The sequence below is a fragment of the Hippichthys cyanospilos genome, chromosome 7, assembly GCF_059441005.1.
Source record: "Hippichthys cyanospilos isolate Australia breed blue-spotted pipefish chromosome 7, RoL_Hcya_1.0, whole genome shotgun sequence".
Lineage (NCBI taxonomy): Eukaryota > Metazoa > Chordata > Actinopteri > Syngnathiformes > Syngnathidae > Hippichthys > Hippichthys cyanospilos.
The window spans coordinates 5,643,669-5,765,564 of record NC_142375.1 but is presented as its reverse complement, the minus strand read 5'-3'; the positions used below and the strand labels follow the sequence as shown (position 1 = coordinate 5,765,564).

At 39.4% G+C, this 121,896-nt stretch overlaps 10 protein-coding genes and 1 long non-coding RNA gene across 16 annotated transcripts; 6 read left to right on the top strand and 5 right to left on the bottom strand.

Annotated features, from left to right (window-relative positions):
- The first annotated feature begins 3,177 nt into the window (after positions 1-3,177).
- sp6 (Sp6 transcription factor) lies at positions 3,178-12,022 on the top strand. Its single transcript, XM_088419668.1, has 2 exons — positions 3,178-3,342; positions 8,306-12,022. The coding sequence occupies exon 2, from the start codon at positions 8,426-8,428 to the stop codon at positions 9,329-9,331; it is 906 nt and encodes a 301-aa protein (XP_088275794.1). The 5' UTR covers positions 3,178-3,342; positions 8,306-8,425; the 3' UTR covers positions 9,332-12,022.
- Positions 12,023-14,177: 2,155 nt separating this feature from the next.
- Positions 14,178-19,664, top strand: cwc25 (CWC25 spliceosome associated protein). Its single transcript, XM_088419616.1, has 9 exons — positions 14,178-14,338; positions 14,483-14,655; positions 14,748-14,984; positions 15,316-15,385; positions 15,524-15,672; positions 15,900-15,972; positions 16,058-16,248; positions 18,508-18,675; positions 18,941-19,664. Exons 1-9 carry the CDS (start codon positions 14,321-14,323, stop codon positions 19,050-19,052), a joined length of 1,191 nt encoding a protein of 396 aa, XP_088275742.1. The 5' UTR covers positions 14,178-14,320; the 3' UTR covers positions 19,053-19,664.
- Positions 19,665-20,003: 339 nt separating this feature from the next.
- On the top strand, positions 20,004-22,282 carry psmb3 (proteasome 20S subunit beta 3). Its single transcript, XM_088419485.1, has 6 exons — positions 20,004-20,145; positions 20,650-20,834; positions 20,902-21,009; positions 21,080-21,257; positions 21,442-21,536; positions 22,146-22,282. Exons 1-6 carry the CDS (start codon positions 20,143-20,145, stop codon positions 22,192-22,194), a joined length of 618 nt encoding a protein of 205 aa, XP_088275611.1. The 5' UTR covers positions 20,004-20,142; the 3' UTR covers positions 22,195-22,282.
- A 1,624-nt stretch (positions 22,283-23,906) lies between these two features.
- LOC148420786 (phosphatidylinositol 5-phosphate 4-kinase type-2 beta-like) lies at positions 23,907-35,013 on the bottom strand. 2 transcript variants are annotated; one of them, XM_088419865.1, is made up of 10 exons: positions 34,354-35,013; positions 30,514-30,611; positions 28,910-29,006; positions 28,664-28,816; positions 28,297-28,443; positions 26,935-26,973; positions 26,651-26,764; positions 26,327-26,585; positions 26,074-26,177; positions 23,907-24,840 (listed from the first exon to the last, which is right to left on the bottom strand). In XM_088419865.1, the coding sequence occupies exons 1-10, from the start codon at positions 34,495-34,497 to the stop codon at positions 24,760-24,762; spliced, it is 1,236 nt and encodes a 411-aa protein (XP_088275991.1). In that variant the 5' UTR covers positions 34,498-35,013; the 3' UTR covers positions 23,907-24,759. The 2 variants fall into 2 exon arrangements, with proteins under 2 accessions (XP_088275991.1, XP_088275992.1); XM_088419866.1 differs by lacking the exon at positions 34,354-35,013 and adding an exon at positions 33,960-34,317.
- A 2,073-nt stretch (positions 35,014-37,086) lies between these two features.
- Positions 37,087-46,727, top strand: LOC148420785 (polycomb group RING finger protein 2-like). Its single transcript, XM_088419338.1, has 9 exons — positions 37,087-37,238; positions 37,855-37,982; positions 38,509-38,605; positions 38,688-38,743; positions 39,940-40,069; positions 41,228-41,267; positions 41,377-41,475; positions 43,560-43,640; positions 45,610-46,727. The coding sequence occupies exons 2-9, from the start codon at positions 37,865-37,867 to the stop codon at positions 45,988-45,990; spliced, it is 1,002 nt and encodes a 333-aa protein (XP_088275464.1). The 5' UTR covers positions 37,087-37,238; positions 37,855-37,864; the 3' UTR covers positions 45,991-46,727.
- Positions 46,728-46,809: 82 nt separating this feature from the next.
- Positions 46,810-49,683, bottom strand: LOC148420784 (uncharacterized). Its single transcript, XM_088419339.1, has 3 exons — positions 49,384-49,683; positions 48,907-49,023; positions 46,810-47,280 (listed from the first exon to the last, which is right to left on the bottom strand). Exons 1-3 carry the CDS (start codon positions 49,477-49,479, stop codon positions 47,101-47,103), a joined length of 393 nt encoding a protein of 130 aa, XP_088275465.1. The 5' UTR covers positions 49,480-49,683; the 3' UTR covers positions 46,810-47,100.
- Positions 49,684-50,511: 828 nt separating this feature from the next.
- On the bottom strand, positions 50,512-53,681 carry LOC148420783 (uncharacterized). The gene is made up of 3 exons (XM_088419340.1): positions 53,494-53,681; positions 52,152-52,268; positions 50,512-50,824 (listed from the first exon to the last, which is right to left on the bottom strand). The coding sequence occupies exons 1-3, from the start codon at positions 53,566-53,568 to the stop codon at positions 50,636-50,638; spliced, it is 381 nt and encodes a 126-aa protein (XP_088275466.1). The 5' UTR covers positions 53,569-53,681; the 3' UTR covers positions 50,512-50,635.
- Positions 53,682-56,872: 3,191 nt separating this feature from the next.
- Positions 56,873-82,174, bottom strand: LOC148420782 (protein AF-17-like). 4 transcript variants are annotated; one of them, XR_015866137.1, is made up of 21 exons: positions 81,623-81,689; positions 78,640-78,719; positions 78,500-78,554; positions 77,211-77,320; positions 74,228-74,331; positions 73,680-73,773; positions 71,314-71,421; positions 71,088-71,177; positions 70,851-70,998; positions 69,982-70,773; positions 68,368-68,567; positions 65,504-65,612; positions 65,012-65,078; positions 64,715-64,863; positions 63,008-63,208; positions 62,412-62,488; positions 61,885-62,228; positions 61,673-61,763; positions 59,638-59,847; positions 59,452-59,554; positions 56,873-59,374 (listed from the first exon to the last, which is right to left on the bottom strand). XR_015866137.1 is itself a non-coding variant. In XM_088419400.1 (20 exons), the coding sequence occupies exons 1-20, from the start codon at positions 81,951-81,953 to the stop codon at positions 59,519-59,521; spliced, it is 3,174 nt and encodes a 1,057-aa protein (XP_088275526.1). In that variant the 5' UTR covers positions 81,954-82,174; the 3' UTR covers positions 56,873-59,518. The 4 variants fall into 4 exon arrangements, 3 of the variants coding, with proteins under 3 accessions (XP_088275526.1, XP_088275525.1, XP_088275524.1); XM_088419400.1 differs by lacking the exon at positions 81,623-81,689 and adding an exon at positions 81,845-82,174 and having other exon boundaries at positions 56,873-59,554; XM_088419399.1 differs by having other exon boundaries at positions 56,873-59,554; positions 71,314-71,418.
- On the top strand, positions 81,780-90,309 carry LOC148420781 (uncharacterized). Its single transcript, XR_015866138.1, has 3 exons — positions 81,780-82,453; positions 83,470-83,507; positions 90,076-90,309. It is a non-coding gene; the product is annotated as an uncharacterized LOC148420781 (long non-coding RNA).
- Positions 84,858-98,649, bottom strand: LOC148420780 (zinc finger protein Aiolos-like). The gene is made up of 9 exons (XM_088419401.1): positions 98,546-98,649; positions 97,724-97,786; positions 97,115-97,190; positions 96,767-96,856; positions 93,180-93,572; positions 89,552-89,719; positions 89,080-89,196; positions 88,274-88,384; positions 84,858-85,497 (listed from the first exon to the last, which is right to left on the bottom strand). Exons 3-9 carry the CDS (start codon positions 97,164-97,166, stop codon positions 84,875-84,877), a joined length of 1,554 nt encoding a protein of 517 aa, XP_088275527.1. The 5' UTR covers positions 97,167-97,190; positions 97,724-97,786; positions 98,546-98,649; the 3' UTR covers positions 84,858-84,874.
- Positions 98,650-99,353: 704 nt separating this feature from the next.
- On the top strand, positions 99,354-118,493 carry LOC148420779 (insulin-like growth factor-binding protein 4). Of its 2 annotated transcripts, XM_088420316.1 has the most exons (5): positions 99,354-99,830; positions 99,924-100,185; positions 110,860-111,023; positions 113,835-113,960; positions 116,136-118,493. In XM_088420316.1, exons 1-5 carry the CDS (start codon positions 99,828-99,830, stop codon positions 116,271-116,273), a joined length of 693 nt encoding a protein of 230 aa, XP_088276442.1. In that variant the 5' UTR covers positions 99,354-99,827; the 3' UTR covers positions 116,274-118,493. The 2 variants fall into 2 exon arrangements, with proteins under 2 accessions (XP_088276442.1, XP_088276441.1); XM_088420315.1 differs by having other exon boundaries at positions 99,354-100,185.
- The last annotated feature ends 3,403 nt before the right edge of the window (positions 118,494-121,896 follow it).

Below are 121,896 nucleotides of genomic sequence, written 5' to 3'. Positions count from 1 at the left end.
TTTGTTATTTCGTAGAAAATTAATTAAGATGAAAGTCAAGTTAACAAACTGATAAATGGACTAGCTGTTCTTAAACTAAATTTTGGTGTTTCAAAAATGAGCAGGAATAATAGGTTGTATCCCAATGTATGTGAATTTGTCAGTTGATTCAAAGAATCTCCACCAACATGCTGTGACAGGTAAGGAATTACCAGTGGCGACTGAATAAAAAAAGAAAAAAACTCAAAGTAGAAGGTGCGACATTCAACGTTTTATTTTTATTGCCAAACCCTTCAAAGCAACAGCTTGTCAAACTCAGTCCTCTAATACACAAGACATTCAGTAGTTAGGTTTTTTTTTTTTTTTAATAAAATATTTTGTTATAACACAACATTTTATGAATACAAAGGTTTTGTAAAATAATTCACAACCAGAACCAAATCAAGTCAGACATCCTACTATTGTATGTAGTGACTTCAGATGAAGTCAAACCAGCCCTTAGGAGTGTCACCAATTAAAGGATTTTCAAGTCTAAACTATTCACAAGCAGCGATATTATACACTGCTCAGCAGTTAAAAATACGTATCTTGATTCCATGCACCGGAAAGAAAGTTTCAAAATGGTTGCTCATTCATATAACATTATTTATACTGTATGTACAGTATCTATATATACATAGATACATACATACATACATGCATACATACAGTGGTAACTTTTTTATGAAATAATTTGTTCCAGAAGTTACTTTGCAATGTGAATGTTTCGCAAGTAGAGGTACTTTTTACATGTAAATAGCCCAGTCTGTTCCAAACCTCCCCCCAAAATGATCCAAAACCCTTTACATTAATAATATTAAATGTGGCAGTTTATTATATGTACATAATAATAATACAGTTTGTTTGTTTTCTTTGAGATAGAGCTGGTTTATTTGGTGGTGTATGCAGAGAACTTCGCTTAAGTCGTTTTATTTATACATTTTTATTTTACATTTTCAGTGATCAAGGCATCATTTAAAAGTCCACAGGATCAATAATATTTATTTTTTGATCATTCTGAAGATGTGAGTTTTCTTAGGTTTAGTTTATGATTATGCGAAGTACTTCCTGAGTGTTATGTTGCTCAGCATTTTTGTTGACTGATGCTAATGTTAGACGCTGACGTGAGAAGCGACAGCATGCTACTTAACAAGTGATTCAAGAGCCCAAAGTGGTATGTTTGTGTTTTTATGTGGATATGTACAATTTTAGGCATACCTAATGTCAATTTTCCATCCATCCATTTTCTATCACCGCTTATCCTCACAAGAGGGACACTCTGAACTGGTTGGCAGCCAATTGCAGGGCACTAATGTCAATTTTATGTTTCTTAGTTCGACATTGTGAACTGTTGGTGCAAAATGTGAGTGTAGTTTGTAAAGATGAAAATTGCAAGACCACAGTAAACATCAGAGGCAAGGAACTCGTGTCTCTCGTTTGTGGACAAGCTGGCATAATAAATTCTAAAAATGCTTCAAAACCTGTAACAAATACTTATTAGAATTACCAGTTTGAGCAACAGAGGGTTATGATGACATACAGTATTACATTACCAGTCTTGTTAGAGAAAGTGCTGATGTCTCGTGTCTCATTATCATAAACCAACAATTTTTGCCTTTTGTATCCTGAGTTTTCCTCTGTAACAAGACAATATTTTTCCAAAGAGGCATTTCGTAACCTGAATTGATCGTAACAAGAGACACTTGTAATTAGAGGCACCACTGTATATTTAAAAAAAAAAAGTGTTTTCTCACTCACCTGGGCGGTAGCTCCTTCAATTTCGGGTCTTCTACCAGTTTGTCAGTCTGGCTGTGGAGGTCTCGCAGGTTCCTGGACTGGTTATTCTCCACCACTTCTGGAAGTGCCTCCCATCTTCATTCTGGGACCTCTAATCCATATTTGGTACAGATGTTACGGTACACTATTGTTGCAACCTATTATGTTGCTCCATGTATGCCCCGTCAGCCAGCATCTTACACCCTGATGTGATGTGTGCTGTATCGTGTCTGGGACTTATTTGCAGAACCTGCACTCGGGATCCTGTCTGATATGCTACTTGTTGAGCCTGCTCTCGATTGTTCTTATGTTTAGAGCTTTTCCTCGTGTTGCCATGATCAGGCCCTCTCGGCAGTCTTTCAAAAAAAAAAAAAATCAAAATCCATTAAACCATGGTACAATTTTAATTTAAAAATTATATTCACCAAGGTTATTCACTGGTGAGAGAACTTTCGACCTGACTTGGGCTTATAGATGTTTTTGAAAAAGCATACAAAAAAATACTAGGAGGCTAAAATATTTGGAATGGATTGTCAAAACATGTCGACTTTCAATGTGCCGTTATGCCATCAACGCCTTCAAACTGGAGGTATGAGAGGTAAACCCTGCCGATGTCGAAATTTATCTGCCATTAACATATTGAAAACACAATGTTTTAGCATGCATTTCCTCCAAATTTTCCATTAATTATTTCAACTGCAACTCGCAAACAATGTGCAACAGTTATGACACATAAAATATTCCCATTTCAATGTCATGAATATATAAATACACAGCGTAATTGCTTTTGCTTTTAACACATTTTTACAATTTGTGTACATAAATGGAAATGCAAAGTTCTTGCGATGAATTGTGGGACTTGTAGTTAACAAAAGGCTTCGATCCAAGAACTAAATGTCGCAAAAAGCTTTTATTTTGCTGCAGGTGATCATTTTATTTCATGCATCACATAACATTATACCTATTCCCGTCTGCAAAATCTGCAGCAATGGATAGTTGTTAACGTCAGTCTGTTCCAAGTCAGCCCAAGGTGGGTGATAATGAAATATTGAAACAACCAGGGTCGCTCACCATCTTCACTCCCCCCAAAAAGTTAAAGATGCATTTTTTTTGTCAAACTGTCTCCACTCCGTTGCTGCAAATTAATGCACAAGGTATCTTGTAGAATATGCATTGTCACATGTTTTTTTCGAGGGGTTCTAATCATTCATTTAAAAAAAGCATAACGAGACATCTCAAACAAAAAGAGGGATACAGTAAGTAAAACAGTATAGTCGAAGGTTCTTAAATACAGGCGAAGGCGCGCTAGCAGAGGGCGTGGCCTTGTCTCAGTCAATACGCACGAACTGCTAAATTTGTCACTCAACTCCGAGCGCAGCCGAAGTGCACCATCACCTCGCAAGAGCCATGTGAAATATGATGAGGATATTTCTCTTCTTTGGACATTTTTCGACGCAGAGAAAAAGCAGAGCTGTACAGATCCCGACTCGTTCAACCAATGTGACCTTTCCTGTCGAACAGCACGGCGAATGTTCAAATTCTTAACAGGTAACGCTTGAATTGGGGTCTTTTTGACGATCGCTTGGATTTAAGATTCATCGATCGTTTTTGAATGACACTTCCACCTATCTATTGAGAGAAGTTGACTTCGGCCCCAGAGAAGAGAGTGTTGTCAAATAAGAGACTTTGCCTTTGGAAACTTAAAAAGCTTACCACGGAAGCCGATAAATACACTGTAATTTAAAGCTCTATTTTTGGTCAAAGTTTGGAGGTCGTAACTCTTTAAACAGAGGAGGCAGGAGGAGGCTTCTTGTGAACCAAAAGAGAACGTTTGCGAAAGTGAAATTAAGATTCAAATCCATTACCGCGGTGTTTCTTAATCTTGTCAAAGGTAATTAAACCCACTGGTTTCACGTAACCCTTCTTTAGTGAAACATAAAATGATTTTTTTTCCGTATGTTTTTTTTTTTTTTTTTTTTACTGGTGCACAAAACCAGACGTTTTGGAAAAAAATAACAACAGAGTCCTGCAAATCAGTCTGAATTGAGCTGCTGCCTTCGAGAAACTAGTTGAGATATGCGGAGCTTCACCTAATTGGAAAAGCTCCTCTCATGTCATTTTCCAGCAATGTCTGTTTTTTTTCTTCATTCTTTTATGTCCAACATCCTCGAAAAGGACTGCTCGCAAAGCTATGTTGTAACAAATGCTATTTGTTACTTTCTTTTTGCTCGAGAGTTTACGGATTAAAATATTAAGAAAGAAGTCAGTACTAGTCAGATTTAGCAACCTAAAAAGTCGTACAATTCACCTGTATAATTTTTTCCTCAATAGATTGTAACTAACATGGACTTAATATTTTTTTTTACATCATATGATGCTCAAAGCACTTATAGGATGAATAACCCTTCAATGCCAGAAGCTGGTGGTTTTAGCCACAAATCGTCACCTTCCATCCATCATCATCTTCATCAACAACAACACTAACAGAAATTCTCTTAAAATAGGGCATGGATGGGGAATATCTTGCTTCTCCTGATTTGTTGCCTCATTGCCGTTAATGCTACCTGCCTCACATTCCTCCCTATTGCTGCTGTCCCTGTTTTTCCACCTTATACTGTTAATCAAGATCTCAACCGTTTTTGTTTATTTTTTTATGTTGTGCCGAGTATTGAGTAAAAGTAAAGTCATCAGTAAAATAATTACTCTGATATGCTATAATATTATACAGCATAATATAAAAATATAACACTCAATAGCACAGACACCTAATAGACTATCACACCAGCTGGTTTTACGGGTGATTTTAGCCACCTTCGTAAAACAGTGGTTGTTAAGTATATTTGACAGGACTGAGTCCCCAGTGTCCATGGTGCAGCAGAGATTAATTGTAGGAGTGCCAAAGTATTTGTTGTTCCTCCCAGCACTTTAATTATACCTATTTATGTAACAATGTAACAGTTTGCTTGAATTAGTTAAATTGAATAGGCTAATTAAAAAATATACCTTATTTTAAGACCCACCTATTTGATAGAAGAAACAATTCAGCCTCCCAAAATACCAAGTTAGCTTCAAACGATTAAAAATATTTGTTATAATACTTAATGAGTAAAATGTTCAATATTCACTTAAAGACAAAATTATACTTTACTTCCTCCTGTTGTTCATTTCATCATGAAGAATCAAAGCAAACCTGCTCTCTTAAAAAAAAATAAAAAAATTGCGATACTTGGCGTGCATGTGTATGACGGGAACCACTCACAGCCCACACATCAACAATGAAATACATTTATAGCGGTATCATACACAGAGGTGTTCTCGGGTACATTTTATGCACCACTGACACAAAATCAATAAAAATGAACAATTGTCATTGGTCTGAACAAATGTTTCGCAACCTTTTTTGAGCCAAAGCACCCATGTTTTACGTGCAAAAAAAACTCACAGCATGACACAATAAAGCAAAATGACAAAAAAAAAACAAAAAACTGGTGAATGCACCGGTGCCAAACTGTGACGCGACTTCACCGTAAACTCAGAATTATTATATTATAACTTTCAGACAACTTCAGAGAAATTGTATAATTTACTGTAGCACACCTGATGATCTCAAGAGACTACCACAATGGCTGAACTTAAAACTTAACTAGCTGCCCTCAATCACCCAGAAATGAAAAGTATATTTGACTGTGCATGTCAACCTTTCAATAGTTAAAAAAAAAAATGTACATGTTGTACTGCTTATGTATATTTTCTACAGGTCTGCCTATGTTTTCACCCTGCTGAAAAGTTTAGATTTTATAGTGTTTGATACTCAGAGCAGTAATTGCCATGTGTGCCGTTAAGGTCCACCTCTCTCGTAAACGCATTTACCATGACATAACAGTTATTTTCTATTTACATCTTGATGAGATAATAAAAGTCTGATTTCACCTCCTGATCAATAGGGAGTGTACACTAACTAGTGCACACGGATATTTCCTCCTCCTAACGGCCAGCTTGTAAAGTGGGGGCCTTGCTGGTTCTTGGCCAGGCAGGTTTTATGTCCACAGCTCTGTCATTGCATTGCCCCATCATCCACTTCCCAGTCAAAAACTCCTATTCTCCCAGCCCATCAACCCCACCCCTTCTCAAGGTGCCAGCTGTTTCTTTCAGTGTTCCCAGCACCTTGGAGTATAGTAAAGGAGGATGCTTCGTTTGTTTATTCTCAATGACAGAGGCATAAGAGTGACTATTCCTACATGTGCAGGAGTCACATTCCCCACAAATTACAGAGCAGTTGCTGTAGCTCCAGGCCGACATGAAATAAATCACCTTGACCCAAAGCACAGCACCTTTCATTAGAGAATTCCAAACTAATTGGTTTACAATTTCTTTGCTTGTAGGATAGGATACATCTATGGGTGACCGGACCTTCAAGAAAGAGGAGTAGGTCTTTGTTGACTCAAGAAATTAAGATGGACTGAGCCAATGTGTCAATGTCAGTCAGCTTGACGCCACCTGAGTTTAATCCAGATTTGTATGCCTGTATCAAAGCCGTTGACCAGACTAGTTTTTCTCAAAGTGGGTCCGGGGTCCGCGGCCTGACTGCAGGGGGTCCGTGAAATAATTTGGGTGTTTTGGAACTGACTTTGGTTGATCTTTTAACAGTTACAGATACGTGCCTTGTTCGGCTTAGTCAGTTTGTTGGCGCCCCCTCTGGCCGCTGTGTGATAGTGCATTTTGTGGTGGGGTAGGACAGTATGCAAATGTTTTGCATTGATAATCATACTCGTTTGCATCTAATCAACGTTTTGCACTGAAAGGAATATCATTTGTAATTCGTTTATATGATTGTTAATCCAAGAAATTTGTGTACACTTAGTTAGATTTACAATTTTTGCATATGGAATTTACCTGAGTTATGTTTGGTTTAGTTTCTTTTCTTTACAGTTTTACAACATAAATGAGTGAGAGCTGTACTCTGACACAAGTAAATTTAAGAAGAGTTACATTCATATGTTGTTCGCTGTCTGTCTATCTAGATAGAAGCCAATGTAACATCTAGGAAGGACAGAACATTGGGTTATTGATTTTTTAAAAATATACATATATCAGTATATATATTTGTGTTCATCTTATCTTATTTAAAATTGTGAAAGTATTCAATAAAGCAATAAATTCAACCAATTTCTTTTTTTTTTAATGTAAGACTTTTTAAATTTAAACTTGCGGTCAAATTGAATATGTTGCTGAATAAAAAGGGCTCTAGTGTTTGGCTTAAATGATTTTGTTTGTTTGTTTGTTTTCACAAACATTTACAATGGGGGTCTTTGAAAGATTTGCTCTCTAAAAGGGGTCCCTTGACAAGAACGTTTTTCTTGGAGACTGTCCTGTTTGCTATGTCAGATATGGTATTATTCCATGTGACCTTCAGACCAAGATACTTAGCTTCTAAAGCTTTGGACTCTTTTACTGTTTCCTGCTATAAAAGTAATTGTAGATTTTGGAGGATGGGGGTGTGGTGGCAGTCAACAAGATTGTTTGGAGTAAGGAATTTATTGTTGGGAGCCATGCGCAAGTCCCGCCAGCTTTCAGCTTGTCGTCGGTTTCCGTAGACATGTTGCACTTTAACAAGCTTTGTGTCACCTTTATAAAAGAGCCCCTCCTCTTGCAGCTGACTGACATTTTTTCAGGTGTCGAGAACTGTTCATAGCTGGAATGCTGCGAGAGTCAGGGTTACAGTAGTGCTTGCCCCTTATTGGATTCTTTTTTTTTATATTGTTTGACTTTCTACCAATGTTTGTCATCACTGCAACTGGTGCTGCCGGTGTGTTTGAGTTGAAGTGTTTTACAGGACCTCTTTTGTTTGTTGCCTGGAGGCATGTGATGTGTGATGGGTGATAAATCAAGTGTGATTCATAAAAACAGGTTCTCCTGTCTGCCAAGTTTTATCTCCTCACTCCAAACCTCAGAGACGTACAAATAGATTTTGGCCCGCAGCCATACCTCCCTGCAGCTTCTTCCTTTACCAAATCGCTCCCCTGTCAACACCTCCCCCTTTTCCCTCTTTCCCTTGGTGTTCCCTCCTCCCACCTTACCAGCGTTTATCTCCCCCCATAACTAACTCTACACAGGACCAATGATGTTGTTTTCTTAAAGCTTTTCTTTGACTCTTCTCTATGGGAAGTACCTGGCAGCGGATACATATGGCAGGCCTGTGCCTGGACATGTCTGTCTCCCCCTCTTCTCTGTCTGCACGGCTATGTAGTGAGAGAAGAGCAGTATCTGTGGAAATGACGGAGGTGTGTGTGAAGTTTGTTGTTTAACTGTATTAAAAAGGATTTGGGCATCAGTGACTACATATCTGAAGTTTAGAAATGTCAGCACCACAAAGGCATACACTGCTTAGTTTGGGGGGGGAGGGGGGGGTGACCTCATTGCTCATGATTTTGTGAAGTCACTGATGGAATGTGTGTAACAAATAAAGCACTCATGTTTTAGAGTTAATTATTTGCCCTCTTTCTGTCTGCAGGTTTTATAGTGTGCCGCCTCCCCACCATGTGGTAATCACCTGAACAGCACAAAAAAGTAGCGAACAACAGCTTGAGCCAAGGGCTGATCTCATCTACAGCAGTGCACCTGCGACACTCACATGGCCCACCATTATGAACCCTGGTTACGGACACCGCCATCTAGTGGCAGCACAGACGACATGAACCTCCAAACCTGGTGGGACTTCCAGAGGGAAGTTCAGTCTGGGAACTGGATCGACCTCCACACAGGGCAAGGTTCTGACTTAGCTTCTGTGAGTTCAGGGACCACCATGGATCTGCAGTCCGCTTTCGGCTCCTACGATTCTGATCCGCAACTCTGTTCCTTGCCACTAACTCCACATTTACCAGCACTGCACTCACCTAACATCTTCCCTCCGGAAGGCTTCAAGATGGAGCCGCTGGCTGCTGATATCTTGCAACCAGAACCTTTCGCAGTGGAAGAACCGCGGGAGAATTTTGTCCCGCCCCGGCCAAAGTCCCAGAGGCGTTCTTCTTCCAGAGGTGCCGGCCAGGCAGTGTGTCGATGTCCTAACTGTGTTCACGCGGAGCAACTGGGCCACAGCACTGACGACATCAGGAGGAAGCACATGCACAACTGCCACATCCCTGGATGCGGTAAAGCCTATGCGAAGACCTCTCATCTGAAGGCTCACCTAAGATGGCACAGCGGGGACCGGCCGTTCGTCTGCAACTGGCTCTTCTGCGGCAAGCGTTTTACACGTTCTGATGAACTGCAGCGCCATTTACAGACGCACACCGGTAGCAAGAAATTTAGCTGCGCGTTATGCCCCAGGGTGTTTATGCGCAATGATCACTTGGCCAAGCACATGCGTACACATGAGTCCCCAGCAGGGCAAGGGGAGGAGGGTGTGAACGGAGATGACAAGGTCTTTGATTCCCCCACACCTCAGTCATCATCAAACATGTCTGCACTTGACATGATAGAACCTCCGCTGAAGCTGAAATGTGAGACAGACCCCTCCATCTGCAGTGTAACTGACTAGTCTCGTCCAGCTAATTTCATTGCTTTGTGAATTTTGTTTGAAGCTTGAGCTAAAAAGTTGGACCACCTGTTGCACTTTATGTCTTCAGTTTTCGACTTGAGCTGTACAGGGTTTATGGTAAAGGCCTCAACAGATGGAAGCTGCTTTTGAACAGAAAGTGTTCGTCTATGGCTCAGTAAATAATTGATATTGACGTCCTTTGACTCCGTGATTAACTCCAAGAGCAATCTGACCTATGCCGAGTTTGAACTGTAAGCAAGAGTGTCCTTGATAGTTTTAGTAGGACTTTCATTTTTATTTTGGCTTGTGACAACAGTTTCAACATGGTAGAAAACGTTTTTAAAAAGTTTGATTTTTTTGTGTGTTTGTTTTTTTGCTTGTTTGTTCATTCACGGAGAAAGGAGTTAGAGAGTTACTCCGCCTATCTGAATTTAAACCACACATACTATAAATGGGGCATCCTCTGCACATAGACCAGGGGTGTCAAACATACAAAATACGGATTCAGCTCGCAGGGAGGTTTATTTCGGCCCACAAAATGATTCAGTGAAGCATTGAAAAAAAAAGAATAGAATTGAAGGCATTAGTCTGCTGTATATAATACTGTACTGCATGTGTCAAAGGATTCACTCAGTTGTGGTTCTGTCCGATCGCTTCTTTTACTGAAAGTAAACTAGAAAAAATCCTTAACAAGCGGTCTTCCCAAGCTGCTGTCAGCAGCGTCTCACGCTAATGCTCAATAACAACTGACTCAATTCTCCTCCACTGGCTTCCTCGTGCCTTACAACGAACATTACAATATGCAGGAATTCTCACTTTTACAAGCAATCAGAAAATCTGCACTGTAACTGACAAACCCAAGTGACCAATTGCCAAATAGCTTGCTCATCACTTCAGTGATAAAGTGGAACATTTGTCTTAGCATTTAGCTTTATTGTGCTACTGCTCAGCGCAGGGTACGTGAAGAGATTTCCAATGAGTGGAGGTCACCATCCAAGCCATTACCAAACATTCAGCTTTGGTCCCTGTGGTATTATAAACAATCAGTCTTTTATTTCTTTTTAAATGGACTTTGTTTGCAGCTCAGCTGTTAGCACATAGCACCAATGTATTTGACATGATGACATGACTTCTTCTTTGTGAGTTTTCTAATGTATAGCATTAAATGGGTGACACCAAGTGTCCAGAATGAGACACTACAGCACCATTTTATTCTGTTCAAGTCTTTGCAGTTCACTGCACTCCTTGCAAAGTTGTACAACCACAACTTTTGATTTGGGTACTTTCCTTACTCTGATTATTTGTATTTCATTTTATTTAATTGTTTATTTATTATTTGTTTTTACAAAATATGCATTTTTTTTAACAAATAGAAAAAGATTATAGAAAATTTCCATTCATTTAAGGCAACTTAAGGAAAAATGCTATATTGTGATACATAGGAAAGCCAAAAGGAAGTTACCGGTATTTTAAACTTCATCTTCATTTTTTTTTTAAATTTGCTTTTCAACTATATTTACAGTTGGCCCCTGCTATTTGGGGGCTAATTGGGACCAGGCCTGTGCACAAAGCAAAAATCTACATATAATTAGCACTACGGTAATTAAAAATGAGTTTGACACCCCTGCTGACATAAACCATGCATACCCAAAGTTTTGCCTGTTTTTCCATAATCATTCTGCCTTGCAAACAAGTAATAGCTCAATTTATTACTATGTCACAGGCATCATTTGATGCTAAACATATGCATTGCTAGGAACACTTTTTGCCTGTAGATCAAACAACAAGAATTGAAGTTGCTACGGTAAATGCATTTCTGTATTGATGAAAGTCGTTAAAGATTTTTGTTTTAAGAAAATGAAGCACACATTGTCTAACAAATACAAACAAAGCCCACAATCGATGCCATAACAATATATACATTGCATATTACGAGTTAACAATGGTCACATCAGGAACTACTTGATCCAAAATTTGCACAATTTTGTTTGAAAATGTTTCACAGTGACTATGTTAAGCAAAAACACCTATTCCGTGAATGTTTTTTTCCACTCAAGTCGAGTCGATCATTTTGTCAAAAAGGTGTTCACAGCTTTTTTTTTATTTCACTCAACCAAAAAAAGGCAAACAACCATACATTTTTTATCAGTCTGTTAAATGGTGCATAAAAATAAAACACACAACTCTTTTTACATTGTAATATTTTTACTTTAGAAAAATACACTGTAGAAAGAATTGGATGAATTACTGATTTTCGCAACACATGGCCTTTGAAATAAAAATCATCATTTTCAGAAATCATTGACTGGATTTTACCGTACGATTGTCTATCCATATTTAAAAACATCTTAAGACCGTTTAACTGAGATGTTGAAATGCTTATTTCAAATACTTACAAAATTTGAAACTAAAGGCATTAAGGACAAGCATGTTAATAAATTATTGTTGACCAAAAAATACTGTACTGACTACCGTAATTGGTAAGTTTACACTATTGCAGTCTTGGAAGATAAGAAACTGAAAAGTGGTTATTAATTGTTGTGTGCTTTTTCTGTACTGAGTAATAATATTTTGTAAAGTAATCATTTATGGTGTTTTATTGTGATTTGAAAAGTAGCACACAAACACATTTTAAAATACATTTTTACATCATTTTAAGGTGTGGCCATTGTAATAAAAATATGGTGATAATGTGGTGTGACATTATTTACTTAAACTATTATTACCCTCTATAATTAATAAACATCTGTGCACAGTACATGTGAATTATTTTACTTTTATTTTTCCATTTAAACATGACCATCACAGGAGAGAATTATTTGCAATATATGCAAAATGACGGTACAGTAATTCTTTCTCTTAAACCTTTCACTCCTGTTGGGACAATGCGTCGCACAGCTTTTCAAAAAAATGGCAGTGGATGAAGGGATGGCATCCCAGCAGTTCATTACACACCTATCTACAGATTCTAGTGGCATTTAGCAACCTTTCCATACCTAACAAGCCAGTTCTGGGCCCACTGTCAACAAGTTAGCTTGTGTTTTAACCATCTATTGTAATACTGCGTAAATATATTCATAATATGTGTTATATGTGTGTGTGTGTGACAATATATTACGCTGATTACTATGTATGTGGGCATTTGGTGATCATTTTCACTTCTGTGGCACGTTTTTTATTGTTGTCATAGAATACCAATGGGACAAAAAATCCCAGGGCCTGTAACCTAATTCATGGAAGTGGGAATTTTTAAACTAATTTTCCAAGTATTCTGTACTTATAAATTAAGTAATATAGGCCACAAGTCAAAAAAAATGGTAGTGAAAGGGTTAAGTAACTTGAAAGTATATCGCACAATTTTTGCATTCTTTTGTATTATGTATGCACTATATCTACAGCATGTATGTAGAGAAATATGCACAGCGCTTCACTTTTTCTAGATTTTGTAACATTACAAATATATTACATATACATATATTGATTAGTCTGCCATTTCCTGCTGCTGAAAATCATCCTCATAGCACGATGCTGCCACAACTGCGCTTCACGGTAGGGATGGCTTTGGCCTGGCGATGAGTGGTGCCTGATTTCCTCTAATCATGATGCCGGGTATTTACCACCAAGAGTTCAATCTTAGTCTCATCAGATCATAAAATTTTGTCTCGCATAGTGTGAGAGGTCTACAAAGAGTCCTGATGGGTCCAAATGTTTTCTGTTTACAAATAGTGGTAGCCACTGTGCTCCTTGGGACCTTCACATTTTTCTGTATCCTTACCCAGATTTGTGACTCAAGACAATCCTGTCTTGCAGGTCTAAAGTCAATTTCTTTGACATCATGCTTGATGTTTGTCCTATAAAATGGGTGATCTACTGTGAGACCTTATGTAAGACAGGTATGTGTTTTCCTAAATAATGTCCAATCAACTGAATTTCCATCCGGTGGACTCCAATCAAGCGGCAGAAACATTTCAAAGATGATCAGTGGAACCTGAGCTCAATTTCGAGCTTCATGGCAAAGCTGTGAATACTCATGTAATTGTGATTTTCTATTTTAAATCAACTAAAAAAATGTATTAAAAAAACCTTTTTTTTCAGATTGTCATAATAAATTTTTGTGTGTAAAATGTCGTGGTAAGAGATTGATTGAATCCAATTGGGAATGAGGCTGTAAAATGACAGAAAATGGACGACGTAAAGCGCTGTGAATACTTTCCGGATGCACTGTAGCTTTAACCAACACGTTTCAAATATGAGAACAATATGTGCGGCAGACATGCATTGCACTTAAGTAAATGAACAAAAAATGTCCCTCGTTTATGGTTTTTCGGGACAGCGGACATGAATATTGAAATGCCCACATAAATAGTAAGCGTCTATATTTGAGCTTGAGTTCATCTAGGTTTGAAAAGTCATGTAAATGACCACACAGAGCATTGGACTAGATTGGTCCACTCCAAAGAAAGACAAGCTGTTGCATAAAAGAAATGGGATAAACCTTCAGTATTGATATGACATTGAAATGCACTAACACCCTGCTAGTAAAAATTGAGCAAAAATGAGTTCTGCTTTTGAAAATATAATGCTCGGGCGGCCTGTTTGAAATTTGTACTTGAATCCAATGACGGAAACAACACTTAGAGAGAGTGTAATGTTGATGTAACTATTAGTTGGCTTGGAAAATGATTGAATTAATGAAATCCTTCATTTTTCACGATAGGGATTTTGGAGAAATTGACGTGGATTAGTGCGAGTGGTTGGAGTCTTACAAGACCCATTGGCGCTTTTTACGCTTCGACTCCCCTCGAGCTGCACCGGAAGCAGCAAATTCCAACCCGGAAACACAACAACAACGCAACACACGACAGCCGAGCAAGTCGCTCGTAGTTTCTCGACCTTCGTGTGAATGTAACACTTAATCACCGATTTTGGAGAAGAACTATAGTCTTCATTTTCTTTGTTTTTGGTAGTAAATAACACCAATTTTTAAAAATGGGGGGCGGTGATCTGGTAAGTGTTATTTGTTGAACGATATCAGCATTAGCATTACCCATTCTTTTATGTTCATCGTCCCGACATTTTCTGAATAAGTTGTTTATTGTCAAGACTCTGCTTGCTTTAGCTATTCAATGAATTCCCTTTGTCTTGTGCTAGAACTTAAAGAAGAGCTGGCATCCCCAGACTATGAAAAACATCGAACGCGTTTGGAAAGCCGAACAAAAACATGAATCCGAACGTAAGAAAATTGAAGAGCTTCAGAAGGAGCTAAAGGAGGAAAGAGCCCGCGAAGAGATGACTAGATACGCCGAGGAAAGCGGTGCCATCAAGTTAGTTCTCACCAAGTCGCCTTTTGGTCATCTCAGAAAACGTCTGAACGTCACTCGATTTGTCTCATTGTCTGTTGTTTACATAATAATAGAAAGAAGGATGATCGTCTGGACTGGATGTACCAGGGCCCTTCTAATCAGGTGTCCAGAGATGAATATCTCATGGGACGTCCCATTGACAAGCAGATAACTGATCAATATGAAGAACCTGAAAGTGGTCCATCAGCAGAGACTGGCCTTCTGCCTGGCTCCATCTTCAGCCCCATCACCGCTACTTCCAGTATGGACATGGCCGCCAAGATCCGGGAAGATCCTCTTTTTGTAATTAGGTAGATCATTGCTCTACACCAGGGGCGTCCAAACTCGGTCCTCAAGGGCCGCTGTCCTGCATGTTTTCCAGGTTTCTTCCCCTCACACACCTGCTTCAAATAATCAGGATCATTATCAGGCTTCTGCTGAGCGTGTTGGTGTGTTGATCTTCTGAATCAGGTGTGTCGGGGAAAGAAACCTGTAAAAAATGCAGGACAGCGGCCCTTGAGGACCGGATCTGGACACCCCTGCTCTACTCGCTTACCGAACATCCTTTTTTTTTTTTTTTTAATTTCAAGAGTAAAAGGTTAATGAAAAGTGTAATTTTACATCTTGTATTTTGTACGCAAGGAAACGTGAGGAGGAAAAGAAGAGGGAAGTCTTGAAGAATCCAGTGAAGATGAAGAAAATTAAAGAAATGGTAAAATGAAATTGGTTATTTTGGTTTTAATTTGGGCAAATTAAGATGGACCTGTAGAAAACAGCAATTCAATTATATTTTCCAACCAAAACTCTTTTTGCTAACTTTTTTCCTCAAAAATTTGTGTAACTGTCATAGCTGCGTCAGAACCTCGACAAGAAAGACAAGAAGAAGAAAAGGAAGAAGGACAAGAAGGAAAAGAAGGGAGACAAAGAGAAAAGAAAAGAGAAGAAACACAAAAGAAGCCACTCAAGTGCGAGCTCAGATGAAGATGATAAGAAAGACAGGTACACAAGTTTGCTGAATTTAAAGGGGGGGATGAAGCCTTGTTTATATACTGTTTGCTTAAAATGGGCAATAAATAGACATGTTGATGAATAATCGCGATTTCAATATTGACCAAAATAATCATGATTATTCGTTTGGCCTTAATCGAGCAGCCCTACTTTGACACATTCTCGTTTACATCAAGATTTTAAATTTTTGAATTTTTCTTTTCTTTTACATCTTTCAGGTCATACTCACGAGATAGAAATTCCTCTCGTGACAAATTTCATTCCCATCATCTTCCTGGCTATGGCCTCCAGGTCAGTCTTTAGCAAAATGTCGTGTCTCACATGTACTTTCAGTGGACCCTATCTCTTACCCTTAAATCTTCTCTTCGCACTTTAGCTCCCTGCAGGCAAACAATACCACTCCTCTTCTTTGAATCACTCGAGACGCCACGAGAGGAGTCGAAGCCGATCTCCAGCAAGAAAAAACGGGGAAATTCACTTCTCTTCCTCACACCGTAGCGACAGGAAGGTGGACACGAGAGCTCCAAGCCCACAACGTTACCAAAGGCAGCATAATCATGTGTCAAAGTAAGACTTGGGGTTATTAGGCTATGTTCACACAGCAGGACTTAGTGCTCAATTCTGATTTTGTTATTTTTTATGAAATCAGATTTTTTTTTGTGAGGTCGTTCACGTTTCCAAATAAATGTGACCTGTATGTGAAGTGTGTTAACTATAAACGGCCCAAAATTGTCTCACATGCGCATTGAGGACACGTGCCGTCACACAGCGGGCGTGCTTAAAGTTTTTGTTTATGTAAATACTTGTCAATCTCCAAAAGGCCCATACCAAAGCCAGTATATTTTCAACCTGTTAAATTTAAGGCGGAAATTGAGGAGAAGGCTGTGCAGAAGAGCTTGTGAGGAGCGAGCGAGCGAGAGATACAAATACACCTCACTCGCCCTCCATTGAGTTATCTCAGCCTCTTCTGCTATTTTTTTGTTTTTTTTCCAACCTGCTTCCGCTTTTTCAAGTGTAGAATAGTGACCTTTGTTGCTTGTTAGTCCCAAGTGGGTCGCATGAACGCGACCTGGCCATTCAAACTGAATTCACATGACAAAAGATCGAATACGGATCAAATTTAGGACCACATAACCAAGAGGCCTGGGTCGCATTCATTTTTTTTTTTTTTTTTTATCTGTGTCTTTCACATTGCCATTTTAAAGATCAGATTCAGGTGACATAGCGGCAAACAAATCGGAATTGTGTCACTTCAGACTGCTGTGTGAACATAGCCTTAGTATGTGTACATACGCTCAGCGCTTGCATACTCTACTTTGGAACCTCCATGACATCAAGCTTATTTTTGTCATGGTCCACATGGTTTCCTTCAGAACACCCGGACTTTTAAACAAAGAAATTGACCTTGACATTACAGAACTTTTGGAGCGGAGTGATCTCTAAAACATTTTGGGGTGCTTGGATTATTTTGAGAGTGAAAATGCTTAAGGGGCAAATGCGGGCTAGACACATCTATAACTGCATTTATGTGCAGTCAGTAACCTTCAAAACTCTAGTCCAGGGGTCGGCAACCCACGGCTCTCGAGCCGTCCTCGTGGCTCCCTGGAGCTTTTTCAAAAATGTTTGAAATTGGAAAAAGATGGGGGAGAGAACACGCCTCTCTCCGCCAAGACGGTGAAGGAAAGAACGATTAAAATGGCAGGCAACATCACCGATCAACAAATTAAGGACATTAATTCAGTGCCAGCATACTCCGTTGCCTGTGATGTGTGATGTGGTCTTTATTGAACAGACTGCGTGTTTATGCAGGTATGTGGCTGATGTTTTATTTTTATAAATGCAGGCTGTGCTTATTGCGCTCCATTGCCCAGATAAGGGGCACGTTATGCAAGTTCCATTTTGTTGTTTTTTTTTGAATCCTCATAAGTATAAACTTAAAAAATCTGCTTTATTTAATTTCATCAAAGCAATGAAACATAACTCATTAATATTGTAATGAAGTTAAACTTGAGGCGGCATCGCACAACAGAGTAGTCATGTGGTGCGTCATTTTCGACAGGGTGTACTGCAGGAAAAATAAACCTTTAATCATGTAGCCTCATTATGTATTTGTAGTTAACTTAATCATTTTGATAGTAGGCTAATATAGCTTTTATAGATACATGCAGTATGTGTTGCCTTCATTATAAGGTTTTTAATTTTTTTGTGGCTCCAGACATATTTGGTTTTTGTTTTTTTTGGTCCAATATGGCTCTTTCAACATTTTGGGTTGCCGACCCCTGCCCCAGTCAATCGTATGATGTTGCCACTTGCAAAACATTATATTCTGCCTAGAGTAAACGAAGAGGGAAAAACACAGATCCATACTTTTGGAGCGAGAGGAAAGTGTGTGTCATGATGTTATCTATAAATTGTGGTCTCGACCGGGGGGTAACACTATTAAGATAACGCTCTTTGCTAACATAAGTACACAGAGGCATTCTGAATGTTTCAGAAACCTGACATTTTTGACATTAACCGGAATGACAAATAACTGCGAGGAAATAACTGTATGTAAACATCGTCAAGGTGCACATTATTTCCTGCAACCATTGGCCTGTGTGTCACACATTCTCTTTGACTCCCCCAGCCGGTCACGGTTTCCTTTAAGGCTAACCCGCTTAAGATAATGACTTGCCCGTCATTTCCCATCTACTGTGTAGGAATGTGTGGATGCCACTGATTGAATAATGTTATTATCTGTGAATGAAAAAAAGATTGTAATACTAATTTATCATTCAACAGCATTTAATTCACTTTTGGATTGTTGTCATGTTTACCTTGCAGAAAGCTCTCTGCAGAGGAGCTGGAGAGGAGGAGAATGGAGATGATGGACCAGGCCAAGAAGAGAGATGAGGACAGGGAAAATAATGTGAGAAGATACAGGAAGCAAGATGAGCAAGAGAAACAGCGGGAAAAAAATTCCAAGCATGACCCCCATGCTGGTTTTATCCAGTACGTATTTTTATATATTGTGTGTGTGAACACACTGTATATACACAAACACCATCTCTCTCTCTTTGCGCTTTCTTTCTCTTTTTCTGTGTTTTTAACCCAACATAGATCTGGATTTTTAAATATAATTTGAGCATTTATGTTAAACAGTTCCATGCCTGAACAAAGATCATCTTACTGTTGTTGCTGTCAGAGGAATATCTAATGTTAAATGGTGGTTTTTTTTTTTTTTTTTATCCAATAACACCTACCTCCATTCTTGTAGTGACATGAAGTTAGAGAGCGCTGCCACATCTTCTTTAGAGGACAGAGTGAAGAGGAATATCCACTCCATTCAAAGGACACCAGCTTCATTGGACAATTTTATGAGGAGATGAACACGAACAGCACTGTACATACTGATTAAAAATGGTAACATGGCTTAGGCAACATAGTCAAATTTATTTTATATACTTTGTAATGTGTGTGTTTACATTAACAAAGAGACAATATCCATGCAAAATCCATTTTTGATCCTGTGCAAATATGATAATTTTGTAGAAGACCTTTGCCACTTTGTAAATGTTGTAAAGTACCCCCCCCCTTCCAATGTTTTCATCAAGTAATGGTTTCATATTTTCCTACAAACAAACAAAATTAAGATGTTATTTCCATAAGTTGTTTTTGTTGAAAAAAAGAGAAGAAAAAGTCTGTTGTTTGACTTCTCGACACAAATGTACCTCATGCTCAAACATTCATGCAAAACTGTTCTGGGGTCACAGCAATATTAATCATTAGGAAATGGCTTGATAAAGTAAACTTCTTTTTTTGTTGTACTGTATTTACCTTCTTTGGTTGGTAAATTAATGTTAAGCAACTTTAGTTGAACAGAATTGGGAAGAAATGCTAGCCATGTACATAATGTTTAATAAAGCCATCTGACAAATGGATAAAACCAGTTGGTTGTATGAAGTCAGCTTTTTAAAATAAAAACTATGAGAGTTTTCCAATGTGTTTGGTGACCTTTATATTTTTCCCCCTAAAAATTAAATGAACTCTACACATTTTGATTGTATTTAGTAACAATTTCTGCTGTATTTTAAGTACATTGGAATAGTTTATTCAATTTTAATAATTGTGAATAGTATAGACTAATTCAGTATTCAGCATAATGAGTAATAGTTTTTTTTCCCCATCTATATTTATCATACTTTTATAAAGCATTTTAACCACATCTTTGACGGGAGCCAGAGCTGTTTCACTTTAACGAACCTCAAAGAAACTATGTTGACAACGAGACGACCAATGGAGTTGTTCCTAAGGAGCCAATCATATTCGAGCAGTCGGTGACATAGTCGAGCAAGTTTGTCTGAACTGAGCGTTGCTGCAAATTGTGTAGTCACCCCTGGGAAGCCTCTCAGTTTGAAAAGCCTGATTTGACTCAATCCATAATTCTGTTTGTGACAATTGGACTACAAAATCTTCACAATGGTAGGGTCAGGCAACATTATTGAACGACGGGGTTGAAACTTGATCCTAATTTGAAGTGTATTGAGGTGCCGGCTATGCTAATGATATTACGTTTAGCATTTTCCGTGAAGCGTTGCCGCTATAAGATTGCTTTGTTATTGTGTACTCTAGGTTAAAAGGGAATCTACTTTGTTATTCCCGAAATGTTTAAAAACTTGTAGAAGCTATTGGTGCTCTCTCATAGCCGATACATCGTTACCTTAGGAAGGTAATGATAGCTAGCATGATAAATCAATTGCTTGCCGTACTGGAGTCTCGTTACGTTTAGGTTGCCTTTGTTTAAATGTAAATAAATAAAGTGCGGAGTACTTATTTGGCAGTGTGAATATTAAAATGCATTTGATGTATTATTTTATCAAATGAATAATGAAACATATGTTTATTCTTGTCTCAAATTTCCGTATGAATTATCTAGTAGGTAACATAGATAATTGTCAACTTTCTCCTTTTTACTCCTCCATGCAGTCTATTATGTCCTATAACGGAGGGGCTGTCATGGCCATGAGGGGGAAGAATTGCGTGGCCATAGCATCGGACCGCAGATTTGGCGTTCAGGCTCAGATGGTCACAACCGATTTTGAGAAGATCTTCCCAATGGGCGAGAGGCTGTACATCGGACTCGCCGGGCTGGCCACTGATGTTCAGACAGTGTAAGTGTGCGTAACAATTTGAGTGACGTCAACACCGTCATCATTTTTGCTAATCTAATGCCTACAGATCCCAGAGGCTTAAATTCCGATTGAACCTTTACGAGCTGAAGGAGGGTCGCCAGATCAAACCCAAGACTTTCATGAGCATGGTGTCCAACCTACTGTATGAAAGAAGGTATGTGTGTTTCCATGGCTCCACGTTAGTCTGAAAAGCTGCGTCCACACAAGATGATTTTCCTTGACAGGTTCGGGCCCTACTTCATCGAGCCTGTGATTGCCGGGCTTGATCCGAAGACCTACGAGCCGTTCATCTGCTCTCTGGATTTGATCGGATGTCCCATGGTGACGGAGGACTTTGTTGTGAGCGGGACCTGTTCAGAGCAGATGTATGGCATGTGTGAATCTTTGTGGCAACCAAACTTGGTAAGTTGTATGCCGTATGAGGTGATTTCCCACCCGCAGTAAGGGAAAATGTGTCATTTAGAATGCATTTTAAAAAAACAAAAAAACAATGACATAGAGGTCCATGACAGAGATGCTGTGCAAATGATTATGACATAACAGGCGCTGATGGTGTTGCACATTGAAAATTGTTTTCCTCTCGCAGGAGCCTGAGGACCTGTTTGAGACCATTTCTCAGGCCATGCTCAACGCCGTTGATCGGGACGCAATCTCCGGCATGGGCGTCGTCGTTCATGTTATGTAAGTATGTTAATACATTGGAGCGTCGGCGTCAAACCCCCATTTCTCAAGGGCCACCATCCTGCATGCTTTAGATGTTTCCCACCTTCAACACACCTCATTCGATTGGCCAGCTCATCAGTAAGCTCTGATGCACTCTTTCAGTACCGTGGCCGAGAATTTTTATCATGTAAAATTCTTAAGTTGTGTGCCAGTGACAAGCATTCTTATCCACTATGTTTTTTTTTCCTCACTTTTTTTGTGTCAAAAGTCACTGTTGTGTGGAAAGCACAGCTTTACAAAAAGCTACTTTTCTCCTTTTGTCCAAAACAGCCCTCAAATGATATATTTTCAATGATTACAAAAAACGGAATAAGGTAGAATCTTACTTTCTTTTCTGTTGGCCTCAAAAGATGCGTCAAACTGCTTAAAATCGGCTTGCATTCTCTGGGTTGCCTTTTCAGATAATGCTTGGCACTGAAAGAGTTAACAGTCATGGTCATTTGAATGTTTTTGAGGAGGGGAACATCCAAAACATTCATGATGGTGGCCCTCAGGGAACAGAATGTGACACTTGTGTGTTAAAACAGTAGAAGTTGCTGTGATTGAGAGGTTCATCTTCTCTTACAGAGAGAAAGACAAGATCACCACAAGAACCTTGAAGGCTAGGATGGATTAAAACGCCACACATCTTAAATGTTTATATGAAACAATGTGTTTTCCCACTTTATATTGTTCAATAAATAAACTTGTTTACACAGCCTGAATTTTTTTTTAAGTTTCTCAGGGTAACTAAATATAAACCTGAATGTAAATGGTCATCTGAATAACTAAATTTTTGTGGAAAACCAAATTTTGTCAGTGGTTCAACTAAAAAAAAAATAAAAATAAAGACGTAACTGTCTTTGATGGACTGACCAAAAAAAAAAAAAAAAAGAGTCAAGTTCGAGGAAATATACGCTTCAACTTCATTTCATGAGCTGGGTGAGGCGCATTGTTTTGACTCTTCTGAATGGCTCTTGGTTGAAGGAATGGAATTTGAGAAATGGCAAATATATATATATATATATATATATATATATATATATATATATATATATATATATATATATATATATATATATATATATATATATATATATATATATATATATATATATATATACTGTATATGTGTGTCTGTGTGTACACAGTATACCAGGGGTAAGAAACTACAGTCCTGGAGAGCTCCAAGTACAGTATATGGTGGCTTCTTTCTTATAACACAGCTGATTCAAATAATCAGGATCGTTTGCAGGCTACTGCAGAGCTTGCTAATGAGCTGATGTTTGAATCGGGTGATATTAGGATACATTAAAACATGCTGTTTTGTAAGGAATAAAATCGCTGTTTAAATACTTTGCACTCGCAAGTTTTCATTAACTCTACACAAAATAGAGTAGAACCCATACGAAAACAATTCAAACTCAACACAATTTAGAGTCGTACCCATAAGAATTGTTAAACATGCATACGTCTTTTGACAGCGATCTTACGATAGGCTTACGGCTCTTAAGAACAGGGTAGCCTACCCCTTATATACATCGAATGTCAAAAGCCGAAATCAAGAAATACAATCCATACCGGTTTTTAATATTTCCTTTCAACCAAAACAACTGATAAAATGATTACCTCATCAATATGCGTCACGGAATCCTGAGGATTTACTTGAATATGCATTTACAGTCAATCAATCAATCAATCAATCAATCAATCAATCAATCTATCTATCTATCTATCTATCTATCTATCTATCTATCTATCTATCTATCTATCTATCTATCTATCTATCTATCTATCTATCTATCTATCTATCTATAGATAAAAAATATAAACTAAACTTACAAACCGTTTTGCTGTCAAACAACATATACTGAGATCATGCGAAATATCATCGCCCTAATTATCGCCCGGGCTGAGCAGCAATGCAAAATTTAATTTAGCTGTTGAGATGAATTTGAAACTGCTAGTATTATTTTAAAATGGTAAAATATGCTTAAAAATTCCAGATTAAAGTATTTCAAAAGGGGGAGAGGATGTCTTTATGACAGGTTATATCCATTTGTATTTTCTCAGCCACTGCATGTCCCATTTTGTAAAAAACATGGTTTGTCATCAGCATTTTTTTTCAGCAGCCATGAGGTCAAAAACCATATCTCCTTTTTGTTGAACTTCAACTGAAGCGCTTTTGTATTGAACCTCAGAAGCTCTACGTATTAAGATTCCCTGGCTGCTTCCAGCAAACTATATTCAACTACTATGTATCTTCAATAATTTCTTTTGACAATGGGTTCTTCCCGCACTTTGCATGCAGCATTCCAACGTTCCACTTAATCAAGAAATAATCAGAGACAAGATAAAACTCCCTTTAATATGCAATGCATCATTTTCAAGTAACCTTTTTTTCTGTCTGTCGTTAACGAAACAATACTGTATACAAACACAAAATTGCTACATCAATGTAAACAAGATATAAAAAATGATTCTTACTGTGATAAAACATGTAACTGCTGCAGAATTCCCCTCTTTTTAAGTGACTTTTTTAAAACGACCTTCACCAAGCTTTTGTTGAATATTCCAAAAAATATTTAAAACCAATATGGCAACGTAACATTCAAACATCTTTTTTTTGCTTGTTTTTCGTTTTCTTTGTAACACTCAGATGTTAAGTTCAGTGGTTCGATGTTAAACGTACTGGTGCGGTCTCGTGTGCACGTCAGCCATGCATTTTTGATCGCTGCATTCATTTTATTGTAGTACTACATCATCAACATGAATGTCCGGTTGTGCCGAATAGTCAGCTGCAATTTTGTTTTTTCTCTTGTTGTGACTGAAAGAGAAGCTTGAAGAAGACCGTCAAGAGTTCATCATGCAATCGGGCTGTGTACGTGTCGAATGGAAGTCAAAGGAATTGCAACATGAATTGAAAGTGAGAAGACGACGCTAAGAGACAGCTGAAATGGACGCACTCGTTCAAGGCATCAGTGAGACAGTTGCTGTGCTGGCAAGAGGAGTGAGAAGGTAGTAGCGGAGTCGGACTCAGGTACAAAGGAGCCTAATACAAATGAGAATCCAACTAAACAAAGGAGGTTTCAAAGATGTTCTTTCTGAAACAAGTGTGTGCGTGTGTGTGTTGGGGGGGGTGTCTGTGCAAGTGTATGTGTGTGATTGATCTGTGACTTGCAGGACAGGCAAGAAAAAAAGTCTATGACAAGATATTGGACATGAACTCATAGAAGCGCTTGGAGTACTGCTCTGGGTTCACCGTTGAGATTTCGGCCCCCGCCTGAAAAACACAGGCCAAAGAATGAAAAAGCTGGACGAGATGACAGACAGTGCAGCACACACACACAAAAACACAAATAGAGTAAACGCAGCATTTATTGGCGACAACTATCTTTTATCAGGCAAACTTCACGCAAGCAAATACGAGTGCACGAGTGAACACATGATCCTTGCTCGTGGTGAAAAGTAAGTTACGAAAAACTCAGCATACATTGGCTACGGCTAATATTGTACACATTCACATAAGTAACATACCACTTTGAGCCATCGCATCTGACGTTTGTGTTGTAAGCACACTGTGAGCAATTTAGCAATGGCATCACGAATGGAAGCACTTTGCATGACCCCAAACTAAACTTAAGTATTAACTTACATGCTCAAAATACTCCAAAAAATAAATATTATTGTTCTTGTGGACTTGTAAATAATTACTGGATCATTGAAAATGTAAAACAAAAACGTACCAATTAAACGTCCTGCACTCATCACCAAGACTCCAGCACCATGTCAAGGCAAGCAAGTCAGCTGCATTCATAATAATTATAATATTCACAATTAATATGATTGATTTAAAAGTTTTTTTTAGCGTTTTTTTTGTAATTATTCTTTACATGATACATTTGAATTATTATGCACTAATGTAATTCTAATATGTATTTGATGCATTTTTATAATTTAATAGGATTCATTTAAAGGGTTTAGGAGTGTTTGTAAGAGTAAGAGTATTCCCAACTGGGGGCATATATTAACCCCTGGGTAGTCGAGGATGTTTCACTAGCCTAGCCTTATCATGATCCAACTTGGGCTGCCGTTGAAAAGGTCATAACATGCACATACACACGCATATTATATATATATATATATATATATATATATATATATATATATATATATATATATATATATATATATATATATATATATATATATATATATATATATATATATATATATATATATATATATATACATATATATACACACACACACACCTACTCCCCCTATGTACAAAAAATATGATAATACCAAAAAAAAAAAACTACGCTGTATATATATGAAATTGGAATATTTAGTATGTCATAATCAGAGTATTATAACTTTTGCATTATGGGAAACCAGGCTAAGCCAATCATTGAAATCACTGAAAGGCTTGCAAACATTATAATTTGGCGCCTAGTGCCACCCGGTGGCCACCAGGTAAAATCACTGGATTCAATCGAGTCACGTCACTCACCCCGTGTTTCACAGTTTTGGCAGCATGTGCAGCTTTTTTCTTCGCATCATAATGTGTGAGGATGTCGATGATGGCCATGAAGTACACCTCCTTCTTGGCAGCACCTAATAACAAAAAGTCACTCACCAGTGGATTCTACTTTCACAAAAAGATGTGCCATTATCTTTATGCATAATCAAGCAAATGCAAGTAAGGAGTAAACGACATACAAAAAGTGAAAAGCACAACGAGAGCGCAGCAAATCATTGCTCACTTTCATGGCTCTTGATTGCGTAAACATCAACAGAGGGGTCAAAGTCCCCGGGGCCGAAGAACCCGCAGTTTAGTGGGTTTCCCGGGCTGTCGGGCGGCGTGCCAAAGGAGCCAGTGAGAACGCCTCCGCCCATCCCATCGTTCTCATACTCTTCCTCATCGGCACCCGCCTCCACGTCCATCTCCTCCTGCTCTGCTCGGTCCACGTCGTGGATCCCCACCAGAAGACTGTAATCCATGATCTTGAGAGTGGCCAGGAACTGAAATACGCAAAATCGATTTTTTTCAAAGAATTACGTAAATTGCTCATTCCTTCAATTTTTACCTCGACATCATGTTTTAGCTTCTCCAAGAAGTACTTCTTGTTGTCGTCTCCTATTTGCAGCTTATGACCTTCGTTCAGGAAGTCGTTGTCTTTTAAAGTGGGGAGCTCTTTTGCCTAAGGAGAGCGGGCAGAATTTTCCTCAGCATCTGGCCTTAACAAACATCACTGAATTCTAGTTTGCACAACACATACCTCCCTGATCAAAATAAGCCATCGTCTAAAATAGATCAAAAATCATTTCTTCCATCTATTTTTTGCTCATTTTTGATAATAACCAAAAGTACCTTTTCCTTGTCGCTTGCTTCCCTTGAGACTGTGGAACCCTGAAAAGAAGAAATATTGGTATAAATAGAAATGTCAGAAATGGATGATGCACAAGAAGTCCATATGGAGCTTTCTCCAAAACAGTATTTGTCAGGTCAAAAGGCATAAATGACATGAAATAAATGAGGAGAGGAAAGAAAGCTTTTTTGTAATAAATTGGATTTTCAAGTGTAAACTCTGCATATCAATCACGTTTGCTGAGCAACTTGATTGTCTCTAGTTAGATGTCCGAGCACCCGCTTGAAGGGCAACCGCGACTCACCGTGAGCCAGACAACCTACAGCCAAGACATGGAAACGAGAAGGAATAACAGTATGGTTACTGTGTAAAGTTTAATATTTTAAGTTATAAGTAAATATATGTACTGCAGTAGTTCTATGTCTGAGGAGTGCCCGTGGCATGTGCATTTACAATTAACTCATATGTTTGGCATGCGGGGTCCCTTCACAGCAAGTCTTGCCGCCTTATAGCTTTTTTTTTTCATGAATAAAAATCTGCGGTGCACTGAAGGGGCGGTATGGGAGGCGCGAAGTAGCGAGGGATCCCTGTAGAATATGTTTAATAAGACCTCCCCTACCTTTCCTGTGCATGCCTAATGACCTACTAATTGTAGTGCCAAACAAGCATGTATCTGACTTCTGGGCACACATTGTATTTATTTTCTTTTGAAACACACAAGAAATAGCGCATCAGAGCGTTGTGAGGGGCAGTTAACACTACCTGCAGTGCCGAAGCCCTTCTGTCCATTCCTCATGCATGTTTACATGTTTTCTTAAAAGGCCAGGCTCAGTCTGTGTTGTCTCACAGTCATTCCCGCATGAGTTCGCTAATGCACCACCCCCATGTATGTCTCCGCAGCTCCATCCAGCCATCCATCCATCCATCCATCCATCCATCCATCCATCCATCCATCCATCCTCTAGAGCCACTTATCCTCACTTGGGTCGCAGGCTTGTTGGTGCCTATCCCAACTGGGTTCGGGTAGTAGGCAGGGGACACCCTGAACTGGTTGCCAGCCAATTGCAGGTCACACAGAGACGAACAACCATTCACACACTCAATCACACCTAAGGACAATTTAGTATGTCCCTGCATGTTTTTGGAGTGTGGGAGGAAGCTGGAGTGCCCGGAGAGAAACCATGCGGGCTGGGGGAGAGCACGCAAACTCCACACAGGAAGGCCGGAGCCAGGCGAATTTGAACTTAGATACGTTACACTGTGAGGCGGACGTGCTCCACCAAGCCGTCCGTGGCTGAGCTATATTAACGTTAAAAATCTGAAAATTAACACGCAGACACTCACAAGGACACTGAGAAAAATACCTTTAGGTCGTATTTGCGATGAACAGTGAGGCGATGGCTGAATACATTCCGGGTCACGACCATGTACGTCTCCACTCCGTCCACTGTTAGTCTGTACATACCCAGAAACTGAGGGAGCAGGGTGTTGCCGTGACACTCCACGATGAACTGGGATTAATGGTGTAGAGAGGAAAGACGCCAAGAGTGGCAATCAGGTAACACATATAAAGAATAAACCTTTTTCTTTCTCCTGTGCTGCATTATTTGAAAGCATATTCAGAAGGGAGAAAACGCTAATGTTTCAGAACCACAAATGATCTGCGACGAGTATGTATACTGCATGTTTGGGATATCAAGCGTCATCAAAATTCAATTGCGAGAATTCTACCTGGTGGTATTTTTTGAGGATGTTGTGCATCTCAGCGATGTCCTCACTGGACACAGTTTTGATAACAAATCGGTGGTCGTAGCTGGAGAGGAAACGATTACCAAAACGACCCTGGGAGTCGCTGTTGAGGGGAGCACTCCGGGTGAGAGAGTTCTGCGAGAGAGAGAGAACAACAAGATCCTCTAAAGATCGTTCCCATACATGCTCATCCAATTACACGACAGCTACTAGTCACTGAGAGCTTACCTGGTAGTCTTGGTCATCGATGGAAAACCTCTCCCTCAGATTTCGGAACACCATGGGACAATACTCTTTGAACTTAAAGCGACTAGGAAGGTTTTCTCTGACAAGGGAGAGTCACACAGTCAAGCAATGTTATGCTTGCTCGTTTTGTCTGACTCCTGCACAAGGTTACAAATCTTTTTCAAATGCATTTGTGCCTTTTGGAAAAGAGTATTCGTGCATCCTTTTGCCAACATCCCATTCAAAAGGAGACAACGCTTTCAAGGGAGTGTGATAAGGAAGCAACACACTTTTGTCAAACAACTATTTTTTTGGGAGCTTTTTAAAGAGATGACGTCCAGTTTTGAGAGATCTTATAAAGATGCCATCTTATGGGAAATTTACATTTGAATTGTTTGTGTACAAATGTTCAAATTATTAATACTTATTAAATATTAATACCTGGGGCAAAATACAATGTGGATTTTGTGTGGGGCTTGCATGTGCATCACGAATCACACATGCTTTCGACTCTGGGCTCGACATGCAACTAACACTTACACTAACACTTGCACTTGGCCATTATGCTAAAGAAAATTGGACTCGCCAGGCAGCGTGACCAGCGGCTTCTGAGATATAGAGAGGCCCTCTCAAAACCAGATAATTACAGCAAGACAAAAAAAAAAGTGTGCCGACTGCTACAATTTATGATCCTTGGGGAGTTTTGACAAAAGCAAGCAAGTGAACTGTCTTAATTTGTAGGACAATATAATGTTGTCATTCTAGTAACATACATTAAGTGCCTAACTAATATTTTTCTTCCTCCACTTTGAAATCAGGTAAAAGTGCCGAACTCACCATCTTAACATAGGCAAAAATACATTATTGTATGTCAAAATAAATCTGACTCAGCTCTTTGAGACAGGCATTTTGCAACATCTGTACTGAGCTATAGAGAGCCATTTCCTTAAAAAGAAAAAAAAAAGACTCAAAGGGGATACTGAAGTTAGTCATTTTCAGTCGTAAAAGATTTTTGTCTGTAATTAATTTGACGACATAACAACTCACCAGTTTTCTGGGTTTGGTCTTGTGACAGTCGCAAGCTGATCCGTGTTTGGTTGTTTCCTGTGCCCTCAATACAGTGTGATGCCATTTAAAGTCGACAGCAAGTGGCAATGTGTTTCTAAAGTATTAATTGTACAATACTGGAAAGATAATTTTGTCACCAAACTGATTGCAGACAAAACATGAACTTTTTACAGCAGAGAATGGCAAGTAAAATATAGTATCCCTTTGAAAATTGACTAAGCCAGTTCTGATATGTTCTTTTAATTACATTGTCCTATTTTGGAGGTGGCAAATAATCTGTGGTCTATCTTTTATGGGAGAGGCATTAGGTTATACATGTGTGTAATGGTGTTTCACAGGAACACTATTCAGAATTGCAAAGTAAAGGTTACGAAAAACCTCAAACGAGATGGTGGTCGTTTATGAGGAAGTATGAGTCATAGTGAGCACAAAAGCAGTCCAAAACTATTCACAAGGGTTTGAAAAAATATTCAATCTTTTGACATTCTTCTGACGTGCCTTTACGGGCAACGAGAGAACAGTAACATCAATATACCTACTTGTTAAATAGGTGGTTGTCCACTTTGATCTTACTGTAGGCTTTGAAATCATCTGGCATCAGCATTACTGGTACAGGCACGTTACTTAACTCGTTAATCTGAAGGAGGAAAAGAGCAACGAATCAAACGTGGGAGAAAAAAAGAGATACATTTCGTCAACACCCTAACAACAACACAGAAATCAACATGCACTCTCGTACGTGCGTGGGTTTTGGCCGCACACTTTCCTAAACATTCCATTTAGGTTAATTCAGTGCTTCTCAATTATATTTTGCAAAGATCACCTTAGGGAAGAGAAAACATTTCACACCCCCACTTGCCATGCAGACCATGAATAAGTCATTATCTATAAAAATTGTATATATAATACTGCACCCTTTTTTAACACTGATACAAGGAATCTCTCTCTCTCCATACATATATATATATATATATATATATATATATATATATATATATATATATATATATATATATATATATATATATATATATATATATATATATATATATATGTGTGTGTGTGTGTGTGTGTGTGTGTGTGTGTGTGTGTGTGTGTGTGTGTGTGTGTGTGTGTATATGACATTTTCAACAACAGCAATCAAACAAACAGCCTGCAAATGGGTTAATCCGGCCCGCGAGAGGATTTTGTAAAGGATAAAAATGAGTTGAATTATTTTTAATGAATGAAAAACTTGAAATGTTTTATGATTAATAGTGGCGTTGTTCTCCTTACTATTTTGGACGGTAATAAACAATACGAATAAATTTGAAGTTGCTTAAAAGTAGGGCTGCACAATTATGGCCAAAATAATAATCATGATTATTTTGATCAGTATAGAAATCACAATTATTCGTCATGTTTGGTCAAACGTGTCTATTTATTACCCTTTTTGTAAACAAGCAGCATATAAGAAGGCTTTCGGGCTTGATACTTACAAATAATAATAATAACTAAAATAAATAAATAATGTAAATAATAATCAAATGAAATTCACCCAAAACATGGCAAACAGAGCAACACAACTTACTTGCTGAATACATACCAATGAAAAAAAATAAGCCTACTAAGAACCAAGCACATTATTTACTTTTAAGCACATTTTAATCAATTAGCAGTCAAAATGTCCTTTTCGGTCATTTGAAACCGAATTTACTCCCATTTTTTGCCAGTCGACTTTTTCAAAGCGGGTCTCAATTGGCAGCTAGCACTGTATGTATTAAGAATCAAGTGAGAAACTCAACACCATTTCCCACTGGTAAATAATACATCACGGTGAAATGCAAATGTGTGAAACATTGCCCCTTGGTGGTTGGATGTTAAAGTGCTTGATTTTACATGTAGGCAGTCAGCTTTTTAAATGTCAATATCGCCGAGGATCAAATAATTAATTGTGGCAGCCAATGTCGCGATCACAATTAAAATTCAATTAATTGCGCAGCCCTATTTTAAAGTTATATAAAAATACACCATGATATTATTGGTCCGGCCCACTAGGGAGTAGATTTTCTTCCATAAGGCATGCGAGCTAAAATGAGTTTGCACCCCTGGTCTAAGCAGAAAAAAAACAAAGTGCCTGGAAAAAAGAAGTTGCCAATCCTTATTTTATCACAATTACACTTCACATGGCAAAAATGTATTATTATTATTTACTTTTTGTCATCGTTAGATGAAAAATGTACTCTACGTTTTCTGAAAATGTACCAACATAATCCAGAATCTGAGCTAAACACCAAAAATGATCTCTCTGCTTCAGGCTTTAAAATGCACTCAACCACTGATGAGAGGAGAAAAGCTTGTCTGTCTGATGGCTTCCCGCCCACACCACAAATCAGAATTGCCCATGAGCCGCACCCACACACCCATTGCCAAAGTTCATCCGTTAAATATCAGAGATGCAGTAAAAGAAAAAAAAACACTTCAACTATTATTCTGTGCTGTGATTAATGAGGCGATATACACAGCATTGCTCAATTGCAATTTAATCTTTTCACACTTTAAAATGAGAATTGCTTATGAGACAACCTGCAACCTTTGCTGCTGATACAGTGCATCTCATAGGCTCAGCAAAATGTGGAGGTAACGCTTGCTTGGCAGACAAATGATGTACCTTACAAGATACAAGACACGTTTTCATTTGGCTTCTTAAATGGACAAGGCTGGACAGAGGTAGCTTTCTCCTTCCTTAAGTGGTGGAACTGCAGGCTTTGGAACATTGCTTTGTGGTTAATAAAAGTATAGGGCAGAGCCCTGTTGGTATAATTACACTCAAAACAAGTAAGTGGCAATCATTTAGTTAGGGTTGACAATGGTCAGGTTTTTGTGTCTGTGCATCCCAATTTAGATTTAATTTCCTTGGCCCATGCTGCATAGTGCATACCTTGTCAGGGTGGGAATGATTGTGCAAACAAATGTTCAAATAAATAAATTCATCCCTCCCTGACATCCTAAGGCAAACCAAGTGCATTGACCATGTTTCTTGCTACAGTAAATACAAAATTGAAAATGTTCCTCAGTTTTATTCATGTTGAGATATTATAATCATTCCTCTTTTCATAAAAATGACAGAAATGCAAAGAAACAATTCCTTACTGACTTTTGATTTCAAAACTGGCCACCCATTACTTTATTATGCATATGTGATATGATGCAATCACACATTTGGTGTGAGTGGATTATGAGTCAAAATGGCCCTCTTAGGGAAACCATAACTATGATGTAGGTCATGATAAAAATGAGTCCGACACTCGTTCTATGGAGTGCCTTATTCACGCCGTATTTTGTAGATGGAGGAGGCCAGAGGAAAACCCACACAATTACTGGAGAAGAGGGAAAGTGTAAACATGTAAAAAACCTCATAGGCCTACCTTGGACAACAGCTGTAATAATGGTGTTATTGGACTGATATTTTCCAAGGTTAAACTTGGCATGAGTAGAATGTTCCACTAACTTTGGTGACGACAGAACACATCTAAGATTTTTGTGCACATCTTCTTTGAAAACAAAAACAGGCTTAATGTGCATAGGCAAGACTTAATGTTTAAGTCATCTTTTGATATTTTGATGTATGAGATGTCCACATACATTTTGGTGATGGTTGGTAATGGCATGCTAGACATTAAAGCAAGTGAATCTTTTTTTTCCTTTAAGTGGTTTAGACTGTACCAGGGAACGTGCAAAGCTGAGAGCTGAACCTTAAACTTCGGATTTGTGAATCAACCATACCGCTCACCCACCAAACTGCCTAATAAATGGGCAACCCATCGAAAAACAACTATCACCACAGGGAAGGTACAAGGACAAAACCCAAACTAAATATTGTACTATGATGTTCTCAATGTTTGGGGTAATAGTCGATACAACACTTGCAGCATCTGTAATAAAACCAGTAAATGTCTTAAAAGGCAGAGTTCAATCTACAACAGCGGAAGTGAAAATGAGAAACCTGCTGCTCCAGCTGCCGGTCACACCCCTCCCCACCATGCATAAACGTTCGGCAACGGCTCTCGAGTCCGTGATATTGATAATACATGCAAAAGGTTGCTCGGAGTTCTAATGTGCAACGCAATGAAGACGAGCTCACTGTTGTCGTATACTAATCTGCTAGGTGGCGCACACGCACGCACGCACGCAAAAGTGAGACAAAACCACACTGCAACGGGTTGACAACGGAAACCGATTAACAGCATCCAACAAGCATCATTGGAAAATTATAAGAAGGAAGTCGAGGATTTATGCTTATATCGGCCTAACTTGAACAAACGAGCTAAAATCAACACAGCAACATAAACACGGCACTCGAAAGTCAACATAAATACATGATTAAAAAAAAAAGTTACCGTGTGATTCACACCCCACATTAAAACGCTGAGGATGGGTTCGCTTGCACGGAACAGTTTCACTTTCTGTCCTATGAAATGCTTCTTTTTCGTCTTGGTTTTGCTCGCGCTGACAGGCGCTGCGCTGGTGCAGTTGGATGACATGTCTCGGGCTGGGAATTCAGAGCACGCGCCACAGCATTCACTGTCGTTCGCAGCGTCTAAACACCACCCCCCTCCAAAATCGGAAAGTGAAGATCTTTAAGAAAAAAATAAGTGCATTGTGCTCGTCGTTCACTCCGAGGCGAGTCTTGGATAAGTGTCTGCTTGGGAGTCAGGGGTAGGCGAGCATTTTGCGCCGTCACCACCCTTCCTCCTCCCGAGCAGGCCGCGAGCCCACACAGAACAGCGAGCTATATGGCCATCAGGCTACAGCGGGCTCTGCGTCTTCAAAATAAAGCCGGCGCGGCGAACATTAGTCCTGCGGCTCTTCTTGCCCTTCTCCTGGTATTTATAGCGCACGGGCCGCGAGACTCGGCTTCACATTGAATTCGGTAATCTCATCCTGATGCGTCTAAAATCGTAGTCAGTCATCACCGACCAAGCGTTGCGTTCGGCGTCACCTCAAGATGGCGTCTCACAACATCCATTCAAGAGCGCCTCCAGCAGGCCGCAGAGTACATTACCGGGATTTTACTTTTGGTCACGGCCAACAAACCTCTCGGATGTTTCAGCGGACAATATATTGGGAGGGACAAAGTCAAAGTAGCCTAATCGACTGTCACTTGTCAGGAAATGAAAACGATGAAAATAACCGTACGCTGCAGAATTACGTTTGATTGTACTTCAAGGAGACGTCCAGTCAAATATTCTTTGCAAAAAATACGCTGTCCATCTGCTCCTGTCAGTTAAAACATGGCATTGTGATTAATATTACGTTTGTGGAATATAAAGTACAGCAGCAAAATACATCAGTTTTTATCCCACTACCTATATCAACATGCACAAGCGCACTACCCATCTATTCATCCTTTTTCTACCGCCCCTCCAACGTGTCCTGGGTCATCCCCGGGGCCTCCTGCCTGTGGGACATGCCCAGAACACTTCACCGGGGAAACATCCGGGAGGCATCCTTAATCAGATGCCCCAACACCTCAACTGCCTCCTCTTAACACGGAGGAGCAGCAGCTCGATGATGTGCCCCTCCCGGGTGACCGAGCTCCTAATTTCTGTATTTGTAGCGTTCTGTTGGTTGCATGCGTTTGCCACTCTAGTCTCTTTGTTCCTTTTATGCAAATGGGTGCAAAAAGACAAAATGGAACATAACTACATAGACAAACAACAAAACAAAGCAAACAAAATCACAGAGTTTAAAACAGCTGCAAATAAAAAAAACATGCCTACATAAAACATGGGTGCAAACAAAAGAGGGGGGATTAGTCTTTTTTTACACACCACATAGCTGTAGGCATACAGTATATGTAGTATGTGTGTGCGTGTGTATATATATATATATATATATATATATATATATATATATATATATATATATATATATATATATATATATATATATATATATATATGTATATGTGTGTGTGTGTGTGTGTGTGTGTGTGCGTGTGTGTGTGTGTGTGTGTGAGAGAGAGAGAGAGAGAGAGAGAAATTATTAACGTTATAAGATGAAGTAAGGATATACAATACACAATAAAGCAGAAGAGGAAGACAAACCCCATCCTTATCTTTCCCTCCTTTTTTAATCTCAGTTGGTTTTTAATTTTTGTTTTTACATTTCTTCTGATTTCAATTTGCCCCCAGGTCCTTTTTATGATTGCATCTTTTTTCTTTTTTGCATTGATTTTCCTTTAATGGTTTGCATTTTCGTTTGCAGCTGTTTTATTCTCATTCGTTTTGCCCCCCTTTTGTTGAAAGTTTGCTTTCATCTCTTTTTGTAACTGCATCCTTCTTTAATGTTTTCAAGTTTTTGTTGACAGTTTTTTTTTCCCTTTCCTGCAATCTTATTTTAGTTACATTCTGCATTTGGTCATGATCGGTCGCCGTAAGGGACACATCAAAGGGACACGTGTGCGTGTGCTGGCTACTGTTGACGGACATAAACTAAGAACAAAGAAAACCTTTACTTTAATCGAAAACAAAACAGTTAGTTTGTATTGAAAATGACTATATTTAATGGCATTTGGTTGTATCGGTTTGCTGGTTGAAATAAATACATGGATAACAGACCCTACATTTAAAAGGCCTAACATATAATTTATTGCTTTCTATTCTATGTGTGTAGTGTATATATATATATATATATATATATATATATATATATATATATATATATATATATATATATATATATATATATATATATATATATATATATATATATATATATATATATATATATATATATATATATATATATCACATGCAAATGTAAAAATCGTGTCGTTATTTAGTGTCAATAATGCATTCAGGCGGGCACCAAGCTAATTCTTGCTCTGTTTGAGAAAGACATTTTGAGTAAGCAAATTACACATTTGTTGCAACATTCACAATGTGTTCTATTTGGTCAAAAAGCAAATGAGCCTCATGAGTCAAATACGCAGCATGGAAGAGGAAAAAAAAAACAAAAACAAAAAAACAATGAAACAGGTCAGGCAGTCAAGACTGTCAGTCAGACAGCGGGAGAGCGGCCCATGCAGGCTCTCGGTGGCGGACACTCCGTGCGCCCCGTGAACTAGGCGACAAAATAATATCACGTGATACAAAATGGGCAGTCCTCTGACGGGGCTGAAAAAAAGCCATTTTCTGGCGCTGCTGCAAATTGGAACCAAGTGCTAAGAACGTGTCTGGATCCTCGCTGGGAGGAGAAAGGAGCGTTGATGTCAAATCAGGTACGAACGTAGCTCGTCCAGCAGTTTCTTTCTTTCTCTTTTTTTAATGCGTGCGACGCTGCGCTCGTTTGCTCGCAGCGCGCTCTCCCTCTGCACGGTGTCACATTTTGAGCTTCTCTTGTTCGCCTTCTCATACAAGCCCTGTCAGTGAATTTAAGATGGCTGCTTTGTGTACCAGTGTGATTTTGTGAAGCTCCGTGCCCTCCGATTGTTGGCCTTTTCCGCCCGATGTGTTCCGACGTGCCGCTAGCTCGAACCGCGGAGCTCCGCACAAATGGGCTCCCTCTTTGTTGCTGCTCTGGCCAAACAGCGAAGCTGATGCCCTAAGAGGAGGCCACACAGGAGCTATTCAATAGTCGGCTCCTGTGCACCACCACTCGGGCAGCATGATCTGCACAACTCACCCCGAAAAAGCTTCGTTCCATTTCAGCTATTTCGGCGGCGTCGGATCTCTTTGTTGCAGCTTGTTTGTTAAGGACGAGCTGCAGACATCGTCTGTTCGATATGACAGACAGCTACCAGTCCCACGAAGCATGATAGCCACCACCTCCCCTACCTGTGATTTTATAGACTAAAACAATTAACGGTATCTTTCACAATTTGTTTCCTCTTGCAGATCTTCCCATATGGACAAAATGCAGCCCAATAGGATTAAAATCACAGATCTGAATTCACATCTCACTTGTCCACTGTGCGCTGGTTACTTGGTTGATGCTACGACCATTGTAGAATGCCTCCACTCATGTGAGTACAACCCCTATGTAATGTATATTAATCTCAAATAGAGCATGGTAATAGGTGACCAAGTCAAGTTTAAACATCCTGTAATTATTTATGAGACTTGTATAGGTACCACATAAGCTGTGCCACACCACACCACAATTGCAATGGTTAGGCCAAAGCAAAGTGTTGCCTTTTAAACGATATTGAATGGCTGAGATCCTGTTTCAAACACTTTAAACCCCCCCAAGTGTCTGTAGGGTTAGGTAAAAAGAAAAAAAAAAGTCTTCAGAGGCCTAACATTTTCAATCAGAAGAATGTCAGTACTCATTTTGATTGGATGATTTTGTATTTCTCAATGTATTTCACAGACAAATATTTACATAATTATGACATAACTACTGCATTAGGATAGTAGCAGAACAGACAGGAAAGAACAGAGAAGATTCCAGTGTAGTATGACTTGTGACCTAAGCCGCTGCAAGAACAGTAAGTGTTGTAAAAAACGATGGAGTAATCGTCATTGCCTGTATTGTGTCTGTCCACGTAGTTTGTAAGACGTGCATCGTTGCCTTCTTGGAAACAAACAAGTTCTGCCCTCGATGTGACGTCCAGGTTCACAAAACATGTCCGCAGCTCAGCATCAGGTCAGTAAGCATGGATCATCTTTATTTTCTGGAATTGAAAACATTTATTAATCAAAAAAACATTTTTTTTTTCTTCATTTAGACCGGACAAAACTCTGCAAGATATAGTATATAAGCTTGTTCCGGGATTGTTTAAAGGTAAGACCTTCCATATTTTGTGTAATAAAGCACAAAGATAAGAAATTTTGTCATGTACATGTATTATGATTACATCATAATTAAAATATGACTTTTGAAGACTTGTGCATTGTGGGAGTCCAGACTGAGCCAATCATCAAAGACATTGTACTTGAAAGGATTAATGCAAAACCGGGGATAATGCATGATAAAAAATCAGGATTTCAACATTTCCAAAATTGACAATATTTCCAATTTTGAATGGCAGTGAATGAGCCCGACATGGGCTAAATTTGACATCTATGGGGTGTACCTTCCGTATGTTTCAATCTATGCTATATTTTAGTCTCCTAGTGTTTTTTTGTGTGCCTTTCCTTTGATATCACACATCAAAAACATCAAAAAGCACGAATTGGGTCAAAATTTCCCCCTGGGGTTAATGTGGTTTGCATTAATTGTTTGCTTTGATAAATGGATAAAAATGAAAGCGTGTCCCGCAAGATGAACGAGCGGCGGTTGACTGAGGGGTAACATTGCCGTTCCTTCTTTGACGAATCACGAATGACTCATTCTCATTAACTACTGAACTCGTAATGGCAGTTTGTTCACTCATTGGTTTGCTCAAAAGCAGTGAGAATAGCAGTGCGTTCTCTCGTTCGTTTCACTTAGTGATTCGTTTGTGCTGTTTTGCCACTTGCTGAAAAAATGACATATCGGTGAGCAGTGTCAACTGTGTCTATCCTAGTGGGGCCACATATATCATCCATACATCATCTTGACCACTTATGTACCCTCACGTGGGTTGCGGGGATGCTGGAGCCTATCCCAGTTGTCTTTTTGCAGTAGGCGTGTTACACACTGAACTGGTTGCCAGCAAATCGCTTTAAGACAGAGACAAACAACCAGTCACACCCTCACAATTGCACCTACAGACCATTTAGAGTTAGAGCTCAAAATAAATTTACTATGCATGTTTTGGGAATGCGGGAGGAAAACCTGATTACTTGGATAAACAGGGCACGGGGAGAACATGCAGAGTACGTCTACACAAGGAAAGCCATAAGCGGAAGCGAACCCTCGACCTCTGCAATGCGAGGCAGATGTCCTAACCAGTTATCCACCTACTCCGCCCATCAACATTTTATGGAAAAGAAAATGTTTGATCTGACTTTTTCTTGAAGTCGTAGTTCATATTTGTTGTTTTCCACTGTTTACAGATGAGATGAAGCGGAGACGAGATTTCTATTCAGAGAATCGTGTCCTGGAGCCGGGGGAAGTGGTGGAAACGTTTAACATTGCTGAAGATGAAATCATCAGTTTGTCAATACAGTTCTACGAGAGGAACAAGTTGGTTGATTTTTTTTTTTTCCTTTTTTTTTTGTATTTTCAAAATTAAGTTTGAACCTAACAAACTGCATTGGCACAGGTTATTCAAGTAGTCATTGAACACAATTATACAGACCTACAAATGAAAACTGACAAGAAATTTGTCATTTCAATGAAATCATACAGGCTGCAGTTCACCTTTTGTTAGCCACTTGTAAGTGCTTTATCCATAAGTGTCAAACTCATTTCAGCTCAGTTGCCACAGGACTGGTAAAATTATGGTTTATAACTTTTAACAATTATTAACAATAAAAACAAAAACAATTATTTATAACAATTTGTGTCAATTATATGTACATTTTTGTTATGCACGCTGGCCTAGTCCCAATTCCCCGCAAATGGCAGCCAACGGAAAAAATATTACTGAAAAATAAATGGGTAAAAAACATTTAGACAGATAAAATAACTTTGTTTTTGTTCCCTTGTAAATCACAATATAACATTTTCCTTCAATTGCATTGAAATGAGCGAACATTTTCTATGATTTTTCTGCCCCCATTTGTTTATAAAGTACGTACTCTGTATTGAACACATTGGAAGAACTAAAAATCAATACTTTAAAATAAATAACTGACTGATTGAATAAATGAAAACTCACAAAGATGAAGTCAGGATGTCACGTCAAAAACGGAAAAACTGTGTGCTAACTGCTGAGCTGTAAATGAAATTAAAAAGAAATACAAGATTGATTGTTTATAATATGACAAGGACCAAGGTCCAATGTCTGGTAATGGGCCCAGCTGGCGACCCGCTTCCTTTGTGAATCCCTTCGGGGCGAAGGATTATAGCTGCCCTGAGCATTAGCAAAGCTAGATGCTAATGCTGACATGAACATGAATGCTGGTTTAGTTTTCCACTTTCTGTCACTTCTGCTTGTAAACTGCAGTGCTCAACTAGGCATTGTTTGTAAAAGTGAGAATTTTTGCCTATTGATCATGGACAGCGGACTAATTGGTTTTTTAATGCTTCACAAAATAATCTCGCTGGCTGGATCAGAGCTCCTTGTGGGCCCGATCTGGCCCGTGGGCTATAAATTTGACGCCCCTGGCTTAATCCATGACAGTTTAACATTCACACTTTTAACTTTTTTTTTTTTTTTAATTTTAAATTTGTCTGCAGAACTAATGAGAAGCAGCGTGCCGAGGTGGATGGAGACAAGGTAAAACCTGGTTTTACTCTAGAGACAAAGTTCAATGAAATCAAAGCCTCCATCCTGTTGTGAGGTTAATTTTTTTGGTGCACACCTTGAATTTGTACTTTGTTCTCAGTCCAGTGGTAAACGCTTCCTGCAGTGCCCAGCTGCCATGTCCGTCATGCACTTAGCGAAGTTCCTCCGAAGTAAGATGGATATACCCAGCAACTACAGGGTAAGCACTCACATACCATCATGTGATGAATTAATCTAATATTGCATCAAGCCATGACTGCAAAACATTGTCTTAAAATGAAAATAAACATAAAAAAAGTACTTGTTAATGACACAACAGCATTTTCCATTTCAAGTATGCTGCACTGCGGGTATTCACTTCAGTAACCATCAAACATAAAACGGCCTACGCCAAAGGTTTGGGAGTCATGGACCCCTTTTAGAAAGCAAATTTTCCAAAGACCCCCATTGCAAATGTTTGCGGGAAAAAAAAGAATAATTTGAACCAAACCAGAGTGCCCTTTTTTAATTCAGCAATGTATTCAATTTGACAGAGTAAATTTGTTACTTTTCAGCAGTATTGAAGAGCAACATGAACACTTTCACAATTTAATATAAAATAAAATGAAATGAACACAAATACAGTGGGCCCCCGGGTTACGAACTTAAACCGTTCAGTGGCTACGCTCGTAACTCGAACTGCTCGTATGACGGGCAATCCAAACCTATGTTAATTCGTGAATGCGTGCAACGCGTGCAAAAACCTTAGGTAAAAACATCACGACTTTATACACATATTAAAAATGAGTAACATAATCTACTGTACAGTTAAATTAAATAACATATACAATGGAAAAATGACATTTACCTTTGGAGCGACGTGACTTCAGCTGGGTGGAGGTGGAGGGGAGCAGAGATCAACCTGCATAGTTAACACAGTTACGCTGATATGCTATTGCTCTTACAATGTCACAGTCACTGTTTCAGTCACGGTGTCAGTCACGGAGATGCTAAAACATATCATCCTCTTACTTCTTCTTACTTTACCGCTACTAACAATTTTAGAAGCTATGTCTAACAGATAAAGTTTGCAAAGTCTTCACAACATTCCTTCCTTCCATTTTTCACTCATTTTCTCTCCTTCCTTCCATCCCGACCAGCTATGCCATCAAGCTAGATAAAGGCGTTCGGCCAATAGCATATCGGCATTTCTGTGATTGACGTGACGCCGGCCAATAGCATCTCCGTGAGTGAGACCGGGTGACCTTAATCGACCAATAGCATATGGCATCTCCGTGACTGACCCCGTGACTGACACCGTGACTGAGACAGTGGACTGTGACGTTGTAAGAGCAATAGCTTTCACGTTACTGTCACAAGCATCAACTGCTGATTTTGTTGACACAGCAGAGCGAAAATATCTGAACTAATACAATGGCCGGCATGACAGACTGTTCGTAAGACGAAAGGTTTGCACCTAAGTGGGGGACAAAAATCTCCGTGGTCCACGCTCGTAAATCGAATTGTTCGTAAAACAGGGTGTTCGTAAACCGGGGGCCGACTGTATATATATTTTTTATTAATAACCCAATGTTCTGTCCTTCCTAGATGTTACGATGGCCTCTAGGTAGACAGACAGCGAACAGCAAATGAGTGTAACGCTTCTATAATTTAGTTTTGTGAGTAGTACAGCTCTCACTTACTGTATTTATAATTGCAAAACTGTCAACAAAAGAAAATTCCGCAAACCTAAATCAGGTAAGTCCCATAGGCAAAAATTATATATCTTGCTAAATGTACACAAATTGCGTAGATTAAATCATATAATTGAATTACAATTGATAATCCTATCAATACAAAACGTTAATTAGTTGCAAACGAGTACGATTATCAATGCAAAACGTTTGCATATGCTAACATTTACCAAAAGTAAATTCCTAGCACAAACACAACTTGCCAGGTCATTAGAAATATTCACAGAACAGCTAGAATACAGAGGAGTGTGCAGCATTTGTACATCTCCTGACACAAATTTAATTACTAGTTCTGACAAGTTTTTCTGGTTTTATAGTCTCACCAGGTTTTTTGTTTCGTGCAGCTGTTTATTCATTTTTTTGAAACAAAAGTTAAAATCTACAACGAGACCTAATTTAATATATTTCCTATTAACAAGTAACAGGTGTCAAACTTAATAGTACGACTTAAAATAGTATGTTGAAGTATGCTGCACAACAATTTAATGCACTGATCGTAATGTGGTGTAATGTTTTGGCAGCTAATGTTGCATAATGTCTGTTTTTGTAGGTAGAGGTGTTGTATGGGGATGAACCTCTGAAAGATTACTACACGTTAATGGATATTGCCTACTTCTATGAGTGGAGACGGGTGAGTGAAAGAGTCTTCTTCATGCTTTGTATCTTACTGGCAGAGGTCAAATAAACTCAAATTTCTTGATTTCTTACTTTTTTACTGTTTCTCCAACTTAGTGTTTAGAACTGGGGTGTCTAAACTTTTTTTGCCCCGAGGCTACTGGAAAAGTAGTACTATCTTCGACACAGTCTGACTTGACATTTTTAACTACCAATGTTGTAATGGCAAAACCCAACATTTATAATATAAATTGTCTGTAAATATAATGATTACATTTAGGACTTCTTCACAAAATCTGGTGGAATTGAATGCATACTACTCTTTATTTTATTTTTTACAATTATTGAAGCTATGTGGATAACCCTGTTGACTCTGCAGTTACACTGTGGGTGTGTGTGTGTGTGTGTGTGTGTGTGTGTGTGTGTGTGTGTGTGTGTATATATATATATATACATATATATATATATATATATATAATATATATATATATATATATATGTGTATATATGTGTGTGTGTATATATATATATATTTATATGTGTGTATATATATATATATATATATATATATATATATATATATATGTATATAATATATATGTATGTATATATGTGTGTGTGTGTGTGTGTGTATATATATATATATATATATATATATATATATATATATATATATATATATATATATATGTATATATATATATATATGTATATATATGTGTGTGTGTGTGTGTATGTATTTGAATACTCCCATAATGCGTTTCATTACATTCAATGCCAGACGTACCCTTGTCAGTTGTTTATAACGCACAGTGATTTCTTTAGAGACCTTAGTGAGTTTTATAGTGTTGGGAAACTGGTAATTGTCTATATTTCGTTATTAATTACTAGTTTTAAGTTGCTCTGTGAGTGAGAAGTGTGAGCTTTTGATTTAAGTGTTGTCAATTTCATCTTTAGGATGCCTCTTGCTGGCGGCTACGTATTACCGGATGGAGTAATTATTTGTGCTGCTCCCTGTATTGTAAAGTTACCTGCACTTGGAAACTTTTGACAAATGCATATTTTTATCCGCACATTTGTAGCAAAAATCTGTACGTGCAAACACATTCACAAATGTGTAATGAGGTTCCACAAATGCAGCTCTGAAATGATAAATATGTAATAAGAATCCACAAATGTGTGGCTGAAGTCAGAAATGTGCAGAGAGAATCGAAAATACGGAATTAAAAGTCACAAATGTGTAATGCAATCTGCAAATTTCTACACTGATTTGTCTGCATGAACACATGCGTACATGGATTTGTAATTGTAAGCACGTCCTGATTGGCTGTTTTCTTACATGTGACATGCTAAAGTCTTACCTTACACTCATCACAAAAGCGTGCAGGGATTTCCACTCGTGTGTGTGTGGCACCTTAGCAACTCATTCACACTATAAATTCCCAAAATGGCTGCAGTCTTGCAGTCAGCATGTATTTGTATTTCCATCCGTTTTCCATCCTCACTTGGTTCACTGGCTTGCTGGTGCCTATCTCAGCTGACTTCGGGCAGTCCCCGGGGGACACCCTGAAATAGGTGCCAGTCAATTGCAGGGCACACCGAGACAAACAACCAGTCATGCACCCAATCACACCTAAGGACAATTTAGTATGTCCAATACACCTTCCATGCATGTTTTTGGAGAGTGGGAGGAAGCCGGAGAGAACCCACACAGGCTCGGGAAGAACATGAAAACTCCACACAGGCGAGCTGAAATTGAACTCTGCTCTCTCAACTGTGAGGCGAACGTGCAAACCACTATGCCACCGTGCCCTTGTTTGTATTATAAGAAAAAAAAAAAAAGAGTTTCTAGAGCGGGATATAGTGTACTGCTAAACGCAGTTTCAATTTACCGTGTCATTTATTCGTTATCGAATACTCTTTGATTCTAATTTTCTGAGGAGCAAAAATACTCGCAAACGTTTATGTTGTGTCCCTGTGTGCAGACCGGACCCATTCCTCTCCAGTACCTGGTCAAACCCACAAGGAAGCGCAGGAGGCCATCCCAGTCTGCCGTCCAGGGCCATTCTGATGGCGTCAACACCAGCCCCACCTCAGAGAGCGATTCTCACAGCGACAAAGTTCACAGTCCCGCTTCGGCCCAGATACCCCGGGCCTCCACGCAATCCTGCCCTGCGCCTCACGCCCCCTCTCCCGCCATCCCAAACTCCAACGGTACCACTGTGCCCAACAACGCTCAGCGACACACTCTCTCCTCCAAACAGGGAAGCTCGGCGAGGAAGGTGACCGTCAACGGCACAAGTTCGGCCGCCAGCAAAGAAGAGGCTAGGGGGGGAGAAAAAAGTGGTTTGCCCCCTACAACCTAATGTCTGCGCATGGCGACGGGGAGGACAGTATTCGGATTGCTCCCTTCTTTCTACAGAGCGAAAATACAAACTGGAGAATTGTTCCTTCTGGAGTTTTCATCTTTCACCATCACAAACTCAAGTGAGCCGCCAAATAGATGTGTGTGCGTGCGTCCATTAGACTAGAACAGTGCACACAGTATGTTTCAAGTGTGGGCACGTGTGTGCGTACATACGTATGAACTTATCTTTTATACAATACATTGTAATCTTTTTGTATTGTTTTTTGCAGTGATTCTTTCATTTCCATCATTCAGTTTGTATGTAGATTTGGCTGGCTTCTGTAAAGAAGGCCAATTGCAGTAAAAATGACTGCACCGTTTGGTTATAAAGGTAAAAAAAAAGGAGCTATTCTTGCATAGTCATTCAATAACTGCTGTATAAGTGTCCAGTATAAGCAAGCACTCATGAGGTAACTCTTTCATAACAAAAACTGTTGATGCACTTTCCTTGACTATGGCCACAAGTACAAACCGACAAGTATTTGCCACCATGAGGAGCTTTCACTTTTTAAGCACTCCAACACTTTTGTCCGTCAAAAGAACTCAAAAGGGATTTTGAGTATATGGCCATGTATGTTTCTTAAAATTCAGCATTCCTTTTGTTTCTGTTTCAAGAAAAACAACAACAAAAACAACGCTTTAAAAAAAACTGCCATATGTGCATGTTTTAGGTCAATAAAATGTTTACGTATTAGGCATTTTTACAGTGTCCAATTAATCATTTCCTGAGCGTAATCAGGAAGCTGTGAAGCATACTGTGAAATAAAGTTCAATGCTGGGAGTTTTCATAAAACCTTTATTATGCCTAACAAGTTTGTCCTAGATCTCAAAGATAAGCTTTCACCAAGAAACCATTCTCCGAACTTCTTTTGTTTACCGTTCCACCACACAGACTTTATATAGGATTGCAACACATGAGGCTTAAAGTTAACATTTGAGATCTATGTAAATAATATGCATACAGTATGATAAAATGTGCAAAAAACGTACGTTCTGCCTTACAAACCACAAGTTGGATACTTCACAGTTAAGCCAAAAAGCCCTTTTTGGAAGTAAGACATTTCAGCTATTAGTTCTGTTCATGCAGCGGGGCAGATGTTATGAAGTCTTCTTTGTGCGTGCCATCGCAGTATGGACGGTTCTTTGTGTATTTACAACCACACAGCCAAACTGTAGTGTCTTTCTCCACTGTGAAGCGTACTGGGGACAAGCCCTGGGCTTTGGTCTTGTGTGCTCCATCGCAGAAAGGCTAAACGAATGACAGAAATACTCAAATGTGTATAACATACACTAATGCATACAAATTCGCAAAAGCTGTTTCAGAAATCGCACCTTAATTGAGTGAGCGTAATTGACACTGAAAGTTATCAACAAGGAATCCTTCTGTATGGCGTAGCTCACAAAGCTACAGGGTGGTAATGATGAGCGGAGTGATACTAACATTGATACCTCTGATACCAACCCTCCATGTTTTGAAATCAATCTTTTGGGTAATCCAGTGCAGTAATGCCTAGTTTTTTGCGGTTAACGGGGACCAAAATCAAGTGAAAAACCGCGAAGTAGCGTAAACCCCCCCGAATTTTCATGCATGTATATATGAGCGCCTGCATTTTTTTATTATTTAGATTACTCAGTGATATTCCTCCGCAATGACAAAAAAAGTAGTATAGTAATATTTTCAACTGACTGTCCCGGCAATCTGGATCTGATGCACTCCTACAAGACACGTGATTGGCTCCTGGCCTGACAATCAACCAATGAGGGCAGGAGTTGTAACCCACTCCTGCTCAGAAGTTGAAATCCTCTCCTTATTGGTGCCTGCGTCTTGTAGGAGTGAGCGCCCCTTGAGCTGATTGACAGATTGACGATTGGCCAGTCAGCTGAGAACAGTACTCCCCTTTTTTGATTTTGTCATGGGGAAGAAGGACAAAGCGGATGAAAGAGACCGCAAAGGAAAGAAAGGCTTGGGATCCTCTTACATTTTGTAATAAATAGGAATTTCAAATGTAAACTCTGCTTTTTATCATGTTTGGTCAGCTACTTCCTTGACTCTATTAGACGTCCAAGCGCCTATTCATAGGTAAAACTGCAGGTCAATGTGATCTCGACGACATACAGCCAAAACATGGAAACGAGAAGGGATAACAGTACTTCAGTTACTGTATGAAGTTTCATAATTTAAGATGTAAGTAAATATGTGTATTGCAGTAGTTCGACGTCGAGTGCCCCTGGCATGTGCATTTACAGTTAACTCATCTGTCTGGCACACAGGGAACCTTCATAGCATCTCTCTCCGCAATATAGCTTTTTTTTTCATGATAAAATATCTGCGGTGCACAGAGGGGCGCTATACAGGAGGCGCAAAGTAGCCAGGAATCACTAATCTAGAATGGCTTGTATTTGTTACCTCAATCAATTTCAGGTTGAAATAAATCCCCCATCTACCATCATCGGATTGTCTCACTGATACCAGGATGAATACCGTGTTGGAGTCATAGATCAGAAAGGAAATCAGGGCAATGAAAAGCACTACTGTGTTGCAAAATATCATGTGACACTAACAGCTGTGCCGTGATAGGTTACCTGAGCAACTGAGGTCAGTTTGGGTCAACGGTTAGTGGCGCGCTGGCTGGCCACACCGATTGATAAAAACGAGTGGGCTTTGTTGTTTTGTTTATGTTCCATAAAGGAAATATTAGTCAGAAACTATGTTTAGACTAGTGAGGCAGCATGGAATGTATTATCGGATAGAATATTTTCTATTTGACTTCCCCTTTAACAACAGCGCTCTAAAAATCATGTTCTAAGTATGCAATGTACCCCAGGAAGTATACAATAAAAAATCCACTGTTCACATGTTATAAATAGTGTTTACCTGTTTCTTGCTGTGCCCACAGCAGCACCAAGAGTAACGCTTTCCACCAACAAGATCCACTTTGAAAGGCTTCTTAGAGGGGATGACAGGTACAGGAGGAGTTGTGGAGAGATGGACCTGATGACACTTACACACTTATTTACAACACTTTTAGAATGTCCCCATCTATTTTCTATCCTACTACTCTGCTTGTCCTCATTTGAGTCGCAGGTGTCTTCAGACGAAAACAAAAACTGCACTCATTTTTTTCTCGCTCGTTCGATTGTTTGATTTCACTAAAATAATCTGTGTTAAATGCGACGTGCATGTCACGCAACCATTACATAAATAAGTTAATACATAAAGGGCGCAAAATCAGTGCCAGTCGAAATCACGTCAGAAATACCAACAAACAGGCGTGTACAGGCGTCAGTGATTTCAGATGTTTCAAGAAAACGCAACTAGTATATAGTATGGCATGAAAACAAGGACCTTTACCTTGAAAGCCGTAAACGTTATCCGAGATCGTGTCGAACTTGAAGTAACCCATGATTGTAGTAACTTGGCCAGGGTGTTTGTTTTTGTCAATGACATCTTGCCAAAGGTGGGAGTAAAAAAACCCAAAACAAAACTGCAACGCAACGCGCCGTTATTACGACTTAACAGGAAATTGACAAAGGCAGACTTTGAGCCACTCAATACGACGACATCATCATGCAGGTAAATGTCATATTATAACGGAACAAACGGTCGTTGTCATCATGACCAAGGTTGTATACAGAAAGAGTAACGTGAAAATCAAACGTCAAACATCCAGCCAATCAAAAGGACGATAAGGTTTGAGTGGCAGGTCAAGTAAGGTAATAGGCGCAAGGAAACATGGTCGCCATGGACGCCCACTAATTTGATTGGTTCATGGGGTAGTGCGTGAAAACGGAAGCAAAAGTATGACGCAGGAACAAACAGGAAGGTCAATTAGAAGTGGTGCAGGATCGCGTACATTGGTTGAAGCCAGACGGCGGCCATCTTCCGTTGCCATCTTTTTCCCTTTATGCAAGTGCTTAAGAATAACAGAAACATCACGAAGAACTTATTTCATTGACAACCATTAAGAGTATGTTATCTTTGTATCGAGAATAATGAGTTTATATTTGCATTGTGCAGCAGGGATTTTTTGTGCTGTTCAGTAGGCCCCTCGCTCCCTCCATCAGATGATTGTCATTGGCTGCCTTGAGCTGTCAATCAATTGCAAACTTGAAACTAGGTACATGTGGTTGTGTGGTCCAAGATTTTTAAAACACTAAATTGCGGCAAACTCATATGACTGATATCCTCCTAATTTTAATGTTAATAACTTTAATATTCATTTCCCAGCAACAATCCAATACATTGACTAGCCCTGGCTCTCGTCATGATTTGCGATAGAGACCTAAAGCTTTGTAAACCTTTCCAGACTGATTGATGTCAATGACTTTTTCATCGGTTTTTGAATCTTTGGATTACAAAAGATGTGTTCAACATCTCTTTTGAAAGACAATCCTTCAACAAATTTAAGCAAATTCAAGAAGCTAAACATAAATCACAGATAGTTGCATGAATTTTTCATGCACAGAATTTAGGCACAAATTTGTGAATGAGGCCCTTTAAAAAATCTTAGAGGGAACATGTACACGATTACTAAGCAGCAGAAAATGAAGTATGCATTATTAACACAATACAACAGATTATTTGTTGTACACATGGGAAATGGTCATTTAAACAGTCTTTTTACTGACTTCACCACATCATTGTAGATGACTTTGAAATGGGAGCCATCACAATAAGGAGCATTTGTTGTTTGCTTGCATGCACACAGAAGAACAGTCTTGTCTTTGTCAGAGGTGAAGCGGAGTGGAGAGAGGTTTGGTGCTTTGGTCTTGTGAGCTCCATCGCAGTAAGGCTGAGGTAAACAAAATGCAATGAAATCAAAATCAAATTTGTCTAGAATTTAACCAAATCTTTTAGCTCAAATTTCATCTGAAAGAAAAAACAAAACACAACAAGGTAAATGCAAAGCTTTACTCCAGAATAGACAACTGAGATCTTACTCATTTAACAGCAGAAATCATAGCAAGTCTTTCTCCCACTAAAGTTTTCACATTGTCACCAAACTGTTGGTGCATCCTATACACAGTAACATAGATATATACATATATGTAAACACATACATATATATTGGTGCTGGGCAATAATATCAATATATTGCAATACGAAGTGACGCAATATGTCTATTTCAATACGACATTCAGTTTCCAACATATTGAATATCGGTTTTGAAATGGCTTATTTTCGTATTTAAATCAATACAATGTTCTGAAGTAAAAGTGATGGTGGAAGAAGAGGAGTAGCAGCAGAAAAGAAAACTTAATAAGAAGATAACATTTTGTTTGTTTCTGCCGTTGTAGTCATCTTAGGCTCCCGCCCGGTGTTCGAGTCATCCGTAGTAATTGTAGGCTCCTGTATGTGTTTCGACGAAGCGCAATACTATTTGAGCAGCCATATTAACGAGCAGTAGAATCTCACGTAAATTGGGGATTTTGAGATTTCAAGATTTGTTTTATTTCATTTTGTTTCTTTTATATGCATTTCGTAAAAAAAAAAAAAAAAACCTTACCAGCGAGCTTTCACTGTATTTGATAAATGGTAACAATAGATTACTCCTTGGTTTTTGTCATATATTTTCTTTTTCACCAACGCGAGTGATGTCACATATCTGTTTACGGTTGAAGAGCACTGTCACCAGTATCCTGTGCTGGCACGTGTGGCAAAGAGGTACCTCTGTATTCCTGCCACATCAGTGAAATCTGAAAGCGTATTCTCAACTGCTGGGGACATACTAAAGAAAAAAAAAATCGTGGACATGTTTTTTTTTTTTTTTTGGGGGGGGGGGGGGGGGGGGGGGGGTTATTGTGTGCCCAAAGAGGTCAACGATGTGTGGCTTGTATCACAATATGTATCGCAATACACCTTTGCTATACACAATACCAGCACAAAAAAAATTATATATATATACATATATATACATATATATACATATATATATATATATATATATATATATATATATATATATATATATATATATATATATATATATATATATATATATATATATATATATATATAAATGTACACACACATATGTATACGTATACTACAGACACACTCACATTCTTCTTTTTTCAGGGCTTCCACTCCAATCGAAAATGTTGTGTACAAAGACAAACCTGTTTCTTGCTGTGCCCACATGCACACCAGGCATAACGTTTTCCAGCACACAGTCGCACCCTGTAGGGCAGCCGGGCTGCAGGGATAGGCTGTGTAGACTCAGGGCGAATGTGCACCTGTAATGGAAGTCAGTTAAAGCTCAACAGCAGTAGGCACTACTGCTCTGTGTTCCGTACCTTTTTATTTTTTAACTTGTTTCTTGGTTTATTTTACCATAACACTGCCACGTGATGTTATTAGTATAACCATAATTTATGTAGCACACCTACTTATCCGGTTTCACATTCTTTCTTCGAAAAAAAAAAAGACAAAAGTCACTGGGCACCCCTATCCACAACAGATAATTTACAAAAACCATGATTGATCCTCACCAAAATTTATGTAGACATGTTTATGCATTACCTAATCACAGACAGAGAGTACACTTTTGAGAGTCAAAATAAATAAATAATATCGTGTGAGCATTCCAATATTTTCACACTATCTATTAGGATATTCATATACTTATTTACTTTTAAAATGCATATACTCGATTTTGATGAACAGTCAATCAAGGTGACAGGAAACGAGTAAAACATGAATTGGCGTATGTTAGATCATGTAATATGTTAATGTGGCGCTGCACACACACACACACACCAGCCAGGCTGGTCTGTTTTTCACTAACAAGCTCAATTCGTGTATTCTTTTCCCAGAACGATATTATCCTTTTCAATCAATATCAATTAACATCTGAAGATGACAAACCTCACTCCAAATTGAAAAGGGATTAAAAAAAAAAGAACTACAACACGTGTCACCACATTTCAATCTTTTATTTTGAGGTGACATCCGGGTTCTTCTGGCTAAATTGACTGATTGCGCGTTACAAATAACGTGTTAATTGTTGTACTTTTGTCTATAAAGTCACTATATCGCAACCACAGTAAACCAGAGGAAGGGAACTCCAGATCCTCGATAGCCACATTCTACCTGTTTTCGATGTCTCCCTCTCTCACAACTGATTCAAAATGACCAGTTTGTCACCAAATCTCCGCGGAAGCCTAGTCACGAATTGATCCCGATAATGTTTTTGAATCAAGTGTGCTGAAAGTGAGAGAGATCGAAAAGAGGCAGGATACGGCTCTCGAGGAAGTTCCCAACGCCTGCAACAACAGTACGTAACAAGCACGGAACTTATGTCAAAGGTGAACAAAAAAAGGCGTGGCGACTTGGCCCCTTTAGAATTAAAGCAAAACAACTTTTTTTTTTTTTTTTTTGAAAGAACGCTTAAACCTTAAGCGTAATGCTGTATCTTATAACTTGATAAACTAATCAAGCGTGAAAACACAAATAACTCACCATCGAGGAGGAAGAAGTTAATAATGACCGAGGCAGTCTGAAATAATGTTGCAGTCGACGACATACAGTGGACATGCTGCTAACGTATAGAGATAAAACTTTTGCAACCTGATAGAAAACGCTGCAACCTCTTAAAATTCCAATATGGCCTCGTAGAGCAAGTTGACAGGGGATTGGCCGTCAAATGTAAACACACTACGCCTTGTGTAACAGGAGGGGCCAAGGCTTCTCGTGGTAATTATGCTCCATGCCCATCATTAGCCCAGTGGTGTCAAACATACGTCTCGCGGGCTGGTTCTGGCTCGCAAAAAGGTTTAATTTGGCCTGACGAATCTGGAGATGAGTTTGTAAAGTATAACATTGACGTTCAATAGTAATTCATATGAATTAATTCATAGTGATTAATAATGATCTTGTGTTTGTATTTTTGGGCAGAGTATAATACCATATAAAATTGTTATTTTTAAGTTATATACATATATAAAGTGGACCCCTGTGTTACAACGTGAATACTGAATACTGAGGTTTTCATCCCCTCTTTATGACTTTTTCCCGGATTTGAGCCCAAAATAACTCATGACCCTCGGAGCTTGGCTGTATTTGGCTGTTGGTCGGCCTCACTTGTTTCAAAATGGCGGAACGGTAAAGCTTTGTTCGATTGTGAGTGGTTACAAACCCGTATTTATAGTGCATTTTGCTTTTTAATTCAAAGTTGAAAGGATTAGCTGTGTGTCCCAATATTGCTAGTGCTGTTAAAGAGGTAAGAAGATGATTTATATGGAAACGATGCTGGTGATAATCAAGAAATATGAAGCTAACCTAGCCTAGGCTACCTTTACTAGGGAATATGGGCATAACAGGCACCACTCAAAGGTAAATAAATCCTTTCTATATTTTTTATTTATGATGTTTTCTGATTGTATACATGTATATTATATATAGGTAGCACTTACCATACTATTTTGGTAGCAATTTTTAATATGTATGTACAATTTTGATGTTTTTACCTGGGGTTCTAAACGCATTAGCTATTTAACATAGGTTTGGATTGCCCATCATTCAGCGAATTTGCCTTACGACCCTAACCGCGGAATGGGTTAATCTCGTCACACGGGGGCCCACTGTACCATAATTTCATTGGTGCAGGCTACTTGGCAATAGAGTTCCCATTATGAGGCCCACAAGGTAAAGCTATATTGACATGCCTGCATTAGCGTATTAACCCTCAACCAATAAAATGACACCGTATTGCGCTTGGTCCCTTTAGCTCTTTTGGTTTTGAGGCCCACCCACTCCCGTGGTGTCTTGTTTGTCTTATTCTTCACCGTGCACTGAAGTGAATGTAGATTGGCTTTTTTTCCTTCAAATGTCTGAGTTGAAGTAATTGGTTTTATTTTAGACCAGCGTGGATAGAGGGTCTCTTGTTGTGATTGCAGAAATGAACAATGTTCATGAACAATTGAATTATTTGGAACGATTGATACAGAAACTAATATCATATGAAGATTCAAAGAATTTGACCAAATCACTGCACATGTGCCAAGAACCAATGTTGAATGACCGTTTTTGGGGAAATCATAGACAAGCTATCAGACAATCCATCCATCCAATGTTGTAAGTGAAACATTCAAAACCCAGCATTTGTGATGTATGTGTATATGTAAGCGTGTGCCGGTGTCAATGGCGCCATTAATGCTCAAAAGTACATACAGGTTTTGGAACAATGTGCACTGCCATCCAAGCAATGTCTTTTCAGGATGTTCCTGCATATTTTGGCAGCAGACAATGCCAAGCTACAGTCTGTTACAACATTAATAATAACCAGAGGGGAGCTCTTTGTCAGGACGGACGACTTCTCCGTCAGTCCGTTGCACAGACATCCGTTTTGCCAACGGACCGACAAATGACATGGATGTTAAAAAAAATGTAGATTTAAAAATGCCGGAATTGCAATTTTCACGGGTCATTGTAATTTTTTGGGACAGACATCACGTCACCTGTCCGTCAGCCCGCCACGCCTCTTTTTGCTTACTGAAATACAATTCAACTGCCTTGATGTTTATCTGCTATATTAATGCATCTTTCTAGTACAAACTGCAATGAGTCAGAGGTCACTTTACTGCAGCACCAAGCTGTGGAGAAATATGTTCAGTTGCGTGAATAAACTGGGTTGGTTCAATTCATTACTTGTCATTCACAGCTAGAACACAGCTGACTTTAGTTGTTTGTAGTTGTTCCCTTGCTTAGTCCTGGTTTCAGGTTTCTTGCTGATAAGAGCATTCTGGGATGCGTTTTCCCCACAAGGCAATCACTCTTTAAAGTAACCAGTGGGTGCAGAACGAATTTGCATTCTTTCTCTGATTGGCTCTTGGCCAGGATATGCAAGATAGAAGTTTTTAATTCCCTAATTAGAGACTTTTTTTTAAAGTGAATTCAACCATATCCATACTTTGTTTTATTTGTAGTGTATGTGACAGATGAAATTTAGACAAATATTAATGAAACCTTCTTCTAGTATAGTTGTAGGGCAGACAGTTCTAATGAGAACCGGATTCCACAATTTGAGAGTCATGCATAGCATGGTAATGCCAACCAGTGGACACGATTGCCTGTTGCAAACCTGATGGTGTATTATAGCTTAGGGTTAAACCCCTTACCTGGCCTTGTTTTCGTGTTACACTTATATTGCTGTGTTGTGTTTCAATAGCGGCGTAGCTATAGAACCACAGACATGGTGTTAACTTTAAATGTAAGTATTAAAATAGAAAATTAATTAGTATGGATGCAAACAGAAGTAGAACAGCGCCTGACGAATGACAAACCAGAAAAAAGGTCAAATGTTGCCCTCCAGTGGTGGCGGAAGGTTTGGGTAAAATACAGACGGACTGGCAATTACAATTTCGTATCGCTTGAAAAAACGATAGAGTGACGAAGACCGAAAGGGGCCGAGACTCTGATGAATGTTGGAACAGAAAAAAAAAGTAAGTAGCCCACCTCTGGTATTTTGTATGACCTTCATGACCTCAGACAGCAACATGTCTGCTAGGCCTGGAATTCAAACTTTTTCACTCTTATCCTCGTTGTCTACTCATTTGTGCAATTAGAGCTTTATTAAATTTGTTGAGAAAACTACTTTTTGGAGTGTACAGATTAACAATCAGTTTGCAAACAATTGCCCAACATTGTGAGAGTATTTTGTAGTATAGTATCCCACAGAAAATCTTGATTCCGAAGGAAACTAAAGCTGTTCTTACAAACATGTTGGGTGTGCTCATTTATGCTGAGCAGTGTAAATACAGTCCAATGATATTTGCCCTGCAACAAAGAAATTATAATAATATAAAACAAATCATCAAAATGAATTAATACCAACAACAACTTGTACTCATCCATTGTTTTAATTTTACACACAAAGGTATCAAAATACTTTACATGGATTTAATCTTAATATTGGCAAATTCATTTTTGAATTATTTCCTTCAGGCAATTATACTGTACAATGCCAAAAGGATTGTCATTAGAATTAGGTGTCCGCTTAATATTTTTTTTAAAATGTTACCAGGGAACAATGCATTTAAAATCATGCATAGTTTATAACTTTGTAGTTATTAACATATTTGAGAAACCACTGCATTTTATGCAGTTCTGATTCCAACAAGTAACTAACTTTCCATTAAACCTCATTGTGAGATGGGTGCTTGAATGTTGTTATGCTGACGATAAAACAGTACGACATTCATAACTTGGATTATCTCGGGTGTCAAAGCTTTAAAGAACACGTGCCTTACATAAAAAAAAGTACAATTCATAATCAAACAAAAATAGATTGAACAGATCGGGCTTATAGTGCCCCAGTGCAACATGGGAAAGAAAACAAAAACTTTTGCATCTTTCCCTTCCTTGGACATTGTCTTCTTAGGACATACTGTACTTGGTAAATCGAAAACTTCCCACATGTAATATTGAAATGTTGGCTCTTTTTTTTTTTAAATCAACAAAATAAACATTCCCGTTCTGTCATTGCTACACTATTAATTCACCTCCTAGTAAGCAACATGTTTTCATATGCTTTCTGACATCTACAGACGACACTAACGAGCACTCAAGATGTCACATTGGGCGGACGATATTTAAAACCGAAGAGGTGAGAAAACCTCTGACAATATTGCTACAAAAAAAAAGAAAAACACAAAAAAGTTACAGAATAGTTCCTTTCCTGTGATAATAAAATGTGAATGTTTGAGCTGCAGAATGGAAGCATCACATGGCTAAATGGGGGGAGAGATTTTCCATCAGCCATTGCCACAAATGGGAGTGTCAGTAGCCAATAAGGGTCCACTGCATCTCCTGTCACCATCCTCAGAGCAGGTGACACCACAAATAACTCACGACTGTGACAGAATTTCCAATATTGTTTACATCTTTTGATCGGACACCACTGTGCAGGCTTCATTGCAAGATCTCCATTTCGTATTTTTCTCTCACGTCTCTGAAGCGCAAACAACCAACTCTGAACACAAAAATTACAGGGAAAAACAAAAGGACGCTATCGTTATTACCATCAGGTTATTCACTTCTTCCTTTTGAATAAACTGGCTACTTAAAATATGTATACATGGGTTTGGGATAAATGCCATGTAAAGTATCCCTAATATAAAACTACTAAAGAAAGACTATGACTGAGCCTTTGGCCTTAACCTTTCCTCTGTATGTTGAGCATATTAAGGCATTATCTATCCAGTATTGCTAAAAACAAAACAAAAAACTCAGCTAGTTCACAGACATGAAAACAATGTGTTGAACAGGCATATATACCGTCAATTAAAGATAAGTGCCAATTCTCATTAAAAAAAAAGACTAAACAGTTTATTATACCTCTAACATGCAAAGTGCATACTCATTCAGGGGGAAAATCTTCGCTAACAGCTACCAATTGTTTGGTTTCATCCTCTTAATCTCGACAGCAACTAGAACAATATAAACTTATCTGGTGCAAGAACACACTAACGGCAGTTGTAGGGAAGAATTTCGAAGATTTAGACACGAGTAAACAACGGCATAATTAAAGACAAGATTTGGGGTGGCCATTTTATATCCACTGTATCTAGTAAGAGAAGTTAGAACAAAATGGAAGCCACATTTGAGTGTAGAAAAAGAGGACAGAAACTTTTGAGGTAATAAATAGCTTATTGAAATTCTACTGACCACATGCCGTCATTTGTCGTTGCCACGTTTGGCTTGTCCTGTTGGGACTTGCCGCGGCAAGTCACTCGCACGATAGGAATGAATGTTGACTGAACTTTTACCGTAAGTATAAATTAAGCGGCAAGAAGAAACGCGAGTGCGGCGAACAAAAAGGGAAGACGACATTTGCAGGAAGACAAATGTGTGAGATGTCTCACTTGCGGATGAAATTCTGTCAATAACTCCCCAAAGTCTGAATGGAACATCTATGCAAAAGGATTCACGAAGAGTCAGTGCTTGAGATTATACTTCAAAAAGAAAAAAGGAGACCACACCTGTCAGAATCAGGAAGGACTGTCCACATAAGCTGGCCCGTTGGTCTAGCGAACAAAATTAGTGCAATTTAAGAAGAGACCGCCATAGTCCTGATCTCTGAAAAGCTGCCTGTATAAAAACATTAAAGAACCTCTGATAAAACGTCTTCCATACGCAAAACCTCAGCTCAAGTCCACCCTGTTGTACATTCATTAAAGAGTATAAAATGATGTCCTCGTGTTATGCGAGTAGAGCTGTTGTTTCTCAGGGAGTTCTGATCCATATCTTCATTTGCCGTGGTGCAAACTGCGGGGGTGCCCTCAACATTTTCAGCATGGGACAGTCCAAATAATCAAAGTCTTTCACCTCTGCTGACAGGCAGCTATATCAATAACATAGAGTAAAACTGAAAGGATTGGCAGTGATCGAGTTAATGCCGCGGGAGCTACCGACACTTACTTTGCAAGCTACTGGTAGCTGACAATCTACGTAAAGGGCACCCACCCCACATGCATCGTTGCTGATTTTAGCCGTTCTTGTCACCAGCCTTCTCTCCCGCGGCCTGAAAAATCACACAAGTTGCAAGACTTGAACATCTCATGTGAGAGTAGGCGCTGGTGATGGACCAAGAGCGGTGCCACATACAGGCTTGTGAAGTGCGCCGTCCTGTCGGCCGAAGAGGTTTCCCGCCTGGTTGCCCTGCGGGGGGCAGGCGGTCGCTGCGGAGAGCAGGTTGGGCGACTGGGATAGTATGGGGGAATTTGGCGTGGTCGTGAGAACTCCTGCCAGGGTGAGGCGCTGCAGCTCCCTCTGCCTCTGCTGCTGAAGCATCTGGCAAACTACCGCCTTCTGCTCCTATGGTCAAGTCATAAATAGGGACAGTTTGAGCTCAAGAACAGATTTTTTTTTTTTTTTTTTACTTTCCGGCACTGTGATGCACTTGTTTTTTTTCTGTTTTAGACTAAGCTGTAACCTGTATAAACGCTGTAAACAGTTGTTGACATTTGATTTCCATTGCTTTTTTCTTTTGTTAATGTTAAAAAAAACATACAGGTTTAGTGCTACTTATTCAATTTTTATAGATAATAATTTTACTCATAGTCATCGCGTCGAGTGGTGTGGGGGGCGAAAAGTTTTCTCTTTCCTAGGGGGGCTTGACAAAATACTGTATAATTTAGAAGCACTGGCTTAAGCCTAAAACAGTACAAATCATTCCATCTGTATTGTACAGTAACCATCCTTTTTTGTATTTGAATCCCTCTATTTCTTAGCGTCAAAGCAAAGTGATGCATTGTTTATGCTTCAGGTAGAAACAGTTAGTGCATTCCGCAATTTCACTGTTAATATTCAAATTCAAGTTCAGTCAGCTAAGTTAGGGACAGAAGATTCAAAAATAGCTGGTTTCAGTGGGGCTATCATTAGCAGCTAGCCAACTTCATTGTTAAGGTGTTTAATGAGATTTGGCTGCTTCATCTTGATACACATCAGCCAGAACTATTTATTCTGAAGATTATTATTAATAGAAATTGTACAATGAAAATTAATCTAAGCTTACCTTGTCATTATTGCTAGTTTCTTTTTGTCTTTATCTCTGACGAAGTAAAATTAATGGGCGTGCTGGTCTCGCCGTGTTTTTGGTGAATTTGGGTGAAAAAACACCACTTTCAAGTTAAAAATGCAAGGTAATGCATTGCATTACTCTTATTTTTACTGTACTGCATTACACTAACTGTGTTCCAGCAAAAAATAATGCATTACAGTAATTACATTATTTTTGTAATGCATTAGTCCCAACACTGCTAGTTAGTAAATTATATACATATGAAATGTGTGAAAATGGTCAAATAAAGTGGCTATTAGAACAAAGAACAAGTTCAATGTACAGGCTTCACGTCTAAGAGTTTAAGAATAACACTGAAGGGACTGTGCAAAACCTGCAAAAGACTGCCTTGAGCATGCACAATTAGATCGAAATTGAAAGCAAATTCATATTTACCAAATAGTTGTCTACAATGATTTATGTTCTAACTACATATTGGGACAATGTATAAAAAAATGCAAGTATCCTTTTGATAATATTCCATCCATGCATTCTAGTGACATGTATTGCATCTTCCATTAAATCATTAAGTTTGGAAAGAATCACAATGGACAATTATGGTTTTGACGTATACTTTGACATTCACCCCAGTAGACAAGAGGGTAGTCTTACTCTAAAATGAGTCTGGACTGTTGTCAGTGGATCTACACTAACCGGATTTCTTGAACATGATGCTGGAGAGCCCTCTGGAGGGGCTCCAGAGTTTTGCTAGGTTACTGGAATGCTCAGGATGGGCAATGGCAGTAAAACTCAGAAAGGCGACCAGCAGAAACCAGAACCTTAGCGGTGTTCTTGGACTAAAGTGCTCAATGTGAATAGCTAATAACAAATACTATGTCAAACACAAGGGTGCCCATACATGCACTTGAAAACAAGACACCTAAGACGGCAATTTGATAGAAGAAGCACAGAGGTGGCCTCCTGGACCAACCCTTGTGATTTTTTTCCGGGTATGTCCAAGAATACAGTAAGAAGACCCTAAAGATAACACACTGGAGAGACTATGTCTTCCACCTGGCTAGTGAATTCTTCTAGACGCCCATGGAAGAATTACATAAGAGTTTTAGAACAAGACATTACAGGACTGAAGTTCTGTGATGTGAGGAACTGCTGGAGTTGCTGCTGCTGTTCAAGAAGTATTTGTTTCTGCTGTTCTGACAGGAGAGAAGACCTGAGAGATAGACAATCAAATGAAAACATTTGATTATTTATACTTTCTCAAGTTACTAATATCTTAGACGGTTGAGATGATACGGACACAAGAAAACTCTTGAGTTATTTTGGTTACGTACGGGCTCGCACTCTTGGGAAGCTGGAAGCTCTGTGGGTTGAGTGGAGGCGGCTGGGAGCGCGGAGCAGGGAGTGTGAATTGCGAGGCACTCTGGACTGGAGAATGTATGACCCCGTTTAAACTGCTGAGGGTCCCATTCATCAGCTGGGGACTTGCAAGAGATGTGAGTAGCCCGCCCGCTGCAGACTGAGCCGAGGTGCCAGCTTGGCCGATTTGGCCCAAACTGTCACCTGAACCTCGCCCATTCATCATGGATTGACTCAGGGAGGCGGGGCTTTGTTGAGGAGGAGTGCTCTGGAAGGAGAGGGAAGAGCTACTGCGGGACGGACTACCAGAGTGGAGATCCTGGGAAGACAAGAACAGAAAAAGTGACTTTTTCTTTTTCTATATTAGCTTGCGTTTGGAGTTGATCTTGATGTCTATGTCGGTGCACTGGTTAGAAAAGCCACAGCCCACTTTAATAAAATTCATGCAGGAAAGGGCAAAGACTGTATTTGTTATTATATTTTGTGGCGAACAGGTTCTCACCTCAGAGGAGGTAACAAAGGAAGCGTCATTAAGGAAACTGCTCTTGGACAGAGGACTCTTATTGGTGATTAGGGAGTCTGAGAAAAGAGAGGCAGAATCAGAAGCTGTTTCAACCATCCATTTAACTTCTACACCACTTTTCCTCATTGTGGAGCCTATCCCCGCTGATTTTAGGCAAGAGATGGGGGGGGGTCACCAGAAAATTGCAGTTATAGATAATGCTGTAATGTGGTGGTCATTAATTAGTTTAACATGTTATGTTTCTGGAGCCTGGGAGGAAGCCAAACTACTCAGAAAAAAGATCCACACAAGCATATAAAAAACATGCAAATTCGGCGCAGAGCCGAGTTTAAAACAGGGAACTCTCAACTTGTGAGTCACACACGCTAACCGCCGCTGCCTCAAAGACTCATTCGGAGAATTTAAACAAAAAAACGCAATCATGCCTGTGTGTTAAAAAAATGCACCATGCGAATAATGCAAAGGTAGGCTGATCAGGAAAATGAAGAGATGCGCACATGAAAAGCAGACAGGGCAATTTCATTAGTAATGTCTTAAGTTAAAGCCATTAAATACAGAGAGATGACAAATCTGACCTTGACTTGAGGACAGGAAGTTCATCCGGGCTGTGGTGTGCAAAGACTGAACTGAGGCTGAATGAGCGTGAGGGAAGGGGATAGCAAGCTCTGTGGTGAGCAACTGCAGTCTCTCCCTTTTGGCTGAAAGACTGAGAATCTGGTCCTGGAGCCGCTGGTTCTCCTGCTGCAGCGAGTGAAGTGACTGGAGCATGTCTACAACTGACAGAAACAGAAAATAACTCATATGTCTGAGAAGTCCTTGTGCCCGACGGACATCATGTGACAGCAACTAGGCATGGGACGATACCGGATTGGCAATACATATAATGTGATTGTAAAACTGTCCAAATCTGTCAAAACATTTACGTTTTTTTCCCCTTTTGCGTCGTCTGCCTTAACATACAACGACAGTGTGCAGCTCTAATCGCGTATCATGCGTGAGTAATTGAGTATTCCATGTAACTCTCAAACCAGATTCAAACGTTCAGCTAATACGCAAGCGTTGCAAAAGTCTGATAACAACCGTGGTTACTTTAATCAGGTGTACCAAATGAGGGTTACATGGAAAACAAGCTGGTTTATTATCATTATTTGTAAGTATCAAGCCTTGAAACCTTGTTTATATACTGATTGTTTTAAAAAAGAGCAATAAATAGGCATGTTTCAACAAATAATCGTGATTAATAATCGTTATTTCAATATGGAACAAAACAATCGTGATTATTATTTTGGCAAGAATCGTGCAGCCCTAAAAAAAAAACTCTGCAGGCTGCAGAGGCAGAACGATGCTATGATGAAACAGTGCCATCTATTGGACAAACTATTGAAAACTACATCATTACAACAGACAAAGATTGTTAAACCATGGCAAAAATGCTTTATTCTATAGATATCTTCTATATTTTGTAAGCACAATAAACATCATATCCACTAAATAAACAAATAATTTAAATTGGCGTATATGACAAAGAAGTAGCTATCTTGTGATTGGATCGTTGACCGGTTGCCTTTAACACACTGTTTGTTGATTGTGACCAGCACTAAAAATCCCGATTGTGTAAAGTCTTGTAAAAACACACGATTTTATTAAGTGAATAAATCCAAGACTGAGTAAAAAAAAACTCCAAATGATGATTGTTGGTGTGGATGTACTTGAATGAATGCACACAAAACATAAGATATGTGAGATAAATATTCTCAAACGCGTGGTCAAAATCCACTGAATATTGGAGACTCTTACGGAAGAGACGATTACACGTTTCCCTCCAACTATATTTGAACAGTTAGGCCAATTCCTTTATTTTTGCTGAAAAATCAAAGCATCAGACAAGCTCAAAGATGCAGCTTTTTCATTCTTGGAAGTTAAACTGGATTCACAACTTAGAAGGTATTATCATAAATAAACATAAACCACATCTTTAGGCAAGAAAAAAACTATCCATACAGATTTCTACTTTTTTACTCTACACATCGTATCTTCAATGAAAATTCAACAAACACAAAATATTTGTGGAAAATGAATACAGTAAGGTGTGTTTCTGTGGGCCAGAAGTGAAATCCAGTTTTACCAGGTTTAAGTGAAGTCAGAATTGTAAATGTACTCATATTGTTGAAATGCCTTCAACTCTTGAAAAATTCAACTTTTTTTTAATCACATTTGCACCAACCAGCACTAGGACAGAACAGTACATTTCTGAACAGAAGGCCAAGAATGAGGTCACTTACTGTTGACGCCAATCTCTCCGTTGCTATGTTTCTCCAACAGGAGCTCAATGTGGGAGCTTGCCTGGGGGATAGTGTCAGGACACGCATGGACTCCTGCACCTAAACCATCTCTTTGGTCAAAGAGAAGAGGAAGGGAACTCATGGGGGACCTGTGTGTGATGGAGAAAGTAAGAGGGTGAAGTGTTTCATTTATTCCTTTGGTTGTTGACCTGATTTAATTTTCTGTGTATACGTGTCACGTATCCTTTGAATATCATTTTAAAGGAGCAAATATTTACGTAAAAATAAAGTACATACTGTGAGGAAAGACTTTCCCTTGGAGAGTTTCCCTGACATGGGAAGCGACAATCATCAAGGTCTGACTCTGAAAGGGAACAAGATGTCAAAATTTATACTACCCTAATTTCCAAACTTCAAGTCGCTCTGGTATATGTTGAAGTTTGTTGTGGGACATTTATTTAACAAGAATTGAGACCACGAACAGCAGTACTCGGTCTCACAAACAAAATCCCCTTTTGTGTGTGTGTATATATACATATACATATATATATATATATATATATATATATATATATATATATATATATATATATATATATATATATATATATATATATATATATATATATATATATATATATATATATACACACACACACACACACACACACACACAAAACATTTCATTTAAGTGAGACTTATAGGCAAAATTTGATAATATTAATCAATTTAAAGTGAAAAGAAAGAACACAGTTTAAAAAAAACACAATTTTGACCTCTGCCCAATACCTTGTAATGAGGTTGGCGCCTGACTCAGTAGTGGTGGCAGTGTGGAAAGACCAGTGATGAAAGGTTGTGTGGAAGTCACACTGTAGGAGCTGCTTGAAGCTGGATGCACCTTTAGAAGAACAGTTAAAAAGTGAATAGGACATCAGGATTATTATTGAAATGAGGATGTAAATTCATTAATGTGTACTTCTGGAGAACCCAATTTGGGGTCTGAATGAGTAAAGGGAACAATACTGTAAAGTTTGATAAATTGCCAGGGATCTAATTTTTGTGTCTCATCATGTAAACATTTCATCCAAAATCGCCCAAGTTAGTTTTAAAGAATAGATATTTTGGGAAGGGATTTTCACATCAAGTCGTTGACAGTGCTATCCCTTACCCCACTGAGTGATATGCCAGATCGTTGTTGTCATATAAGTGTGGCCAAGTTTCGTACGCGCTTAGAAGCTTGCTCCAATAAAGTCAGTGTAAACAAAATACAATAGGATGCCTTTTTTCTCGATTAACCATGTATATTTTTCCTTCCGAGGTCCAGAGGTACACTTTAAACATTCAAGGCTCTATTTTGGTCCTCTGGCGCAGTCTGGCGATCAGCAAGGCGCAGACGTGGTCGGGTTGGGCCAGACCGAGATTTGGCAATTTGGTAGACAGGTACAGATTGGGACATTTAGAGAGATGTGGTGCATGCCATGTGCGCGTCAAAGCATCCGACTACTACCGTGCAATCAGAGCACAATCAGAGGCATTTTCAATAGAATACCATGTCAACTGCGGTCGAAACTATTTGCCTGTGCCTTTTCCACCAATTTGGTAGACCCCCGCAGGGAGAGGAAGGTGTTAGCGCCTTTGTGGAAAGTAATGTCCAAAACTTGTTTACCATCCAATAGCACGTACAGAGTACTTATAGTGACACTGTGTAGGATTTAGACAGTTTTTCATTAAAAATGAATAACATTATTATAAATTTCAAAACCATGCAAATAAATGTGTTCTTACCGACCAACACTATGTTTTAAATATAATTGTAAGTCTAGTTGTCATTAAAATATATGACAAGAGGTGTGGCCCTCCTTCGGATGCTGCCATGTCTGTTATAGCTATGGACAGCAGGGGGAGGAGTGTGTATTGCTGCATTTACCGTAATGCCCCTAAATGACACACAGTCCCTGGGAGTATGTGTATTTTTTCGCATGAGCCTGTGGGAGCTTTAGGGGCGTGACGATAAATGCAGGAATAAACAAGCCTCCTCCTGCTGTCCGTAGCTAAATCTTACATGGTGTCACTATAAAGGGACTCAATCATGAAAAGGCAACTTTTTGAAGCATTTAACAATGCTACAACAATGATTTCTCACACTACACACCACCAAATTGTTATTTCACTTCATTGATGCATTTCTAAGCACCCCTTATTTATTCTGCACACTCACACCTCCCCCACCTGAGCAACTAAATATGACTTGAGAAACGCTTATGATGACAAGAAATTCGTACCTCTCCTCCACTACTCCCATACATTCCGATCTTTATCCACATGGTTTTAGTTAAGTTTTAGTTCCGGAGTTGAGGAGGAGAGATTTTGCACCAAATCAGCCAAGTAAACAGAAACACGGCATTTATCAGTTACAACGTTTTACTGTCGAAAATGTGTGTTTGGAGGCACAAAGCCGGACATTCAGTGTTAATCACCCGCAGGCGGAATTTTTGTTATGAATACAGGGTTCCCACGAGGCGGGGCCTGATTTGATAAGAAGAACGTGTGTCTTGAGGGCCCTCTATAGACTCTGTTATGCATTTTGATGTGAGTAAAACACCTGTTTTTGGCTCCATTTACTCGTGCGACACTCGTGAGGATAAGGCGTTGAGATGATAGCTGAATGAATGTTTCGTGGCTGGTGGCATTGAACGACATTATAAATGGGGCATGGCAGCCACACAGTGAGAAGCGGCAATAGAAGATGGATGGATGGATGGGTATTTACAGTGACTGTGGAGAGCGTAGAGATAGCATGATCCATTCTCGGCCCTTAAAAGGAACTGCAAGATGGCTTCCATTACGAAAGATGTTCATTTGGGCGCTGCTGATGGCACAGACACAACCGTGCGCACTCCGATTGTGCAGCCAGGTTCATGGACATCACCCCCCTATCAGTATGTATTTACTTGTCTGTGTCTATGTGCGTGTGAGATTTCAAAAAACATTTTTCAGATGACAATGATTTGAATTTGTTCGATTAATTTATTATGATAATGACTCAGAGGTACTGGCACATGCCAATTGTTCATATTTATGAATGAAAAGTATCTGAATGTGTTCTTTCCAAGTCCACCAAAATACACTACCTGCGCCTCAAAATGATTATTTTATGTGATCTAAGATTTTGTCTACTTTTGGTCACAAAATTGCAAGACTGTATAACAGTTGTGCCAAAACACCAAATGAGGCAAAGCAGGGCTGGCCAAAAACATGACAGGCTGGACCTGAGCCCTTGTGAAATTTATCATGCACTGCTTTTTATGCATCAGGCAGTCCACTCTTTGTTACCAAAATGTCAGATGAAGTGGGGGAGTGGCTTCCCTGTTGCCCCCGCACACCCAGAAATGCCCAATGCGGCCTACCAAATTCTCAAACATAGAGAACTAGACTTGCGCCTACATGAAATTGATAATGCGCTGGTATTTAGACGGAGCTCATGTCTGCCAGTCTACCAAACTAGAGCCCTCAGGGTTCATCTTTCATTAATGCATGACATATAACAGAAAACTTCTATTTGTTTGTTGATGAGGTTGAAAAACTGAAAATCATTTCATACTGCACCATTTCCAAACAGATTAGTGTCTACTAATACCAATGATAACAAATACCTGTGGGCTTGAAATAGTGTTGCTTGATGGGAGGGAGAATGAGAGTGCGTGGGATGGGAGAAGTCCCGATGACAGAGAAACGCTACACATGCCCCCGGCCAGGGACAAGGAGGTGCTACACACCCCTCCAGCCAGAGAGACAGAGGTGCTGCAGATGCCCTCGCCGAGTGAAAGAGGGTTCTTAAGGCTGGAATAAATTCCTGCGCAAGAAAGACAGAATTAAATTAAATTAAATTAAAAAAAAAAAACACTGAGTTTGTAGAGCCAAAGATGATAAACATCAGAAATTTCCAGATTTTATGTTGTTACTGTGTGTAATCATATTACGGTCTGTAATCATGTCAAACAGGCCAGATATCAGAAGTGCCGCGACACAAAAAAGTGCCAGTTGACAGAAGTGTTCACATATAGCGTTGCATGTTGTTATACAAGCAGCAAACAATTACGCACGTATGGCAGGAGTAAAGCTGTCAGAACATGCGATACAAATACAGTAAGCTTGTGGACAAATTACTGTCCACCTAGCTTTCTGAAAATTAAAGTAACTTATTGCTACATTCTCAAATTCTAACTCCTCAACCTCGATCAGGAGTGTACTGACCTTTTGCAAAGGGGGCTGGGATTTGGTGAGGTAAAAAACAAACAAGAAAACAACAACACAATAAAGTGCCAATAACATAAATCGTTTTCATATAGTATACTGAGCATTTTAATTGCTAACCTCTCCACAACCTATAATGACTACCGTATTGCAAGGATCATATTTTAATATTATATTGGGAAAAACACACCTAAATCCATTTGTTCTGGGTCATGCAACGTGACTGAGCGTATTTCTGAAAGAAGTCAAGGGCGTGGCCACTGAGCAATTGTATTGGGATGATAGGCACACCTCATTTTGTGTTTTCCATGAAAAGGTCTCCGTGTGAACAATGTACCTGCACTCATGCAAATAACCACAGCCTCTGACTGTGAATCCTATATAATCAGTCTCATGTTTTCTACATGATCTTACAAGCCATTGATTATTCATAAATTAGTGGTTGGTAAATGATGTAGTGCATAATCTAGAAATGCTGAATCCATCCTTTAAAAAGGGATTCAAATGCAATCATTAAGCATGTTATTATCTTAATAATGATGAATAAAAGTTCTAACAGAATCAAACAAAATACTAATGATTATTCATGCCAGAGACGTACTTTTTAAATGATGAATTTATCATGTACTGATGCCTATTAAATTTGCTTTATAATGATGAGTAAAACATTTTTTAACTAACTCTGTACTAATGATGATGTCAGACATGCTTATAAATGATGAATTCTGTGTTTATTAACAGGCTTTATACTGAGTAAAACAATCCTGTTTATTAAATACATACTAATGATTATTCATGACAGAAACATACTTTAGAAAAGGATTCAGTATTTACAATTGCTGTAGTAGTGTGTACTTTTTTTTATAAAGTTTCCATTTTTCTTTGCTTGTTCTCTACATGAAGTGCTATAGTATGTCGTTCACCGCGTTGTCTGTCAAGCTGCAAACAAATGCTTAAATGCATGCACTTTTGCGACGCAGGAAACTTGAGGGCTACCACACACGCCCACTCACCCGAGCCAAGCAGCGAGCTGCCACGGCTTGTGGAAAAACTGCTAGCTGAGGAGGATGAGAATGAAACAGAGGAAGAGGTGGTGCTGGGCTGTGAGGAGGGGAAGGCCAGGTGAGAAAGCGACACTGGGCTCGGGTAGAGTGAGGAGCTGAAGACCGGCGGCGGAGGTGGTGGGGGGGGAGGGGCCGTGTTGTGATGATGATGCGTATCCTCGCTCCTCTCTCGGTTCTTACTTCCCCGAGGGCGACCGGGACCATGGCGACTTTTTTTGTTGCCGCGGTGCCTTCTTTCTTGGGATAGAGGTGGCGGACTAATTTTGGCCTCCAGCTCTGTTTCTTCAGGGATAGGTGGCGTGCTCAGTTGTGACAACTTGCTCAGAGACTTGGAAGGTTTGTAGTCTCCCGAAGAGGAGATCTTGCGGATTTTACTGCTGCTACCCAGCACCGACGCGGAGGTGATGCGCATGATGGATCCAAAAGTTGAAATTGTGACCTTGTTCTCAAAAGGGCTCGAGCTCCCATCTGACCGATCGTGACCTTGTGACCCTGCGAGAGGTCCCTCAGCAGGAGTCAATGCCGGCGGCTCGTGATAATTTTGATCCTCTTCTTCCTCGTCGTCCTCATCCTTGTCTTCCCCTTTATCACCGTCCTCTTTGGCTGCCGGGACAACCGGCTTCCTGTGACGCTCTTTGTGATCCTCGCAGCTGTGGTCACCGACTCCTCTCTCGTGGTCACGCTCCAGGCGAGAAGAGGAGGAGAACTGATGAGAATCTTGAGATGAAGACAGAGCTCCACCTTCATGAGCAAGACAGAGCTGATGAAACTCAAGCAAAATATTACTCCTGCGCCTGCTAAACTGTTAAGTGTCATACCGGAATTGAATGGACTTGAGGAACAGGAAGAGGAGGAGCCACTCTTGCCGGTGCTTCCTGTTTTCTTACTGTGGTGACCATGACTGTGCGAAATCAGCTTCTTGGACTTTCCCTCACTGTCTTTGGAACCGTGGTGACTGGAAGAGAGCTATGGCAACACACACAAGCAAAAGAAAATGATTTGAAAATGTCATCGTACTAAACCCAACAGCTCAGCTGTCACCCTGCTCTTCATACCAGGTCGATACTGCTCGAAATCGCTGAAGGTACACGGTTGTCTGAGGCCTTCTTGTGGCGCTCTTTCTGACGAATCTTGTCCTTGTGACTCTGAAAAGGTATTAAACAGAGATCAGGTTACGCTTCTCAATTGAGCATAATGGTATAAACGAGTGACGGAAGACTGGCCAATCGAATCTTATTGATTTGTATGATCGATGAATGAATAACTAAGTCGTTTGTTTACCTTTCTCTGCCGGTGGTGGTGGTGTTTGTCCTGTGATGGTGAGGTAGAGCGCCCCTGGGAGTGATTGAAGGCACTACTTGAATTTTCACTGGAACGCCGTTTCTTCTGCTGTAAAAATGTAAACATTAGACATGATCCATTTCAGTCATTTTATTTTTTCATATACGTATATTGTACAGTACCAGTCAAAAGTTTGGAAACACTTTCAAATTCTGTTCTCACACACATTACGAGATCGACAAGAGGTCTATATTTGCTCAAGTTACACTTTCTTGAACATGCAGCTGTGAACTGAAAGTCATTCCGTGGTAAGGTTGTGAGAATAATTGTATATAGGTTGTCAAATATTTATTTCTGCAACATGTACTGTATTTTCCATACTATAAAGTACACCTAAAAGCCTTAATTTTTTTTATAAAAAGCTGATGGTGCGACTTAAAGCAGGTGCGCCTTATATATTGATCAATATTGAGATTGGGATTCATAGATGGGGAATGAAATGATAAAGTAACCTTTACCTGTTTCTTTTGTGTGTTTACAGTTGAACAAGGTTGGTCATATTGACATTGAGTTGTTATGCTATTGAAGGTTTAGCGTTATTATTTGAGTTATTGTTATTACTTTGAGTATTACTATGTTGTGATTGAAAAGGTTTTCAAATATGTCATTAATTGAGGGTGCGCCTTATAATCCGGTGCGCCTTATAGTGCGGAAAATACGGTAGTTTAAAAATTCCCACTTCCATAGATTACGTTACAGGCCCTGGGATTTTTTTGTCCCACTTGTAATTTATGACAATAATAAAAACGGGTGTCATTAATTGAGGGTGCGCCTTATCATCCGGTGCGCCTTATATATGGAAAAGGTTTTAAAATATGTCATTAATTGGGGGTGCGCCTTATAGTGTGGAAAATACAGTATATTGGTAGACATGGATATTTTCTGTTGGAATTGTCATGTCTCCTGCGGCTGTAATGAATCACAGGCAGGATTGACTAATGACCAAATCACAGGCATGACGACCTAATCACCGGCATGATATTTAATCACAGGATGGAACGGTACAGGGTCTGTCGCCATGTTCCTGGGGAAAAAGATGATTGCGTGGGCTGACATGTCTATTTATTGCCCTTTTTTAAACAAGCAGTATAGAAACAAGGTTCAAGGCTTGATACTTAAAAATAATAATAAAATAATAAGAATAAACTAAAATGAATAAAGTAAATAATAATTAAGACAAATTCACTCAGGAAATAGCAAAAACTTGGCACACAGGGCAACACAGCTAACCAGTGAGTACAAACCAATAAAAAAAAATGAAGCCTACTTAGAACCAAGCACATTATTTACTTTTAAGCTAATTCTAATTAATTAGCAGTCAAAATGTCATTTTCAGTCATTTAAAACTGAATTTATTCCAAATTTTGGCCAAATCGTTTTTTCAATTGACAGCTGGCATGGTATATATTCGGAAGCAGGTGAGAACCTCAACGCCATTACACAATGGTGAATGATATATTAGGGTGATTAAAAAGCAGAGGCTTTTGTCATGCAAACATTGCCACCTAAAGACTTTTAAGATGGAATTAAAAGCTGAAATGTCGGAAGGGCGCCATGAAGCCAACTTCAGCGTCTTCCAAGCTTTTTTTTAACGGACTCTTCATCTTTCTCCAGTGTGTATGCTCACCAGGGCTTGTTTACGGTATTTAGGTCACGGTAGTCTTTTTCAGACGAATCAGATGTTTGTCCAGGCAAACTTCCATGAGCAATGGTTCGTTCATCCACCATGTTTTTTGGCGCGATAAAGAAATCATGGAAGATCTGGCCGCGTGGACTCCCCGCGGTTGACAAAATGACATAATTTGACGCTTGGAGCCGCGCGGATCTCACGGGTGCATCAAACATAAACCAAGCCTTGCAGCCAGCCGTCTCGCCGCTGCAGCCGAATTTGCTCGCTTACTATTTCTTAAGCTTAATGATGTCTTAACCTTGCGTTTGCTCCTTGGTGACAGGATGACAAAGTGCTTGATTTGACATGTATACGTATTACATTTTACTATCAAGGATCATCTTAATTAATCGTGGCAGCCGATATCGTGATTGCGATTAGAATTCGACTAATTGTGCAGCCCTCATACATCCTGAGCTGGATGCTAACTACTCTTCCCACTGTGCCCCTCGACTGTTAAATGTATTACATTAAAAAATGCTGAAGAGAAATGTCTCCAGATCTATGGCGATACTTGAACGTGCATGTTAAAGCACGTGAATAATCAGGGTAATAAATTCAACACATGTTAAATTTTTGTACAAACTACAAGATATGGGGTTATTGTGTGCATAGTGACAATAGCTGGACTTCATACCATTTTATTGTAGTGATGCTTGCAGTAGCCACAATATTTGACATTGTCAGCTTCAGGGCCTTCTTCCTCACATAGCAGGCCTGCCATCTGAGCGCTAACAGCATCATTCAGTAGGGCACACAGATGAAGAGACAGGCAGCTACGGTTAAATCCACACAATAATATACGTACTGTACAAGCATTGCCCCATAATTTACAAGAGAATAACCTTCGCAGAGTTAATGGTAATCCATGCATATGCCAATCTTACATTTCAAGAATACTGAATTTTAAAAAATGAAACCCACTTTTGACAGCTGGAACAATATTTGCTTTTTTATAATTTTTTCAAAAACGACGGCAAGTGACTATGACAGGAAATTAGCTACATTCGTCATTATATCACTGCTAGGGAATGACTGCAATGTAAGGGTAACAGTGTTTTGGACAGACTTGTTGACGTGAAATGACGTGACACCAAGTGAGGCATCTATGTCCATACGCATGAAAACAGCTACTGTATGAAACTGTTTCTTGGAGCCACACAAACGACGCTCATCACCACCTACCAGGTGACATGGAAGGCCTGTCGGCAGCCCTGTCTGTTACAGGCCATGCACGCTCCACATGCAGCCTTGCTCTCTCTGCCATGGTCCTCACAGATGTAACATGTCTGGGAAAAGGATCAAATTGAGGAGCAAGTAAGACCTTTTACAATTTATTTACACATTTGAGATTGAAGGAAAGCTTTTTACGTGCAGTATATTGCATGCCTCTAGAGCATTTACAGTTTGCTGTGGACCGCTTTGTCCAATCAAACTGTTGGCTGTAAATTTGCGTGGTTAATGCAAGCAAAAACACATCCAAAATTTTTGGCAGTGTACTCAACTAACCATAATGCCAAGAGATCAAGAAAAAGTGCTCAAACACGGAAACACGATCATTTGTTATGTATGTTTTTGGATATCTGTGCTTTATGTAATAACTGTGTATACATAGACACTTCACACTCTGTCTTGCCAAGAGAGAGTGGGGCACAGCGGTAGGGTGAATGAGGCCGAGAAACAGGTGCAGAACAAAGGAACGGCAGGCCTTTTTACCTTTTAGCCTCCGCCTGTGTTTTATCCTTTGTCCTGCAGTCTCTCGGTCTTGCTCTACCCAGAACAACCCCAGTCGGCTCGCTCGCCAATTTTACGCATTATAGTTTCAGTGAGAGTGTCATAAAAATGACCACATCAGTATGTGCTTGATTCACTGCTTTGAATACGTCCAGCGTCGGCCTAACATTCGGCCCCCTCAATCGGTTGTTGCGTGTTCAGTACAAAAGTAGAGAGGCTTAATAATGGCTCAATATTCCTGCCTTGAACAGGCTGTGAACAAGGGGGATACGCTATCCTCAAAGGACATCAAATTTGAAACGGAAGAAGACTGCAGACAGAGAGAGCCACAGCAGCCCAGTAAAAAGGAGAGTGGGTTCTCAAGTTTTCGCCATCCATCCTAATGCTATTGAGGAATGTGGGCTGCAATCTATGGCTGAATGGCTCTGACAGGGGAAACCTGCATGCAATTTACTATAGTTGACACAGTAATATGAGACCGACGCGCCAACACTCCTATGTGTCCATTTACATGCAAACACAGATCCTGTGTTAGAATCTGCTCCGAAACGATAGGAGAAATGAAGCGCAATGTTTTGAAGGGCTAGTTTTAATGGATGCCGGGAACTTAGCCTAATTCCTTCCCCGGCTGTTTAAAAAAAAAAAAAAAAAATCACATAGAAATAGTATATTGTGTCAAAAGATGAAGACAGCAGTGTGACTTAACATAAAAAGTTGTTAAAAGTTGTATAAATTGAAGACTGTGATGCTTTTATGTGTGGTTTTGTTTTTTAAACAATTTAAGTGAACAGTTTAACCATATCAACACTTTTAACCATATGGCTCAACAAGCAAGATAAATCTAACAATGTATCTGCTTATCAGAGAAAAAAAGAGGATGTGACCAAAAGAGATAAATAAAACAAAAGCAAACATCCGCTTTTACTTTGTAAAATGATCAACATTTTTGCCACCAAACCAATAATTGAATCATGGGTTATGTTCATAAAAATTCCGCATTGTCAATTTGAAACGATGTCCTGTTTTTTTTTTGTTTTTGTTTTTTTTTAAAAAAAGGAAAATAAAAAAGGAGGACCGCTTCAACACTGAAGTGAAAGTGCCTTCTTTGTAAAAATTTTTGACACACTTGTCATGTGTTGAAATTGACCACCAAAAATGGCCTGTCAGGATGAGAATACAGTATCGTAAAACTGCACACTAACATGGTCTCAGTCTTTCTACATCAGTGATTTTTTTCTTCTATGGTTACAAACATGTTTATCGGCAGTTGCTGACTGGTGGGCTTTTTTCTTTTGTATGCCTGGGAGCACAAATCACACGAGACAAGATGTCTCACGAGATTGAGTCCATGAGAACGAGACAAAGCGAGATTGTTGCAAAATTTGTAATATAAAATATTGCCTAACATAAAGTTCCAGTTTTGAAAATGTTCCTTTCTAATGAGCAGACAAAATTAACAATTTACTTTTCCAATATTGTATAGTTTTAGCAAAATGCATTGAGCCCCTGTTAGCTGCGGTATAAAGCTTATTTTTCCAGTGTTTACAAACCCTTTTCTCTTATCTGCCAATATTTGACCATAATTTTCTTAATCTGGAAAAGAAAATAATCTGTATCGGCGATATGTATAAATGAATTAAATTAAATACATATGTTTTTCTTGATGAAAAACAATTTTAAAGACAGGAGACCAAATGACACATTTACTCTTAAATATAAATGCCCAACTTTTATATATGTTTTGCTTGTAAATATTGTTTTTGTTAATATAAACTGAAATTCTAGACAACTCCCATTAAAATTGCTTAAGATGGTTTGTACAAACAGCAACTGTCAGCTTCAAAGTGAGTAATCTGCGTCTCTTAAACTGCCTTTGAAAGGTAATCCGACTGCTCTTGACAGGCCATAAACAGGGGTTTTCATCGTAGTGCCCAAGGGCACCAGGTAGCCCCCAAGAATGACATGAGTAGCCCACAGGCATGTCTGCAAATAGCTTTGAAGTGATAGAACATTGTGATTTTCTTCACAATCAATGACTGTATTACAAATTAAGGAAGGGAAAGGTGAGCTTTTTGTCATGACATTTTTTGCAGTGCCAGCAACGTCTCACTTGCGCCCAGCAAGCCAGCAAAAGCGTGAGAGAAACAGACAAAATCCATCTCACTCTCTCTTTGTTGAGTTGACCTCGTTGAGTTATGGTTTTTCCAATCTGCTCCTGCCTTTTTGATGAATTAATCCATTTGTCTGCCAAGGATTTGGAATAGGGGGTCTTTTCACTTAGATTATTTAGATAAACCATGTTTGTCCTATTCTATTGTATTCATTCCCGGGCTAAATAGGGTGAAAAAGGATCATATCTGCAGTTGTGAGTAATTTACTAGACATTCAGAGTAGATCCTCTTGATTGATTTAACTCTTCAATGTGTTTCAATACCTTCATGTAGCGCTCATGTGGAACATACTGTAAGATGATGGGTTCCATGGTGAGGACGTTGGCGAACTGCACTTCAGGTATGTAGAGAGCACAAACAACATGAGCCCAACCTAATGATGATATAAATGAGAGCATAAAAACTTGTTAGCTTATGAACATCTGCTTTCAAGGTGGGAGAGCACAAAAAGGATCTAGAGCAGGGGTCCCCAAATTTTTTAATTCGAGGCCCACATTATTCTTAGATGGGGGCCAGGTCAGTTTGAAACGAAAACTGTGACAGAGATGTCTGAACGTGAATGTTTCTTGTTTTTCCGAAGGCCACATGTCACCAAATATAAATACCCCTTTCTAGAATGTCATGTTCCATGCATGTGTAAATCTCGATCGCGTGGTCACAAAGAAAGAATGAAAAAAAAAAAAAAAAACAACAACAACCATAATGAGTGTTTAGTCGGGTTCTGGAGGCCCGGCAACAAACTACAACAAACTATGGGAGACCTCAGCTTCCTTGAGTCTCAAATATACTTTTGAGATACTTTTGAAACTGCCACCTCAAAATGTAAACACAGTACATTTTACATTTCAAATTACATATCCTTCACAAACTACTCTGCCTCCTACTGCACACATAAACAATATTTTACACTGTTTTTTGTTTTTTTTTGCACTACATGATATTCTGCACTACATTATTAGCACCATTGTCTCTGTTTATTGCTATTTATTTATTGCTCAATTATGGAATGTAGTCTGCTGCTCGGGGAAGTGAACAGAATAAGAATTTCACTGTACAACTATACATATGACAATAAATCTCTTGAATCTTGCTTAAATCAAGCATATAACTGAATTACACATGCTACTCATTTCAATACAAAACGTTAATCAGATGTAAATCAGTACTTATCGGTGCAAAGACCTTTGCATATGCTAACATATACTAAAGGGAAATACCTGGCAACTTACAGACCCTCGTGGGACAGATTTCACGGACAGAACAATGTGTGCGTCACCAACAGTGACTGCTCTCAATTGCAGCCACACCACAAAATGTAATATCAACAGCGACCAGAGGTGGCGCCAAAATACAAAGATCAAGCCAAACAAAGCAGAAATGAATGAACTGTTTAAGGATAAACTAAGTCAGTTCCAAAACATCATTATTTCGAGTGAGGCCCATGTGGCCCGGTACCAGTCGATCCACGGACCAGTACCAGGCCACAGACCGGCAGTTGGGCACCTCTGGTCTAGACAATAGGAGTGTGCATTTAACCAAGCCCTGTATTTACCTCCGCTGTCCGTCCTCTTGAGCGCGCCATCTTTGTGGGGACATAACTCACACCTCTATGAAAGGACATCAGAGAGCCCAACTTACTCAGCGTGATTGCAAAGTGGAAAGAAAATGAACGTTGTTTGTTGGTAAACTCACCACTCTTGCTGCCCTCTCCTGCGACTCGCACTTACGACAGAACCATGGGCCGGTGGGCACCTGGACAATTCCATAGCATGCTGAGATACAAAACAGATGTCGTTGAATTTCGTTTCAGTAGTATTATAACAATTCACAATACGAGTAATCACGAGTCTTCTTATGAAGATCAACAAGAAACCCTCAAATGCAGGCTATTTGTAAAAAGAACCACTTAACAGGGGGAGCTGAGACTAAAATGTAGGGTGACCATATGCCTTAACCAGTCAAATAGCAGTTTATTAAAAACGTAAAAGGTGCATATGGACTGATACATCCGTCCATCTCTTCAAGCTGACGTTGGAAAGAAGCCAGGATATACTGTGGGCCAGCAGTCAACACTGTGGTGCCTGCACCCAAGGACCACATGAGTAGCCCCGTTCCAAAAAAAATCACCACTGATGGGACATAGTTATTTTTTAGAAATGATGTACAATTGAAGGTTTGAAAATGTAAACACTTTGAGATGTATAGAAATAAGTGATGCATAATAATATTTATCAGTCTCATAGTGAGAAAGCATGATGAACATGATCAATGGCTTCACATGAATATCATAATTATTAATAACATAACATTATTGAAGGTAACTTATTTATTTATTTTTGTTTACATTTCTGGCATTTGTATCAAACTGGCAGCCCTTTCTATGCATTCAACCGTAACCAATACAGTAACCATACCTCAGGAAGTAACTCTCAGTGAAAAAAAAAAAAAGAGTTTGTGCCCCTTGCTTTGTACTAATTGCCAGGCTGTCGAACAGTTTATAATGGACAAGTACAACCTTTTCCAATTTTGACTTCAATTAGCCAGGTTTCTGGATTGTGGGGTAAAGCCAGACTAGACTCGCTAAAAACCGCAACATGACTGTACATGCACACAGAATATCTGGAGCCATGATTTGAACACTAAACAACTTTTGAGCAACACATACAAATTACTTCTAAACTAGACCTTAGATTCTAGGCCCTATATGGATAAGTATGACTAAAAGCAACACTGGATTGGCACACAAAAAAACTGTACTGTATACAGTATATACCGTATTTTCCGGACTACAAGCCACACATGTATATAAGATGCAGCATCAAAAACAAAAAAAAAACAAACAAACAAAAAAAACAACAACAAAACGTTTTGTTACAGATAAGTGGCACTGGACTTTAAGCCGCAGGTCATAATGTCAGATATTTGTGCAGAGAGATGGTAAATGGATTTTTTTTAAAAAACTTTTTTAATTGTCTGCTTACAGCAACATCCTATCTTCAACCAACTGAACATGCCTGCATGTTTAACACTAACATATTTATAGAACATGGACGAATGGATGAATATTTTCAATATAACACAGACAGAATACTGGAGAGTTAAATAACAGTTCAAATTCAAAATCAATACTTCCGTAGCGTCTTCTTCTGTCTCCCTTTGTTTAATTGATTACAGTATTTTAATGAACATATAAGCACATTGCACATCATTCATATATATCAAATTTACATGTCACAAACTTTTATACCGATCATATTCAATTTAGACATATTTTTATTATTATTATATTTATTTATATATATTTATATATTTATTATTTATTAATAATAGATTTTTTAAACTCATTTTAACCACAGCCATTAATTCACATCTTTTCAGTTCTATTTCGTAGTTTTTCCTTAAATTGACACCTTACAAACCCTGCACAGGGCATGAAAGCTGCTAAATACATAATATTTTGCATCATTCTCCTATGTATACGGTTTCTTCCACTCCATCTACCCCATATTATGCTCAAAATGTATGTAAGTTCATTCATTTATTACTGGTACATTATTACTGCCCTCATTGCTCTATGACAGTTGTTTTTGTTTGTTTGTTTCTTGACTACTTTATTATTTGCTCGATTATGGAATGTAGTCTGCTTGGGGAAGTGAACAGAAAAAGAATTTCATTGTGTCGTATTACTATGCATATAACAATAAAACTTGAGTCTTGAACAGAAACACACATTTGCTTTACCAGTGGGTTATCTCCTGGTGGCTAGCAAAAAAAAAACAAAAAACAAAAACAACAACAACAACAGCCGCAGGTCTAAAATTATGAGACAAAAGTTGCATGCTATCGTCCGAAAAATACGGTACTTGTGTATGTGGGCAAGTTGCATTTTCACAACTCTTTCTGTAACTGAAAGGTAGGTATGTGTAGGTCAGGGTTTCATGAAATAAAATCCACACATATACGGTACATAAACGTGATGACCCACTCTTAATAAAACCAGGATGGAGTAAAAAGCAATGTTTTGCTGATCTCGTGAATGTACAATGACCCAAAAATCTCTCAAATGTTCACAATTCTAAACACCGCTTTTTACTTTTGTTTTGTTTTTTCCTGCTTGTACTATGAATGCGTTGAGCAAGGGTCTGAGTATGCGTGAATTCCATTGTATGAATCCAAAAACATTGCCATGTATCCTGAAACAATAGCATGTATTTTTGCTTGTTAAGGTGTGAAAATCAATTCTAAAGAAAAGAAATGATTACAATGTGTATTTAGTGAGCCCACTGTTTTTTGCTGGATTAGCGGGTGGTCTCGGGCGAAAAAAAAACTGCGCCACATCTGCCCCAAAAGGCACCGGCCCTCGATACCACACGACCAGTACAGCCCTGGATATAAAAAGCAAGTCTTCACCCAGAGTTTGGTAGCAACCGACTACACCTGCACAGCGCCATCCCCTTCGCGTCACAAAAAAATGTTTACATGTTGCCCAGCAAAAGCAACTTGTAGGACACCTTATAGACAAGGCCATGTGCTTCACACAAGCAAACGCGCAATACCCCAAATCTTTAACAGTGAAGCATGTGGATCCAAGGATACAAGCGGCTGGCCGGCATGTCCCTCCCCACATCTCTCCCTCGAGTTTGTTGTGCACGACTGGGTCGATAGACTCACGCACGCAATCGCACACCCCTACAGTATGCCATCGAGGGGGCATGCATGCTCGCTGTCACCTTGCTTGGCCCTGTGTACTGCAAGGAGACAACAAATAGCACGCCCCCTCCCCCCCTCCCCCTCATAAGCATACGCACACGCACAAGAGTACGCACGTAGGCTTCCAGCCGCCGGCTCGGCCGTCACAGCTGTCCGCTACTTCCCCGCTAACGGGAGCTAACGTTACCTTGATGTACGGCGACGTTGCAGCCGTGTCCATCACAGTAAACGAGCGGATTCTCAGCCCAGCCTCGCTCGTCGGAACACACGCAGCAACCACCAACCATTTCCCGCATGCTGCTCCCATATGAAGAAATGTATTTCCCCTTCTCGGCAGCGGCGCAGACCTCGCTTTGGGCCTGTCAAGGGGTCGTCCCGCTCTCTAGCGCGGAACTGGGCATAGTCGTGGGCCGCTTCGTCGCGCGCGGTACTGGCGCAATCTCGCCGTAAGGTTTGTGGTGGTGCCGCTGCTACGTTTTTTCCGTGATGTCCTCCCAGTCCCCATAGAGGCGATGCAGTGCGCATGCTCAGATCGGAGCGAGAAATGTCATAGCAAAGGTAGCAGTAGCACGTTGCGATTATTTTGTATTTTTACCCCCACGCCTTGACCGCACTTTTTCTGACACGGAGAAATTATTTGTTCAAAACGAATGGGCACACTTTTACTTTACGATATTACAGTATTTTTAACCACGACATCGACAGATCAGGACGACGGCGTTGAAACCGCTGGATGGGTTATTTTCTGAATCGCGTGTTAACAGCGCCATCCGCAGGACGCCAACAAAACAACCAGGTAACTACTCCCAGCGTTTCGCCATACCGTCTCAGGTGTTAAAGAAAATCCACAAAGGTTGGTAGATATCAAGAAATATCTCACTAAATTGTCTCTTGAAGATTTACTGATATGACCGACCATAAATCTGTAAATCAGTGAGCTACTCACAAATTTAGGCTAAACCTACAAGAATTTACAAACACAGCAGATTAAGAAGGAGAGAATGCAAAAATATCTTACCAAAATTACAAAAAGAACGTTAATTGACATTTATTACAGTCTTATTATTAATAAAAAATTGTTGACTGTAAATACCGTACATAACACATATCTATTCACAATAAATTAGCTATATCGTGATAATTTTTTGGGACAAGGAGGCTCTTACATTGTGATGATAGACACACCTCATTTTGTGTTTTCCATGAAATAGTCTCACTGTACAGTGAGTAAGCAAATGCATTTTATTCACCTTATTTATAAACATGGAGGTTTATTAAGTTTAAAAGAAAAAAAAACAATCAATCACCAACGACTGGAAAAACAAGCATTATGCTTGTACTTTTAAATTGATAAGAGAATATCTAATTTCGTTTATGGTCATGAAGCTGTGGTATTCAAACCCAAAGTGAGAAAAGGGAACTGCCATCAATCGATAGATGGTGTGGTGGCAGCTGGATGAAGCCAATGCTCTCTTTGAGATGAAGCTGTTTGTACTTATATATTACAACATTGAGCACCAGCAACAGCCAACATGTTCAAATACAGTGGTACTTCTACATTTAATTTGTATACTGTACTGTACTTTTATTTTACATTTACAGTGATCCACAAATCATTTACAAGTCCAGAAGAGCAATTACTTAATTTTTTTCAGATTGTTTTGAGCGTGTAAGTTCATTAGACGTGCTTCTTGTTTGACCTCGTTGCTAAAATGCTAACGACAGCCCAAAGTTGTATGTTACATATGTGTTTTTATGTGAATATGTACAATGTTAGCCGTAGCTAATGTTAATTTTATGTTTGTTTGTTAGACGGTGTAAATTGTTGGTGGGAAGTGTGGATGAAACAAGTAAGTAAGATGAAACTGTAAGTCCACAGTAAACTGCAATGCAAAAAAAAACAAAAAAACAACAACAATTATTGACTCGTTTGTGGGCGAGCCAGAAAATAAATCACAAACTGCAACAAATACGGTACACATCATGGCGCATGCCAAGGATGTCGCCTTTCGTATACAGAATTTTGTCTCGTTACGTGAAACAATATTTTTGCGCCGAGGCGCTTCGTAAGGTGAATTTTTTGTAACATGAGGCATTCTTAAGTCGAGTGGGAAAGCTTCCAGTGACCAGGGCGAAAATGCATCTCTCCCAAATAATAACAAATTAACATAATTTGTCATCAAGTTACACCATGTTCAACAGCAAAGTTAAGTACTGTTACTATACACTTAATGTGCTTCAGGAGTGAGCACGCACCCTCTGATTTGAACTGTCTATCTTAACCACAGCCTAGAAAGTTGAAATGTGACCTTCAGTGTTTTTTCTGTTGTTTTGTACTGAAGTGTTGTTTGATGAATACAACAAGGAGCAGGTGGTAATGTGACAAACATTAGTTTTATTATCTCCTTTTTGCAAAGACGAAAAAAACATTAGCATAATACATTTTGCATCAAATTTGAACATTCTGAATAAACGGCTGGTAGGGCCAGATATACAGCAGATCACGCGATATACATACACACACACACACACACACACACACACAAGCACACACACACACACATATATATATATCCTGCCCACCACATCATTTTATGTGGCCTGCAAAATGCTGATTTGAATTCAAAGTTTCTGGCTTGAATACCAATCTTGCAAGTTGTCTTCAACATTTAATTTTGTGTGTGTGTGTGTGTGTGGGGGGGGGGGGGGTTAATTTCTTCTCAGTCTCTCTCTTGAATAGATTTTTACCGACTTATGATTTCAAAACAAAGTAAGTGTGGGACAAACACACTTAAAATTGAATTGACTTTGTAGTCTTACAGGCCCTCTGACAGAAATCATAAAAACAATGTGGCCCATGATAACGGTGAGTTTGACACACCTGTATTAAACAGACTGAAGCACTGGTGTCAAACTCAAGGCCCGGGAGGGCCGATTCAGCCCGCTACATCATTTTATGTGGTCAGCAAAATACAGATCTGACTTCAAGTTTCTGGCTAAAATACCAAACTTGCAAGTTGTCTTCAATTAAAAAAATAAACAACAAAACAAAAAACAACCATTTTCACCGCCATTCCGGCCATCTGACTGGGTATATATATATATATATATATATATATATATATATATATATATATATATATATATATATATATATATATATATATATATATATATATATATATATATATATATATATATATATATATATATATAGCTACTTCATTTCCAGTCGGTGCTCCCCGCGGACTATATGTGACGAGAACTCATAACGGTCTCGACTGCGATGGCCACACACATTACACTCAAGGGGATCGCGGAAGCCGTGGCAGCCCATGTGGATGGTGAACATGACATAGTCGAGAAAGATGACTTTGCAGTGGCTGCACGAGTACAAGGCCCCGGCCATTCCCCCAGCATCTCCGTCCGCCCGCGCCACTTGTATAGCTTCCAGTGGTGACAAGGGGACGGGCTGAGAGTGTGGAATGCCGTTCTGATGGTTCAGCCCACCCAGTAAGGGGCCGAAGCTATACATGAGAGGAGATCCCTGGGAGCCATCATTGTTTAACACGTCCACGCCAGGAGGTTGCTGGGGGGTGTGAGGGAGGCCTGGCAACGGCATAATCATCTTGTGGCCGTTGGTAAGGCCAATGGGGCTGATGTCATTGCGGTTGAAAAGAACAGCGTACGGCCTTTGGGAGTGAGCCAAATCGCTGTCTGGTCCCGAACGTGTTAATGGCTGTTGGCAATGCATTTCTGCCCCCGGGGAGCCTAATGGAGGATCCTGCCGGTGAACTGGGTTCCTGTTCAAGCTCAGGTCCAGACAGACGCCGTTATCTCCTAGATAAGCGCCACAAAAACAAAGCTTGCTAATGTCCAGGAGGGGGAGACATTGAGTTTCAGTGGAAAGGTTTAAAACCACCCACTCATTCGTTTTTTTTTTTTTTTTAAACAAATCCCATATTGTAGATTAAAACTTGAGTTGTCAAGATAATTAAATGAAAATGTTTGAAGAGAATATAATTCAAGGATGAAAGACAGATAAAAGTGTATTTGTTCATGATGTGATGCTTTTTATTGTTGAATATTTAAGTAAACAAACTGTTGACCATTCATGAAGTTAAAAAATGAAATCCTTTCATTTAGATCATTATAAGTCTTGATTTTTATGTGAAAAAAATTAAACAAATGTATACCATATAGTATATGATTAAGTTGCCATTTCTGCCTTTGGACTTTAATGTTTCAATGTGACTAATTGTGTGTGTGATTGTACTGTCTAAGCAATTTGTTGTGTAGGATTAAATATATGTACTGTTACTGTGTTAATATTAATAATATTTATTTTTCAGGCGGGAGGTCAGGAATGATTTGGCTCAATTTGGAGGGGATGAAAATAAATAAAATACATTTCCATTGATCAGTGAAATGTTGATGTAATTAATTGGTCAACAAAATAGCACGTTGAGAACAGAATGTTTTATAATTTAGGTTCTTTTAAGGTAGGCACATTTTGCCCAGCTAACAGCTTTTTCTGGATGATTTCTCAATCAGCTTCATGATGTGGGTCATGCATTATGAACTGCAATGACTTTCATGTCACAGCAATGCATTATTCGTGGTTAACAGGTTGCATTTCCTGACCTAGTAATGTGTTTGATTTTGAATGTGTGTGAATCTTAAGGTGCTTTCAAACCTTTGACTGATTCTGAACATTTCACATAATGTCATAGTTGGACAAAAGAGGTACACATTGCTAACAGAGGTTCCTTAAAACAAACAAACAAAAAACAAGTAGAAGACTTTGAGGACCCACTTAAGATTTGACGGGAAGGGAAAGATAAGAAAACCTCACGCAGAAAATAGAGCACTGCGGGTTTGCTGGTCAAACGATTTAAGAATCCAAAGCAAGAAGTTGTGCTTGGAGGCAAAGAAAGGATAGCGAGCTGATAGGAAGCAGATGACTCAGACAGGGGCCTCAACTGCAGCTGTGGTACAGACTGAGAGGCACCTGCTCACGTTTCTCGCCTCCCGCCTTTTTCTCTCTTTGTGGTTGAAGTCATTACTTCGCTTTTCCCCTGTGGTTATCATATTGAAAGATCTCACTTCATTTGTCAACCCCAGAAAGCCATTTGGAGGCGTTGTGACCATGAACCTTGATACATACAGGCAGCTTTAGACCTGATTGTAAAACTGCAACCCCATGTTTTCTGCTATATCGTGAACAATAAAAAATGCTTGGGTGTGTCTAAATCAGGGGTCGGCAACCTTTGACATTCAAAGAGCCATTTTGACCCGTTTCCATGGATTAGGGAGCCGCAAACTCTTTAATATGTAAGAAACGAAGATGTTAATATGTACATCAAATGTATTCTTGCGATAATTATGGTAACTGGGAGGGTGGGAGTGGACAGAATCAGTTGGGTGTTAACAGCCAGAGGAGTTGCATACAGCAGCTTTTGTTAACCAACACATGATTTTCATGAAAAAAAGCAAGCAAACCGAACCGACGTCGGAATCCATCCGTGTTCACAAACGGGGGGATCGAACTGACATTTATTCAGCGCAGATTTCTTCAAGTGCTCCACTTTGTATTGTTTGCCTGATTGGCTGTCTCGCGTCCCGTCAAACCAAACACGACCTATAGATTTCACCTTATTACCTAATTACGCAAACGTCCTTGACTGCAATTCAAATACGTCGCTTGTTACGCTGTCCACATAGTCAATCTGTACCAAGCGTTATTTATTTTTCAAAACCACGGAGAGCCGCAACATAAGGACGAAAGAGCCGCAGGTTGCTGACTCCTGGTCTAAATGAACAAGCTGTCCAAGTGGCCTATTTACTAATATTGTGATATTATTTTGATGAACAATTACTCATCCAAGTTCATTTGACTCAAACCACACCAAGTGAGGACGTCATCGTAAAAATTAACTTGTTTGCATTCGCGCTGATGATCCATGCACTCCTTCGCGGATGGTTACCGGTACCCACCTATGACACAGTCGGTGCTGAGAATTGAAGGCGGCTGAGACAACTCTGTGGGAGTCCTGGCAAGAGAGAGGGAGGCCAGCGATAGACATACAATGAAGTAGCTCAGGAAAAAAAAAAAAAAAAAAAAACAAGACCAAAAAAAAAACCATGAGAACTGTTTTAAAAGCTCATTCAAAAATACACTTCATGGACAGGAAAGAAAATATGATGAGGTGGAGACTCATGTCGATACTGGCCTTTCCTCAATCATCTTCCTCAAAGGGGAAATCATACATAGAATTGTCCAAAAATATCTTGTATGCTAAAATGCAGCTCCACTAAAGTGGTTTTGTCCAAACTATGATTGATTCAACTATTGAATAGGTGATAGGTTCATCTCAATCCCCATGTCCATTCAGTGTAGCATAAAGGCACACGTAAAAAGCTCAAATATTACAAACAGTGCATTTTAAAAGGAAAGTTTCATAGTGTAGTTTTCAGCGTTGAAAACCAAATAATCCAGGAAGCAGAGAGACATTAAATAGAAACGTCGACGGTCCAATCGGTTGAAATAAGTCGCTCAATGTGCAATACCAATGCAAAAATAAAGCTTTGTTTTAGATGTGTAGGGGGCACTTACCTGTAAACTTCTGTGGCATAGAACGTTTGCGTTTGGCTACATTTGTGGCGAGCCTGTCAAGTAGCAGTGCACGCTCAGTGCCCATCTGAGTCCTTGATAGGTGACTGTCGTCTGCCTCACAGAAAAGAGCAAAAGGCTTAAGTGATACAATGAAATAGCCACCGACTAAGGCAATGAACAAAAGTTATTTTAAGGTACCAGACAATAAAAATCAAGCGGCATGTCCAACTGTCCACTTTGCTCCCTACCTTGCAAGTAAAACTGGAGTGAATCACAACTCGGTGGCTTGAGTCAAAGTAAAAGACATTGATGTAAGATCAAAAGTTCCTCTGACCTCACTTCCTGGTGCATTTGTGTTTTACCAGTGCAGGATGAGGATGTACTTCCTCACCACTAACACACTATCAGGCGTAAACGTACGACATTTGGTGACCACATAGGCACAACGCCGTATGTGCGGTGTTGTGTGCGCCTATTAGAATGCAAAGGCATTTTGTTGCTTTGCGTGAGCTGGATCAAACATGTGCCCCACATAACTGTCTCCTCTGTTCTACTGCAGGGAGAGGAAGTGGTCTGTTAAGCAGCAGGCCACCACACTACAGTATACATAACCTATTTTGCAATAATGGTGGACCAGCTGCTATAAAACACAATCATTTCCCAGCCCGTAAAAAATATACAGGATAATCAATATGTGCTTTAAGCTTTGTGCAAATCCTGTGTGAGTTACAGCACAGATCCAGTGTTACGTCCCATTATCTGAAGTACCTTTGAAGATGGACGATAAACACATGATAGCTTCTCACCTTTCTCAGCATGTACCTTGCTGTGAATGTACTCATGGCACCTCTCCCTGTGCTCCTCAAGGGAGCTGCGCTGCTTGTAACTGCGACTGCAGAGGTTGCACTTGAAGGGCTTCTCTACTGTGGGCAAGACATTTAAACTCATGGGAGAAAGTTTTCTTTTAGTTCAACATAAACAGCAAAGACCCCCAAACCTGAAAATAGATGGTCCATACTGTTGCTCTATGACTAACATTTTCTGAAAGTCTATGATGTGCAACATAGCAGGTGAAGGGCATGAAGTGAAAGCGATAGTTTGCAGAGGTGAATGGGTAAGAAGTCATGTGTGATATGTGTTGTCATGCATAGCGGGTTTTTACACGAAAAACTGTGCAGCCATAGTAGAAATCATGCATGCGGACAAGCTACAGGTGCATACAGTATCAGTGCACAGTAGCCCCCCAACTGTGTGTGAGTATATATGGCTGGCGGGTACCAGAATGGGTGCGCAGATGGCCGCTCAAGGCATCACGTCGGCGGCAAGCATAGCTGCACATCGGACATTTGAAAGGCTTCTCCCCGGAATGTAATTTGATGTGGCGAAGCAGATTTCCCTTCTGCGTAAAGGATGCTCCACACTGAGTGCAGTGGAATGGTCTCTCTCCTGGGAGGGATAAAAATATTTTCCCATAAAATATGCTACTGAATTTTGTGTTTTTGTTTCTTTTTGACCTGTGTGGGAATTTGAATCAACACACCACTAAAACATTCATTTTCCCTCCATTCTATTAGGCAGTATGTCGAAACAATAGTAGTGAGTATCAAAAATATTGCAACTTTCATCCAAATGTTTGAAGAATATGATTTAGATGTGCATATGCAGAGTAAAAAGTTGGTACCATCCAAGATAAAGAAGGAAGTTGCTTCACTAAAAGCAACATCACCGATAAATGGACTGAGTATTTTTCAGCTGTATGCAACCGCCCAGGCAAACAGTGATCCGGATGTTCTACTTGTCAGGAATCAACAAACAAAGATGACCACCCGACCCAACGGGAAGAAGTGGCAGCCATTCAACCACTGAAAAATAACATGGCAACCAAGAAGAGCTGATAAAGCACAGCAGGGAAGGCAGTGATAGACATACAAAATCTGAAACTCGATCTGCCAAACTGGAGATTGGCTAACAGCATGGATCCAGTCAACAGAACCCTTCTAATGACACAATACAACCATTGGTCTTGTCCGCCACACATGCAAAGTGATGCTGCAGATCATGTAGAGCAGGGGTTTCAAACTCCAGTCCTCAGGGGCCGCAAACCTGCATGTTTTCCATACTGCTCCCTTAAACACACCTGATACAAATGATTAGGATCATTTTCAAGCTCCTGCAGAGCTTGCTGATGAGCTAATAATTTGATTCAGGTGAGTTAATGACAGAAGCATCAAAAACATGCAGGATTGCGGCGCTCGAGGACTGGAGCTTGAGAACCCTGATCTAGAGTCTAGACCATAACCTCAGGCAGAGCAGGTTATCGTGAAAGAACAGGCTGGATTTCAATACATTATCCAACTCTAATGGAACATTTGCACCTGTTTTATGGAGGATGGGCAGGCTGCATTCGCCAGCAAATGTCTTTTTTACTGTTTTACTTTTTTTTTTTGCAGGTGGGAGTGGGTTAGGAGTGCCATCTAAGACATGATGCCACATGGCATATTCAGAGCAAAATAGACCAGAAAACAAGTAAAGTATGAACAATGCCAGTGTTACAGCATGCACGATGTCATTATGTGAAATGCTCCACAAGGTATATCATTATTTTCATACTTAAACGTTTCTATCACAGCGCCATTGAAATTTGTACTATTAACATTTAAACACACGCCCTACAATGAAAAAAAAGAATATTCCAGTGGCATGTTCTTTTAAGGTACATCTATTAAATAACATATGTTGATTTTTTTTTCTTCTAACATAATTCAGTGAAGTCTTCTAATAGCACATTTCAACAAATAAAGTTCTTCTATCCAGATGTCAACTCTTTTTCTTCCTATAATGACTCAGGTGACTTGCAAAACACTATCAAAAATGAACCATCTTAAAAAAGGGAACGAAGCACAATCCACAGTCATTGTCAGAAACTCCCAACTGTTTTCTCACATTAGTGAAGATATATCTACAAGAACCACAACTACGACTGCACAAGAACTACAACTGTTCTCAAAGTGTGAAGCTGTGAGATGAAGTAAACAATGTTTCACTCCTAAATGTCAATTTGTTTGTTAAAAAAAAAAACTCACAGAACACCTAGTGATAGGCTCACACAAGTCAAAAATCTCTAATACTCATTTAGAAAAAAAAAAGAATCTGTCCTCCATATGATGATTTTCATTTTTGACAGGATCTGAGAGTTATTAATCAAACAGTATGTTTATTATCATTGTTGTAGATTGTAGGAGAATTCCACAGCATGGTTTGGTAAAGCGTTTTTAAATATTTGTTGTTGCTTTGCTTGGATCAAAATATTACAAACAGTATAACCTCTGTTCGACACCATTTTAAGCACAAAAATAAACAACATCATTGACAAAAAACTGACCGTATATTTTGATAAAGAATTGGTCTTTGGTCCTAATACATCGGCAAGGGTACTTAATATAATGGCGATCATCTGCAGCAGCAGCATCTATTGTATATTTTGTAGAACCTACAAGCTTGAATATCCCAAAATTTGGCATTCAGTTACGATTTTCTGGAAAATGACTGTATGCCTCAAAGGTCAAACAAAACTTGTAGCTCGTAGCATCCACATGCATAATGTCTCATAAGAAATATGAGACAAAATGCAATAATCATAGAACTGACATATGAATGAGCCTAGCTGCTCAGCATTGTATGAACATTTCAAAATACAGTGAATAAATTGGGAAAAAATCAATTATATCAGAGATTAAAATGTAAGTACTGGTAACATGGAGATATCATCAAGTAACGTGAGGACATGTTTAATCAGATGTTTGCATTTTTGAGTTTTGCTTTGCTAGTCCCTCATTAATAGATCCGTTGGTATGACGAGTACCTTCTGTTAGCATTGGTCAGTTAATTTTGGAAGTTTACCCAAACTGTAATAGTCTTACCAATCAGCCAAATTTTATAAAGGCATTGATGACGCTTCCGGCACTTCCGACGTCATCATCAAAATCTGCCCCCCAATCCCGCAAAAAGATTAAAAAACCTTGCCCATGAAAACAGCAATGAAACCTCCATCATCCTAAACCAAAAGCCCAGCCTTACAACCTTCCCTTCCGTCACCCTAATAGGGTAGACAAACTGAAAACAAAATCCACTAAACCCACGCCACAAAGCCTTGCACGCATGCATCAACACATAGGCCTCTGGAGTCATTCTTTCCAAAAGCATTTACAGAAATAGTTGTGTAAAACAAAATATACATTTGAAGCGCATGTCATATGTCACATGCACTACAAATAAAAAACAATGTTTTGCCTAGCTCAATTTACAAGATAATGCACTTTGGGGGGAATTTTAAGACTTCTGTCTTGCATTTCCTGGCTGTGAGCCAATCATAGTGAGATTGTCACTTTGCAACGTGCCCAGTGGTTATTTGAAAGCTGTTGTCTTCTGGCGCATCCCAGACAGCTTTGCTCAGCTATGTGCAAGCTATTTACTCCTTCAAGTCATATTTAAAAAGCAAGGTAACTCAAAACCCTCTGAAGATTTGAATCTAACCATTGCGTTTAACTTTCCAGCTGTCGAATGAAGAGTTGAGCAAGATGATGTAGAGTGTGCATTTCTGTTGAAACCATGACTGAAACATCGCAAAGATTGAATTCCCAGCCATGCTCAGCTATCGTTCTACTCAGTTATTCCTGGATGCATTTACGTATGCTTGCTGCACGTTCTGTTAAATGATATGAAGAACAAACGTGTATGATTTAAATGTTAAAACAAAGGTTGGATCCAAACTGTGGTCATATTTGCTAAATGTGCGACTTTTTGATCCTCCTTGCACAAAACACTATCTGCTGAAGGTGTCAACAGAGCGGTGATTGCATAAGGGCTGTTGTACGATGTGAGGCGTTGATTGGGTTCCTGTGCTTACCCGTGTGGCTGCGTTTGTGCACCAGCAGTACATTGATGCTGACGCAGGACAAGCCGCAGATGTCACAGTTAAGCTTCCCCATTGACTGCATGTTGGGAGTCATGGCTCCTGTCATGTAAATCCTCTCTGATGTGGCCCCTGCTGAGGCATCCTGCAGAGCTCCGCTGTTGTAAAGTGGATAGTCCACCAGTGACAAGTCCTCGGGTTCAGCCACAGAATCTCTCTCTTCATCGTTGTCGTCGTCCTCCTCTGTCCTGTCACCATCGTATCCTTCTTCCATTTGTTCCTTGGCGACACCCTCTCTTTTCTCTGCTGGCAAAATGGCTTTTTCTTTCTCAGCCTTTGGATACGGCTCATTGTTTCCCATCTCTTCATCCTCGACCTTAATCATGCCTAGGTAAGGATAAAGTAAGGCGGGCACAATGAATGACTAATAAGATGTGATGACGTACAGTATACTCTGCATGGGTCAAACGTGACTATTTTTAAAGAAATGAGATTTACATCATGCACAAATGTTTACAGAACGTGTACATTCGTATATTTTTGTATAAATTCTAGCACATCTCTGTGCCTAAAAGACAAACTCGGGCCGATCTCAACAATTCAGTAGCTGTTGGCTTAAGATTTGGGTTGTGGGCATCTTCTGTCAAAAGACATAAATTAGAACCAGAGTAGGTAAAAAATGCTCCTGGGAGTTCCTTTCCTTATTTTTTTTTATCATTTTTTTTTAATGATGAAACATTGATCCCAGACTGAAAATTGACTTTGTCCTTATTTAACCAAACCATACTTTATGCATGTTCTCGCCACATACTGACATGTCCTCAGGGCTCATTTGTGAACTTGTGTGTCAACCAACCACCAAATGAATTCAGGTCCATCCAAAAACCGCACCGAGGTGTCTGCCGTGACAGACAATGAGCTGACAAGCGGCCTCTCACATTGTGGGAAATGAGGGGTGCAATGGAAACTTTGCACACAGAGACCTGCTACACACTGCTTGTTCTAAGCAGAATAACCACATGTATCATGCAGATGTGCTGCAGAGCATAGAACTCTGTGGGACTCGTGGAGGAGGCACAAAAAATATCTCACTTACAATAAAGAATTTGGACAGCACACTCTCGCTCGTTCTGCTAGGGGATTTGAATGCTTATGTTAATAAAAGAGAAACCTTGAACGGTGTGATTGGGAGGACCAGCGCACCCGACAATAACCCGAATTGTGTTCTGTTATTGGAGATGTTGTGCTCCTCATATCACAGGACTCATGGCTGCTTCAATTGGGTGAAGAGAGCAGTGGAGCTGCCAAAAAAAAATCACCTCCTGGAGGTGTCGTGGCTATGATGATGAGGGGCTCAATTTCATTCATTCATCATGGCCCAATGAGGTATGCACTGTTTGTGAAAGGTTTTGCAACAAGCTTCATGACTTCATCCAAAATTTCATATACAATTATAAATGGGATTAAGTATTGTTTTGAAAACAAAAATGTTGGTACATACTGTAAATATTCTGCTTATGCAGCCACCTACAGTGGCTGCTTGGGTTGTGGGTCATGTTGGCTTGTGTTTTCAGTAAGTAAAAAACATGCTCTATTGTGGATTGATATTAGGGAACTCACAATATGTCTTCACTCTCTGCCTTCAAGCAGTCTTCAGCTGCTGCAAGACAACTAAAACAGATGATGAGGATTCTAATGGCAAGAAAAGCAACTGGCAATATTGCATCCCCTCAGAATTTGCCGGAAAGCAGACAGAAATCCGCCAATGAACTGGACACTTTGTACAAATACAACAATCCAAAGTGAATAAGTGGTGCTACAAAGCAAATACAATGCTAACCCCTGTGCAGTATTTTGTCTACCATATTTTCGGGTCATTATCTTATGAACCATTCTCAGAGTATTTTAGCTAAGAGATGGTGCACTGTGCTCGTGCGATAACTATGGCTGGGGTTCTTGCAAACAGGTGGCAAATGTCTCTGGTTTGCCCTATCTGTTACATGTGTCCAGGTTTTTCTTTTCCTTTAAAACCAAAGGCCTCAAAACCCAAACTATGCGGATACGTGTCGCAGCAATATATATATATATATATATATATATATATATATATATATATATATATATATATATATATATATATATATATATATATATATATATATATATATATATATATATATATATATATATATATATATATATATATATATGTAGAGGGCAAGAACCTGTACCCAAGAATGCTCGTAAGTCGATTACAGCTCAGCATTCAACACAGTCATCCCAGACAAACTGACAGATTCTTCACCTATGACTGTGTCGCCTCCCAAAAATAACAACAGCATAATTAAGTACACAGATGACACTACAGTCATCGTGTTGATCACTGGTGGGGTTGGGACAGCATAAAGGAAATAGGTGGCAGTACCTTGTGGCCTGGTGTCACAGCAAAAATCTCCACCTCAACATGGACAAGACCAAAGAACTGATCATAGACCCAAGGCGGCAGATTGAGCTGCACAAAGCACCACTATTCATTAATAGGACCGAGGTGGAGAGGGTGAAAGCCTTCAAATTCCTCAGCACCTACATCAGCGAGGATCTCACCTGGTCCTATAACACTCAACAGATCATCAAGAAGTCCCAACAGAGACAGTTCTTTCTGCAGAGACAGAACTTTGGCATGCCAGCAAAGATTCTCAACAACTGCTACAGATGCACAATCCAAAGTGTCCTCTCCACCTCCATTAAAGTCTGGTACGGCAACTATACAGCACAAAACAGGAAGGCTCTCCAGCGTGTGATCAAGACCTAACAGCGCATCTGTGGATCAGCCTTCCCCTCACTGCAGGACATTTTTCACACCAGGGTTCTGCAGAGGCTACACAACCTCATCAGGGACAATACTCACCCACAACACAATCTGTTTGAACTGCTGCCATCAGGTAGACACTACAAGAGCCTGAGAGCCAAGACCAACATGCTGGCAAACAGCTTCTACCCACAGGCCATTCGGATCCTGAACAAATCCCTCAAGCACTAATCTGCCCCTTACCGCATGTTCACATGCACATTACAACCCTGCACAGTGCAGGAAAGCTGCAAAGTACATAATATTTTGCTCATATGTATACAAATTCTCCCACTTTATCTACTCTGTAATACGCTCAGACTGAAAGTCTATTCATTTATTAGTGGTTCATTATTACTGCTCTTAATGCTCTATTTTTAAGATAGGGGAAGTAGACAGAAAAAGAATTTAATTGTGTGGTATTAATATGCATATGACAATAAAACTCTTGAATCTTGAATACATTAGAACAGTGCTCGATTGGCATATAACTAAGTGGAGCGCTGGCTATGAGTGTCATCTATCCATTCATTAAAACAAACAAACAAACAAAAAAAAAACAGGTGATTAAAATTCTTGTCACTGGCACACAACTTAAGTATTTTACGTGACGAAAATTCTCATCCATGGCACTGAAAGAGTTAAGAAGGGTTCCGTAATGCTAGTAGAAACCAGTGGGGTTCAGAACCTCCAAAAAGAACCACTGCTGTATATATTAGCCGGTGTAGCCCACCTTGAATGCACTGCATTCCGTTCTCCATCAATGAGTTTTCCCTTTTTTCCTCCTCTTCCGGCTTCATACTGAGACCATCAGTGAAATTATCTATGAAAGAAGCACAGCATCTTAAAAATCTTTACTGTAACTTATGTTTCGTTAAGTCCATCGACAGAATGGATTTTTGGGATTCATCAAATTGTTCTAGTAATAGTTATTGTGCTACTCCAATTGACAGGCCAGTCCAACCTTCTGCTTCATCTGTAATTTTACATACAATTACATTAAAATGTCATGTTTAGCAGGAGGATTGTGATTGTACCACTTTAGAAAGGAACAAAAAAAAAAACAAAAAAAAAACCTCACCAATTCCGTTTCTTATTGTGGGTGCAAATCCAACATTCTTGTCTGTGTTCATGTTGGGGGAAAAGAAAATGTTGTTCTGTAAAAAAAAGGAGACTTTGTTTAAAAAGGAACAGAAAGGTGTTAAGAAGGCATGAAAATAAGTTTATTTTCAGCATAGCCAGAAGGGTACACGCTCATGGTTGATTGCTCTAGCCTGTCATTATATTTAGCCTGAATTGACACGTTCAGTGCACATGTATTTCCTGCCATGGTTACACAAGTTAAAGGTCCACACCAAGACACCAACACTTACAAAAATCATTATTCATTACAGCTTCCCGCTACTAAAAAGTATTTTTTTAGTATAGATTAATCTGGGCTTGATTTATAGCCACGTTTGAAAATATACTAATATTAAAAAAAACACAGTTTTCAATAATTCTACAATTTACACATACTTTGCACTGTGATATATCATTAACACAGCAAGACTTTGCTCAACCAAAGACTAATTAGATATTATATTAAAATGTATTACCATATATTTTTTGTTTATCACGCACATTCTTAAAATGCTAAACTTTTTGGGGCAAAACTTTATAAATCCAAGTCATTCAAAAATGCTCTTACCTGCGTACGTAATTTGCACTTGAAGATCTGTTCTCAGTGAAAGATTTCACGATCCACCAGTTTCTGTGAATAGGGAATACAGTATTAGCAACATCACTTAAAATGCTTTTGGAGCGTTCACTTAAAGGAACATACCCAATTTCAAACAAGGTGGAGCAACGAAGATCATGCAAATTCAGAATGCACCAACCGCCAGTCTTTAGAAGACAAAATGACCTTTTCTATTATTTGAACGCACTTTTGAAGCTTAACGTTTAAACGTGGTATTCATGACGGAATCTGTCATTATCGATATGGATATTGATGTCAAATCTCGCAAAACTGTCGTTTTACTTCAAGGAACGACATCGCCATCTTGTGGCTAAAATAAACTTTTTCCACAACTATCCACATGGACGCTGCATCACACGATCGGGTAAATTTTTCACATTTAAACACTGCTCAGGACTTAAAACAACAACAACAACAACAACAACAAAAACGAATGATCTAGTTTATTACACACAAGAAAATAATTGCAGGAGTACACACATTGAAAAATTAACCACGCAGACATAATTTTCATGTCAACGACAATCATTATTTCAAATAATCCATCCGTTCTTCCGTGCATCATTTGAGCAAGTTATCCTCACGAGGATTAATGCGTGCCGGAGTTTTTCACAGCTGTCTTCGGGCAGTAGGCGGGGTACTTCATAAACTGGTTGCCAGCCAATTGCAGAAAAATAAATCAATAGCAGGGAATATTTCTCAGTTGAACTCAGCAAGTGCACATGAAGCGTCTGCCGTATCAGAATGAACAAAACAAAGAGAAGCACCCACCTGAGTTGTAAGGCTTGGCGGCCGCCCATGGGCCACTGTGGCAACCAGCCACCCGCCTGAAGGAAAAAAAAAACACTCACAAAAGGCAGTACAATACATGCAAGGTTTCCATGGTAAAAAGGAGACTCTGGAAAATGTGTGTGTGTGTGTGTGTGTGTGGGGGGGGGGGGGGTATTGAATACCTTGAAGGTATTGGTGACAATCAAAAAGCATAATTAATGTGCAGTATTACATCAGCGAACCCACTTAACAAGCTGTTCGTCAGTGTTTCTGTAAATCTTACTCTGCTCTCCATTGGGTGTGGTGGGGGAGGTGGATGGTTGGAGGCTGGGGGCCAGTGGAGCAGGGTGGTGTTAGGAGGGGTTAGACTGTCCATTTTCCCTTTGGTGGCTACCCACTTCAGAATAGCAAGAGACCACATATCAGAACATGTGGTCTGAGGCAATTCAAGCTGGAGTTTTGCGCATTCTTTCAAACAAACATGAGCACACACGTTTGCTGTTGTTATGCTCCCACAGGTGAATGAGGGGTCCGTAGAACGTGTTTGTTCTGGTTTCGAAACATTTTGTTAAGGGAAGGAGAGTTGCATTTGCAAACAAGCGGAGCAGAATTCTGCCATTTCCTTCTTTGTGCACTCAAGGTTGAGAAAAGAACAAGGGAGGGCAAGTAAGATTGCGTTGGTGAGTAGGAGAACGGGAGAGAGAGAGAGGTTTAGTCTGGCTTTTCTCTGCTGAGCCTTTCAGCTTCTCTCACTGTAAAAAGAGGCGTGTCCATAGACCAGTATAAAGTCCAAAGAGAGCCACTCAAGTTGAGCCATTCTCAGGCGCCAGATCTTTGCACTGCACACCAGCAAGAGGAAAGACCGTCGTTGCTCTTGAAAACATTGCCTTTCGGTGATTTTTACAGCTGGACACTTGTTGAGCAGATTTTTGGCTGTTTCAACAGAGATTGGGAAGAACGGACTTGAAGAACAGGGTCACGCTGGTGAATATTCGCTTTACCACAACAAAAGCTAGTTCTCATCATCACTGCATCCGCCAGCTGAGCAGATCAAGAGCAAGCTTCTATTTCAGTGCTGTTCCACTGAATCGGTGGGACAGAGCAGCAATACAGGCGAGGCATTGTGTCCCAAGCTGAAAATATCAAAGCCCATCCTGGACAAAGAGTTTCTGTCAACCCCTCGTTGGGCTCCAATCTGCTGTTTTGAATTAGAAGTGACCTAAAGCCGAGCGCCAGACAGGAACGTAAGGTGACCGGTGCACAGGATTCGGTGCAGGCTGCCATGGTGCGTGAGGGTGGTGTGGCGGTGGCTCCATCCTGCTGGGGCCTGTGGGCTTTTGCCACTTTGATGCTAGTGGCACTGTGCTTGTCCGACCAGGCCATCCGCTGCCCCGTGTGTTCCGAGGAGAGGCTAGCCAGCTGCCAACTGCCGGAAAACTGTGAGGAGACGGTGCGTGAGCCCGGCTGCGGCTGCTGCCCCACATGTGCCTTGCCGAAAGGGGCGCACTGCGGCGTCTACTCGCCGCGATGTGGCGCTGGCCTGCGCTGCTACCCGCCGCAGGGTATCGAGAGACCGCTGCACTCGCTCATGCACGGCCAAGGGGTTTGCACGGACGAGAGGGAGCTGGAGGAAAACTCAGGTGAGTTTCTTCCTTATCTTTTGGATTCCTATCAAGAGCCGCCAATCAAAGCTGCTGGATGTTGAGCTTACCTGCGAGTGGCCTGGGAAGTGTTGTTTACACTGATCTTAGCGACGACCCACACAGCAGCTCCTTCTGCATGGGCCTGTTGGGGGCATGCACACAGTCCCCCTGTTGTCTTGCAGCCACTTGCTGCGAAAGGGGCCCTGCAGCAGGATCCAAAGCAGAGCGCTGTGCCGATAGCTGGTGTAGGCGTGTATGCACGAGGGGACATCTGCTGCTCGAGCGCACGGTCTGTCTGACCTTTTGACCTACGAGGTGGAGTTTTTAAAATATGCATTCATTAAAGGTGGGATTAAAAGGTGTAAATGTGTGTGCGTTCACACAATCACGCCAGTGTCTCAGATCCTGAGATTGTGCAGGCAGTCGAAAGCCTTTTGGTGGTTGTGGGAATGTGAGCATCTACGCCTGCGTGTGTGGCGCTGTGTGTGCGAGAAGGCAATAAAAGCTGCCGTATCAAAAGACTGTAATGGAGTGTGGCCAGTCTGGGGCTAATAGAGCTCTCAGCAATCAGTAATTCACTTGGTGCTATCTTTTTTTTTTTCATTGCTCATCCTCCTGCTGCATAAGTTTTAAATTTGCGTCTCCCCTTGATGTCTTGATAGCACACCTCTGCACAGAGTTTGTGTTATCCCCTGTTGTTTTCCTACAGCACACATTAAGGCCTGTTTTCACTTCTCCACCGTGGTATGCCTTATCTGCATATTCCTTTCCAGTTCAATGGACTTTAACTTCTCCCCCCTGATGTAATAGTTCCACCTCTTGCTATTTCCTTTATTCCAAACAGAGTGGCGTTGATTTCCTTCCTTCTGTGCGAGTCAATTTATATGAAGTGTCGTGGACGTGGTTCCGAGCTATTCACATGTTGGTCGTGCGTCGCTTGAACAAACTGGTAAACGCGCAGTCTTTCGAGCAGAACAACAAAGACTTGGATCGGTCATTAAAACACTCCCAGGACACTCATCTCCAGTGCAGCATCTGTTTCCACTGCCCACCACCCCCAGCCCCACCCCCAGGCCCTAACAAGCCTTCGAGTGCATCGCCCACCGCGTCCAGCTCCTGCAGGAGGATGAGCTCATCAGCACTCATTCTGCCAGAGCTGAAATGAGAGCCTTCTGCTCTCCGTGCAGGGCCAGCATAGGTTAGGCCAGCACATAGCGTGACTAAATGGAATCAGAAAGATGAGGAAAGCTGTTTAGTGCATGATAAAAAAGAGAAGAGGTATGTCCTAGTACTGACCAGATTCGTAGCACGGATGTAGCTTGAAATTGTAAATGACTGGCTTTGATGTTGTTCTTAAGGGCCAAAAGCTTTTTCGCTAAGTTCAAAAGTCTCCTTTTTGATGCCCTGAAATCTGATCACTTAGTTTGGTTAGGCTACATGCTTCTTGTTACCCTTGGGATCATGAAAAAGTGGGGGAGAAGTCCCCAATACATAGTAAATGAATTCTTCTGGGAAGCCACTCGAATCCATAGCACAAGATTGATTGGCATATTTACAGGAGTATAGAGCCAGTAAAATTTACAGTGCAGAAGGAAGATGAAAAGAAACAGTAGACAGAAGGGGTAGATTTACTTTATGCTTTATTAAACACAGGGGGCGAATCTCCTGAATACGTGCCTGACGGTGCCTCACTTAGCAACAGTGAACACGCTGGATAAAAATAGAAGAGGGTCTTTACAATCCAAGAGAATTCACTCTAGATGAATGAAGGAATCTATGATAGGAGCAGGTCTCAACAGCTGACTGAACACAATGATGTATGGCCAGGGTCAAAGGAGTGTGTTTGTCTCTGAAATATGGAGACCATCAATTTCTTATCCCCACCGCATTTTCATTGTAACCAACTCCCACGAACCGGCTGTTGTACTTCGTAGAGGTTTAAGACCTATTTCGTGATAATGCCCCTTCTTTGAAAGTCTATCTTAATACTCAGAATAAGTCATTGTGTGTGTGTGTGTATTGGCATCTGGGCCGACATTCCTATCAAGTCTTCAACGGTTTGAAACATAAATTCTTCCTTTTGTGAAAACATAACAATATTATTTACAAATGGATACAGATGGTACGGATGAAAACCTTAACCTTTTCAAGAGTAAAGTACGAGAGAATAAAATAAGGTCTGTGAAGAGTCTGTCTTGCGTTTGCCTGCTGAATAAATAAATAAATAAATAAGCCCATCCTATTATTTAGAAATTGTGTTAAGCATGTCCATTGTCATGATTTTGACGATTTCATAAATGCCTCACAGTACTTTAGTGTTCTGTATTTGCTTACTCGGAGCGCTGGACTGCATTTGTACAGCTGTGGCTCTTATGGGGGAGTAAGCGTGATCAGCTACTTGCCGTCCCTTTACGCACTGGGACCCCTCGTAGCGCTGCAGCTAAGAGATTCACAAACAATCCAACGTTGAGCTTTCTCAAACACAGTGAATTCTTGGGAGGAAGGGGCAAAGAAATTACCTATTATCCTTAAAATAATGTATAATACACGGAAGTAAATGAAAAAAATAGCTAAATTACAGTATATTGGATGCGTTAGAGTGTTCAATGACCACTTGAAAGTATATTCCAATAGCAGGTAAGGACATCATCTCAGATTTGAACGCTTTAAAATCTAGGGAAATTTGACATCTTAAATGATGAAATTGGGCAAAAATGGGCCTCAACGCCAAAACAACCCATTATTCCCATTAATCTCATAATTTCCCAGTTTGCTTTTTTTACTGTTGTTGATGTGTGTGTGTATATGTTTTTTTTTAACGTCAAATTATCGCAACGGGAACTTTGATTTAGAATTTTTCAATTAAAACTTGAAAAATAAATAAAAACAAAAAATTAAAACAGGAGCTGAGACGGGAGTAGATTACAACTGCTGCCCTCATTGGTCGATGGTCATGCCAGGATCCAATCATGTATCTTGTAGGAATACCCGTCTCCCTCATGAAACTCACACTCACTGCTAGGAGCGCAGCTAGAGAGTAGAACAGCGCTGCAGCAGAGCGTTGTAAATCTCATACCTAGATTTCTTTTGCAATGAATTGGAATTTCAATTATAAACACTGATTGTTATCATGTTTGGGTCAGCTACAAGCTTCACTCTAATTAATTTGAACTGGAAACAGTGTGCAAACAATAAAACAACCTAACTTTGGTTGATGATGCCCCTGAAGCTGGAGCTTAGGCTAAGGGGCTGATTACATCTGTTGAGAGGTCAAAATTCATATTCGTTTAATTGGTTAAAATCTAAGATGATGTCCCAACCTGCTATTGGAATTAGCTTTTCAATCGACTTTAAACAGTTTCTGAAAGTTTAGGGTCAAGTTTAGGGTTTGAAATATATATCTGGCAAAACTTTAAACATGGTTGAATCAACAATGCAAAAAACAACCAGTTTGCCTCCAAATGTTCTTTACCTACTCTGACTTTACTTATATATCGCATATGTTGCACGTAATGAATGCATATATGATATTCTTTTTCTTTTCCATGTGCAATAAGATTTCTTACATCAGTGGTTCTCAAAGTGGGGTCTGTGGACCCTCGGGGGTACGTGAAATAATTTGGGTTATTAATAAAAAAATGTATATTTTTGTTGATTTCATTATATTTTATATGATATTGCAAATGTATTCATGACTCTTCAATAGAGCAATACATTCAAATGGTTTATTACATTTTTAAAAACGTAATCATTCTTAAATTCGCCAAATAGACCCACTTAATACAGCTCCTCAAAGAGTTTGATAATTTAGTTACTATATGTTTGGCAGCAAGCTGTGGAAAATAGACAAAATTTGTTATAAGGAAGCATGCAATTTGCAATTTACATATTTTGTAAAGTTCAATATGGGTGAAAAGTAACAATTATACTTGTTGTCAAACTGAATATGTTGGCGAATAAAACGAGCACTTAATTGATTTTTTTCTGTTTTGTTTTGTTTCTACAAAGATTTGCAATGGGGGTTCTTGGAAAATTTGCTTTCCAAAAAGAGGTCCCTGACTGCAAAAGGGTTGAGAATCCCTGTCTTACAGAATGCAGACAAAAGTGTGAATCCCAGAGCAGGCCAAAAGTGGGAAAACACTTACTACACCGGTCTGCAGTTCACAAAACATGGTTTGTTTTGAGTTCACAGAGGCTTTGATCCAACATATTTTTGGTGGGAAGAAAATGTTTATTTGGATGATGAGCCATCTGGAAGACTTGTTTTTCTCTATTTGTTTTTGGCTAATTGGCATTACAAAATGTCATTCGGAATATTTGGCAGCAAGGCTACTGCCATGTTTTTCCTTAGTGGTACAGGACCTTCATAGAGCTGCTGATGCTCTAAAGACTTACAGTATCAATCATTATATATTCATCCTCACTTTCTGTGATCCTTGCTCAGTTTATTTTAAGAATCTTAAGAAGAAGTTGAAAAGAATCCTGTACAATGACGGCATGCGCCTCGTTCAATTCTTTTCAGATGTACAGTATTCTTTCTTGCGGAATAAATCAACAATCTATCCAACGAACCATCCCTGCCCTGCTCTGGGTGGATTCCTGACTAAAAACACAGTATACACCTGGAGATCTGTTTTGGCATCAGCTGGAAAACTGGGAAGTGGTCCGAGCAGCATGTGGCAATATAACCACAGCACCCCCCCCCCCCCCCCCCCCCCACACACACACACACACACATTTCTGTTGATTTACTTTTATGTTTCGAATTATGCAAATGAAGAGAACTTTCATTGCCCTTTTACAACACATTTCTACAGTGACTTTATTGAAGAGTGTTGCTGTACTTGCTTTAAAGTTGGGCCAGGCTATGTTGAGAGAGGATTGCTACTTTGGCATTTGATGTTGACTCTGAAAAGGGCGTTCCCGTTTCCTTGAAGAAAGTCTGGGTGGCTTTTGAACTCCCAGCCAGATAATTAACACACACACACGCACACGTATGCACATGTGCACATTCACTCACACAAACACATGCCCGCACACAAGAATTGTTTTGTTAAATAACCTGTGCAATGCAATTAGTTATTCTCATCCTCCTTGATTGAGTGTTTTTTTAAACCTAAAACTACTTCAGAAATTATGTAAAAATGAAAATTAAAAAAAGTAATCTCCCATGTTTTTCCTTCACGACAAATAATTTTCTTCTCTCATTTGGGGTTTAACAAACGCATTCCAATGACTATTTACAAGTTGCCGTAATACTTTACATAGTCATCAAATTTCAAACCTGCAAAAATAATTGTAGTTTATCAAGAAGGGAAAAATTAAAACACATCTTTGCATAAATGCGTTGGACTTCTTCCATCTTCATAGTTCCGGAATGAGGTTCTTTGAAAAGAGTTGGACCACACTGAAGAGAAAAAAAAACAAAAAAAAAACAACAAGTGCAGTGAATAAAAGAAAGGCTTGTGATCCAGAGCAAACCACACCATATTTCAACCATGGCAGAGGCAGGTCTAGTGCCCATTTTATATACAGACATTCAATACAATCAGAGCTGTAAAACACCTGTAGAAATTAGACTTTAAAATTGTTTGAAACTATGGCACTATGCTTAACAGGTCAAGGTGTGTAGTGGTTCACTTTCCTGAATTCATGCATGACGTCAAACATTTCCAACAGTCTGTATCCTGCTATTTTAAACTTTCTACAGTAACTATAGGTTAGCATATGATCACTTTGGCACAATGGCAATTTATTTTTTTAATAATATATGAGTTATTTTGGTGGGCCTAAATCTTGAGGTGGGGACTTTGTCAGCCCTGACAGACTGTCTGTCAGACCCTCACAGATGGATGCCCGCTTTGCCGATGGACCGATGAATGATCCAAATGCTAAAAAAAAGATGGCTAATTAAAAATATCTTAAATGCAATTTTCATTCGACGTTTTAATCGTTGGGATAGACCTTACATCAGATGTCCGTCATATGTCCGTCAGCCCGCCACACCCCTTTTTTGCTTCCTGAAATATTATTCAACTACTTGGATGTTTATCTGCTATAATGCTGCATCTTTATAGTACAAACTGCAATCAGCCTGAAGTAAATGAGACAATAGACACTTTAACGTACCACAAAGGAGTGGTTCAGTCGAGTTAATAAACTGGTTCGGTTCTATTCGCAACTTGTCATTTACGGCTATAGCACAACTGACTTTACCAGGGATTTATTTGTAGTTTTTCCCTCTCTTAGTCCTGGTTTCAGGTTTCTTGTTGATAAAAGCATTCTGGGAGGTGTTTCAAGTAATCAATGAATGCAGAACAAATTTGCATGCTTTCAACTGATTAGCGTTTTTAATTCCCTAATTAAAGACATTTTTTTTGTAAATTCACCCTCAGCAATACTTTGATTCACTTGTAGTGCACGTGACTGATGCAATTTAGACGCATTTCAATGAAACCATCATCTATAGTTGTAGGGCAGGCAGTTATAAATGAGAAAAGACATCCACCATTTGAGAGTCATGTAAAGCATGGTATTGCCATCCAGTGGACGTGATTGTTAATTGCACTTTTGTCTTCTGTATAAAACAGGATGGTGTATTATAGCCTAGGGTTAAACTGCTTAGTTGGCTTTGTTTTCATGTTACACTTACATTACCGCGTTGTGTTTAAATTGCAGTGTAACTGTAGAGCCACAGAATTGGTGCTAACTTTAAGTATAAGTACTAAGACAGAAAAAAATAATTACGATGAGTGTAAACAGAAGTAGACCAGAGCTTGATGAACAGAAAAGAAGAAAAAAAAGGGTCAAATGTCACTCTCTAGTGGTAGCGGAAGGTTAGGCAGATTTACACTGACGGATTGATGAACCGATGATTACAATTTTGTTTTCCTTGTAAAAATGATTGTTTTCCTTGACGGACCGACAATGACGGAAAGGGGGCAGACTCTGAAGGATGACAGACCAGCAAAAAAATATAAGTTGCCCACTTCAGTATATTTTCAACCCAGAAGTAAAACCTTCTCCCTTAAACCCTGTCTCTACCTTTGTTCCCCCTTTCCTGACATCATCCTAGTGCACCAATAACTGCTGGGAGAATGTGGGTGTGTGCTTAGTGAGCATGGGTGGTACAATGGCAGTCTACAACAAGTGACGTAATAAAGTATGGACCCTGTCGTTTCCTCCGCTCGGGGTGGGCTGGTACAAGTGCGAGCACAGTAAAGAGCAGGAATGCTCAGAGATGGGTGAAAGGGAAAAAACAAATCTAAAATGTGAATTTGCATGATACATGCCCACCAAAAAAAAGTGTGACTTAAATGGGAAGTCATGTTTAAAATTTCTCTTACTCCAACATCAATACCATCACAAATGCCACATGCCTAAACTCAGACAAAATTAAAGCCGTCATCGGTTGTTACATCAGTAAACAGCGAAATGGATTGAAAAACAGTAGGTCTCGCAGCCCAATTAATATTTCATGAGCTATTAAGATTAGGATAATGCAGGCAATGGATGGTCCGAGTGATATTTTATAATAGAAGCATAATTCAGATGCTAAAATTTCAAGTTATTCCAGTGCATAAAGGAGCAAATCGAAACTAGCAATCAATGACTAATAGTCTGTCAGATCAAGTAACTGACAGCCATCTTTTGCTGGCGCAGTGAAACGCTCACACTTTTACAAAGGAACGCTGAAATATGTTACTTTCGGTACAACATATCGCGCCTTGCTTGTGGGGTGTCTGGTTGCTTTATTGACCTAGTCCGAGGGATTTAGGGTGGACATCACAAAGGGCGCTGATGAGTAACATATTCTCAGAGAGCTGACCTTTGACCCAGGCTACCACAGCCACCCTGGGTCATTTGGTTTTAAAGCAATAGAACTGTTATTGGTTTGGATCAAGGAAAGAAGAGCTCTGAAAAAAAACATCTATTGAACTTACATTGGCTTTTGACTTCATCAATCAATCAAAAACTTTGTGGTACACTTCTTTTAGGTGTCTTAAAATAATTTTTGTATTGTTTGCTGGACGTGTATGAGGAGTGTCAAGTCATTCAGATGGTCTGAACTCTGCTTTGAAGCAGTTAGTGGTTGTGTATATCTCCACAAGCAGACGCAAAATAAAATAATATCGTGAACACAAAAGTGTTGAAAAGATTTGCACTGCTTTGACCTCATCTTGGGTCAGGTAGAGTTCAACCATGAGTTTGGAAAAACTACTCATCTAACTTTGAAGGTTATAGTCCTATGTTTCCATTGGTGCCAGATACTAAAACATAATAATCTAACTCCTTTGTGTTTCAAAGGGAAATGGGTAAATGAAAATCTTGACCTAATGTGGTGGGTCAAACCCTTAACCCAGGTGTTGGATATCAAGAACCCAGCATTGACCTTTTTTGGACCCCCTAACTTTGAAATGTGCATTACCTGTATCAATAAATACAATGTTTTCTTCTTTACTTTAATTACTGTGTTTTAATTGCTGACCAAAGGCAAAACAATTGAAAAAAAGAACAGGGAGTGATGATGTTGTTGTAATAATGATGCCGCCAAGAGTATTAAAAGAGATCACATTATCCTATCCAAAGAAGTGTTGACTTCCAAAAAGAAAAACAACACTTGAAGCAACGAACAAGACATCCCACTCTTGACCCACTCTCAAATCACATTTCTCTATCAAGTGGGAGTGCATGCTATCGGAAGTATGAAGAGACAAAAGAGAAGAATGACCAATTTTGAATGAAGGAAACAACAGAAACAATGCTGCCTCTTGCAATAGGAAGTGCTGATGGGCAAAGATTAAAATCAGCGGGACTAAAAATAAACAAAACCGACAAGTCCTCAGACACGCCAAGAGGGAAATTTTTAAAACTAACTTTAATGAATACAACCATCACAGGCTTTCTGCAACATTTGCATTAATGTGATGTACATTTTTTGGATTTTTTGTGTGTGTTGCAGGCATGAGAATAAAACTCAACTTTCAAAAATTTACACCATTCCAGTACTGACAGAAAATTACAACATACCTTCATTTGTTGTATTGTTTGTTTGCTTTAACCCTGGGTGTCCGGGGATTTTTCACTAGCCTGGCCTTATTATCACCAAACTTGGGCTGACTTTGAAAGGGTCATAACATCGTCAAATATCAATATTTATTTACTTTTAACCCCTCAAAATATTCAGTGGCCTCAGCCCTATCTATCTATCTATCTATCTATCTATCTATCTATCTATCTATCTATCTATCTATCTATCTATCTATCTATCTATCTATCTATCTATCTGTCTGTCTGTCTGTCTGTCTGTCTGTCTGTCTGTCTGTCTGTCTGTCTATCTATCTATCTATTTTCCACTTTGGGGGTGGGGGCTTATGTAAAAAAATTGTAGGAATGCGATAATAGCAAAAGTAATTACTCTGTATATTTATATATTTGGGAAATCGAAAAAGGAATATTCATTATGTCATAATTAGAGTATTATGACTTTTGAAGACTTTTGCATTATCAGAGTCCAGGCTAAGTCAATCATCGAAGTCATTCAAAGGCTTGCCAATATCATGGGTTGGACGCTATCGCCGCCCAGTGGTGTTGGGTTGCCAACACAAAAATTTCTATTGTGCTCCGTTCGCAAGTTGCCATTGGCAGGATTAATGCAAAAATCCGGGGAAATGCATGAAAAGACATCAGGTTTTCCATATGTCTAAAATTAACAATATTTCCAGTTTTGAATGGTAGTAAATGAGCCCGACATGGGCTAAATTTGACATCTGCAGGGTGAACCTCTCGACTTCCTGTTTGCAAGCATTTAGAAAGGATAGCAGGATGACATGTTGAAGGTTGTCATGTTTTGACAATCTATGCAGTATTTTAGCCTCCTACTGAATTTTTGCGTATGCTTTTCCTTTGACATCATGCGTCAAAAACATACAAAAGCCCAAGTTGGGTCAAATTTTCCCCCAGAGGATACTGTAACTGTGCATTTTTAATGTGTGCCATCTTGCATTTTATCTTGAAGCACAATGAGTTCATGTTTTCATGATATGTCATATACAAGTCAAATTGACATACATTTAAGACAAGCAAAAAAAAAAAAAATCAAAGCCAAATCCCCACGGTTAGCAGGCAACAGCACTCTGTGTTTCTCTTTGCCAACAGTGTTTAATTAGATACCCGGCAGGGACCTTGCATAGCAAGCAGCGCGCAAATCTACAGCTTTTATAGTTTAGACCGCTTTGATTCCAGTGCCAGTCTATAAAACGCCACAGGTAATAAGCTGGAAGAGCAAAACAGTGCCAAGTCTTACAAGCCACAGGTGAAATGAGTGTGGATGTGTGCACAGTGAGGAGCCCATGCACGTACACATACACAGCAGTGCCCACTTACAGCATGACAGTGCAAATACTCTTTAACAACCTCCATCTGGAGGGCTGGAGGATGAAGAGGGAGGGGACATTTCCTCAGGAAGCAGCTGGCTGCCCGAGGGGCCACAGAACTAAGCCGAAAGAGGTAAATGTGGTGCAGGCCGCGACAGGGTTGCTGTCATTCAAACAACCTGGTCAAATGTGACATGGCTGCAGAAATGAGGAAGCACCAGGCAGGAGGAAAGTAACTGTGACAGTTACCATAAGGTTTCATTCTAATTGATGTTTTACTTGTTGTTGTCTTTAGTGATGGAACGGCAGGACGAAATCATCCCCGAGCACCCAAACAACAGCAACATCAGATGCAGTCCACAAGACAAACGCTGCATACAGAAGACCCTGGCCCGACATCCACCAAAATCAACAAATCAGAGGAGCAACACAGCAAGAGAGGAAGCCAAGGCCGCACTGGTGAGCAAAAGACCTATTCGGGGAATAATGCATTTACAGTAGTAGTCTTTATAGTGGAAAATTAGTATTTAGCTTATATTATTATATATGTTTCTTTTCTGCATATTTATATATTTTTTATTATTGTGTTTGATTTTGCTCTATTTTTGCTTTTGTGTATTTTTGCTTTTGCTTTTATGGTTGGTTTTCTAGTTCCCAGCATAATTTTGGGGTGGTTTATGAAGGTTTCCCTTAATCCGTATTTGAGATGGGAATCGGGATGTTTTTTCTCCTTATTTTTTATGTTTTTTATTTTTGTGGATCAATGTATGATCCATAGGGGGGATTGTAATGGAAAATTAGTTTTTAGCTTCTATTATTATGATGTTTTGTTGTTCATTGACCACCTGGCTTTGGTTTTAACAAAGGCCCTTGTAATGGAAAATTAGTATTTAGCTCATATTATTATGATGTTTTGTTGTTCATTGACCACCTGGCTTTGGTTTTAACAAAGGCCCTTGGGAACTTTCTGTGCAACTAGACATTCTTGAAAGATAAGTCCAACAATGACATATCGTACTCCATGGCTTTGCCTCCCTTTATGTTTTAATTACTTCCACTCTGAGGTGGGTTTTCTATCTTGTAGGCGTTCACTCCTGTATAAGGATCTTCATTTTTACTTATCCCTGAACACCCCTTTGCAGTCCATTTAGCTGTTCTTTAGAAAGAAACCCGAAAGGACAATTTGTTTTTCCAGACTTTTTTACTATTCTCACCGAAAATCTTTTTTCTAAATTCCACAACATCTTTCAATATTAGACTGATTGAATGTCTGTTGACGTGTGCTAATATAATTTCTTGCAAAGACAGAAAATACCATACTACATGTTGTCCTCCATGCCCAGATATAGACAATGATGTTATCATGTTGCTGATGATGGTGGCACAGTAGATGTTAATATCCCTACATTTTTTCCAAATGTATGTTGAGAAATGCTGTTCTTTTGCTTGTCCAGTTGTTCATGTTGTTCAAGTGGTGAACTACACCACATCCTTGCTTGTGAACAACTCAGCCTTTTGGGGGCACCTCCTTTATTTTATAGCTAGTCATGACATTCACCTTATTCCGATTAACCTGTAGCAGATTCCAAACAGGGCTTTTTGAGCCTTCCTCAATTTTCCCAGTCTTTTTGCTCCCGTTTCTCTGTCTCTCTCTGTCTCTCTCTCTCTCTCGCTCGCTCTCCAATTTGCAGACAGTATGTTAATACTTAGGGAACTGTGTCAAATGCCTTATGTAACTGGTTTGAATAGGGAAAATGGGGAGGTAGAGAGCCATGGTTTTATTAGAGGCACCCGGAAATCTAATTAGAGTGAAACTCGTAACTGACCAAACATGATAACAATCAGAGTTTACACTTGAAATGCCTAATTATTCCAAAAGAAATCTAGGTAAGAGATTTACAACGCTCCGGTGAAGTCTCTTTCCTCCTCTCCCTTGTGCCTATCTAACAGCGTGTGTGAGTTTCAGGAGGGAGATAAGCACTCCTACAAGACACGTGATTGGCTCCTGGGGTGACCATTGACCAATGAAGGCAGTAGTTGTAATCTACCTCCGCCCCAACTCCCGATATTAGGTAGACCAAAAGAAGAGTGCCTGTCTCCCTGAAACACACAGGGAGAGAGAACAGCGTGGAAGCAGAGCGTTGTAAATCTCTTACCTAGATTTCTTTTGCAATAAATTGGAATTTCAATGGTAAACTCTGATTGTTATCATGTTTGGTCAGCCACAAGCTTCACTCTAATTAGACTTCTGGGTACCGCTAATATAACTGTGTCTCTCTGTGAAACTGCAGCCAAAGGGATGGGCACGAGAAGGGACAACAATACAGATAATGTATAAGGGGCGGAATGGCTCGGTGGTGGAGTGGTTGTCTCTAAAGCGCTTTGAGTATCCAAGGTAGAAAAGCGCTATATAAGTGAAAGTCCATTTACCATAAGGTTTAATTATTTAAGATTCAAGTAAATTTGTGTACTGCAGAAGTTCGATGTCCGAGGAGTCTTTCTGGCATGCAATAATCCTTCACATCGTGTCTTCTGTGATGCACTGAGGGCGCGATAGGGGAGGCGCAATCACTAAAATAGGGTATTTAAGAACACGTGCATAAAACGTGAGGCCTGTATGACTATCCGAGATCATCTTTGAGCATACATAGTATTTGTGAATCATACAAAGGGTTGACTCAGGTAATATGGCTTTGTTGAACATTTTTTTAATGAATTTCGCCCCGTATGCTGCAAATATTTGGATAACGAATAACGTGTAAGCTTGAATGATGTTGATGTAGAAAGAACACAACAACACAGCACAACATTTAATGTAGATATTGAACTTATCTATTTCACAATGATTTACTGATTTTTCTTATTCACTACATTAATTTTACATTTACTGTACTGTCCATTGACTGAGTAAGCATAAATATGTTACGGAGGTGATTTTAAATGCTGAATACAAATATGCAATGAACTCCATACAGTTTGTGATCGTGACATGTGAAAAACCCACAAAGAAATGAAGAAATCTTCCACTTAGTGACATTTTGAGGGAATTAACCAAAAACGGTCAAGTATGTCATTTTCATTCAGTTTAGTTTGACGTGTTTATAATGGTGCACTTTATTGCATTATGGAGAATTGTGCATAATATGCATTGTTTTCATTAGCTTGTCTCTGACATAATTTATGAAACAATAGCCATGGATGAGAATGAGCATAAGTGTTTAGTACACAATAGTAGTTCAATGTTGGCTGAAAAATGGTGTCTCCCCTCAGGCTCCATGTCGTGCTGAACTCCAAAGGGCACTGGACAGATTGGCATCCAATTCCCGCACTCATGATGATCTCTTCACAATTCCCATTCCCAACTGTGACAAGAATGGAGATTTCCACGCTAAACAGGTCTGTGACATGACACCCACAATTCCTGACTGTTATTAATTTCTAGTAAATGAAAGACTGATGTTTTTACGTCAAGTAATTCCTACATTGGCAGTAGACTGAGCCTGAGAGCAAACATGCCTGCAGCAGATTAGATATGGCCATATGAGTACAAAATCAACAAAAATGTGTCCAAGTAGACACCCGTGTGAGGTCACCAACACTCTTTTTCCCCCCTTAGCGCACATGATTAAAGATTTACTTTCCTCTCAGAAATCAAGAAGAAGACATTGCATACAAAAGGCACTCTACTCAACTGCTCATGACTCATTGCATTGCAACAATGGAAACGATTAGGTTTTGGACATAGTTTCTTCTATGTTGGTATTTTTCTGCTTTGCCAAGATTCTGCAACAATTCAGATAAGCATGACAATACAGGCGACGAGTGAGCGAGACTGAGACCGTTGATAAGATTGCTTTGAGTTTTGTATGCAATCAAAGCATAGCTCTGAAAAGGCTCACATCCTCACCAGGCTGACATATACTGATTGAGCAACATGGTTAAAGTATCCCTCTCTGCAGAAATTCAGAGAAATCTGTTGACTGCTAGAAACTGCGATTAAAAAGTACTGGGAAGTAAAGCACGTCATGAGGGACAACTTCGTGGAAGAGTTGCTCGGGTGTTAACTCGCCTGAAATGCCCTCTGTAATATGGCGTTTAAATACTTTTTCAAATGTCTTATCTATGTAGCACTGGCGCAAGCAAAGAAAACAATTCCAGTGCTTGGATTATAGTAAACCCTTTGAGATTCAGTTACTCAAAATGTGTCACTGATATTCTTTATAATTAAAGACAGTCTATAAACCGCAGGTGTCAAACTCAAAGGTCAGGGTTGAGATGCGGCCCACTGCATCATTTTTTGTGGCCCGCTTGAGGAAATCACCTCTTTCTACTCGGCGCTTCTTGCGAAGTGGATTTCTTTTCTTCTCACCTCCATATTACTTCGAATCTACGTTGCGCAACATTTAACACCTTAATATTCGGTAGAAAATATTTTACTATGTTAATTTGTTGTTTATAAGTCCATTGTCGGCACCATTGTGTATATCAGAGGTGTCAAACGCATTTTCACTCAGGGGCCGCAATGAAGAAAATCAATCCTCAAGCGAGCTGGCAAGGTACAATCTTAAATCTACAGTCTTAAAAACGGTGTCATATGTATATTTTGGCTCTGTGAGCCAGCCTGGTTCCAATTCTTGGTGAATAGTGGGGGTCAACTGTAAATATACCGTTGAAATGTCCATCTAAAAAAAATGAAGATGAAGTAGTATAACTTCCTTTTGTGGTCTCTTATGTATCTCAATATGGCATTTTTCTTAGGTTGCATTAAATAAATGGAAATTTTCTGTGATCTTTTTTTCCATTTGTTTCTAAAATGCATATTTTCACAACACACATAAATGAGATGAACTGAAAATTAATAAACAAAAGAATACAATAAAAGACAAAAATCCAGAGGAAGGACAATGCACCAATCAAAATCTGTGGTTGTATAACTTCTTTGCAAGGAGTGCAGTGAACTGCTAAGAATTGAACAGAATCAAATGTAATCGTAGTGTTTCATTTTTGACGCTGGGCAACAAGAAGATTTCATGATGTCATGTCAAACACATTGGCGCGATGTGCTAACTTCTGAGCTGTAAATAAAGTAAATTTAAAAAGAAATACAAGACTGCTTGTTTATAATACAACAGGGACCAAAGCTAAACGTTTGCTGATGGCCCAGATGGTGACCCACATCTTTTCCTTTTCATAATTCGACTAATGGTTTCAGTTGTACTCACGTTTTTTTAATACTTCACAAAATCCTCAAGGGGCGGACCCGCCATATGTTTGACACCCCTGATGTGATGAAGTAATTATGCACCGATTTTACAGACATAGCAGCCCTACTAACAATGAAAGGTCTTGCAATATAAATGACTTTGACACCACAGTTATAATTCCAGAAAAAAAGAAAAAGAAAAACCTCTATTTGCCAAAAGACACGAAACTGACATGGGCCAAATGTGACCAGCACTTACCCAGCCGTTGGCTTGGAAAAATGACAGAAATGCAAACTGACTAATTAAGTACCTTGGTGCATGTGCGAGGAGTAATAAGATTTAAAAATACTGTCATTTCTGCCCACAGTGTCATCCGGCACGCGATGGGCAGCGAGGAAAGTGCTGGTGTGTGGATCAGAAGACGGGCATGAGATTGCCAGGTCCGCTCGAGCTGCGAGGGGAACTGGACTGCCACCAGTTAATGACTGTGACTCTGAGGGATTGAAAAGCAAGGGATCCCATGATTATTTTAAGGAGCAGCTTAGTCCTATTGGTGCTTTTGAGCAATGTAAGGAGATGACCACGGTCTCACTTCATTCCAGGCCTACGGTACTTGAGCTAGCGCAACAAAAAGAATGAGTTTGAAATTGAAATCAGTCTTTCGATGTTGTTGTTCCGTTTCTATGTGTAAGTGAGTTTTCTGGGCACTTGTCATGTATTGTTTCTACAAAGTGATATTATGACCTGTAGTCATTTGATACTGTAAATGCTTTAATAGGTGGCTGTTAAAAAAATGCACAGAAGGGAAATGTTTCTTTTCCTCAAGTATTGAGTAGATTAAGATCTGGAAACCAAACATTGTATGCATGTCCAGTTCACCCAATGGACACTATCAAATAAAATTAGTACAAAATGAGAGAGGCCAGGTTCTTCTTCCATGAGCAGCCATGATGATATGCTTTTTATAAACGTCAATGTGGAAAGCAAGAGCTGTTTGAAAAAGCATAACACTAACACTTACTTGTGAGAGCACAGAAAATACTGTATACATTATTTCTTCTCTTTGCCAGCGACTTTTCTTTAGTACACTGGTCTCAAAGGACCGAAATGTAGGGCTAAAAGATCTGGTAAATGTCCGTACGATAACTGTTATTTCTCCAGCTGCAGTCAATATGCTAAATGACTCTGACATATCATACTTTGATATATTAATATGCACATGTTTTTCAGACTGTTTGATGTAAGACTAGGGCGGTGGGATCGACTTACTGTGCAAATAAGTGCACAATCTATACTTTATCGGACCATTATCAATTTGGAGCTGGAAGACTTTGGAGTAATTATTGAACGTGCTAGTCATATGAGAAATTGGCTATTATTGGAAAGTACAGATCCAGTGTGTCCTATACACAGACATGAGAAGAGAATGAGAGTTAAGTTTCATTGAAAAAATGTCTCATGTCATCATCATGATCATCAGCGTCACATTCATAGCTAATACATTTTATCTTCTGTAAATTGGTGGGAATAGTTTCAAGGTACAGTACATGCATTGGTAAAATGTTTTAAAGGGCACTTCAAGACAAGTTGATAATAGCGCAAGAATAAAGGTTGTCTTCCAGTGCAGTAACATTAGAAGAAAACTTAAACTTACATATGCTGTTTTGTAGGCCAAAATTGTTAAAATTACCATCACGCACAACATTCAGCTTAACTATACCGAGAAGTCCTGAAAAGTGCCATAAAGTGAACTTGTTAATCACAGACATAGCAAACGTATTACACCTTTCTCTAAAAATTAATTTCTAGAATTTATGTAAATATGCTGCTTGATTATTCCTGTCCTTTTTATGTCTCAACCCCAATTATGTTTGCCAGCAATTCAGACCAAGGAAAGATGAAAGGTTCCAGTAAAACATCTACACAAGGTAGAACATTTTATTTCTTCATGATCGTGAACAACGATAATCCCAAAACTCACAATTCTAATAGCATTTGCTTGGATAATATGAAAATAATAAATGCAATTTTATTACATTTGTTTGGACATAGTGTAGGTTTTTTTTATGGTGATCAATGCCTTACTATCAAATCAAATAATGTTTTGCTGCTGTTATTATGCTCATTGTAAGAGGGCTGACCACCAAACTAAGACATATGTTTGTTAGACAATAAGAGAGAGAGAGAAAGAGAATCACCGCGACAGCTTTAAAATACTGTACCATAGACCAGGGCAAAACAAATAAAAAATAAAAATAAATCAAACTTTCCCAAAGATCACTAATACTGATGTTGGTATTGAACATGGAATTGTGCATATAGACAGTGGCCATTTGTTAACTAATAGTCACAAACACAATTGACAGTCCATATCCAACTGCCTTTGAACGCTAACAAATGGTTTTAATTCTGAAGACATTCTAACTAAATAAACTGTATTCAAGCTGTATGCCTCTTGATCTCTAACTTTGCTTTACTGAACCGTAACCATAATTCTTACCAATAGAATGTGTAGAAAATGACGTAATGTTTGCATGCATAAAAAGAAGCCAGAGGCTGAAAAGAGATCCTGTGTGTCTTGGGCTGATGTATTCAAACACTGAAGTGATCAACAATCTGTAAGCAAGTTTTGCATCTAATGAAATTATTCAATCTGTGGTTCTTGTTTATTTGATTAAAAATGTAAACATTGTAAAGTAATAATTAAAACATTTTAGAAACCGCACTGCTGATGTTGTCCTTACTTGTCTCTTCAGTAGCAAGATTTCAGTTTGTACATACGTTTACTGGTTTGGTATCATCAAATGTGAAATGCACTGACAAAACTGTCCTCACTTGTCAAAAAAAAAAAAAAAAAATCAAACTATTCACATTTTCTACTTCTTACTATTCTTAAACCCCCCTGAAATTAAATATATATTCAGGTAATTGTTTTAATCTACATTTCATCTCCTGAGGTGTTTTATTATTGCTACTTGTGTCTGTGTTTTAATGAGCGTAATTTCATCCTAATGGGAAATGTGTCAATTTGTCAGGATATTATTTGCCATTTGGTGTTGCTTGTGTCAGCAGAGATTAGAAAATGACCTTGAGTTACTTCAACTCTGTGCTGCAAGCGTTATGGTGCAGGGGTATGACCAAGTGAAATGATCTTTTCATCTTCAAAGTTAACAGCATTCATATTTGATTTTACTTTCATCCCATCTCAAGCATAAAATGAATTCATCACTCTGCCATGGACAGATCATTTGTCATTGTCATTGTCGTTGAACATTACATGAATTGGCTACAACAAGAAGAGAGAGATCAAAACATTACACCATTCACATTATATTATTTACATTACATTATAACATGCCATTATTACATGCAATCGATTTCAAAACATTTCCGTTGAATGTAAAAATATACTGCCTATATCTTCCTTTAGTGAGGTTCTCTGCTCGCTTGGAGCCCCTTGTGTTTGTGACATAACTTGCTTTAAATACACCAAATTAAAAGTGGAAACATACTCATTACAGAAAGAGATCCTGGGACAGACAATTAACTAGATTTCATGAGGATAAGCCTTTCGAATGAAGGATTACGTTTGTCAATGTCCAAATCTTGTGACGAAAACATTCTAAACAACACTGCTGTATGTAAGTCAATCTTCTATTTGTTTTTGTGGTGGAGAATAACATTATGGGGTAATTTCACCTTTATTGCTCTCCAGTTTATTTGGAGACAACTTAACCGGGGATGCATGAGCTAGCTAGTCGGACAAAAATCTTCTATTGTCTTTGACGACAGTTTTTAACCTCTTGGATGCTGGAAAATGAAGAAAAAAAAGAGACCATTAGGAGGGCATTTTTGGAGCAATCTCAAAATATATATTTTACTCCAAAACATCTGTTTGCAGCGACCCGGTGAAAGACTTGTTGGCACATCTGCCTCACAGTTCTGAGGTCCCAGGTCAATTCCAGTTTCCACAATTTCCAGCCTACCTGTGTGCCCTGTGATTGGCTGACAACCAGTTCTGGGTGCCCCCGCCTACTACATGAAGGTGGCTGGGATAGGCACCAGCAAGCCAGCGACCATAGTGAGAATAAGCAGCTAATGATAATGTAAGAATGGACATCTGTTTGGCATACTTGCAAAACTTTATTTGCCAAAAGGCAGACACCGGATAAAGTGGAAGATCATGGATGGATGGATGGATGTATGGATGAATGGATGGATGGAATCAATCTATATAGGTTGCAAGGTGATCTGTATGGTGGCCCTGATGTGCAAATCATAAAACAAACAAACAAACAAAAAAGGTAATCACACACAAATAAAAACACATTACAAAACATTGCGAGAGACGCACACAAGGAAAAAAGGGCACACAAGAATAAGAGGACACAAGAAAAAAGGAGCACACAAGAAAAAAGAGCAGTCACAACCACAGTGTGGATGAAGGTCGGATGGATGGAAGAAAAAAGGAACACATGAAAAAAAAAGAGCACACAAGAAAAAAACAGCACACAAACTTTTTCCTACCAGACGTGATTGCTGAAGGTGGGAGTAAAGCTGATTAAACGTCAGGGAGCAACTTTACTGGATGTGCACAATGTTCGTATTTGAGCAGAATGTTATTCCTGTGACAAGTTATTTTTCTATTTTCAAAAATGAGAGTATCGTTGTTGCGGCTATCAAACCACTGTCAAATTGCTTCCCAGGAGCCAATCAAAATGGGTGTGTATAAATTAGGCACCATATTAAAGTGCAGAGTGAGGCTGTAACTGTTCTGTTCATCAATAACAATTAAGTGATTTTCTTCTATGCCATAACTGTCCAGTTCATCAATAAGTGAGAGCACAATTGTTCTATTCATCGATAAACGCGTAAAACAAAGCGGCTGCTTCTCAACTACTGATTGTGTGCAAGATATTGTAAACGGAGGAAAAAAACAACAAAACGTAAAAAAGAGATGTCACCAGCGGGGTTTGAATCCATGACGCTAAAGCACAGGTGTCGAACTCCAGTCCTCGAGGGCCGGTATCCTACATGTTTTCAAACCCTTTCCCTCAAAAACACCTGATTCAAATGATTGGGATCATTTTAAAGCTCTTGCAGAGCCTGCTAATGAGCTAACCATTTGAATCAGGTGTGTTGGGGAAAGAAAACTGGAAAACATGCAGGATGTCGGCCCTCGAGGACTGGAGTTCGACACCTATGCGCTAAAGTATAAAAAACAAGCATTTAAAGGGAATCTTAATGCACAAGACCATTTGAAGAAAAAGACCGAGAGTAGAAGTAGGTTGTGGAGAGATAAACACGTGCCCCAGCGATGGTATGTTAATGTGGTCCTTAATTGATATACGTCCATTTTGACTGGCTCCTCTGAAGCAATTTGACAGGGCCGCGATTCTTTTATAGCAGCAGCAACGTTTGAGTACCTTTTCTCGTGTATGCTCATTTTTTCGTCTGTGCTCGTTTGTTCTTAAGTGCCCTTTTTTTCTTGTGGTCTTTTCTCTTGTTATATGTTTTTGTGTTTTGTTTGCATTTCATCTCTGGTAATGGTTTTTTTTTTTTTGGTTTGCAAATACATTTTTTTGTTTGCTTACTTTTTTGTTTTGTTTTGGTCATTTGCACTTCCGGGCCCCCATAGATCTGTGATATATTTGACCAAATATGATTTATTTATTATACATTATTTATTTCATTTTATTTTCACTTGTAGTGACAGACAATTCAACACCAAGTGGTGGTGCAGTAGGGGAAGTGACTTGATTTTTCAGAACATGGAGGAAAAATGAGAGAGAGCGAGACAAAGAGGGAGCGAGCTATTTTAAATTGATGCTTTTCTCCTACTGGTCAGATCACAACCCATCTGCCGCAATGTCACAGAAAAGAAAAGTCGACAGTGAGAGTTTGACCAAGAATGGATGGCTGAATACTTTTTTTTTTTTTTTTTTTTTTTTTACTGAAGTCCGATCCAAAGCTGTATGTCTTATTTGCCAAGAAACCACTGTGGTTTTTAAAGAATATGACATCAGCCGTCACTTTTCCACCAAGCATGCAAATTACACCAGAAACTTTTCAACACAAGAATGTATGGCTACCGCTGACAGGTTGGTAGAGAGTTTGGAGGCTCAGCC

Coding starts and splice junctions, on each gene's coding strand:
- sp6 (XM_088419668.1), top strand. CDS start 8,426: ATGGCCCACCATTATGAACCCTGGTTACGGACACCGCCATCTAGTGGC.
- cwc25 (XM_088419616.1), top strand. Junction 15,673..15,899: donor GAAGATGATAAGAAAGACAG/GTACACAAGTTT, acceptor TACATCTTTCAG/GTCATACTCACGAGATAGAA. Junction 16,249..18,507: donor CAGCATAATCATGTGTCAAA/GTAAGACTTGGG, acceptor TTTACCTTGCAG/AAAGCTCTCTGCAGAGGAGC.
- psmb3 (XM_088419485.1), top strand. Junction 20,835..20,901: donor GCCACTGATGTTCAGACAGT/GTAAGTGTGCGT, acceptor TAATGCCTACAG/ATCCCAGAGGCTTAAATTCC. Junction 21,010..21,079: donor AACCTACTGTATGAAAGAAG/GTATGTGTGTTT, acceptor TTTCCTTGACAG/GTTCGGGCCCTACTTCATCG.
- LOC148420786 (XM_088419865.1), bottom strand. CDS start 34,497: ATGTCATCCAACTGCACCAGCGCAGCGCCTGTCAGCGCGAGCAAAACC. Junction 28,444..28,663: donor TCCTCAAAAAATACCACCAG/GTAGAATTCTCG, acceptor CATTAATCCCAG/TTCATCGTGGAGTGTCACGG. Junction 26,586..26,650: donor AGCTAAAACATGATGTCGAG/GTAAAAATTGAA, acceptor TGCGTATTTCAG/TTCCTGGCCACTCTCAAGAT.
- LOC148420785 (XM_088419338.1), top strand. CDS start 37,865: ATGGACAAAATGCAGCCCAATAGGATTAAAATCACAGATCTGAATTCA. Junction 41,476..43,559: donor ATATACCCAGCAACTACAGG/GTAAGCACTCAC, acceptor CTGTTTTTGTAG/GTAGAGGTGTTGTATGGGGA. Junction 43,641..45,609: donor ACTTCTATGAGTGGAGACGG/GTGAGTGAAAGA, acceptor CCCTGTGTGCAG/ACCGGACCCATTCCTCTCCA.
- LOC148420784 (XM_088419339.1), bottom strand. CDS start 49,479: ATGTCATTGACAAAAACAAACACCCTGGCCAAGTTACTACAATCATGG. Junction 49,024..49,383: donor TAACGTTTACGGCTTTCAAG/GTAAAGGTCCTT, acceptor AAGTGTCATCAG/GTCCATCTCTCCACAACTCC. Junction 47,281..48,906: donor GTGGGCACAGCAAGAAACAG/GTAAACACTATT, acceptor TCATTCGTTTAG/CCTTTCTGCGATGGAGCACA.
- LOC148420783 (XM_088419340.1), bottom strand. CDS start 53,568: ATGTCCACTGTATGTCGTCGACTGCAACATTATTTCAGACTGCCTCGG. Junction 52,269..53,493: donor TAACTTCTTCCTCCTCGATG/GTGAGTTATTTG, acceptor CTTCCATTACAG/GTGCACATTCGCCCTGAGTC. Junction 50,825..52,151: donor GTGGGCACAGCAAGAAACAG/GTTTGTCTTTGT, acceptor TGTTTACCTCAG/CCTTACTGCGATGGAGCTCA.
- LOC148420782 (XM_088419400.1), bottom strand. CDS start 81,953: ATGCGGGAAATGGTTGGTGGTTGCTGCGTGTGTTCCGACGAGCGAGGC. Junction 70,774..70,850: donor CTCAAGTCCATTCAATTCCG/GTATGACACTTA, acceptor TTGCTCATGAAG/GTGGAGCTCTGTCTTCATCT. Junction 65,079..65,503: donor GGCGCCAACCTCATTACAAG/GTATTGGGCAGA, acceptor GTTCCCTTTCAG/AGTCAGACCTTGATGATTGT.
- LOC148420780 (XM_088419401.1), bottom strand. CDS start 97,166: ATGAACACAGACAAGAATGTTGGATTTGCACCCACAATAAGAAACGGA. Junction 96,857..97,114: donor CACAATAAGAAACGGAATTG/GTGAGGTTTTTT, acceptor CTTCTTTCATAG/ATAATTTCACTGATGGTCTC. Junction 89,720..93,179: donor GCACAAACGCAGCCACACGG/GTAAGCACAGGA, acceptor TATCCCTCCCAG/GAGAGAGACCATTCCACTGC.
- LOC148420779 (XM_088420315.1), top strand. CDS start 99,828: ATGGTGCGTGAGGGTGGTGTGGCGGTGGCTCCATCCTGCTGGGGCCTG. Junction 111,024..113,834: donor AGGAAGCCAAGGCCGCACTG/GTGAGCAAAAGA, acceptor GTCTCCCCTCAG/GCTCCATGTCGTGCTGAACT. Junction 113,961..116,135: donor GAGATTTCCACGCTAAACAG/GTCTGTGACATG, acceptor TTCTGCCCACAG/TGTCATCCGGCACGCGATGG.